The following is a 124,536-nucleotide window of genomic DNA, read 5'->3' on the forward strand; positions in this document are numbered from 1 at the left end:
CTTCCAGACCCTGTCTTGCCATGACTGTATAGTTTACATGCAAGTTGTCTGTATAGTTCATCTTCCTCCAAAGCATCTGGTATTTATCATCAGAAACAGATTGGTGAGAGAGTCTGGAGAAGCTCTTCCTATATTGTGGGTTTTAAGCATTCCTCTACAAGTCTGTTTCTTTAAAAGTTAAAAGTGCAGCTGAGCATGATAGGAATTAGGGGGTGGGTCACTCATACTTGGGGCTCTCCCAGTGTGGCATAAATGAATCAGGGCCAGAGAGGTGAAGGTAGAGGGAAGTAAAGCTTAGAGATAAAAGGACTTTGAAAACCACCCAGGTCAGTTTCCTGACTTTCTCCCCATGGTAGGTCACTTTCACAAGGAACCCTAGCTGCAATAACTGAGCTGGAACTGAAAATGTCATTTAGGGTTACCTTAAATGTTTTTTTTTTTTTTTTCCCCAAGAGGAGAAAATAGAAAAAATTTAGATTATCCATTTTAGAATGATGACCTCAACGTGTGAACGACACTGTTCATACTGTAAGTGGGATCAACACTGCACTCGACTGGCCTGGGGAAGCCAGGACTCTGTGCCTCCCAGTGACCCAGCGTCTCTTGGCCTTCCTTCCTGAGACACAGTTCCGAGGTCTTGCCAGACCCATCCTGCAAGCTGGGCCTTCGAGGACATCGAGTTAGACCCCTCTTGCTTCTCAGCTGCTAGAGTCTTCCCTTCTCTGTGGTTTGTGGATTTGATTTAGAAATTCAGAAAAAACCTGAAGATGGACAAATAGACTAAAGATGAAGGAAGCGTTTACCCCCACTGGGGCAAAGTGGCAACTTTTAGCATTCTGCAACTGTGGTAAATGAAAAAAATAAAAACCAATTTTAAATATTAAAATAATGAGAGCTCAGAAATGACGATAATTAAACCAAGATCATGTGGAACAGTTGCATTCAAAATATACGTATGGTTTTTAAATTTTTATTGGAGTATAGTTGCTTTCAGTATTTTTCTACTTTACAATAGTTTCTACTGTACAGCAAAGTGTATCAGCTATACATATACGTATGTCCCCTTTCTTGGATTTTCTTCCCGTTTAGGTCAGAAACTGAGTAGAGGGCTCCCTGTGCCACACAGTAGGTTCTCACTCAGTTCGGTTCAGTTCATTCGCTGTCGTGTCTGACTCTTTGCGACCCCATGAATCACAGCACACCAGGCCTCCCTGTCCATCACCAACTCCCGGAGTTCACTCAAACTCATGTCCACAGAGTCGGTGATGCCATCCAGCCATCTCATTCTCTGTCGTCCCCTTCTCCTCCTGCCCCCAATCCTTCCCAGCATCAGTGAGTCCACTCGTCACATGAGGTGGCCAAAGTATTGGAGTTTCAGCTTTAGCATCAGTCCTCCCAATGAACACCCAAGATTGATCTCCTTTAGAATGGACTGGTTGGATCTCCTTGCAGTCCAAGGGACTCTCAAGAGTCTTCTCCAGCACCACAGTTCAAAAGCATCAATTCTTCAGCGATCAGCTTTCTTCACAGTCCAACTCTCACATCCATACATGACCACGGGAAAAACCATAGCCTTGACTAGATGGACCTTTGTTGGCAAAGTAATGTCTCTGCTTTTTAATATGCTATCAAGGTTGGTCATAACTTTCCTTCCAAGGAGTAAGCGTCTTTTAATTTCCTGGCTGCAATCAGCATCCTTTACCTGTTTTACACATTCAGTATATTTTGGAGCAGGATAGTTTTTGCTTGTTCTTTTTCTTAGCTCCTTTTGGGAATATTTTAGTGCTTCAGTGCTACTACACAGAAAACACTGTAAATGTCTTCATTTTTACTGTAACATTTCTCTAGCTCTTCCCATATTGGCAAAAGGTAATAGATTATGGATTTTTTAAAGTTTCAGTTCAGTTCAGTTCAGTCGCTCAGTCGTATTCGACTCTCCGCTACCCCATGAATCACAGCACACCAGGCCTCCCTGTCCATCACCAACTCCCGGAGTACACTCAAACTCATGTCCACAGAGTCGGTGATGCCATCCAGCCATCTCATTCTCCATCGTCCCCTTCTCCTCCCGCCCCCAACCTTTCCCAGTATCAGAGTCTTTTCCAGTGAGTCAACTCGTTGCATGAGGTGGCCAAAGTATTGCAGTTTCAGCTTTAGCATAGCAGCTTGTAATTCCATGTGTAATATAAAGAAGTATAGTTAAAAGTTAATTTAATTAGTAAATTTGCAATTATCTGATTTTTAAATTATTATTAAATAACTATTTTTAACATTTCATTTAGTAGATGTGACAGTTATGTGATAAAATTAGGTGATTTCTCATATATTTTCCTATGCCTAAGTCACAAAGCATCTTAAGCATTGTAAAGAGAGAGCCTGGTGTAAAGGGGTGAGCACTAGAAGAGACGCCCAGAGAAGCCAGTGGCAGAATCTCACCCAGAACACAGGCCTTCCAACCCCAGGCCTGGGCTCAGACACATATATATTTTTATGAAAGAAAGACCTTAATGTTTCAGTTCTTATAGTCACTTTTCTTCTGGGTGATGTGGCACGTGTGTTGGATTTTGTCTGAGATTATCAATATTAATTATTCATATTCTTCTCAAATTGTAATCACTTAGTTTTATTTTGAGTGTGAAGAACGTAATAGATGGTCTGGCAGGAAAAGAAAGTGAAAGACCCTGATTTGTATATTTGGGGAAATATCTTAGAAGAGACTGAGCCCAGATCCAGAATCAATGTGGACCATTCCTAGCAAAGCATAAGAACATTAGAAAGTTTATTATCACATCACAGCAATTTAACAAAAATCAGGTTGACACAATTTTCAGAAAAGAAACTAAAGATTCTCTCAAGCTGCTTTCATCGTAATGTACTTTTTTTGGAAAGATAATTAATTTATGTACCACATTAACATAAAGACAGTTTTTAAAATCAGCGAGCATCTTTTAACTAAAATCAGTGGTTTAAAATATAAAAATGAATCTACCAGTGAAAAGTAAGGCAAATACCTCTATCTAAGGTAAGGTTGCCAGATAAAATACAAGATGCCCAGTTAAACTCAAATTTCACAGGAATAATGGATAATTTTTTTTCATATAAATAAAAACTTCAAATTTAACTCAGCTTCCTGTGTTTTTTAGAATTTCTATTTATTTATTTAGGGCTGTGATAGGTCTTCATTGCCGCTTGGACTTTCTCTAGCTGCAGAGAGCAGGGGCCACTCCCTACTTGCGGTGCACGGGCTTCTCACTGCAGTGCAGTGGCTTCTCTTGTTGCAGAGTGTGGGCTTAGTAGTTGTTGCCCATGGGCTTAGTTGCTCTGTAGCATATGGAATCGTCCCAGACCAGAGATGGAACCCTTGTCCCTTGTATTGGCAGGTGGATTCCTAACTACTGGACCACCTGGGAAGTCCCCAGCTTCCTGTATTTTTATTTGCTAAATCCAGTAACTATAATCTAAGGGGCAAGTTTTGTTTCCAAATACTGCTCCCAAATAAAATCCAAAGTATATGATATCCAGTTACTTTGGAGATAAATACAATCTCAAATCTTATTTAGGTAGGATTTCTCAACCCAGCCCTACTGACATATTGAGCTGGATAATTCTTTGTCTTGGGGGCTGTCCTGGGCATTGCAGGACGTTTAGTGGCACTCCTGGCCTCTGTTCACTAGATTCAAGTTGCATCCCCCAGCTGTGACAACCAGTGTTCCAATACATTGCCATATGTCTGCCAGGGAGTGGGGTAAGGGGACAAAATTGTCCCTGGTTCAGGACCACTGTTCTGAGAAAAGAAGTTTATTTATAAGTAAATGTACCTTGGGAGAAAACTAGTCTGTCCTGGTCTTGAAGAAAGAAGAGGAAAGCCATATTTTATGTGGTTTTCATTTTAAAGCATCTTGGGAGAGATACCAGTGGAAGACTGATGAGAGGTGGTTGAGGAGTTGAGCAGGTAGAATAGACGTGGGATTGTTTTACAACCTGGGGCTTTGTTAGAGATGCTTCTGTGTCCTCTTTGAGAGAAAAAGACAGGAGAAAGTACTTGAAAGAAGACTCAGGTTCCCAACATAGTCTTCATCCAGGTTCTGAAAGAACAGTTAGTACAGTCCTCTGATTTCTGGAAAAGAAGTGTTTTATTTGGATAGCAATAACTGAAATTCCAACCCAGACCACCTAGCTGAATAATCCTGTCTCTGTGTCCAAAAACAACAAATTGCCAAGAGATGTGCTGCGAACCAGATTGGGGAAGCTGTTTACTATTTGATTTTCACAAAACAATTCAACAGGGAATTTTGCTACAATGTTGTTGCTTCTGTTTCCCCCAAGGAAACATATGAATTTAGTTTGCTGTCTAAACCAAGAAAGTAGTGTGATTACACATATTACAGAGAAGTTTTTAAAGACTTGACCTTTCAAGTCTTTGTGGCTCCAATTTACTGTTTTTCAGTTATATAGAGCCACTAATCATTCCTTCCTGCAAGGAATTTTCAGCGTAATCCTATTTTCCACTCAAGTTCTGCAGGATTGCCAGATTGGAGGGAAAATAAAATAAAATCTACTTCCAGTAAAGAGAGACTCAAAAGAACAGTGATTCAAACAAAATGCCAAAGAGAATACATTAACTTCTTATTCTGCCTTTATTAATTTGAAATCTACAAATTTGTATTTTGTAACGATAATGCAAAAATTTTTCTAATTATTGACTCATTTTAACTCAATTTAGGCAAATAGTCCTGTTAATGTTACTATTTTTAAAACATATGTCAAGGCAATTCTACTCTAAGAGTTAAGCAACTCAGTTCCAGAGTTTTTTCTTAGACAAACAATATACACAATGCCTAAGGATGCAGCAAAAGCCATTGCCCCTAAGATAAATTCCTGAATTCTTACTGTGGTCTACAAGGTCTTAAATTATCTGACTAAAGTTGATCACACTTTCTTCAGGTATAGATTAAACTGCTCTAACACAGAGATCCAGCAATGTGTGTGTGTGTTAGTCACTCAGTCATGTCCGACTCTTTGTGACCCAATGGACTGGACTATAGCCTGCCAGGCTCCTTTGCCCAAGGAATTTTCCAGGCAAAAATACTGGAATGGGTAGTCATTTCCTTCATCAGGCGATCTTCCTGAGCCAGAGATTGAACCCAGGTCTCCTGCATTGCAGGCAGATTCTTTACCATCTGAGCCACCAAGGAAGCCCAGAGACCCAACAATCAGTTCAGTTCAGTTCAGTTCTGTCGCTCAGTCGTGTCCGACTCTTTGCGACCCCATGAATCACAGCATGCCAGGCCTCCCTGTCCATCACCAACTCCCGGAATTCACTCAAACTCATGTCCATAGAGTCGGCGATGCCATCCAGCCATCTCATTCTCTGTTGTCCCCGTCTCCTCCCACCCCCAATCCCTCCTAGCATCAGACTCTTTTCCAGTGAGTCAACTCGTCACATGAGGTGGCCAAAGGATTGGAGTTTCAGCTTTAGCATCAGTCCTTCCACTGAACACCCAGGATTGATCTCCTTTAGAATGGACTGGTTGGATCTCCTTGCAGTCCAAGGGACTCTCAAGAGTCTTCTCCAGCACCACAGTTCAAAAGCATCAATTCTTCGGCGATCAGCTTTCTTCACAGTCCAACTCTCACATCCATACATGACCACGGGAAAAACCATAGCCTTGACTAGATGGACCTTTGTTGGCAAAGTAATGTCTCTGCTTTTTAATATACTATCTAGGTTGGTCATAACTTTCCTTCCAAGGAGTAAGCGTCTTTTAATTTCCTGGCTGCAATCAGCATCTGCAGTGATTTTGGAGCCCCCAAAAATAAAGTCTGACACTGCTTCCACTGTTTCCCCATCTATTTCCCATGAAGTGATGGGACCAGATGCCATGATCTTCGTTTTCTGAATGTTGAGCTTCAAGCCAAACTTTTCACTCTCCTCTTTCACTTTCATCGAGAGGCCTTTGAGTTCCCCTTCACTTTCTGCCATAAGGGTGGTGTCATCTGCATATCTGAGATATAAACCATTCAATATTACAGTAATCCAAGTCTATGCCCCAACCAGTAATGCTGTAGAAGCCCAAGTTGAATGGTTCTATGAAGACCTGCAAGACCTTTTAGAACTAATACCCCCCCAAAAAAAGACCCAACAATAGAATGACTCAAATAAGACCAAAAATGATTATTCTCTCACATAACAAACTAGAAGGATGCAGAAGGCCAGTGGTCCAGCATCTGTGTGGAGCTTGCCCATGACATCGTCCAGCGGCCCATGTACTATCTTGTTGCTCCGCCACCCTATAAGGCATTTTCCTCATTCATGTGGTCAAAGCTCACTCATCACCACCCTCTCTGTGTTCCCACCTACAGAAAAGTAGGCAGAGATAATAACTTTCTTTTAAAGAGGGTGGGTTTCCTAGGAAATCTGAGATGGGGATTAGGGCAAAGGAGTTTCCTGTTAGGGAGTTCTCTTAACATTAACCTCTGTGCGGGGAAAGAAAAAAGCAGAATTGTGCAGAGAGAGAAGGTAGACTTCAGGACAATCACAACCAGTTAGTTGCTTGACTTCAACTAACCTGATAGTTAACTGTGAAGCAGAGATGGTCCTTCAGAGTTGGGATGGAGAGTTATGCCTTTATGGGGCTTCCCTGGTGGCTCAGATGGTAAAGAATCTGAAGAATCTGCCTGCAATGTGGGAGACCCTTGTTCGATCCCTGGGTCTGGAAGATATACTGGTGAAGGAAATGGCAATCCACTCCAGCATTCTTGCTTGGACAATTTCATGGACAGAGGAGCCTGGCAGACTACACACCATGGGATCACCTTTATATCCCTTGACCAGTTATTGATGTGAGTTGCTCCATCAATAGGAAGAGGGCATGACCCTGGATGAGATGGCTCTTTTCAGTGGAGGTAATTCTCAAAGAGGGATGTCAGCCAACAAACTCCAATGGCAGATGGCAGCATAGCCAGCATCCATGACAGAATGTGACCCAGAAGTTGTACAAAACCCTTCTACTTGCATCACTTTATCTAGAACGTCTAGAATGACCACCCCAGCTGCAAAAGAAGCTGAGAGATGCAGTCTTTAGCTGAGTCTTATGCTTGACTAAATCTTATACTTGGACTAAAAGGAAGACGTGGAGAATGGACATTGGGGAAACATTACAGGAGGGAAGAGGAATCATTGCCTGAGTTTGTTCAGCTTGTTGACTCTTACAGATCAAAAATGATTACTACCCACAAAGCACAGAGGCAGAAAGAGAGGTAAAAGAGGGACAAGAACAGCTGAGAAGTGAGCATAGCCAGTGATGATGGGACTCAGCAGATGCGACAGTGGGTTCCAGCAGACAGGACTGTGGTCCCAGCTGATGTGACAGTAGTATCTTGTGGACATGAATACAGTTCCCGAGAGATGTAACAGTGATGTCCAGCAGATATGACAGTGGCCCCCAGCAGAGGTGAAAGTAACTCCAGAGGCAGAATGTGTGCTCTGTGGATGCAGCACAGCCCTTGGAAGTGGCAGCAGTCTTAGGCTGATTGAGATCAAGAGGCTGCTGAAGCCCTAGGGTATGATGTCAAAGGTTGGGGGAAGAGAGGAAGAAAATGACTGATACCATGGAGTAGTTGCTCGTATTTATTTGTGAGCGTGTGTGGGTTTATAGCCCAATGTACAGAAATTTGGGGTGTGGGGGAAGTAGACAAGAGACTCTAAGTTGAGCCAGACTGAAGCAGGGAGCTATGGAATACACCTCTGTTGCCTGGCATCCCCATAAGGGTCGAATGGAGGGCCTCATTTAAAGCACTGTATTCTGATGAGATGTGGAGAGCCTTGCGCCAGGAGCCTGGAGCACTGGCTGCTCCTTCTAGTCTGCTGCTGACTCTCTCTGCAGAGATAAGTGAGTCTGCCTGAACCCCAGCCTATCCGCATACAGAAAGGAGAGAAGAGGCTTGTACTTGATAACAGAGGCCCTTCCTGTGATAGTGTTATGTCTCTACCACGAACAGATAAAGCCAAGTTCTCCAGAACACTCCATCCTGATGGAAATGCGTAACACCCAAGAACTTGGAAATGTTACCGTTCCTGTAAGTAATCTTATAATGGAAAACTTACATCCTTTAAAATAATCAGCATTCAGTACTCAACCTTAGAACATTATCCAAACTTAGATGAGAAAAGTTGAAGCAAGGAAAAAGGTGTTACCCTATCAAACTTTTTTTAGCATTAAAACAAGGACTAAATTAGGGGATGGGGAAAGTTTTCATTTCTTTAGTACTTAGTACTAAGTTGGTGGCAGCAAAAACTAAGTAGGAGTTGACGATCTCAGAAATGGACTTCTCCTAGGTGACCCAGGTATCAGGTGCATCTTTTTGGGGCTTGCGTGAACTGGTCATGGGTGAGAGACATTCTGTAAAGGTCTTTGGGGAGATAGGAGGTTACATTCTAAAGGGCTGATGCCCACTCCGCCTTGGGTGGGTAGGTGTGAGCTATACTGGAAGAGGTGAAACCATGTTTCAAAGCTCACCCCTAACCCTTCTGGAACATCCCCTCTTCTGAGAAGGAACCTCTAGTGATCATGTGTACATGCTGGGGAAAAGATGGTTGAGTGCTAGTGTTCATGGAAAAGGTCCCTGGTGACGCCAGGTGTCAGAGGGAAGACTAGCTTCCAACGGGCATGTTCCTTTCCATGGTGAAAGCACCCAAGATCCAGGCTGGGGATTCTGTCCTAAGAGACAGAGAAGTGCTCCTCTTGTCAGTGTGGGAGGGAGGCTGGAGGATAATAAGCAGACTGCCCTTGTTTTCATTAAAAGGCAAGGTGTCTTTTATGAGACATTGACATTGGCCTCAGCCTGGCAGGCACATTCTAAGACAAACTGCAAAGAAGCCAATTTAACAGAAATTTGCTTGGCAAGCAATAAGGGTGAGGTTTAATGGGGTCAGCCTATAATTACCTGATGCATCCATTTCCACCATGTGGCCTGCCTGCCACTTGGACCAGAGGGGTTGTGTCTGGGGCCAGGACAACTCACGTGTCCACCGCCAGCTTTTGCTTCACTGACTCTTCCAGTACAACCCACTTCCAAACTTCAATGTCTGACCAGTTCCCTTCCTGACTGTCCCAGTCTTTCTTTAAATGTGTTAACATTTTTCATCAGGAAGGTTAGTCAAGTCTCAGTACTCTCCAGGCTGGGGCTGCACACTGGGCTTACCCATTATGTGTGCTCAGCTGGCAAAAGGCTATTTCTTTTCATAGCCTAATCCCCAGGGTCACCCCATTGTTGGCCTCCTGCCATATAACACCCACACCGTAGTCTTAAAATGTCATTTTGTTTTATTTCATTTCATTTTTATTTTCTGTGTTCTTTTGAATGTCTCCACGGATTTTTTTTTGAGTGGGACTGCTCTGAGAAAGAAGGTTATTTTTAGCATAAAGTGAATCAAGTGAGATGAACTCTTATAACAAATTCAACAGCCATAATCAGCTTCATTATATCAAAGGAGGGCAGCTTCTTCCTCCATTATGATGTCTTCTTTAGAGACAAAAAGGGTGTTCATAAACGATGAAACAGATATATGTGTATTTTCATATTTAAAATACTACCAGCTCTAAAAGTTTCTCAGTACTAGGTTCTCTTTTCTTTTTCTCATAATAGATTTTGCTTGTATTGTTAGTGGTTTGCACCACTAGCAGCTATTAAAACCTCAAGCATAGACAAACTGCTTGGAATTCCAACATTGGATGAATTGATTCAGACAAAGCTAGACCAATTCATGCCACTTTTCTGTGCTGCCACTAACGAAGAAGACTAAAGAGCAGTTAAAACATTCAATTCAGTTCAGTTCAGCTGCTCAGTCGTGTCCAACTCTTTGCGACCCCGTGAATCACAGAAACACCCAAGTGAACTTTCTGGTCAACCCAGTGGTTACCCTTTCCAGATTTCAATTTTTCATTTGTTCCAATCATTTTATTTTTACTTATTGACTCATTCAATTATATATTTATTTATCCCTACCTGATTTGTCCAGAGAATTTAAGACAAGAACACAAGATGAAAACCAGAATCAGAAAAAAACAAAAATAAATGTTAGGTAATCAAAATCGGAAGGAAGAGTTAAAGCATCTATAGGACGGTGCTGGTGGTTCAGTCGCTAAGTCATTGTGTGACTCTTTGCGACCTCGTGGATTGTAGCCTGCAGGCTCCTCTGTCCATGGGATTTCCCAGGCAAGAATACTAGAGTGGATTACCATTTCCTTCTTCAGGGGATCTTCCTGACCCGGGAACTGAATCCATGTCTCCTGCTTAGCAGGTGGATTCTTTACCCCTGAGCCACCAGGAAAGCCCCACATATGCATATACACACATGTATATGTGTAGGTATAGGTATTAGTGTAAGTATAGAGAAATTAGTGACTCTGGAACTGTTCATTGTACTTTTCCCTTGACTTCTCTGTAGGTTTTAAAACATTAATTTTTAAAAATTGCATGGGAAAAAAGCAAAAGCAAACTAAAAAAAACACATGCAGGATAGCTGTGAGTACAAATTCTCAGGGGAGAAATGGTAGAGAAATAAAAAGCAATTCTCTCCCATTTTCTTTTTTACTGTAGTGGACTTGGGCTGCTCTGGACAAGCCACGCTATAAGGATGTCATGCTTCTCTCAACACAAGGCTCCATTTAAGAACAGGGCAAACCTTTCCCCTAGATAGCTGAGTAGGTTAGCATCAACTTCCTCAGTTAGATGAACACCAGCCTCAACTGAATGGAGTATTTATTAAAGAAAAATAAAGACATAAAGGAAAAGTAAACAAACATCTACTCAACAATGAGCAAATCTCAGAATCATAACATTCCACAATGTCCCACAGTCCCTGATTAAGACAGAAAAATAATTCCCCAGTGTCAATTACAAGTGTTGATGGACGATATTTTTATCCAGGGCTTTCCTTAGACTTTACAGCCCCCCAAACCCTCTGATTTTCTGATTTCTATGTTGGCCAACATATCTAGCTGTACCTGCACACACACAGAGTTACCCAGGAGAAAAACAGAAGTTAGATTACAGTGTTTCATATATAAAACAGCACAGCCTCTCCCCTTGATTTTGATTTCAGTTTTTGCCCAAGGTAAGAAAGGCAGCAAAAGCATTACTTCTACTTGAAGTCAGAATAATTATAATAAAATTTCCTGTAAGTCCTGCTGTCCTTCCCTTCTTTTTACAAGAGGATTGTGTACTGTCTCTAAGAGAATCTGCTTCACTTGTTTAAAGATTGTCAAGGCAACCTGCTGCTTTCCCATTTCCTCCCATTTAGGCTCTTGTTAATAATAGATTAACAAACTCAATTCAAAATGGAAATACCTGAACCTCATCCCCCGCAAAAATGAAAGTAATAATGAAACAACTTTGTGCCAGGCACTAGGTTACATGTGTTTATTTATTCTCTCACCTAAAAGTGCTGTTGGCATCTACGCTCATGGTACCACGGGTGCCATTAACACCTGCGTCTTACGAATGACACTTCCGTCTAAGGAACAGAGCCATTAGATGCCTTCCTGAGGGCATGTAGTATGGAGTCAGGATCAAAGCCAATATGGCCACGGAGCCTGGTACATTCCCAACCAGGACACTACTCCCTGCTAATTTTCATCAGCCCTTCTCAGAAATGTTTCAAATTCACACATCCTGGGAGGCAGCTTCAGATCCCTGAAGTCAGAGCCTCAACCTCGGAATAAACCACCACTGCTTTTTTTAAAGTCACAACATGCTGGACACCTGCCTGGAGCTGGTTCTCATACAACTCACATAGTAGATGCCATACCCACTTCCCAGCAAGAAAACAGAGACACTACCCTCACTCACAGCAAAAGCTTAAGGAACTTCCCCAAGGCCACACCTAGGAAGTGATGAGCGGGGTTTCAAACTTAGGCATGGCTCCACATGCCACCGTTCCAGATCAGACATGGCTATCCTTCACAGCCAGTACGGTCTTATGAAACAGTAGAGAAAGAAAAAGCAAATACTGGGAAACTGAGGTTTGGATTTTACATAGTGTATTAGAAGGAAATAAATTAACAAGAAGAAATTCACTAGCCTATCCAGGAAGCAAGGGTTTCTGCACAGATTCTCTGAGGAAGTGTGGCAGAGCAGAAGGGCGCTGGGCCCAAGTCATAGACCTGAGTTTGAGTCCCAGTCCCGTCATTCCCTTGGGTAGCTTGTTCAACCTCCCTGACCTTAGGTCTAGTCTATATAGTGGGAATTATAACCATCTTATCTATTTCGCTTCAGTATCGTGAAGATTCAAAGTCGCTCAGTCGCGTCTGACTCTTTGCAGCCCCACAGACTGTAACCTGCAAGGCTTCTCTTTCCATAGGATTTCCCAGGCAAGAATACTGGAGTGGGTGGCCATTCCCTTCTCTAAGGAAACTTCCCATCCTAGGGATCAAACCTGGGTCTCCTGTCTTGAAGGCAGATTCTTTCCCGCCTGAGACACCAGTTGTGAAGATTAAATGAGATCAAATATAAGACAGAGCTCTGTATCCAAATGAGATCAAATTGATACTGTTATTATTATGTGGATTAGTAAGACTCTTCCACAGAAAAGAGAAAAAGATGGTGTGTGTGTACTTATTCATAGTATAGGAATATATATGCATGCATGAATATGCATATAAGTACGTATGTACAAGTAAGTTGTGTTGTACAAATGAAGATGAAAAAATTAGTCGTAATGTCACAGAAAAAACCCTGTTCGAGTGTGCTGGGGAGAGCCTGCAGGTCTTGATTTTAGTTGCATATGCTGTGCTGTGCTCAGTCGCTCAGTCGTGTCTGACTCTTTGCGACCCCATATACTGTAGCCTGCCAGGCTCCTCTGTCCATGGGATTTTCCAGGCAAGAATACTGGACTGGGTTGCCATTTCCTCCTTCAGGGGAGCTTCCCCACCCAGGAATTGAACCTGTGTCTCCTACATTGGCAGGCATATTCTTTGCCACTGAGCCACCAGGGAAGCCCCTATCAAATCTGCAGATGGTGTTGAAAGATCGCTGTTGTGACCAAGATAAGAGGGACAGTAGTCCTCAGAGGACTAACACCAAGGTCCTTGCTCCCATAGGTGACTGCAGGGAGCTGCAGTGTGACAGCGAGTCCCACCCAGAGGGCACTGGAAGAGGAGCTCTTACATTCTCAGGAGAGAGACAGTGTGTGTGCTGTGGGGGCGGGGGGTGTATGGGTGTGTATAATAAGAAAAATGAAGATATCACGTGGAGCATGAGACTCTTTGGCAGGTCCTTTAAAAGGAACCAGTACTCAACACCTCTGTGCACAGCGAGCTTGTTCCTGAGAGACCCCAGGCTGCCCACTCACCCTTCCGGCCCCCTTCACTCTCTTTCTTCCCCCAAGTCCTCCGCTACTTTTGTTCACTTCTGGTTTTTCTGCTGAAGCTTGTCTTTTATTGGATTTATCATGTCTACTTTCCTTCCCCACTGGTCGGTTTTTAAACACAGCAGCCAAAATCATCAACATCAGTAGCAATTACATCCATACTCAAGATTACTTTTGTGGAGGGACTTGCCAGAATCCCAGAAAGCAATCTCTTTCTGAGGATTATGCAAATCAGAATCTCATTTTTAACTGACATGTGTGATGAAATACATACTATCTACCAATGAAATTTAATGCTCAAGTGGCATAATAAAATGTGTTTGCAGTGCAGACTTCCCTGGATCCATAAAAGGAAGCAAATTTTCATTAGATTTTTAAGTCAGTGACCAAATCCCTTAGAAAATGTCAAAACTCCCCTTAGCTTGTCAGCCCTACAGAAACAGGTGGTAAGTCAGATTTGACCTGTGGGTTACAGTTTGCCAATCCCTGGTCTAGAACTTTTCATGTATTGAGTATACCTCACACTAAACCCACTGAGACTGAAGTCCTTTGTCTCGTTTTGCCCATCCTCTTTTCCCTAAGCTCATTATTTTCCCCACCCCCTCCCTCCTATTCTGATTTACCAGTTTATCATTTCTCTTCTAGCTTCACCAATGTGAACTATGACCCTCAAAAGAGAATAAGGATCATTTGCCACTTGTAGGTGTACCCAGCCTTGCAGGGGGCACTGATAGAGGGACATACAGAGCCTGTGGTGACCATGTTGGCCGGATCAGTAACCCGCCACCCCTGCCTTTTCCTTCCTGGTCAAGCCCATGCCCACAGTGAGGCTGAAAATACCAGTTGTCCCTTTCCTATCCTTCCTGGCAGACAAGACACAGGTATGCCTGTGGCCCACTCCTGAACAATAAGACTTGAGGAGAAAGAGGTCTGTGTGGGTGCTTTGGGGAAGGGCTTTCCTCACTGGATACAGCAAGGGTGGAGATTGAGAGAGATATAAGAACAGAAGCCTCACTCTCCCCTTGCTTCCTGCTTTTGTATGATGCCACATAAAGACATGACATTTGGAGCTGCAGTAACCAGGAGGGAAGTCCAAGAGCTGATGCAGAGGCATAACAGTGTTAATTCACGGAACCACCCCTGCAGTGCCCCAGCTCTGGACTTCATGGTATAGGTTATGAAGCCCTGTGTTAACATAGACAGTCTTCATTCTTGTGAAGCTTCTGTTGTGACACAGAAAGTGAAAAACTCTTATAAGAAAACAGGAAATGCCAGATTTAATAGACTACCACATGATACTAGTTACACTCTTAATACCTCCTGATTAAGAAAAACCACATATCAATAAGCCCCTCCCTGGCAGCTCTGTCCCATCTACGTCAAAACATGTTCCTATTTCTCCTAATAATCCCTGCTCTATCTCCACCTTCTGTGTCACAGCCAGGCTTCTTGGAAGTTATCTTCCTTTTATCGTTACCCTTATTCTCCTCTTCCTATTCAGTCACCCTCACTCCTCAAGTGGCAGAACACTGTTTTTCTTTCACCCACACTATTCCATCAAATGCTTTCAACAAGAGTTGTCAATGACTTCCATGTTGATAAGCCCAAGCACAGTTTTCAATTCTTATCTTGCTTGACTTCTCCAAGGTATTTATACTATTCACCATGCCTCCCTGACACCACGTTTCCCCAACTTCCTTCTGCATCTTCCTGTCTTTTTCACCGCCTTCTCGTTCTCTACTGGTTCTGAATTAATGTTCCTCAGTGTTCTTTCCTCATCTTACACAAGGTTCTTAGGTAATCTCATCTATACCTACAGCTTTAATTGCTGCCTAAAAATTGATGCGCATACCTGTCAGCCTTTCCCCTAAGTTACAGACCGATGAAACATGGATACTGAATGTCTTAAAGGTGCCTTAACCTCAACATAACCAGGCCAAACCATCATCTACTCCTTCTGCCTCAGTGAATGGCACTACAGTCTGCCAAGCGGCCCAGATCAGAGCCTCAGACATCGTTCTGACATCTCTGTCCATGGTCTTGCATATAACATGCCTCCCCCCTGCTTGCAATATTCTTGCCTTATTTTGTGACACGGGAATCCCTCTTCATCCTTCAAAATCCTTCAATGAAAAGTCAGCCCCTCTAGGAAATCTTTTCTAGTTCTAACTGTAAGTTGCTTTCTGCTCAGCATTTCCTTATTTCTTAGGTTACATGTCTGTTATAGCCTTCATTATATTATTTATATCATCTGTATATCTGGGCAGACTATGAGTTGGAGAACAAAAACTGTATTTCATTTATATTTGTATGGCCATTGTCTAACACAGTGGTGGGCACATTCAAGAAGACTATCAAGAAATAGTCGTTGAGTGAAATAATAAATATGTATAATTATTTCTTGGGTAACTATATTAATGAGAAAAAACTAAGATTTCATGATTGATAGGCAAATATTCTAACTCAACGCTTGTCAGTGATTGGATAGCAACACCCACATAATTTTAGAATTTAGAGTTGGAAAAAATATCTATGTATATATATGGTCCAGCTCCTTTATGAACCTGTTAGGGTGCATTTGTAACTAGCAGTGCCAGTCTTCCTGTTGACAGTTTATCACTAAAATCCTTCAGGTGTTAGTTCCTTTAGAAAGGTAAAACACGCCCCCAGGAATTCAAGTAATACTATTCACTTGCTTACAAACGTTTTTGCCCACGTTGATGAATTTCAGCCCAAATCAAATCCTCCCTAATTCCAAACACATTCAAATGGACAGAATTCTAACATATTTTGCAAGGTTGCTTTTTGTCCTATTGTTTCATCTCATTTCGTGTCTTATTTTCTTAGCAAATACATTTAGACTTCCGGCACTAAGTTGAGACTTCCCTGGCACAATAATCCTTTTTATCGCTAGATTTGGCAGGAACCACCATTTTGATGGATTAATGTATTACTTAATGAAGCAGAGCAGTTACTTTAACAAATGCTAATTGTCAAAACTCTGGACTTCAAGTTGGGTAAACATAGTTATTAGTGATAAATGTCCTCAGAGTTGCATTTCTGGCTATTTTTCTAATGAAAATTTCCACAGTATTTAGTACAGGATATTAAAGAAGCTTAATGATAATTTTAATAGTCTACTTAGACCTTTATAGAGATTGAAAATAAAGTGTTTCCTTGCTTCACTAATCTTCAGACCCTAATTGCTAAAACAACATATCTTTTTTGAGTTCTACAAAGTTTTTTACTTCAAATTGTACATCAATCAAAAGCCTCCTGCTTCATTTACTGGGCCCTTACTTATGTTAACTAGTTTCTGCTGCTGCTGCTGCTGCTAAGTCGCTTCACCCCATAGACGGCAGCCCACCAGGCTCCGCCATCCCTGGGATTCTCCAAGCAAGAACACTGGACTGGGTTGCCATTTCCTTCTACTAACTAGTTTCTAGAGAAGCTGTTTCCCTGTTACTTAATCAAGAACCTTCCTTTGTTATTAATATTAAACTAAACATGAGCCCAAAGTCTACATTTTCCAGAACTGCAGCATAAATGTCATCACAGGTTAGAGTAGAAACCATACTCCCTTCAGACCATCTTTCTTTTTAAGATTTATTTATTTATTGTTGGCCGTGCTGGGTCTTCGTTGCTGTGCGCAGGCTTCTCATTGTGGTGGCTTCTCTTGTGGATCATGGGCTCTAGAGCACTGGCTAATTAGTTGTGGCACAAGGGCTTAGTTGCTGTGCAACATGTTGAATCTTCCTGGACCAGGAATTGAACTTCTATCCTCTGCATCAGCAGGCAGATTCTTAACTACTGGACCACCACTGAAGACCCTCAAACCATCTTTAAAGGTTAACAATTATCTTCCATTTCTATTCCCTTCAAGAATTCAAGTGGAAAACTTGACATTATTAGTCATAACTTTATTCAAATATCAATGAACAAATATGTTATAAAGCTTCCATTTAGCTGTGTCAAATAACAATGCGTAATATGAGTAACTTCTCCCCCTTCTGAAGAACAGGAGCAGAAGCAAGACGGGTTTCCCCATGCCCAACTGAAAGAGGCTTTGAAAAGGTTTATGACTCGTGCAGGGATGCTTTCTGGGGAGAGCAGGGTGGCCCCCCAAGCTGTCTGTGGATGGCTTGTGAGAGCAGGGAAAGGAGACTGGTTCTGGGGTTGCATTATGGTTAAAGGGTGGGCCGGGAAAGGGTTCCCATGCATGCTCGAGGGCTTGGAAAGCACCCAAGGAAGGAGCACCCAGGCTTTCTCATCAACTTGCTCAGAGATGGAACCAAGAGGAAGGGGAGCGCTGAAGTTTGAAATCTGTCAGCAAACATCAAAAATGGAGCAATAGCTCTATGTTACTAGACTCATAATGTGTCATAGAGTTATGTCTAACTCTATGATACAATAGTTAGAAATGGAAGGAAGCCTAGTATATCAGTTGCTACAGTGAGATTGTAATGTTATAATAATGTTACATAATAACCCCCACATTTTATTAGCTCTTCTGTTTGAAATCCTAAAAGATGAGGCTGTTAAAGTGCTGCACTTGTTATATCAGCAAATTTGGAAAACTCAGGAGTGGCCACAGGACTAGAAAATGTCAGTTTTTATTCTAATTCCAAAGAAGGGCAATGCCAAAGAATGTTCAAACTACTGTACAATTGCACTCATTTCACATGCTAGCAAGGTTATACTCAAAATCCTTCAGACTAGGCTTCAGCAGTATGTGAACTGAGCACTTCCAGATGTACAAGCTAGGTTTAGAAAAGGCAGAGGAACCAGTGATCAAATTGCCAACATTTGTTGGGTCATAAAGAAAGCAAGAAAATTCCAGAAAAACATTACTTCTGATTCATTGACTATTCTAAAGCCTTGACTGTGTGGATCACAGAAAACTGTGGAAAATTCTGAAAGAGATTAGAATATCAGAACCTCTTACCTGTCTCATGAGAAACCTGTATGCAGGTCAAGAAGCAACAGTTATAACTGGACATGGAACAACAGACTGGTTCAAAACTGGGAAAGGAGTAAGACAAAGCTGTAAATTGTCACTCTGTTTATTTTACATATAAGTAGAGTACATCATGTGAAATGCCAGGCTGGATGAATCACAAGCTGGAATCAAGATTGCCCGGAGAAATATGAACAACCTCAGATATGCAGATGACACCACTCTAATGACAGAAAGTGAAGAGTAACTAAAGAGCCTCTTGATGAAAGTGAAAGAGGAGAGTGAAAAAGTTGGCTTAAAACTCAACATTCAAAAAAGTAAGATCATGGCATCCTGTCCCATCACTTAATGGCAAATAGGAGGGGGAAAAATAAAAACTGTGACAGATTTTATTTTCTTGGGCTCTAAAATCATTGCAGACGATGACTGCGGTCATGATATTAAAAGATGCTTGCTCCTTGGAAGGAAAGCTATGACACACCTAGATGGCATATTAAGAAGCAGAGACAACACTCGGCCAAACAAAGGTCTCTATAGTCAAAGCTATGGTTTTTCCAGTAGTCATGTATGGATGTGAGAGTTGGACTATAAAGAAAACTGAGCACTGAAGAATTGATGCTTTTGAACTGTGGTATTGGAGAAGACTCTTGAGAGTCCCTTGGACAGCAAGGAGATCAAACCAGTCAGTCCTACTATAAATATTCATTAGAAGGACTAATGCTGAAGCTCCAATACTTTGGCCACCTGATTTGAAGAGCTAACTCATTGTAAAAGATCCTAATTCTGGGAAAGATTGAAGGCAAAAGGAGAAGGGGGCGATAGAGGATGAGTTGGTTGGATAGCATTACCAACTCAATGAACATGAGTTTGAGCAAACTCCGGGACATACTGAAGGACAGGGAAGCCTAGCAACAGTCTAAGGGGTTGCAGAGAGTCGGACACAACTTAGCAACAACAAAATTTTAATGGCATGCCAAGAAAAAAAGTTGTTGTTCTCATGGCTGGAATCAACAAGACAGCTCTGCTGATCTTGCCAGAATGTACTCATCTGGGTTAGTCAGCTGTAAGTGGATCTCAGCTGGCTTTGCCTACGATGACTTGTAACTCAGCTCTGCTCCATGTCTCAACCTCCAACAAGCTAGTGCAGCCACACTATCAAGGCAAAGGCAGAAGTAGAATAGCAAGCCAGTCCAGTTACAAGTATGTTTTAAACTTGTGTTTGTAGTTTTGTTACATTTATATTGACCAAAAAAGCTACATGTCTAAGCCAAGAGCTACAGCAGGAAAACAAAAGCTGTATGGAGAAAAAGAGTGAAGCACTGGGGCCATTTTTGCAATCTACAATACAAATAGATTACGAACATATCATAACCTCTTACCCTACTTTACAGTACTAAGAGAAAGTCAGTTCAACGAGCTACTCACTATCAAGTGCCAAAACTGTCCTTGAAATTGGGACTATAAAAAATAAATGATATAATACTAAAGAGTTTACAGTTTGTTACTTGGAGAAAATTAAATAAATTAGCACATTATTAAGATAAATTAAAAGTCAGTGTGGTAAGTATAACAACAGATAGTTTAATGAAGTGGCACAGAAAAGATACCGATTAACTCTTTTGCCTCCTTTACCATATATTTCACAGCCAATTTAATAGATTTTTACGGAAATTAAATTTCCTCCTGATTCTGACGACATGAAGAAAGAGCTGACTGTGATTCCCCAAAGAATAGCCTCATAAAATTGCAGTATCTTTAAAAACAAAACTAAATTGTAAGTTCTATCAGGCTAGCAGAAAGTCATCTGATTCTTTTGTTGCTCAATTACACTTAGTAATCATCCAGTTTCAACCAAAATTTATTGTGTGCCTACCTGTGCAAGCTATTTCTTCTGGGAATCTGCTGGGATGTGGAGAGGCCTGGGAAAGAGGACTAAACAAAGATGATTTAAAAATATGGTATCTGCCTTCAAATAACTTCCAGCTTAGTCCGACTTACTCTGAAGTCCATTGTATAAAACATATACAAGCAAAGCTGTTGGGCTTAAAGTAAAAGTTGGGAGTCTGGAGCCCCCTCTATCCCAGGCCACTGCTGAGGACACTGTATGGAGACTAGAAGACTGCATGCGTGCTCAGTCGTGTCTGATTCTTTGTGACCCCATGGACTGGAGCCCACCAGGCTCCTCTGTCCATGAGATTTCCCAGGCAAGAATACTGGAGTGGGTTGCCATTTCCCTCTGCAGGGGATCTTCCTGACCCAGGGATCGAACTTGCAGGTGGATTCTTCGGCACTAGGGCCACCGGGGAAGCCCAGGTCCAATCCATCTCACTTTGTCTCTTCAGCGCTCTCTCACATGTAGACATACAGTGTCCCACTCCATACAGAAACTTCAGTGTAACATGGCATTAAATGAAGCCCGAACATGGTAGACCTTGAATGTATATAAAAGAAAGGAACTCTGAATAGAGTTCACAAATTTCCAGGTCAGTAGCTGTAAATGGAATCATAACTAGGGTTATTCTAGCACGGTTTGGGAATAAGATGATGAGTTAATCTTCCAGCTTGTGGCAGTTTGTGGCTTATTCTTAAACTTTGAAGTGGAATTCTTTGAGACTTAAAGAAAGGGATATAAATACATTGCTGGATTTTCTCCATTAATCAAGATTGTTTATGAGGAAAAAGTTTACCATTGTTCTGAAATATTTTTTCCTCTAGTTAATCCACATTATTTTTAGGGGGCTTTGCCTAGAAGGAAGACTAATTCTTTATGTTCCTTTCTTTTAGGTCCTACTCCCATAGCTTTAAACTGTCACTTGGAATCTTTTGGGAAGGTGAAACAGAAGTGGGCAGACAAATGTTTGGAAAATAAAACCTCCATAAAACTCTACCATCCTATAAATGGTTCTGTCTGGATGGATTCCTTGAGATGTGTTTTATTTCCATTAAAAACTCAAAAACTCTGAAACATTCACTGTTCACATCCCAAAGCCTGGTGGGGAAAATATTCATCATCTGAAGTATTCAAGACAAGCTTGAAGAAATAAAAGAAACGAATTGTTCGCCGGACCACCTTGGGAGGAGAAGTTCCCGCAGAGCCCAAGACGGTGTTAAAAGCGTGTCCAAACAACGCTGCGTTCAGAAAAGAAGAGGTGGGCGTCGGACGGTGCCCAGAGCTAGCGGGTCGGTGTCATTTTCCGCTTCCATTGCCCCTCTCTGTCCTGCGCGTCCTCACTGTCTTAGCAGCCCGTCCGCGCTCTTGGCTCTGCTCACTTCCCCGTCCGTCCGGGTCTGCGACCACTCCCACCTCCCCAGAACCGAGTCGGGCGGAGGGGCCCCTTCGCGTCCCCCGTCCCCAGGCCTTTCTCTCCGCCGCCCCGGCCACCCCCGCACTTCCCGCCCAAAGGGGCTCCTGGCCAAGGGGGCCGCCCCGGCCTCGGCCCTTCCCCGCCCCGGCCCGCCGGCTCATAAAGCGCCGAGCCCTGCCGCCGGCGCAGCCAGCTCCGCGGCGCCGGGACGCGAGCGCCGCCCCCGACGGCTGCCCGGACGCCGCCGCGCTCGCCTCACCTGCGCAGCCCGCGGGAAGCCCGACCCCGGGCCGCGCGCCGCCCGCACCCCAGGCGGGGCCCGCCGCTGCCGAGACTGCCGCGCGCCCGCGGGGAGCGCGGAGAGCCAACATGTGGGCCCCGCGCGGAGCCACCTTGCTCCTGCTGCACCTGGCCCTGCAGACCTGGCTGGGGGCCGGCGCCCAGGCCACCCCGCAGGGTAAGTGGGTGCGAGCCGGGCTCCGGGCCGCCGAGCCCGCCGTCCCGCAGCTCCGCTTGGGCGAACGGAGGGACCAGCCCCGCGCGCTGCTCCGCCCTTGGCTCCCGGGTCCCTCTGGGCACCTCTCTGTGCCTCTGGGGCCCGAGGCAAAGCATACTGTGCTTGGAAGCGGTCATTAGGGATTAGAATTTTCGGAGATTCGATTAACCGGCGGTGAGATCATTTCCCTATACAATAGTTTGGGGGGATGTAAAATTTATTTTCAATCTAGGCAAAGAGGTGGGGTTCACTTCCAAGTCTGTAGCGCGGCCCTAGACCTCGAACACGTCCCGTCTGGAGTACGGTGAAATCTGGATTCTGTGCCCTGCGGCTCTGTGGTCTGCCCTGCCCCCAGCGATGACGTCCTAAATCCTTCGATGTTAGCCTAGTCTGAGGCCACATACCCGAGAAAGGTGCAGTATTACTCTCTTGCCCTGCCGCTCGCCTTTTTCTGCTCCAGCTCTGCTGGGGCTTTGGGAGTTGGCTTGATCTCTTGATCCTGGAGGTAAATTGAACAGGAAGGCTAAGAAATGGGTCTTTCTCTACAGAGGTTAAAAATTCGATAAATAATTTGAAAAGCACTTGGATAATCAATCTTCAAACCCCTTTGTGAAAAGAACCGTTGTGCAGAAAGCACTTAAGCTTAAACAGAATTTTGGGAAGACCGAAAGGAAGAAGTTATTTAACCAAGAAAAGATCTTAGGGCTGTAATTGGCTAGCCAGTGATCGCCTTCATCTGTTTGAAATTGATGCCTGGGGTTAATTTCTTTCGGGCTAAGGAAATAAAACTTGTAGTAAAAATTGCTATTTCTAGGAAGCCAGAATCAAGATTGCTTATCCTGGTCCCTTCCCCTCCCACTACAGTAATTACCCGTTTAAACTTTGCATTTCACCCAGCAACTCATTCTGATTCCAGGCCAGGCTACCAGAATTGTATTGTCAGGGGGTACTGAACTGCTTTTAGTTTGAGTTGAAATGTTTAAAACGCTGCAGTTTATTCATTGCAACCTTGCTTCTGGGAAGGTAAGAAAGGAAACTTTAAAAAAAATTAATGTATAATTGGCATATAATGTTATATTAGTTTCAAGTGTACAACATAATGATTTGATAATTGTATACATTGCAAAACGTTCACCACAAGTCTAGTTAATATCTGTCGCCACACATGGCTGCAATTTTTTTTCTCGTGATGAGGACTTTAAGATCTACTCTCTCAGCAACTCTCAAATATGCAATCCAGTACTATTAACTGTAGTCACCAGGCTGTACGTTACATCCCCATGGCTTATTTTATAACTAGAAGTTTGTACCGTTTGGCCTTCTTCATCTATTTCACCCCCACAATCACAACTCCCACTTCTGGCAACCATTAGTTTGTTCTCTGTATTCTATGAGATTCTTCTTGTTTGTTTTTCAGATTTCACATATGAGATCATATGTAATTTGTTTTTCCCATTACACTTAGAATAATGCCCATGAAGTCCATCCATGTTGTTATAAATGGCAAGATTTCATTCCTTTTTTATGATTGGATAGTATTCTGTCGTATATGTGTGTCTACACACATATATATGTCATTTTCTTTATCCATTCATCCATTGATAGACACTGGTTGTTTTCATATCTTGGTTTTTATAAATAGTGCTGTGATGAATAACTCCGTGTATCTTTTAGAGTTAATGGTTTCATTTTCTTTGGATAAATACTCAGGGGTGAAATTGATGGATCATATGGTAGCTCTATTTTTAGTTTTTTGAGAACCCTTCATACTGTTTTCCATAGTGACTGCACCAACTTGCATTCCCACCAGTGATGTACAAGGGTTCCCTTTTCCCCACATTCTCACCAGTACTTGCTGTTTCTTGTCTTTTTAATAGTAGCCATTCTAACAGGTGTAAGGTAACATGTCACTGTGGTTTTGATTTGCATTTCTCTGGTTACTAGTGATGTTGGGCAGAGAAGGCAATGGCAAGCCACTCCAGTACTCTTGCTTAGAAAATCCCATGGATGGAGGAGCCTGGTAGGCTGCAGTCCGTGGGGTCGCTAAGGGTCGGACACGACTGAGCGACTTCACTTTCACTTTTCACTTTCACACATTGGAGAAGGAAATGGCAACCCACTCCAGTGTTCTTGCCTGGAGAATCCCAGGGACGGGGGAGCCTGGTGGGCTTCCGTCTATGGTGTCACACAGAGTCGGACACGACTGAAGTGACTTAGCAGCAGCAGCAGTGATGTTGGGCATCTGTTCACATATACACTGGCTGGCTGTCTTCTTTGGGGAAAAGTTTATTTGGATTTTCTGCCCAATTTTAAACATGTTTGGTTGTAGTTCTTTGTTGCTTTGCTTGTCTTTTCTGTTGAGTTGTATGAATTCATTATATGTTTTGGATATTAACCCCTTACAGCAGAGATGTGATGTGCAGATATTTTCTCCCACTCCATAGGCTGCCTTTTCATTTCACTGGTTTCCTTTGCTGTGTAGAAGCCTTTTAGTTTGATGTAGTCTCCCTTGTTTACTTTTCTTTGTTGACTTTGCTTTTGGTGTCAGAAGGAAGCTTTTTAACACAGTTCAAAAACTTTCTTATTGCAGACATTATTTAACAGGTTTGAATTCATGGGTCTAATATTTTGTGTTACTCGAATTCTTGACATTTAAACATGCAACTTCATGGTATGCAGGTATGGATTTTGCTTCTCCTGAGACAGAGCTGCCTGTTTTGTGGAGACTTGAAATCAGGCTATACCTACATTATCTGGTTAATTTAATTGCTGTAGATGATCTGATTAAGTCAAGTTTCTGATAGATGCCTTTATTGAATTGATTAGTCTTACAATTATCAGCTCAGCTGAAAAGTTTGCTCGTCTCCTTTTTCCTCTGAGCTGCCTTGCTATTCTTATTAGTAAGTATTTGATTTTCATGACACGGTGGTTGGGTTCATTTTCAGCAGTAATTTCACCTGTAACACTAGAAGATTGTGCTTAGATCTTGGCACTATTACTGAAGTGTAATAACATTAATAGAAACTTGTAGTGTCTCATTTCCTTTTCAGAATGCTCTCCAAACTCATTACTAACTAATCCCAACTCTGCCTCTTGAGAGAGAAGCCAGTGGATTAGAAGAACCATACAGACTAAAATGTGATTAATATAGTTTGAGGTGAATTATGAAGTAATCATGGTCAAAGCAAGAATCAGGAATACCAAGAGTTTAGTTCTGCATGCAGTTCCCATCCTTGAAACACACATCTCTTTCCTGAAGATGTCTTGTCCTAAAGGGAACTTTTAAATATGTTGTCTTATTTCCCTTCTCTTTCACTGGTGAAAATATAAAGTTTCCAGTTCTCTGTAAATTTAAAAATTCTCCATGCCCTCTTGAAGTACACTGGGCAGCAATCCTCACATTTGGGAAATGTGGGACACAAGAAAGAACATAATAGATAATCTTCTTTCCAACACTGCTAGTGTTAATTTCATTATTGTGAAAGATTATCAGTATACATGAAAGAAACAATACAGATCCAATCCAAAGACATATCATCTACAGTAGACATTCCTAAGTAACTAGGCTTTTACCTACTTCTTTTATAACTATTATTTTTTCTTACAAAAGCAATACATCTTCATTGTAAAAAAAAAACAATAGAAAATTGGATAAACAAAAGAAAAGGAAGTTAAACATGTAAATATAATCATACAACCCAGAGATAGGTACTGTTCATGTTAGCATTTCGTCATGTTGCTTTTCAGTTCTTTTTGTAGTTCAGTTCGGTTTTGTCGCTTAGTTGTGTCCAAATCTTTGTGACCCCATGGACTGCAGCACGCCAGTCTTCCCTGTCCCATCACCAAATCCCAGAGTTTACTCAAACTCATGTGCATTGATTCTGTGATGCTATTCAACCATCTCATCTTCTGTCATCCCCTTCTACTTCTGCCTTCAATCTTTCTCAGCATCAGAGTCCTTTCAAATGAGTCAGTTCTTTCCATCAGATGGCCAAAGTATTGGAGTTCCAGCTTCAACCTAAGTTCTTCCGGTGAATATTCAGGACTGATTTCCTTTAGGATGGACTGGTTTGATCTCCTTGCTGTCCAAGGAACTCTCAAGAGTCTTCTCCAACACCACAGTTCAAAAGCATCAATTCTTCAGTGCTCAGCTTTCTTTAGAGTCCAACTCTCACATCTATACATGACTACTGGAAAACCATAGCTTTGACTAGATAGACCTTTGTTGGCAAAGTAATGTCTCTGCTTTTTAATATGCTGTCTAGGTTGGTCATAACTTTCCTTCCAAGGAGTAAGTGGCATTTAATTTCATGGCTGCAGTTACCATCCGCAGTGATTTTGGAGCCCCAAAAAATAAAGTCTGACACTGTTTTCACTGTTTCCCCATCTATTTCCCATGAAGTGATGGGATCAGATGCCATGATCTTAGTTTTCTGAATGTTGAGCTTTAAGCCAGCCTCTTCACTCTCCTCTTTCACTTTCATCAAGAGGCTTTTTAGTTCTTTGCTTTCTGGCATAAGGATGGTGTCATCTGCATATCTGAGGTTATTGATATTTCTCCCAGAAAATCTTGATTCCAGCTTGTGCTTCATCCAGTCCAGCATTTCTCATGATGTACTCTGCATAGAAGTTAAATAAGTAGGGTGACAATATACAGCCTTGATGTACTCCTTTTGCAATTTAGAACCAGTCTGTTGTTCCATGTCCAGTTCTAACTGTTGCTTCCTGACCTACATACAGATTTCTCAAGAGGCAGGTAAGGTTGTCTGGTATTCCCGTCTCTTGAAGAATTTTCCACAGTTTGTTGTGGAGGCTTTGGCACAGACAATAAAGCAGAAGTAGATGTTATTCTGAAATTCTCTTGCTTTTCTGATGATCCAGCAGATGTTGGTAATTTGATATCTGGTTCCTCTGCCTTTTCTAAATCCAGCTTGAACATCTGAAAGGTACTGCTGAAGCCTGGCTTGGAGAATTTTGAGCATTACTTTGCTAGCGTTGAGATGAGTACAATTGTGCAGTAGTTTGAGCATTCTTTGGCATTCCCTTTCTTTGGGATTGGAATGAAAACTGACCTTTTCCAGTCCTGTGGCCACTGCTGAGTTTTCCAAATTTGCTGACATATTGAGTGCAGCACTTTCACAGCATCATCTTTCAGGATTTGAAATAGCTCAACTGGAATTCCATCACCTCCTCTAGCTTTGTTTGTAGTGATGCTTCCTAAGGCCCACTTGACTTCACATTCCAGGATGTCTGGCTCTAGGTGAATGATCACACCATCATGATTATCTGGCTCATGAAGATCTTTTTTGAACAGTTCTTCTGTGTATTCTTGCCACCTCTTCTTAATACCTTCTGCTTCTGTTAGGTTCATAACGTTTCTGTCCTTTATCGAGCCCATCTTTGCATGAAATATTCCCTTGATATCTCTAATTTTCTTGAAGAAATCTCTCGTTTTTCCCATTCTGTTGTTTTCCTCTATTTATTTGTATTGATCTCCGAGGAAAGCTTTCTTATCTCTCCTTTCTATTCTTTGGAACTCTGCATTCAGGTGGATATATCTTTCCTTTTCTCCTTTGTCTTTCACTTCTCTTCTTTTCACAGCTATTTGTAAGGCCTCCTCAGACAACCATTTTGCCTTTTTGCACTTCTTTTTCTTGGGGACGGTCTTGATCCCTGCCTCCTGTACAATGTCACAAACCTCCATCCATATTTCTTCAGGCACTCTATGTCTATCAGATCTAATCCCATGAATCTACTTCTCACTTCCACTGTATAATTGTAAGGTATTTGATTTAGGTCTTACCTGAATGATCTAGTGGTTTTTCCTGCTTTCTTCAATTTAAGTCTGAATTTAGCAGTAAGGAGTTCATAATCTGAGCCCCAGTCAGCTCCTGTTCTTGTTTTTGCTGACGGTATACAGCTTCTCCGTCTTTGGCTGCAAAGAATATAATCAATCTGATTTCAGTGTTGACCATCTGGTGATGTCCATGTGTAGAGTCTTCTCTTGTGTTGTTGGAGAAGGGTGTTTGGTATGACCAGTGTGTTCTCTTGGCAAAACTCTATTGGCCTTTGCCCTGCTTCATTCTGTACTCCAAAGCCAAATTTGCCCGTTGCTCCAGGTATTTCTTGACTTACTACTTTTGCATTCCAGTCCCCTGTAATGAAAAGGATTTCTTTTTTGGGTGTTAATTCTAGAAGGTCTTGTAGGTCTTCATAGAACCGTTCAACTTCAGCTTCTTCAGCATTACTGGTCGGGGCATAGGCTTGGATTACCGTGATGATCTTTCTCCCCTTAATATATCATGAGCATCTTTCCCTATGTAAGTATTCAGCTGCGTTAATAGATAGTATTTCTCTTTTTGGGTAGACCAAAATTTCCTGGGTAGCTCAGGTAGTAAAGAATCCACCTGCAATGCAGGAGATCCTGGTTCGATTCCCAGGCTGGGAAGATCCCCTGGAAAAAGGATAGACTACCCACTCCAGTATTCTTTGGCTTCCCTGGTGGCTAAGACAGTAAAGAATCTGCATGCAATGTGGGAGACCTGGGTTCTCTCCCTGGGTTGGGAAGATCCCCTGAAGGAGACCATGGCAACCCACTCCAGTATTTTAGCCTGGAGAAACGTCATGGACAGAGGAGCCTGTCTGGCTACAGTCCATGGGGTCACAGAGAGTTGGATGAGACTAAGCACAGCATTAAACATACTTAGCTGGGGCTCTAGCATAAGACACTTGATTGTTTCCAGTGTTTTGAAATTGTAAATAATTTATTGAACATTTGCAGTGCCACAGGATGGCTTGGGATGGCTGAACCCCTATAAGGTCTGTCAAACCCTACTATCTCTGGTAAAGAGAGGTGAAATGCTATGCCAGCAAAGATCCAGGTTTCCCACCTCTTCCAACTGGATTTTCACGTAACTTCTTCTTATGTAGAAGCTTTAGAATTAAAACTGGTGGTGAATCTCCTTGTACCTAAATACATTACTGTGTTATCCATTATTTTCTTAAGATAAATTCCTTTAGTAAAATCACTAAATCAAAGAGCATGTGTGTCTTAGGGTCTTTGATACTGTTTTCTAAACTGGCTTCAAAGTGTTTATTCTAGTGTAAACCTTTACCCACCGGTATATGAGTACCCAGTTCCCCGAATTCTCACCAACAGTTAGGTATTGTTGTATTTATTGTTTTTTTCAATTTGATGAGGGAAATAATACCTTATTGTGTTTTTTTAATGTTTATTTAAGAGTCGGACACGACTGAGCGACTTCACTTTCACTTTTCACTTTCATGCATTGGAGAAAGAAATGGCAACCCACTCCAGTGTTCTTGCCTGGAGAATCCCAGGTACGGGGGAGCCTGGTAGGCTGCCGTCTATGGGGTCGCACAGAATCGGACATGACTGAAGCGACTTAGCAGCAGCAGCAGCAGTGTTGGGTCTTCATTGCTTGCAAGGGCTTTCTCTAGTTGCAGTGAGCAGGGGCTCCCCTTCCTTGCCCTGTGCCGGCTTCTCATTGTGGTGGCTTCTCTTTTGAGGAGCACAAGCTCTTGGCACACAGGCCCAGTAGTTGTGGTGTGTGGGCTTGTTAGTTGTGCCTTGCGAGCTCAGTCATTGTGGCGCATTAGTTGCCCTGCAGCATGTGGGATCTTCTCAGAGCAGGGATCGAACCAGTGTCCCCTGCATTGGCAGGTATATTCTTAACTGGACCACCAGGGAAGCCCTACCTTGATGTTTAAGTTAGCAATTCCTTCATCATTAGTTAAGCGTGTGAACACATTATTTATGTACTTATTTGCCCTTGTAATACTTTTTCTGTAAATTGTTTTTTCATGTTATGTGCCCATTTTTTTTTTCTGTTATTATGCTTATTTCATTGATTTGTAAGAACTCTTTATAAATTACGGATGCTATGAACATCTTTAGTAACCAGATTATTATATCCAGAAAACAGCTCTGGAGCCTGAAGTTCTTGCAGGCTGTGGAAATGTTCAAACAATTTTGCATAAACCAAAAGAAACACGAGGTAACAGTCTAGTGAGAGTTACCCAAATTTGGCCTTTGCCTTTGAAATTAACTGGACACACTTTTTTATAGCTTTCATAAATTTTAAAAGTGCAGCTAGCTTGTATCAAAAGCAACTTGTACAATATAAAGTTAGATTCTAGATTTTGTAGACCAACTCTATCAGGTTATACAGTCAAGAAATAGAAAGCACGTTGTACTGTCTCTGTTTCGTTTCCACATTGTCAGAGTCACAGTTTCTTCGCAGAAAAATATTGAAGTGTAGATGCACAAAGGCACACTTAGGTCCCACAAAGGTAGCAAATTGTTTTGTTGACACTGTGTCTCCCACCACATCCATGCTTTCTATGGCATTCCCCGTGTCATTTATTACTGACCAGGAATAGACAGTTGGATTTGATCCAGGAGGCACATGAGGGATCCCAAGGCAGAAATTCACTACTAGGGGACATAAGAAAAACAATGACTTGGATGCTCTTACCTATATGCATGCGCGCTTGCTAAGGTTGCTTCAGTCATGTCCAATTCTCTGCGACCCATGGACTATAGCCTGCCAGCCTCCTCAGTCTGTGGGATTCTCCAGGCAAGAATACTGGAGTGGGTTGTCATGCCCTCCTCCAGAGGATCTTTCCGATCCAAGGATCAAACCTGCATGGTTTCTTATGTCTCCTACATTGGCAGGTGGGTTCTTTACCACTAGCCCCACCTGGGAAGCCCATGTTCTTTCCCGATCCCCCACATGCTAAACATTTAGTGCTTTTCCTGGTGGGCATTTTCAGAATCACTTCTTCAGGCAAAATGGGTTTGCCAATTTTGTCTTCTCTTGAGGTCTGTAACTTGGTGATGAATACTGTACTATATTTCTTCTGGTTCAAATATCCAGTCACTGTGGAGTGGTAAGAGAGAATTGGCAAGTTTGACAATGTGGGAAAATGATTATAATATCAGCTTACATCATAGCTTACTGTAAAAACTGTCCCCACTCAAAAAGAAAACAAAAACCACGTTTGTCCATAAGGTAAACCTTTCACTGATTGTCCTTGTCTTCCCGTTCTCCCCAGTCTTTGACCTTCTCCCATCTGCCAGTCAGAGGCTGAACCCCAGCGTTCTGCAGCCAATCCTGACAGACCCCACTCTGAATGAGCTCTACGTGATCTCCACCTTCAAGCTGCAGTCGAAAAGCTCGGCCACCATCTTCGGCCTTTACTCTTCAGCTGACCACAGCAAATATTTTGAATTTACTGTCATGGGACGCTTAAATAAAGGTAAGCAAGTTTGTAGAAATCATTTTCTTAAAAATCCTCTCTGCCTCTTCCAGGATCTGGGTGGGGTGGCGAGGGGGGGGGTCTTCTTTCCTTCAGGTGGTTCCATCCACTGTTCGTTTCAGCTTTCAATACCAAATTCTTCTACTTGTACATATACCTGTATAGGGAGGGTGAGTTGATATTGGGAGAAAGAAGGAAGACTTGCTTGTGGCCAAAATGCACTTTGACATTGCCCCATCCTCATGTATTCTGGATCCGGTTCCTGAAGGGACAGGACCCAGCGCAATTTAAGCCACTGTGTTAGTTCGATCTGCTGTAACACATATCATAAACTCTGTAAAGTCTGTGGCTTAAGCAATAGACTTTACTTTCCCACAGTACCGGAGACTGGTAAGTCCAAGGTCAAGCTGCCAGCAGATTGGTGCCTGGTGAGAGCCTGTGTGCTGACTTGTAAGTGGGCACCTTCTCACTTGTCTTCACATGGCCTTTCCTCGGTGTGTACTGGTGGGGAGAGAAAAAGAGAAAACTCTGTCTTCCTTTTCTTATAAGGACACGGATGCCATCAGGAGGGCCCTACCCTCATGAGCTCATCTAAACCGAATTACCACCCAGAGGCCCACTTCCTATACCATCACTCTGAGGACCGGGGCTCCAACATGTGACTTTGAGGGGAACGTAAGCACTCAGCCTGCAGTAGCCACTCACCCCATTCTTTGTGCTCCCGCAGAGGCATGTGGCAGACTTAACTCCTAGCTCTGCAAGCAGCGCCCAGACTTGATGGGGACAATGTATCTCACAGGTGGAACTAAATGAACAGCTCTCTTTTCCACCTGTTTTGTGCCAGTTTACACAGATCTGTCACTTGGTTGTTCCCCCTGCTGTCAAATGTTTCACTGTCACAGTGAGTTACTACGGTATACTAAGAAATGACTCCCAAAGAAAAAGGTCACTGTTTTTTCATCTCCTCCTCTTCCACCCGTGCCCTGGGGACAGCACCTGTTCCTGCTTATTGAGGAATGTGACAGATATGTGTCTGTGGTGCCTGATGTTTTTAATAAAAAGGATTGGTCTTTTCTGCAGACATTTTTTATTTATTTCAATTTGCTTTACAAAGGAGATCCTTCGAGCACTTCAGGCTCTCTCAAACTCTAATTGTGATTGAACACTTAAAGCTGCAGGTGTTAGGAACTGAAAGAAACCCCTAATTCTTAGCTTTCATAGGACAATAGAGTTAAAAGCAAAAAGGAATGGGCTTTTAGTGCCTGCTTTTATGTCAGTTTCCAATATCCTCCTTCCCTCCTCCCACCCCCACCCCACTCTCAAGTCTGCTTTCTCTGTTCCTCATGGCCTCTCAGGGGTGGAGGTGCGGTTTCAGATCATGGAAGGAGTTGGGGACCTGGTTCATGATTTAGCCGATGGTTCAACCATTCCTGCTCCCTTTGCCCCACCTGAAGCCATGGTGGGAGGTCATTTTCCTCATCTCTCTACCATGGTTCTAATAACCCCATTCTGCCTCAGATCTACTAAAGGAACAGCTCCATCTTCTGAGAACCCAAGCTACTCAGTTTATGATATATAAAAACCACCTTGCTCTTTAGAGGAGGAGCTTCTCTTTTAAGAAGCTATCTAAACTATTTTAAATGCTCTGCAAGGTTTTTCTTTTAGCTCACTCAGCTTAGCAGCTAAAAGGCCCTCGGTCGAGTGAAAAACTGTGCCTCTAGGTTTTCACTCTCGCTGAATCTCAGTCTACTTCTAAATCTGCCATAGTGGAAAAACAGGAAGAAACTCCCCCCTCCGCCTGAACTGATTTATTTCTATTTGCTCTGTAGAGGCTGGGGGAATGTTAGATGCTTGGGCAGGTAGATGTTTTTCCTTTTAAGAGTCATCAGTGAGTCAACCAGAGGAATCTGGTGGGCTGCAGTCCATGGGGTCGCTAAGAGTCGGACATGACTGAGCGACTTCCCTTTCACGTTTCACTTTCATGCATCAGAGAAGGAAATGGCAACCCACTCCAGTGTTCTTGCCTGGAGAATCCCAGGGACGGCGGAGCCTGGTGGGCTGCCGTTCTATGGGGTCGCACAGAGTCGGACACAACTGAAGCGACTTAGCAGCAGCAGCAGCAGTGAGTCAGCTGTTAATACCAGCTGATTTCCATGTTAAAGGAGAAAAAAAAGGAAATGATTGTGAATACCTCTCTACCTGCCAGCCTACTGCTGCTGCTGCTGCTAAGTCACTTCAGTCGTGTCCGACTCTGTGTGACCCCATAGACGGAAGCCCACCAGGCTCCCCCATCCCCGGGATTCTCCAGGCAAGAACACTGGAGTGGGTTGCCATTTCCTTCTCCGCCAGCCTACTAGAAAAGATAAATAGCTCTTAGAAAAAAATATTTTTTTTAAAGGAGTCCTATGACAATTCCCAGAAAACGAAGAGGAATTTATACCAGAATTAGAGTTGGGAGAGTTGAAGAATTTGACATACAAGTTTCCCTGGAGCAGTAGGAAAAAATGCAGAGATTTGCCATCACTGAAAGGTCTCGGAAGGATCAACAGCACATTCTGACTGGAACAAGAAAGAGAAGTCAGTGGGTCCATCAGGTCCAAGAAAAAGATGTAGTGTGTGGCTGTAACTCCCTATGGAGGTGTTCAGAGATGGTGTTGGATTGCATCCTGGACACCTATACGTCTTGTTGCCCAACCTCAAGACTAAACAAAGAGCCCAGAAACAGCAACAGACATCGTTGGTTTACTGGAAAGGGGCTCTTACAAGTCTGCAGCAAAAGGTCCTGGAGAGACATCCCACTGTATCTGGCAGACAGCAGGCAGGACATGGCAGCGATCTTCGCCGTTCAGGGGGATACGGAGGCTACCATTTGTGGAGGAACTGACATCAGGTTGACTGTCAGTTACCATGGAAACCAGCAGCTGGGACACATCTCTCACAGCCCCCTCAGATTAATGACCTCATTAAAGGCAGATGTATGTTACTGAGTCCAAGTTCACTCTGCTCGCCACATGACAGATCCGTGAACAGTGAGACAGGTGTTGAGGCAAGGAATATGACTGTAAGGTCGAAACGGCCCAATGCTGTTTAATAAAGGAACCCCCGACGCCAGATAGATAATGTAGCAGGCTTTAATGGCAGGCACCCCCAGGCGGAACCCCAAGACCTAACAGAGCGAGGTCGAGAAATCCGCGCCTGAACAAAGGCAGAGAGCGACTTATATAGCCTCTTAGTAAGAAGCAGCGTAATTCTTCCCAAAAAAGGCGAGGTCTGGAGTGGGGTCTCTAATAGGTCAGCTAGTCGAGGTGGTGAGACCGGGTTGGTCGCTCTGGAGGTTAGGAGGGAGGGTTGATTTCCCTCGAGAGCTGCTGAGTCAGAGACTCTTCAGTGGTTTGGCGGGACTTTTTCCCGCCGGCGGGAAATGAAGAGGAGAAGAAGAAGCCAAGATGGCCGCCGGGGAGGAGAGGCCAAGATGGCCACCGGGGTCCGGCCTTACAATGACTTTATTCAGAAAGCTGGCAGACCGAGAGGATGGCAGAGTAGTATCTCCAAAAATTCATCTTTTCAGGGTCTGGATGCCAGTTTGATTTATGGAACAGAGTGGGAGAGGAGGTGAGGAGGTAAAGTAAAAAGGCCACTTACTTTGAAGAACAGGAGAGGATGTGTTAACTTCTTTTCTGCAGCCTTGCACAGATGGGCAGAGTCAGATTGTCTCCCTGTGAGCTGAACACAGCCACTTTAACATTCAGGCAGAGGGACAGTGTCCCCTGAGACAGGCCGTTATCTGTGATTATAATAACAAAAGCAACGAAAGCAAAGCTTAAAGTCAAAGAAACAGATCCGGAATTGACTCTTCCCTGTTCCAGTGATAGATTTAGTAAACCAATTGGTGGAGTTGAACAGCCACTGGCTGGGCCAAGGGGTGAGCACAGTCGTGTTAGTAGGGAGGGGGTGGAGTAGGGACTAGGCGAGCAAGGGATCACAAAGAGCAGGAGGGCATCTTCGGGGGCCTGACCCTTCGGGTGGCCATGCACCCCTGCTGTGATTTGCGGAGGGTGGGGAAGAATCACCTTCCTGGAAGGTGAACCCCAGTCATCATTCGGCTGGCTCAGCTCAGCTGATCTTCATGAAGAATAGTGAAACAGAAGTCAAGATATATCTTTTTGTGACTAGACACACTGGAGTAGGAAATAGGATACAGCTTTCCCCCTATTAAAGTTATGGTTTGGGAAAGGGCGACTGCACAGATGGTATCAAAGAGCAGGGTTTGGTCATCTGGGCCCTAGATGAGCTCCTATGAGAAACTCAAGCGTTTCTCATGAGAGCTGTAAAGAAGGCAGTTTACCACTGGGCTCTCTGTTTCTTAGGCTCCAAAATCACTGCAGATGGTGACTGCAGCCATGAAATTAAAAGATGCTTGCTGCTTGGAAGAAAAACTATGACAAACCTAGAAAGCATATTAAGAAGCAGAGACATCACATTGCTGACAAAGGTCCATCTAGTCAAAGCTATGGTTTTTTTCAGTAGTCACGTATGGATGTGAGAGTTGGACCATAAAGAAAGCTGAGCACTGATGCTTTTGAACTGTGGCATTGGAGAAGCCTCTTGAGAGTCCCTTGGACTGCACGGAGATCAAACCAGTCTGATTTCTAAAGGAAATGTCATTGGAAGGACTGATGCTGAAGCTGAAATGCCAATACTTTGGTCACCTGATGCAAAAAACTGACTCATGGGAAAAGACCCATGCTGGGAAAGATTGAGGGCAGGAGGAGAAGGGGATGACAGAGGATGAGATGGTTGGATGGCATCACCGATTCAATGGACGTGAGTTTGAGCAAGCTTTGGGAATTGGTGATGGACACGGAAGCCTGGCGTGCTGCAGTCCAAGGGGTCACAAAGAGTCGGACCCAACTAAGCAACTGAACTGAACTCTCTGTTTCTCATTCTCCAAGTCATCTTATCATAGCTGCCTCATTGCTGTTCCCAAGGCATAACCTGGATCTAGTTGTATCTGACCCCGGAGACCTAGAGCGACTTCCCATCCCAAACTGAGTAAGATATACACATCCCTGCTGGGCATTCAGGGCTTTCCGCTGCCTGACTCCCAACCAGCCTTTCCAGTTTATCCATCCCTCCAGCCATCCATGCAGCCCATGTTTCCATGGGATGGATTTAACTATGGTTCCCTGGACCCACCTGCACTGTCTCTCCTTTTCTGTCCTTTTGCTCTTGCCCTCTGCTGCCCCCCATTGCCTGCCCTGCACCATCTCTAGATACTGAAATTTTCCACATGCAAGGCACATCTCAGATTCTTCCTGACACCTTTCCTTATAACTTTGCACCCCGCTACTCTTAATTTGCCTTGGATTTGAATGACTTATATGCCTTTTATCCAGTTGGTTATAAGCCCCCGTAAGGCAGGGACTGAACATCCCTTAACTCCCCTTTGTGTCTGCTGAAGCACATAGCACAGCTCCCTGTACATGGAAGTGTCTCATGAAGAGACTGAGTAGAATAAATGGAGGCTGAGAAGAGTAGCTTTGTGAAGAAAAACATTCACTGTTGTGGAAATTCTAGATGTATACAATGTCTGTCACTTAGTAGGTCTGGCTCAGAATCACTTTTGAGTGAATGAGTGTTGAAGACCATTTGGATGAAGATTTAAAAGAAATGCAGATAGTGTTTCTGATAGAAATGACCTATCAGATCATTAGTAACACAGGTGATATAATCTTGATAGAAATGAGCATTCTGTAGAAAGCACCGGGGCTGGGTAGAAGATTATGATTGATTTTCTTGAATCTGGCATAGAGACAACTTTGCAGGTAGTATCCTGAGTTTGAGTCACAGTTAAAAGTCTTAACAACTGTGTCACCATGAAAGCATCTCTGAATCGCTCTTAACCTCAATTTACTATCTCTAAAGCGAGGGTGATAATAGCTACCTTTCAGGGTGATTGCAGAAACTGACTTATATAAAGTATAATAACTTTTTTAGGCTGTGAAGCTCAATAAATATTTCAGATTCCTATATTAGATAGATAGACAGACAGAGACATCTCTCTACTATTTAAGAAACTGTCTTCCAAAACTGATGAGTTGGTGAACTCTTGGCTTGCCTTAGTGAAAGCCTCACCTGTCAGAAAAAGCATGAACACTGCTTCTTTAGCCTAAGTTTGACAGCCACAGAAAAACAACTTGGTGCTGTGGAAATGAAGGGAACTCCAAGAACTAGTGATAATGACTGGACAGAGTCAGCCAAGAGTGGTTGTTCTGAAGCCTGCAGGCTAATGAGAGGTACAATTTGAAAGAGATGAAAGAGTTTAAAAGTTAGAATTCTGGAATTCCTTATCAGTCCAGTGGTTAGGAGTCTGAGCATTCACTACCAAAGGCCCAGGTTTAGTCTCTGGCCAGGGAACTAAGATCTTGCAAACCATGTTGTACAGCCAAAAAAAATAGTTAGAATTCTGAACCAAATGCAGAAGGGGAAAAATGAGACACTTATAATAATATTTATTTATGAAGCCGTTACAGTGAAGCAAGGCTGTTACTGAAGGCTCAGTGCTCATTTTCCCTTTTAACTTTCACTACATTCTTACTAGGTACCATTGAATGAGCTTAGTTTTCAAGTGGTCATATGCAGAAAGAGCAAAGAATTTTCATGAACTTTCAGACAAACTCCCAGAGGGTTGTATTATTACTCATACCTTTGGGGCTTTCCTGGAAAAGAAAGCTAGGGTTATTTGAAGGCAGATAGATTTACTAAAAATAAGTCCTAAACTTTTTAATCAATTTTATGAAGTCACTTACTATACCTTTCTGAATAATGTAAAAAAGGAATGAACTAGATAAATAGTACTACTGGGGGTTGGTAAGTTGCCTTGTAGTAAAGTATTAGTGTTTTCTGGTGAGGCTTTGTCTTCGGCATTGAACTTTTCAATGAATCGGTGACTTGGGTGAAAACATAGACAATATTTTATCATGTTTGCAATTGGTGCAAAACTGGAAAAGACAGTTGAACATACAGGATGCCATCATCAAGATTCCCAAGGTCTTACCAAGCTGACACAACAAGCCACAATCAGATGAAATTTAACAGTAATAAACGTAAATCCTTTCTCTAGTAGTGAAAAGTAAATTGCAGATACACAGGTTGTGGGAGACCCAAAAACTAAGATCATGGTATCTAGTCCCATACTTCATGGCAAATAGATGGGGAAACCATGGAAACAGTGAGAGACTTTTATTTTCTTGGGCTCCAAAATAACTGCAGATGGTGACTGCAGCCATGAAATTAAACAGTGCTTGCTCCTTGGAAGAAAAACTATGACAAACCTAGACAGCGTATTAAGAAGCAGAGACATCACATTGCTGACAAAGGTCCATCTAGTCAAAGCTATTATTTCTCCAGTAGTCACGTATGGATGTGAGAGTTGGACAGGAAATCCGTCCTGAATAGTCATTGGAAGGACTGGTGCTGAAGCTGAAACCACAGAACTTTGGCCACCTGGTGCGAAGAGCCAACTCATTGGAAAAAACCCTGGTGCTCGGAAAGATTGAAGGCAGGAGGAAAAGACAGAGACAGAGGATGAGATGGTTGGATGGCATCACCAAAGGCACATGAGTTTGAACAAACTCTGGGAGATAGTGAAGGACACAGAAGCCTGGCATGCTGCAGTCCATGGGGGTCACATGAGTCGGACATGACTGAGAGACCCAACAGCAACAACAACAACACCCTAAGCATTCTAATCAACAGTGTTAAGAACCACCCAGTGTTGAACTCAGTGCCTGGAACTTACTAGTTGCTCAAAAATGTTTGCTGAATGAATGAACAGATAGGGTGATGCAACTTTTTAAAAAGTTTCTTAAATTTCAGTTCAATCAGTCAGTTCAGTCGCTCAGTCGTGTCCAACTCTTTGCAACCCCATGGACTACACATACCAGGCTTCCCTGTCCGTCACCAACTCCCGGAGCTTGCTCAAACTCATGTCCATCACGTCGGTGATGCCATTAAACCATCTCATCCTCTGGTGTCCCCTTCTCCTCCTGTCTTCAATCTTTCCCAGCATCAGCATCTTTTCCAATGAGTCAGTTCTTTGCATCAGGTGGCCAAAGTATTGGAGTTTCAGCTTCAGCATCAGTCCTTCCAATGAATATTCAGGACTGATTTCCTTTAGGATGGGCTGGTTTGATCTCCTTGCCGTCCAAGGGACTCTCAAGAATCTTCCTCAACACCACAGTTCAAAAGTATCAATTTTTCGGCAGTCAGCTTTCCTTATACTCCAACTATCACATCCATCCATGACTACTGGAAAAACCATAGCTTTAACTAGACAGACCTTTGTTGGCAAAGTAATGTCTCTCCTTTTTAATATGCTATTTGGGTTTGTTGTAGCTTTTCTTCCGAGGAACAGGCGTCTTTTAATTTCATGGCTACAGTCACCATCTGCAGTGATTTTGGAGCCTAAGAAAACAAAGTCTCTCACTGTTTCCATTGTTTCCCCATCCATTTGCCATGAAGTGATAGGACCAGATGACATGATCTTAGTTTTCTGAATGTTGAGTTTTAAGCCAACTTTTTCACTCTCCTCTTTCACTTTCATCAAGAGGCCCTTTGGTTCTTCTTCACTTTCTGCCATAAGGGTGGTGTCTTCTGCATATCTGAGGTTATTGATATTTCTCCCGGCAGTCTTGATTCTAGCTTGTGCTTCATCTAGCCTTGCATTTCACATGATATACTCTGAATATAAGTTAAATAAGCAGGGTGACAGTATACAACTTTGATGTACTCCTTTCCCAATTTGGAATAAGTCTGTTGTTCCATGTACAGTTCTAACTGTTGCTTCTTGACCTGCATAGAGATTTCTCAGGAGGCAGGTCAGGTGGTCTGCTATTCCCATCTCTTGAAGAATTTTCCACAGTTTGTTGTGATCCACACAGTCAAAGGCTTTGGCATAGTCAACAAAGCAGAAGTTGATGTTTTTCTGGAACTCTCTTGCTTTTTTGATGATCCAACAGATGTTGGCAATTTGATCTCTGGTTCCTCTGCCTTTTCTAAATCCAGCTTGAATATCTGGAAGGTCATGGTTCACACACTGTTGAAGCCTGACTTGGAGAATTTTGAGCATTAATTTGCTAGCATGTGAGAAGAGTGAAATTGTGTAGTAGTTTGAACTTTCTTTGGCATTGCCTTTCTTTGGGATTGGAATGAAAACTGACCTTTTCCAGTCCTGTGGCCACTGCTGAGTTTTCCAAATTTGCTGACATATTGAGTGTAGCACTTTCACAGCATCATCTTTTAGGATTTGAAATAGCTCAACTGGAATTCCATCTCCTCCACTAGCTTTGTTGGTAGTGATGCTTCCTATGGCCCACTTGACTTCGCATTACAGGATGTCTGGCTCTAGGTGAGTTATCACACCATTGTGGTTATCTGGGTCATGAAGATTTTTTTTTTAATAGTTCTTCTGTGTATTCTTGTCACCTCTTCTTAATACCTTCTGCTTCTGTTTGGTCCATACAATTTCTGTCCTTTATTGTGCCCATCTTTGCATGAAATGTTCCCTTGGTAAAACTAATTTTCTTGAAGAGATCTCTGGTCTTCCCCATTCTATTGTTTTCTGCTATTCAGTTCAGTTCAGTTCAGTCGCTCAGTCATGTCCATCTCTTTGCGACCCCATGAATCACAGCATGCCAGGCCTCCCTGTCCATCACCAACTCCCAGAGTTCACTCAAACTCACGTCCATCGAGTTGGTAATGCCATCCAGCCATCTCATTCTCTGTCGTCCCCTTCTCCTCCTGCCCCCAATCCCTCCCAGCATCAGAGTCTTTTCCAGTGAGTCAACTCTTCGCATGAGGTGGCCAGAGTTTTGGAGTTTCAGCTTTAGCATCAGTCCTTCCAATGAACACCCAGGACTGATCTCCTTTAGAATGGACTTGTTGGCTCTCCTTGCAGTCCAAGGGACTCTCAAGAGTCTTCTCCAACACCACAGTTCAAAAGCATCAATTCTTCGGCGATCAGCTTTCTTCACAGTCCAACTCCCACATCCATACATGACCACTGGAAAAACCATAGCCTTGACTAGATGGACCTTTGTTGGCAAAGTAATGTCTCTGCTTTTTAATATGCTATCTAGGTTGGTCACGACTTTCCTTCAAGCGTCTTTTAATTTCATGGCTGCAGTCAGCATCCGCAGTGATTTTGGAGCCAAAAAAAAAATAAAGTCTGACACTGTTTCCCCATCTATTTGTCATGAAGTGATGGGACCAGATGCCATGATCTTAGTTTTCTGAATGTTGAGCTTTAAGCCAACTTTTTCATTCTCCTCTTTCACTTTCATCAAGAGGCTTTTGAGTTCCTCTTCACTTTCTGCCATAAGGGTGGTGTCATCTGCATATCTGAGGTTATTGATATTTCTCCCAGCAATCTTGATTCCAGCTTGTGCTTCTTCCAGCCCAGCGTTCCTCATGATGTACTCTGCATAGAAGTTAAATAAGCAGGGTGACAATATACAGCCTTGACGTACTCCTTTTCCTATTTGGAACCAGTCTGTTGTTCCATGTACAGTTCTAACTGTTGCTTCCTGACCTGCATATAGTTGACTCATGGGAGGGATGAGTCAACTGATGCTCCTCCTCCTGATGCTGGGAGGGATTAGGGGCAGGAGGAGAAGGGGACGACAGAGAATGAGATGGCTGGATGGCATCACCGACTCAATGGACATGAGTTTGGGTAAACTCTGGGAGTTGGTGATGGACAGGTGGCCTGGTGTGTTGCAATTCATGGGGTCACAAAGAGTCGGACATGACTGGACGACTGAACTGAACTGCAAGTACATGTGACCAGATTTGTGGAAGCTAGTAGTCCCGCTGGATTCTTAATTATCCAGCCACATCTAGCATACTGTGTCTGGTTGTGAGAACATTTCATAGGGACATTATCAAGTCAGAGATTACTTTGAAAAGAGTCGCTAAACTTGTACCTTTCTGAGTGCTGTTTTTTTTTTTTTTTAAATACCACATTACAAGTCAAAAAGTTAAAGGAACTGGAGAAATCAAGGAGCCAAACAGAAGACATGAGAGAGATGAAAGTTGCATTAAAAATATTTGAAGAATATCACTTCGATTGAGGATAAGATTAAATCTGTCTATAGTCCTGAAGAGTAAAATTAGGACACACTGGTGGAAGGCAGAGGAAACAGATATTGGCTCTGAATTAGGAAAATCTTGGGGAGCAATCCAAAAGTGAAATGGGTTTTTCTGCAAAGTAATGAGTTCTTTGTTACTGGAAATGTGCTGGTAGAGGCTACATTTTTATTGAAGAGATTTGTGGAGTGAGATATTAAGCTGGATGACTTATAATGCTAATATTCTGTGGCTCTGCTAAGGCTAGAGAGAGTTCCATGGGCATCAAAGTTGCTTTGTAATTTTCTCCTCTAAGGTGACCTTGGAATTCTGTGCACACTTACAACTTTCTCCCCTACCAGGTAGTTGTGTAGTGATGCCTCATAACTTATAGAGTTATAACTCTATAACTTATAGAGTTATAGAGCCCTCTGCAGAGGTTCATTATACTTGCTCTGCTTCCTTTCACTGGATGATTTCTTTGATCCGTGTGTATTCTGTAAACTTTACATTGGTTGAAACTGCTGTGAAAAAAATTTCCAAACACACATACTGCATTTATCACACCTGGGAGTCACCCACAGTACTTTCAGGAAAAGCAATTTGATGGTTTTCCTTTTATATGTATTTCCAAAGCACTAACGTTACAAAGGGGAAAAGGCAATGGCAACCCACTCCAATACTCTTGCCTGGAAAATCCCATGGACGGAGGAGCCTTGTAAGTTGCAGTCCATGGGGTCGCTAGGAGTTGGACACGACTGAGTGACTTCACTTTCACTTTTCACTTTCATGCACTGGAAAAGGAAATGGCAACCCATTCCAGTGTTCTTACCTTGAGAATCCCAGGGACGGGGGAGCCTGGTGGTCTGCCGTCTATGGGGTCGCACAGAGTCAGACACGACTGAAGTGACTTAGCGGCAGCAGCAACATTACAAAGATCCAGTGTATAGGGCATAAAGACAGATGAGTCAAGGCAAGCAAGACCATCCATCACAAGAGACATTAATGGCAAGAAGGCTCTTTTAATATACAATTATTTAAGAAGAAGAGGAAAGGTTGACAGCAGCGGCTTTCATGATATCTTTAAAAGTGCCAAAGAGCAAAGCCATTTGCCAAGCAAAGCAGAAGGCCCTGGACTACCTTGCCGAGTTTGCTGCCTGGGCAGGCCACGTCACTCTGAACTCCTTAGCCCAAGCAGACAAAATATTATCATTTCCAGTTCTTTAAAGCTGGCATCCTGCTTCATAACTTTGACATTCAACACATCATAATATTTTTGACTACCATGGCCATCCAGTTTTCAAAAAGCACCTTTTGAAAATTCTTTCTCAGATTGATAGCAATATTTCAATTCTTCATTGCTTGGGTTTGCTGCTTCATCTCCTACCAGTCACTGCAATGGCATTTAATCAGGCTAGGTTACGTGGTTCCTCTGTCAGGTTAGTACCTGGACATGGAGATGTAGCCATAAAATCAGGCTCCAGATTCTCAAGTACACAAAGATGCTAAGTTTAGAAGGGAAGGATTTCTATAAATAAACCAATAGAAACTGCTCTTTTTTTTTTTTTAAAGACTGTGGGTTTTAAAAAGTCAGAGTAAACACAAGAATACTCTATTTTGTCTATTTTTCATTCAACAAACAGTTGTATTTTGTGTTCTCAGATGCTGTGGTGTATGGGGAAATTAGTAAGAAATAGACTCCTTGTCCCAAGAGTTTATGCTCTGGTAGAGAAGATAAGAAATAAACAAATATACTAGTACCTACATGTGTACAGCAGCTTATAATTTTGCATTTTCTTATTTGACCACCACTGAACAGGAAATGAAATAAGAAGGACAGCTTTTATTAACTCCTTTTAATAGTTTAGAAACTGGACTCCTCAGGCCCAGGGTCACACAGGGATTAAAGTATCTGAGTTTTGGCTGGAAAAGTACACCTAGCAAAGCACTGAGAAAGTGCTGAAGGAATCTGCTGCTGCTGTTGCTAAGTCGCTTCAGTCGTGTCCGACTCTGTGTGACCCCATAGACGGCAGCCCACCAGGCTCCCCCGTCCCTGGGATTCTCCAGGCAAGAACACTGGAGTGGGTTGCCATTTGCTTCTCCAGTGCATGAAAGGGAAAAGTGAAAGAGAAGTTGCTCAGTCATGTACGACTCTTTGCAACCCCATGACTGCAGACTACCAGGCTCCCCTGTCCCTGGGATTCTCCAGGCAAGATCACTGGAGTGGGTTGCCATTTCCTTCTCCAAAGGGAATATGAATGAGGCAGATAATTTCCAGTCATGAGGAAGATGGAAGACTGGAGGGAGTCAGGTGCCTTTGAGCTGGATCTTGGTTTTCGATTTGTAGCAGTGGTGGAGCAGAAAGGAGAGGGATGGAGAGGAAAACATTCTGCACAGAAAGAGAAGGATGAGAGAGGCTGGAGAAAGCTAGAGAGGTGTGAAAACGGGTTGTTAAAACAGTTTGTCCAGCTTGGCAGTGATCAGCAGAATGGAAGGTGGCTAGAAGGTTAGGCCAGTCCTGGGAGAAGCTACACATTAATTGGGAACCACCTCTGTCTAGTCAAGGCTATGGTTTTTCCAGTGGTCACATATGGATGTGAGAGTTGGACTGTGAAGAAAGCTGATCGCTGAAGAATTGATGCTTTTGAACTGTGGTGCTGGAGAAGACTCTTGAGAGTCCCTTGGACTGCAAGGAGGTCCAACCAGTCCATTCTAAAGGAGATCAATCCTGGGTGTTCATTGGAAGGACTGATGCTAAAGCTGAAACTCCAATACTTTGGCCACCTCACGCGACGAGTTGACTCACTGGAAAAGACTCTGATGCTGGGAGGGATTGGGGGCGGGAGGAGAAGGGGACGACAGAGAATGAGATGGCTGGATGGTATCACCGACTCGATGGACATGAGTTTGAGTGAACTCCGGGAGTTGGTGATGGACAGGGAGGCCTGGCGTACTGCGATTCATGGGGTCGCAAAGAGTCGGAAACGACTGAGCAACTGACCTGACCTGACCTGAGGGAGCTAGTGAAGGATTCCATTGTCTCGCTTGTGTGTTGCACTGAGAGGCATCGTTTGATCAGAACTGTCCTGTAGGCATCTCAAGCTGTCCGTCCAGAAAACCTGCACAGGAGAAGACCCTGAGCAGGAAGATGAGTCAGGAATCTGGCAGAGGAACCCAGAGATGGAACAGCATAGAGACAGAAGCGTGTTTGAAGGCCTGCAGCCTCTGGTTCTAATCAGAAGGGTTCTTGGTGCTCATCCTGAGAGAGAAGCAGGTTGAAATCACCAGGCTAACTTGTTTCCATGAGAAACAAGCAGAACGGAATGTGCCCCAGCTGAAGCAGAGCTGTCCCCAGTGACGGCTGCTTTCCTGAGCGCAGTGCTCCCTGGGGTGCTGAGGGGCAGGGGTGGGATGGAGCCGGAAGAAGACTGCTCCTTCCAGCTCCCGGGCCTGACTTTTCATTCCTCTGGAGGCGAAGTGATGTCCTGCTGGCTGACTAGTGTTCTCCCCTCTGTTCTGCTCCCCTGTGTATGTATGTGTGGTGGGGAGGGGGCTGAGATTGGGTGAGGTGAGCTCTGGTGAGGGGGACAGAGAGAGAAGATGGGGACTGGGTCTGTTCTCTCCCTTTGGACGGTGCTGCTTCTGAAGAAGCTCAGGGAGTGTCCCAGGCTGCGGGCTCCTGGCTTGTTGAGTCTGTCTCTAGGCTCAGTATGACTGGTGGGGAAATGTGTTTTCTGAGCAGGTGCCTGTCAACCCTCTGGGTAATGTTACTGCTCTGAAGCTAAAATAAGTATAGAAGCACTGAAGTAAGGAACTTGCAATAAAAAAGAAAAATGAAAGCCATAAGCAAAATGAGAATTATTGGATCAAGTGTGAAGAATAGCAAATGTCGAAGCCCTTGATAATTTTTCTGCTAACAGACATTGTGAAGATGGAAGCTTCCGTAATTCTTTTCCTTTTTTTTCTCCCCTCTTGCTCTTGTTGCAAGATCTGGGAGTGGGAGAAACCTATTTCAGTGTTACGGTGCAATGCAAAGTAAGGTAGAAGTGTGGAATGCCCTTAAATGACAGCGTGAACGCAATAGCAGGTTTGGCTGTCTACAGTAGATGTTAAATTGCCACTTGCTAAACTTTTCAATTTATATGTGAAAAGCTTTCAATGCATCTAATTATTCATTGAAATTTCATATTCACAACATTTAATGAGCACCTGTTAGGTGGAAATTACTCCACTAGGTGGTATTTATAAAATTAAACTTAGCGATTCAGTTATGAAAATAAATCATGACCCACATGGCCTGGAAGGCCTGCTAAAAGCAGGCAAGAGGTCCACTAAAATATGTCTCCTTTGAATTCCACCAGAAATCTCAGTTGGGGGAGAAAAACCACGAGTATTTGTTTTAAGCTACTCTACGTATCCTCTTAAACTGTTAATATGAGGAACAGAGGTTGTGGCTGAAAGGAAAATAAGGCGATCCTGAGTGTATGTATGTGTCTGTGACCAGGCTGCGGTCTGGTGGTCTGAGTGGTGTTTTCATTGGCCTGTAAAAATGCTGGGGATTTACAAAACTATTTCAAAAGTAAAGGAATGGAGGGTTTAAAACATTGAATTAGTGCATATGTTTGGGCTCGATTGCCCCCCTCTTTTGTGTACTTTATGCCTCAAATTTCAAGCCGTGCTGTTACTATTATAAATTCTCAACAATATTAAAAAAGGGGTAAAAATACTGTTGTATCCCATATTTAAAATACCTCAAGAACGTCTGCCCACATCTATTTTCTTTCTCCTCATTCCACATTTAAGTCTTTCCAGTACTTTGCTTCAGGAAGCGTAGTGTTGTCCTAGAGTCATAGTAGGGCCTTCTAGACAGTCTGTCCTGCCAGGTCTCACCAGTTCTCTCTCAGTAAGCAAGTGGTGGTGGTCCCATGGCACGAGGGAAGATCTCCTGACTCCTGGTTTCTCTCTATACCGCGGACCAGATGCCAACTGCCCCCCCTCCAGCCATGGTCAAATGGAAAAGCAGATCTAGTCAGATTCTAGAAGGGTGGGGAAATCAACCTAGAAAGTCGAGTGTCTTTGGAGGAAGTCTTCAAAAGCACCCTTAAATTTCATAGTGGTGATTATTTTCTCTGGCAGTACCTCAGCATAAACAGGTATTCCTGTCTGGGCAGCACCAAGTTGGCATTTACGCTTCACAGAAGAGGCACTCGAAGAGAGATGGTCCCAGTTGCTTGCTGTGAATCATACACATTGATTGTAGCACACTCTGGGTTTACATGTGGAATTCTATTTTTTTTTTACTTTTTTGAATTATATAAGTAATGCATAAGTTTCTTGTATAGAAAAATCAGACAATGAAAAAGAAAAAAGAAACACATATCACCAAGCACCCAGAAATGACCATACAAATATTTTCTTCTAATTTTCTGTATCTGTGTGTATATTATATGTACATACATACATAGTTTTTTTGGAGCAAACCTATACTGACCCGTAACTTTTTTTCACTAAACATAATACTGAGACTATCTTTTTATGTAAGGCAGTGGCTCTCCCATGGAGTCTTTCTTTTGCATCCATGGATACCTTTGGTTTTCTAACTGAGCATTGTTAAAATTTGAAAATGGGTTTTACTGAGGGATAATACAACAGATTACACCTGATTCAACATATGCTTACAAAACCCCATCCAGGCCTAGCATTCTATAGCCATGGAATAAACCACACTCGTCTTTATATTCTAGTCCTGTCACTTACTATCTCCTAGAGCAAGTTACTTCACTTATCTGAGCTTCACTTTCCTCACCTGTAGTCAATTCCAGTTTCATAGGGTTGCAATGAATAGAATACAAGTGTTTAAAACAACGAACGGCAACACCCAGCCCCATGGTAGTGCTCAGGAAATGTTGGTGAATCAATGAATTCATGCCCTCAGGAGCTTACTTGGCTGTGAGTTGACTTTCAGTGTGTTCTGCTTGTTTAGTGCACTCATCATTATCTGAAGTTATATTGTTTTCACATTTACTACTTATCATCTCTTTTCATGAGCACAAAACATCCCCAGCAACAGTGGGTGGCCAGTGCACACAAAACGTTGAACATTTATGGCTCTGACTTGCTTGCATCTTTCCGATGACCTGGCCTTGTCATTGTCACCTGGAGGCTGTTCAGCACCGAGTCAGCCCCTCTTCGCTTCCCTTATCATTCACTGGTCCGTGCTTGGTTCCAGCCGTCCTCCGTTACCTGAAGAATGACGGGAGGATTCACCTGGTGGTTTTCAACAACCTGCAGCTGGCTGACGGCAGGAGGCACAGGCTGCTGCTGAGACTGACCAACCTCCACCGGGGGGCTGGCTCTGTGGAGTTGTTCCTGGACTGCACCCGAGTGGACTCCATCCACAACCTCCCCAGAGCCTTTTCCGGCCTCGCCCAGAGTCCCGAGGCTGTGGAACTGAGGACTTTCCAGAGGAAGGCACATGTAAGAACCCACAGATCATTCTCCAAAGTGGAAAGATGGTTTCTGAGAATGCAGGCGAGTGGGCTGAGGTCAAGAAGGGGTCTAATTCTGACTGCATATTAGAATCACTTACTGCACTTAATAACCAACTGCTAAATGGCGCACACTCCAGACAGATCAGAGTCTATGGAGGTGGTGCCTCAGCATCAGTCCTTTTAAAAATACTGATTCTAATGTGAAGTCAAAACTGAGAGCTACTCCTTTAGATAAGTGCAGACTTTGGGCATATAAAGTACAAAAGGAATAGCAAAAACTTTTAAACTATCTTAGGGCAGTAAGATGATCTATTTTTAATCTTTCATAAAATTATAATTTTTTAATAGAAGTGAAAAAGAATGATTGGAACTTGCCAAGCACCAGGAACAACAGTTTTCATAGGTCTGACTGGAGCATCGCTAACAAAAAGAACCTTATTGCCAACTTACTTCCACGAGACCTTACATATCACATCACTTCTGTCTTCTGTTTTATGCCATGTTGATGGTATTTTTTCCATTATGTCATTGCATCTACTGTAGAAATTGCCACATATATTTCTTCTATAATTTTGTTAAAAAACAAAATATAATTTTGTTATTTATAGGAAATACTCCATTTTCTATAAATAGTATTCTTTGTCTTCCCCAGTTATTACTGTAACTGGTCATCCCTCATCTGATATGGAAGTCAGCACCAACATCAATAATCTTGTTCATCCACTGTGGCCCATATTGCTGTTGTCTTATTTATCACGATCACAGTTTTCCATTTCTGTTTCATTACTTTATTATATGTACTTTAACTAATTTATATATGCTTGTATAGTGTTGGCCAAAAAGTTGATTTGGGTTTTTCTGCATAATGTTATGGGAAAAATCTGAATGAGCTTTTTGGCCAACCCAGTACCAAGGTGTTCTGAGCCCTTTGTTATAAACAGCAATTTTGGTTACAACTAGGAATGCTGAGAAACATTAGATAGTAATATAAGAACTGTGAATCAGATACTAGAATTTGTGCTTAAAATATAGAGAGCATTTTCAAGCAGAAATTTCAAGACTAAAATCTAGGTTTGGAGAGAGAGAGAAAGATTATATATATATATTTAGTGTAGATTTATAGAAAGAAAAAAATTAATGGAGAGATATGAAATTAGATTTAGAAATTAATTTTATTTCTAAATCCCCAGAGTAGCCCAGATAGTCAGAATGACAGTCAGAAATTATGTTTCTATTTCAGAAATTAGCATCCACCACCAAATAAGTCAATTTCTAAAAACCAAGGTCATCAGAAATAGATGGAATTTTTTGGATTTTTTCCCCCAGACTTCTACTTCCTTAGATTGTCAGCAAGGACCACAATGCTCTATCTTCATATTCATCGTCTCACTTAGTCAGTCAGTCAATATGCACATTCTAGGCATTAGGTGTCCCATAGTTGGCAAAATAGTCATGGCCTCCATGGAGCTTATGGTCTGATTCCAGCACAATATCTGTTACATAAAATGTGTTGCATACATCTTAACTAAATTGAAAAGCAGAGTCCCTCTGAAAATCCTCAGCATTCTCATTTCTAAAATAAGGATGAAGACCTTACATCAGCAGTTAACATAAACATTTTCTATCATCTGTGTATAAAATAATGGGTACAGGTAAAAGCTACAAAATTAAGGAGTGAGAAAATTAACTTGATGACTAACAATGAATGATTGTTATCATCCAGTTATGTGAAAATACATGCAAATGTACAAAGATATACATCATAGAATATATTGTGTATTCTTTCTCATAATCCAAGCAAACCAGAGACTTTGCTAAAACCTGGAGCCAAGACATCCTAAAAATAATCGTGTTTAAAATTGGGATCAATGTCTTATTCATTGCAGTCTAAACTCCATAAACAGACAATTCTTAAGAGGCTCCTACCACAAAAGAACTTGTTTACCATGAAGGAAAAGGGCTTTTCTTTTCTCCAAGTCACCTTGATGAACTCTCAGACCACACTGGATGCCAGCACTCTCCTAAGCTGCTGGCAGCTTCCATATTTGCTTCAGTCAGAAGGGCAGGGCTCGCGGGCTTCAGGAAAAAATGCAAACCCACAAAATTATGTAAGATGTCAGAGTCCAAGTATTCAGGCCTACTGTGTTATGAAAATTGTGTGAGTCTGCATGCCCACTGGTTTTTGAATGGCATTAGCAATGTGTGGTATGAATCCAATTTCTTCCAGGACTCTTTGGAAGAGCTGAAGCTGGTGGTAAGAGGCTCACTGATCCAGGTGGCCAGCCTGCAAGACTGCTTCCTGCAGCAGAGTGAGCCACTGGCCACCACAAACACAGGTGTGTGTTCTCAGGCCATTTGCTCACCTCCATCAATAAACCCCCAGGCCCGTGATGTGCTGGGTCCTATCCCCGAAGGGTGGGCTGTCAGCAGGGCAGTCCTATAGGATGTGTCTACAGAAATCAGGCTTTTGTGCCAAAGTCCAGGGCAAGAGGTATCTTCATTGCACTTGTGTTTGTATAACTCATAGGAATTTGGACTAACTAGAGCAGCGGCATCATTATTTTTTAGGCGAATTAGATGAATGTTACCCCATGTTAAATTCTCATACTCCGAGTTTTTCATCATGATAATTCTCTGGGAAATCATTTGATTTGAGTCCCTATAGAAAAAGGTGTCACTTTCTGATGCTCCTCTCCTTCCGCTGTTCCTACAGGAGACTTTAATCGGCAGTTCTTGGGGCAGATGTCACAACTAAACCAGCTACTGGGAGAGGTGAAGGATCTTCTGAGACAGCAGGTAACAAGCTGGATGGTACCATCAGAAAAGCCCTGTAACAGAGACGCTGTCTGTTGGAGCTGATGGAGCTGCAGGCCTGCAGAGGCAGGGAAGGACCTGGAACCAGACCTCAGGTGGCCCCGCGCAGCCTGTCGCCCTGGGCCTCTGCTGGAAGGGCTCTGAAAATGGGGGGCCGTCGGGTGATAAACACACCAGGGCTCCAGGCAGAATGGGAGCCACCCAGGGCAACATTCCTGTAGGTTCTGTTTAACAGTTTGCCACTCATGGATTCTTTCATTCCTGGATTATACATCAGGTATTCCTTTTCCATCTTTTTTTTTTTTTCCCTTCCCATTTCTAAAGGTCAAGGAAACATCATTTTTGCGAAACACCATAGCGGAATGCCAGGCTTGCGGTAAGTGCTTTTCTAGTAACTGGCACGCTTCTGAGTTGGACAAGCAAATGCAGACTGCTGAAGGGCCTGGGTGGGTGAGGCTCCGCCAGCTGCGGTCTGTGGAGGTTTGGCACCGAGGTGGAGGGAAGGGAAAAGAAACTCACCGGGAAGCTGAACCACATCCTGTATCAGCTCTGTTTTCCTGGTGGTTTAGAAACCTGTGGATGATGGTTTTTGTCTAGGTCCTCTCAGCTTCCAGTCGCCAACCCCCAACACCCTGGTGCCCGTGGCACCCGCGGCGTCCCCGACACCCCCCGTGCGCCGCTGTGATTCCAACCCGTGTTTCCGCGGCGTGCGCTGCACCGACACCAGAGACGGCTTTCAGTGCGGACCCTGCCCCGAGGGCTACACGGGAAACGGGATCGCCTGCTCCGATGTCGACGAGGTAAGAGGTGAACACTCAGCTAGACGGAGGGGCTACCTCGGCGTCGCACGCAGCCTGCGGCTTATGGGAAGAGAAGCCAGGTTGATGACTGAGGGCTGACTTGGGTTGAGCTCCAGGTCACATAAAAACGACTCCCTCAGGAATCTTCAAGACCCGTGGGTGGTGGGAAGGCGGAGGCGCGACCTACGGTTGTGGCCGCCAGCATGGCACCTCCTGTCTGGGCTTCCCACCGCGGTGGTTCGTGTTGCTGCAGTGCTGAGATTTCAGCCTTCGACTCTACCGCTGATTCTCATAAGCAGTCTCTGGGACTACGATGACTTTTTTGTACACTTGTGAATGTGGAAAGGGAATGATCTGGGTAAGGGTATATACTTTAGGGGTTGCAACTGATTTCTTCAGACTTCCTCAATGGAGGAGTGAGAGGAATCTCAAACCAACCAGACCTTTTGAGAAGGCCCCATAATCTGTGAGTAACCAAAAGTGCCTAGAGACGGAGCCAGACAGACATGTACGGCAAATACAGGCTGTTTAGCCGGCTAGCAAAGCCTCTGACAGAGATTGTTTCAAGACCATAGTTATCCAATCACTGTTCGAGTCTCAAGGAAGGCAGTGTTCATAGCGGGTGGCAACGCTGCCCCCAGCATGTGCCTTTGTCCTTCCATCAGGGCAGAAGAGGGCTTCCCTGGTGGCTCAGATGGTAAAGAATCTACCGCCAATGCAGGAGATTCAATGCACAGGATTCAACCCCTGGGTCAGGAAGATCCCCTGGGCAAGGGAATGGCCACCCACTCCAGTATTCTTTCCTGGAGAATCCCATGGACAGAGGAGCCTGGCAGATTATAGTCTATGGGGGCGCACGGAGTAGGTCACAACTGAGCAACTAAAACTTTTACACTTTCAGGCCAGAGGAAGGCTAGAAGGAGCTTAGCTTATGTACATGCATCCTACAGACTCGTGGTAGCCAATTACCTCCCCAGGTAGTAAGCAATTAAGATGATCTCTAGTCATCCCTTCTTTGGAAGAGCATCTGCACATGTTTCACAGAACTGCATGTGGTTCTTATCTGTGAACTGGAATTTTCCTTCTTTTGAAAGGGCAGGAAGTGGTCATGTTTTTTACATTAGTTGAAGAGGTTTAAAAAAAAAAGAATGAATCTCCTAGACTGTGAGAGCCTTGCAACAGCCATGGGCTTGATAGGATCCAAAATCAGGAACAGCCCCTGATGAATGACATCTTACTGAAGAAATGACAACTGCCCTGGCTTGATCTTCTCAAGGTCTTTTTCTTTGAGTAGTTGCTTTAATAATGCCTTTGGACTCAATGGCCAGCTGACAAGTGGTCCAGGAGCACTGTTCTCTCCCATACATTTTTATTCCAAGTTAGAATGTCAGGGAGTTTGCCCTGGGAGGTAGACTGGTTAACATTAGGACCCTTTCCACTTGGCTGTGCTTCATTCTATACTATAGTGAAGCTCACAACAAGGCAACCTCTAGGCCGTGTGGGTCAGGGATTCTGTGAGTCACTATGAAATTGGAGGCCTTTTATTGCCTTTGATCATTGCAGCCACCAAAAAATGGATAGTTAAGTGATTCCACAAGTTTGTGCAAAGAGATGAACAGACATTTGAGTGTGTGTTCTCCCTGTGGCTACAGACTGAATTTTTGTTTCTCTCTAGTGCAAATACCACCCCTGCTACCCTGGCGTGCGCTGTGTAAACCTGGCTCCTGGCTTCAGATGTGATTCCTGCCCGGTGGGCTTCGCGGGGCCCATGATGCAGGGCGTTGGGATCAATTTTGCCAAGACAAACAAGCAGGTGGGCTGAAGTGGTGGTCTTTTGATCTTTAATTGTCAACAGGAAACCTTTGGTTGGTTCCCGTCTTTTTCCATTCCACAAGGGTGTGTGGAATGTCCTCAGGCACTATGGGCATGTTAGCAGGTTTTTCCAACTCATTTCTGAATGTACGTGTCCATCAAGGCTGGTGAGGAGCAAGCTAGTCAACTGGGATCATCGAGTATCTTTAGAAAAGCAGTGAAGGAGGTAAGACTGGATATGTGGCTGGATCCAGGCTTTTTTTGTTGGTAGCCATTTGAACGATTAGTGACACGATAGATTAAGAACTGGGGAAACAGTTTGGAAAGCTTTGGAAAATTAGGTCACTTCTGTATTGTTGCTGATCAGAAGCTGGTTTAGAGATGAGAGGATTTCAAGAGTAGAAGTGATCCCCTGGGGAAACCCCCCCTTTCTGCTTATGTCAGCTATAAATTGCCATAAAGCTCTTGAGCAGTTTGTGACAGTCTCCATTTATTTCCCGATGTTCTACTATATCCTGGTCATTATTTAACTGACTGACTGTGAAATTCTTTCTGATGTATTCAGCCCTTAAAAATGGTTGGTCTATAAATATATTTTACTACCTTAGGGAAATTATTAGCTTTGAAGAGGACAGAGGTTCATTATTTCCTAGCTGCCTATCAAAGAATTCTAGAGGGCATCATTTTTTAGGCTGGAAAAAGGAACCAAGCTAGACACACAGGGATGGCAAGAAATCATTAGAGTAATGACCTAAAGCTTTACTTCCTCTTCTGTAAAGACAGAGTCATCAAGACTAAGCCAAGGGAAACAGACAAAAAGAAATAGAAGGTGCCTTATGTCAGCGAGGAAGGAGCCCTTCCAGTGGATTTCTAGTATGGTAGAAGGAACTCCAGTCGAAGGGAGCCAACTTGCTAATATTTAACAACAAATTTTAATGCATGATCAATATCAAAAGAAATACAAGGAAATGTGCAGGTTCTAGAAACAAAGTAGGAACTCAGAATCAAAGCTGTTGATGGAAGCTGATGCCACAGCAGCTCGTGGGAGATGGAAGATGGGTATAGGCCCTCCAAGTAGGAAACTGGGGTTCATGTACTATGTGGGTATAGTAGATACTCCTGGAAAGACCTCATACCCCTGAAGAAAGCCAGAAGCCTCAGAGAGCTACCCTCCTCATTGCAAGGAGATGAAAAAACTTCCCCAGCCATCCCCCTGCAAATCAACAGGAAGCTTGATGTCAGTTTTGGGACATGGTTGCCTGCAAATCATGGTTCCCCACAGCAAATCAAAGCTCCAGGCTTGTACGACATAAAGTCGTTGTTACACATAGAATCTGTGTTACACATAGAATGCAGAAACAAGCCCCAAAATTGACATTAAAAACTAGCCTTAGAGCAGTAAAATCCCCAGGGCCCTGGCTGAGATCACTCTGTGAAGAGACTCCAAGACTCAGGGCCTGTGGGACGCCCTCAAGCAAAAGCAAGGCCACTAAGGATATACTTATAAACAAAAATGTAATTTATATAAAGAAGCTACCCTGAGGAGATATGACAAATATAAAATGAGTTCAGAAAGACAAAAGGAAAAAATAGATGCCATAGTTAAGGGATAGGGCAATGTGGAAAAAAAATATACCATCAGGTTTGAAAAAATAACCAAGTAAAATTTATTCAGTGAAAAATATAACTGACGTCAAAAGTAAAATAGATGAGCAAAACAGCTAGCAGGGGATTTATTGTCTAGAAGGTATAACTAAGGAAATCATCTGGAATATAGCACAGAGAAAGAAAAATATGGAAAACAGGGATGAGAGGTTAAGAGTCAAAAGAGATTAAGAAAGTCTAATATTTGTTTAAGTGTAGTTACAAAAAAGGAATAAAAGGAACAGGAGCAGAGGGGAACTAAGGATTTTTCAGAACTGAGTAAAGGTAGGAATCCTTGGGTAGAAGAAGTGCATGAGTCCCAGGCAGGTTAAAGCAAAGCCTTCCTGAGGTTGTGGAGCAGATTAATCGTGTTAAGTTTCTGAACAACTTTAAATACCAAGGAGTCAACTATCACTTGGAATTAGGTTGAGCCCAGACCAATGCAGACACAGGGAGATGGCTAAAACAGTGCTCTGATGACCAGCCACTCTGAAAGTCCACGTTGTCGCCTCAACCAAAGATGTCAGAACAAAGTGAAATGTATTTGCCTGTCTGCTTAAACAGTGTGCCTCTTTCAACTCTTCCGCACTAGGTCTGCGCTGATATTGATGAGTGTCGAGACGGAGCATGTGTTCCCAATTCTATCTGTGTTAACACTTTGGTAAGTATGTTCCATGGCTCTTGTTATCGATGATCAGTTATTAAAACAAGTGTGTATCTATAAATCATAACCCCAAGGCAGTAGAGAACATATGGGCATAAGATATTTGATTTGCAAATGAGGATAAAAGTTTGTGCTGAGGGGCTTCCCTGGTGGTCCGGTGGTTAAGGTTTGACACTTTCAATGCAGGGGGTGCGGGTTCAATCCATGGTTGAGGAACTAAGATCCCACATGCTGTGCAGCATGGCCAAAAAATAAAAAGTTTTGTGCTGAAAAAGTTTTTTACTATAAGAGTAATTGGTAAGTAATTTTTTATATAAGAATAACTCTATAATGGAATTCCCTGACAGTCCAGTGGTTAGGACTCTGTGCTTTCAATGTTGAAGACACAGGTTCGGTCCCTGGTCTGAGAACTAAGATCTCACAAACAAGAGTCACATGTCCAAAATAGTCATTTTCAAAATGCCAAACTTGTTCTTTATCGTCTCTCAAAGTTGCAGTGTTGGGCTTTCGGATGAATGTTTATTTAATAACATATTATCATTCTTATATTTTTTAAATAGGAAGAGCTTCTTAGTTTGTATTAATAGTTTAGTATTCCAGAATAGGCATTTTACTGGTGACAATTCCCAAAAGGTGTTCATTGTCTTTACAGAACTTCTCAAAAGTCATTTGTATTAAACTGCTTACCACTTAGGGGTCTAAATTTTAACTCTTTGGAAAAGGGTTTTATTTCTGAAAGTTCCTGTGGACACTTTCCAAGATGTTAGATGTAGCAGAGTAGACTGTCAGGAAAGAACTAGTGGCTCCAGCTACCGCGGCTTCTCGCTTCCCTGGTGGTTCAGTGGTAAAAAAAAAAAAAAAATCCACCTGCCAATGAGGGAGATGTGGGTTCAGTCCCTGGGTCAGAAGATCCCCTGGAGAAGGAAATAGCAGCCCATTCCACATACTCTTGCCTCAGAAACCCCATGGACTGAGGAGCCTGGTGGGCTACCATCCGTGGGGTCTCAAAGAGTTGGACATGACTGAGCAACTAACAACATCACTGCTTCTCACTGACTGTGTGTTCCTGGGAAAGATTTTTAATCTCTAGGTTCCTAGTCTCCTTATGTGTCAGAGCATTTCATAAATATTTTCATTTATTTTAATCCTTACAACAGTCTGTCAATAGGCACTATCATTATTCCCATTTTACAGCTGAAGGAGCTGAGGCCCAATAAAGTTAAATAATTAGGCAAAGACCACACATCTTGTAAGATGTCCAGTTTGCCTGCAGAACCTTTTTTATTCATGATACTGCCTGCTAATATACTGGGACTTACTGCTTCTTAGCTTTTTACCAGGAGAAAGCTAGTCTGCAGAAATAGATCTGGGAGACACTGACATGAAGGTAATAACTAAAGCCACCCTAGGAGAAGAAAAGTAGGCAGTGGAATTGTCTAGAAAGAAGAACTCTAGAGAATCTCAAAAATGAATAAATAGACGAAGAAAGACGAGCAGAGGAGCAAAGAAAAGGAGAGAACTGACCAATGGCTATGGTCCAGTGAGGCTAACAGACCAAGAACTATCACTGGAGGGAATTTCCTGGCAGTCCAATGGTTAGGTCTCTTCCAGGGCCCGGGTTCAATTCCTGGTTAAGGAACTAAGATCCCACAAGCCCTGCGATGTAGCAAAACAAAAAAAAAAGGAACTTCCCTGGTGGTCCAGTGGCTAAGACTCCATGTTCCCAATGCAAGGGGCCTGGGTTCTATATCTGGTCAGAGGACTAGTTCCCACATGCCACAACTGAAGATTATGTATGCCACAGCTAAGTCCCCACACAGCCAAATAAATATTTTTTAAAAATCACTGGAGAGCATCTTTTGCACTTAGTGATTAAGAGGTTGTGAGTGACTAAAATCACTGAATTGTATACTTTACATGGGTATCTTTGATGGTATGTAAATTCTATCTCAGTAAAGCTGTCTTTAAAAATAAGTCGGGCTTGCCTTGGAAGTGCTGTCCCAATGGACCTGACAGCTCATCTGCCAGGTTTCTCCCACACCAGCCCACCTCATCAAAATTCCTCAGTGCTAGGCCACCGACATTTCTCTCTTCATCACTTGATTTAAAAAAAAACAAAAACGTTTTTTCTAACTTGCCTTTTAACCAAACCATATCTTTTGTCCCCAGAGTAAATTCTCTCTCTCTCTCTCCTCCCAGGACTGCATTCAGGTTTTCACCCCTTTCCTCCTTGCCCTCCACGGTGAAGCTGGCAAGACCAGGCAACTCCCTGGCCAGCCTTCTTCTGCCTTTGGTTCTATTCTCTCATGTCTCTGTGGCCGGCTGTGGCTTCCAGTCTGCTAGTGTATTCCTCAATATTCTCACGATATTATAAGACACACACATAACAGAGGCAGGCATGGGGCTCACTTTGTCCTGGCATCATCAAGTCCATGTACAAATAGACACCATCATAGGCCCTTTGCTCCTGGGTCTGAGCCCTCAGCTCATCGTCTCTCTCTGCTCCTTGCAGGGATCTTATCGCTGTGGGCCTTGCAAACCAGGGTACATCGGTGATCAGATGAGGGGATGCAAAATGGAAAGAAACTGCAGAGATCCAGAACTGAACCCTTGCAGTGTGAACGCCCAATGCATTGAAGAGAGGCAGGGGGATGTGACGTGCGTGGTAAGTCATCTGCTACTTGCTTTGTCGTCTTCCCCCTTCCCATTGAACCACCACCCCTCTCTGGTTTCTGCTTGCTTCAGAGTAAAAGTACTCAAAAACGAAAGCAATTCCATCCAAATAAATGAAGGATGTGGCCATAACAGGGGCAGCTGAAGTTTATGGGGAGTAGTCTGAAGTCACCTAACCGTCAGCCACCTTTGCTCTGTCTTGACCATGGGTCAGCACCATCTTCTTGGGCATGTTGGTGGTGGAGCCCCAGCTCCCATACACCCTCTGTGGGAGGCCCAGGAGGTGAGCCCCAGGACCAGGGGCAGACGCCTTCCCTTGACTAGTCCCTCGATAAGCTGCTGGTTTACAGGAACACACTGTCCTTCCTCATTGTCCTTGCCCTGAGGACGTCCAGTTTCCAAGTCTGGCCTAACACTCTGGGAGATGAACTACCCTGGAGGGGTGGCAGGCTGCCGTCAGTAACCCTGGGAGTAAACCCTCCACCTTCCATAGCGCCTGCTGTCCTCTGTGCCTGCCTCCGCCAGGCTCAGGAGGAGCTCGGTGGGTGCTCACTCTCCTTCCTGTGCAGCTCCCGGCCCAGGAACCACCTGGGGAGGGGAGGCCGGGGAAGAGGGCAGGGCAGTACAGCCTCGCGAGGGTCTCCCACCACTCAGGTGTGGAGTGGGCCCTTGCTGAGGAATGGAGCTTGTTACTGCCCTCCGTCCCCAAACTGCCAGCCCCGGAGTCCTGGGGAGTGGCGGGCTTCTAGGTATGGCTAAATAATCCGTCTTCAGCTATTCACTTCCTCCTTCCTCCCCGGGGATCAGGCCTCTTAGAGTCTGGTGGAACAGTCAGCCTGAGCAGCAGGATGGACTCTGGGAGACTTCTCCCTTCTTCATACCTCGGGCTTCTTTACCTTTTTGTTCTCAAATTTTTCTACTATGAGCACATTGCTTTCAAATAGGAAGAATGAGGAGAATCAAAACCAAGTTAAAGAAATAACTAATACCATCCCCTCTCCAGTGGGACAAGTAACTTGTACAAGGTACTGACAAGGGAATGAGCTGGGTTGAAGGGGGAGAAAAAACAACAACAATTTCTTTAATTCCTATCAATGGGGCATGTTTATTCCCATTGAGAGGCGAGCATATATCTATGTTTAAATCCTCATCTTTTGTGAACAAATTAACGACTCCCCTGGGACGGTGGGTGATGGGGCTTTTAATGTGTTTTTGAATTTGTAAGAAGGCACAGCGACAGATGGTGAAGGATTAATACACTTGGAATGACTACTAAAATAATTTAATCTGTCAGAAAATGGCTCATTAAAAACGTATTTGTTCCTGGAGGAAATTTTTTCCTCATTAAAATGAGTCAAGGACGATACCCCCATGGCTGTGCTTTCCAGGCCTTCTAAAGGCCGTACTGAAACAACTGAACGGAAATAGGGGTAGTTATGAGAGGGGTGTCTTTGGAACTCTGCCTTTTATGTCTCTGGTTGCAGAAGAGGGGTGCACGTGATTGAGAACAGACAGGCTGCAGCCTAGGAAGTCACTGGTCTTAAATCACCTTATTTTGATTAACGAGGGCAGGAAATATAACATTAACGCGTGTCAGGTTTCTTTTCCCTTGGCCCTGACTCTGTTCCCCAGACTCTTGCCCCACCTCCCTCCCCCCACCTCACTGGTTCCTTGTCACTTTCCAGGCCCCCTTGTCCCTTGATCCTTCTTCTGTTCTGCCTGTCCCTTCAGGTACCTATCCTGCTCCTGGGCTGAGCTCCCAGGTACCATCTCATACCCCGGACACCTTTATGGAAGGATTGCCTTTCTCTTAGGTTTGTCATTCATCTTTTAACCAGGCCCACTAGGATATGGATATGAGGGGGAGAACTCATGTTAACCAAATACATGTGACAGAAGACATTGAACTGGGACAGTCTTGAGTTCAAGTCCCAGCCCTGAGACCCTGGGCAAGGGACACACTGCTCTAGGTTGACTCTTTTGTAAAATTGGGTAATGATGACCTTGCACCATCACTGTAAGGACTGGAGAAAATGCCTATAGAGTCTGGTCTGGAATAACTGTTACTTTAATGCCTATTCTACTAGCAGTGAAGGCTTGCCCTCAGCAGCTGGTGGTGGCAGGGAACTTGGATAGACTTTTTCAGAAGAATAGAGGATGCACAGACCCAGCAATGCACCTGTTGGAAACTTCTCCTGTTAGAGAATATGAATAGAAGTTATTAAGCACCTTGGAAGGTTCCCCGCATGGTGGAAATTGATCTAGAAGACCATTAGATACAGATATATGGCGCCAGGATGATAAGCAAAGTGCCTCAACAGCCTCTCTCCCCATGTGTGCGTTTATTTCCACTGGAAAATGTTTTGACAATAATCCCAAATTACAAATATTAATATAAATAAATACCCTTTGAACCAGGAATTTCACACTAAGAAACCAGAAGGTCAAATGTACTAGAGTTTGTCAAATGTGCAGAAGGACAAATGTACTAGAATTCTTTATGGCAGCATTGTTTGCAGTAGAGAAAGGTTTTAACAACTTGACACCCACCAGTAGGGGACTGGTTGAATTAATTAAGGCACATGTATTCCAATTTATGTATAATACATCTGTTCCCATCAAAAAGAATGACAGAAAACTACATCCAGTGATATGGAAAGAGTCCCAAGATGTAATGTTAATTTTTAAAACTCAAGGTGCAGAGTAGTATACATGTGTGCTACCAGTTGTGAAAGGACCAAAAAAAGGAAAAGAATATGTGCTTGCTGGTCTTTGCCCAGCATGTCTCTGAAAGTATTCAAAAGAGTGGATTGCCTGGATTCCTGAGCCCAGGAGCAGGAAGGAGCTTTCACTCTGCCTTTGTATCTTTTGAATTGTGAACCATTAGACTACAATATTCAAAACACAGCTTAATAGTTTTAAAATCCTACCAACAAAGCCTCCTGGCTCTGGGCCTGTGCACAGGAGCAGAGGCCCTTGTAAGCCCCAGCCTCCCACCAGGCTCAGCGCCTGGGCTTCTGACAGGCTTTCTCTTCACAGTGTGGGGTCGGCTGGGCTGGTGACGGCTACATCTGTGGAAAGGATGTGGACATTGACAGTTACCCTGATGAGGAGCTGCCATGCTCGGCCAGAAACTGCAAAAAGGTGAGGGGGACGAGCAGGAGAAAACACGTGCGCACACACACGCAAGCACATATGCACGCTCCCTCTGTGGCTTTCCAGAACCACCTCTTATACGGGGAGAGGTTCTGTGGGTTTCATTCAGAACTCTATTTTTAAAGTAGCTGCATCTCAAATGTAGTCAAACAGCCATTGACAATAAAATCAGATAGGTACAGAGTGTGTTGAGGTCAGAAATAGTTTTTGACTTAGATGGAGATGGGGTGGGGAAATGGGGAGAAGTTGGTAAAAGGGTACAAACTGTCCATTATGAGGCGAATAAGATCTGTGGCTCTAATGTAGTTAACACTGTATTGTATGCTTGGAATTTGCTAAGGGTAGAACTTCCATGTTCTCAGCAAAATAAAGATGGGGATAAATATGTGAGGTGACAGATAGGTTAATGAACTCAGTGGAGGCATCACTTCACAATATATACACGTATCACATCATCACATGATACATTTTAAATGTCTTGTGATTTTGTCAGTTAAAATACCTCAGTAAAGCTGAAAAAAAGACATATGTAGATGTCCCTGTGAGCTGTATTTCTCCAACTTAGGACAACTGCAAGTATGTGCCCAACTCTGGCCAAGAAGATGCAGACAGGGACGGCATTGGAGACGCCTGTGACGAGGATGCTGATGGAGACGGTATCCTGAATGAGCAGGTGGGCACCTGCTTTGCTGGGAGGGCCTGGGAGTGGCCACGTGCCAGAGACGGTGGAGGAAAGTCCACGAAGTTTGCTGTTTATGTGACTCATCCCAAATGTCCGTTTCCACGCCTGTGTTTCCACAGCACTGTAACTTTTTATTCTAAAATTCCAAAATGTTTAAAATACAAAACTGAGGAGCTTTGACCTCCTGAGGTCTGACATCTCATGCCAGTGCAGGGGGCTGGGGTGGGACGAGGTTGACTGGCATCTACCACAGGACCAGGCACACAGCGGGTCTCAGTAAATGTCGGCCTTGGGATCCTTTAGGATAACTGTGTCCTGACCCCCAACGTGGACCAGAGGAACAGTGACAAAGACATCTTTGGGGATGCCTGTGATAACTGCCGGAACGTGCTGAATAATGACCAGAAAGACACTGACGGCGATGGGAAAGGAGATGCCTGTGATGACGACATGGATGGGGACGGTGGGTTTGCCTCGCGTTGTCTTCTCCTTGGGACCTATCTGTGCTTTTCTCCTGTTCTCTCTTAGGAGCAGGAATAGAATTGCTGATTCTGAAGGCCTTCCTGCTCTGTGGGGTTCAACATGGCCTGAGCCTGGGGGACCCTGGGTCCACTTATTTCTGTCTACTTATTTCTCCCGTGTTTAATAACCTTCATCCTCCAGGAACTCGACATCATTGCCAGAAGCTGTAGGAATCCCTTCAATCAGTGTCTTGTCAAGGCTGTGTCTTTGGAGGACATCTGTCTTCTCAGACTACAGCTTCCTCCCTCCCACTGTTCTTCTCAAGCGTAAGAGCCCTGGAAGTGGAAGACTGAGGGAGAGGGGCAGAGCAGGGTCAAGCGGTGCAGCCCCAGGTCAGGCTCCTCATGCAGAGAATCAGGTCTTTTCCCAGAGAGTGGAAAGGGCTATCAGGCAGGTGGCTGCATCAGCCAGCTCCAGGGTCCACTGAAGGGCCTCATACTTTGGTCTGTGTGACTAGCACCCCTGGAGAACAATTCTAGAGCTCTGCAGGCCATGAGGAAGGACATTTGTTTCTGTATAGCTCCCATAAAACATAGATGATTGTCATCAAAGTATAGGCTGGATCTAATCATTTCTGAAAAACATATTGCATTACAGGACCTTGAAGGAATATCCTTTCAGAAATACACTATACCCACAAAAAACACCCTACTCCAGAAAACCCATACCTCTCTAAAATGCAGCCTTACCTTCTATAATCCAGACAGCTGGTAAACCAGCTCAGCAAAATGAACAGAAAAGGCCCGGAGTTGTAGCATTTGCATTTCCACGATGTAAATACCACTGCCACCATCCATGGTTCCAAGGTACCAAGAAGAGATGACACAATTGAACAGGAAGCTGGGGAGAAATGGTGTGAGGGGCCTGGCTCCAGCCCACCACTGCCCAAGCCCTGGGGCCCTGGTAGTAACAGACCCACGAGCTCCTCCCTCCCCAGGGTTGGCCCTCTTGATGCCTCGTCTGGTCACAGAGATAGCCCTCAACACCTTGGACAGATTCTAACTCACTGGATAAATGCCTCAAGTCACTGTCTGTTTTTGAGCCTCCCAGAATTCAGTTACCTCAAGATAACTGCACCCCTGGAGAAGGGAATGGCTACTCACTCCAGTGTTCTTGCCTGGAAAATACCGTGGACAGAAGAGCCTGGGGGGGCTACAGTCCAGGGGTCACAGAGAGTTGGACATGACTGAGCACGCACACACAGCAGATACCTGCTGAAAGGGTGCTCCCTGAGGATGCCCTGGGCGGATGCCGCTCCCCGCGTGCTGGCCCGATCGCTTCAGCTCCTGAAACTGTGCTCCAGACCTTTCTGTGACGTTCGCCTGACTCAGGGAGACATTCCTCTCTTGCAGGAATAAAAAACATCCTGGACAACTGCCAGAAAGTTCCCAATCGTGACCAAGAAGACACAGACGGTGACGGTGTGGGGGACGCCTGTGATAGCTGTCCTGAGGTCAGCAACCCGAACCAGGTTAGTAGGACCCAGGGGAAGCCGAACTCCAGGCTGAGCGCCCCATGCAAAGATGCACATTAAGACCAGCATCTGGAAGAACCCAGCAGAGCCCGCCAGCCCCATTTGCTGCTGCCGCCTTCCTAACAGCAGAGGTGATAATGTTGTATACGTAGGCCTGGAGGTGATGGGAAGGACACTGCAGGACATCTAGGGCCCTCTGACTCATCTCACAGGCTGTAGAGTCCCTCTGAGGTCAGTCGTAGGAATCTAAGGATGCCCAGAACAAGTTTTTTTTTTTTTCTGCTGAAAGGAAAATGTAACGGAAATTAACCATGGGGAGCCTCATGTCCCTTTCATCCCCAAACCCCTGTGTATGGACATTTCAGATTAGGTTCGATCAGCGATGTGCAGTTTCTCTTCTCTCTCCTCCTTCCTGTCTGGATCCTTGGGTGTGATGTGTCATGTATTTTGAAAGCCCTGGGAAGGGGTTATTATTGTTGCCCTCTGACTCACTCCCATTCTGGCTCCACTCCAAAATGCAGAAGCAAAGCAAAACCTGCTTGCCTCATCCTCGTGTCTGTGGTTGGCCCCCTTCCGACCCATGCCAGAGGGCCGCGTCTGCACCTGCCCCCACACTGCCCCGGCGCCCTTCTCCAGTCAGCTCATCTGGTGTGTAGGCAGCCCGTCCTTGAAGCTTGATATTTTGGAAGACTTTTTTGAAAATTCAGCATTGTGCCTACACCAATATGGTGTTGTCCTTTTGCAGTTTGCACCACCCCAATTTCAAAGAAATAATTCCCGAGATCCAGTGATGATGGGCCAGGTCTGCCTTCTCCAGAACGTTCTGTGCAGGTCTAGGGATAAATAACACATTCTGTTCCCTTTGCAGTCTGACGTGGATAACGATCTGGTTGGGGACTCCTGTGACACCAATCAGGACAGGTATGGCACATCTCCCAAGTGCATAGGACCAGATGAAAAACCCAGAGAGTTTTCTCTCTCAGAGCTTTCTGCTGCTACCATGCTTTGGGGGCTCTCCGGGTAGATTGAGTTGCTAGAGGAGCAATAGCTCTCTGTCTTTGTCAGGGTCGCTGCACCTCTGTGGATGGGGGAGTTGACTGTATTAGGAGGGGCCACGAGGCACTCAAGCAACTGAGACTCCATCCCAGGAGAGGCCGTGTGGCATCCCTTGTTAGAGATGGGCTCTGGAGCGACACACCTGGATGTAAATCCCAGTTCTCTTACACATCCGCTAACCTGACACATCAGCTGCCCATCTCTCTGTGCCTCCATTTCCTCATCTGTAAAATGGGGCTAAAAATGGAATGTAGCTCTTAGGACTGTTGTGAAGGTTGAGTTAATTTTATGGAAAGTACATCTCACAGTTTCTGTTACATGGATATTAGCGCTTTTGCTATTATATATTCTTTCAGCTCAGGGAAGCTTCACCATCAGCCCCAAATAGAGAGCTGCCAGTTTGCTGAGAGATCCTTGTGATTTCATTGTCTCTAGAATTTTTTCATTCAGTTTTCTTTTCTTGGGTGGAATTGTTATATGCAAATGAATGCTGTCAGCCCTTCTAGTCCCACATGGATGGAGGCCTATGTTAGGACAAAGAGCTGGATCAGATGCTATAAGAACATCAAAAACGTAGACATGGGCAGCTCTGCTAGAGGCACCGTAGGGAATCAAAGGGGCAGCAGGACAGGGATGAGGGAGGGAAAGGGGTCTGAAAGGCAAAAGGAACAAGGTGGCTTCCCTCCTCAGCCTCTCCTTAGAGCTGCCCTGCAGCCAGCAGCTCTGCAGCCCAGCCTTGCTCAAGGATAGATCCTGTCAAGCCCCATCCCCATCCACATGCTCCGTGTCCTTGCCGCAGAGTACCTGCTGGCTAAGTGAACCTCAACGTACTTCTCAGTCTGAGTCTCGATTTCTTCATCTGCAAAGTAGAGATGATTGCATGTATCCTAAAAGTGATGGTGCAAATGAAAGATACTGTGGGTAGAGCTCCCGGCACAGTACTAGCCCCTGGGTGACCTGAAGAAAATGGTAAGTGAGGTATTATTGTTCCCACAGCATGAGGAGAGGTGAGTCCGTGACAGGCTGACACAGGATATCTCCGTTGTTGAGTGGAAGGTGGGACTGGTACCCTGACAACTTCCCTCAGTGATGAGCATCACGAATGTTCCCTGTTGCAGGTCATCCTGCACTCTGACTGCCATCTGAGTGCTTTCTAAAATATCCTGTCACACCAGCCTCTAGAGGATGCCTGAAAAGAATGACTCATTTGCTACATTTTAATTCCCACAGACTTGAGGACAGAAACTGCTTGGTTTTGCATAAAAATGTTTGGGGCTATATGGCATGGCTGCTGACGGCAATAACTCAGGCTTATGTTTTGGAAAACAGCCCTGCCACAGGCCCAGGAATCCCACTGTTGGAGCCGACCTCACTTTCTGTGGGTCCCATCTGGGAAACATGGCCTGAAGGGCATGCATTTGTCCCTGGCCTCCTTTTCCCATCCCATCATGGGGGTAATTGCTGACCCAGGATGGGCCATGGGTAGAACTGGTGAAAGGAATATCTGCTCTAATCCTGAGTAGCCATAGGAGGCCACTGTCCACTCAGGGAAGCCTGGGGAAGGGCACACTCTTCCCTTGGTGGCCATCAGGCCTAGCAAGAAATTGAGACTCAGAGACTGAGAAGAATGTTGAAGTCCACTTCTCCCTGTGTATTCACAGCTGATGCCTCTGGGGTCTACTGGCCAGGCATGGTAAAGAGTATTAGAAAAGGAAACACCATAGGGACTCCCAACGGCCAGGCCCCTGGAAGTGGTTTTTCATGTATAAAAATGTAATATGCACTATTCTAATCAGCCTTCAGTCTTCAAGCCTGCAAGGTAGGCTGTTACTGTCCGCATGATACAGAGGGGGATGCCGAGCCACGGAGCGCCAAGTGTCGTGTCGGGGCCACGTGTGCATGCTCAGCTGAGCCAGGGCTCTCAGCCAGCACTTTGGCGCCCCTGCCCCTGCCTCTGTTCCCCTCCCAGAGTCTCTGTGGGGATCATAGTTGTGTCAGGGACTGAAAGGAGTGTCTGGTCACAGAATCACAGAAATTGCCCCTTATTTTGAATAGAAAAGATCTACTTGTTTCAACAGGTTGGCGAAGTAGGAAATGGTCTCTGAGGCCCATAAGGCAGCCTTATCTAAGGACCTGTGAAAGTCGCTCAGTCTTGTCCGACTCTGCAACCCCAAGGACTGCAGCCTGCCAGGCTCCTCTGTCCATGAAATTCTCCAGGCAAGAATACTGGAGAGGGTTGCCATTCCCTCCAGGGGATCTTCCCGACCCAGGGATCGAACCTGGGTTTCTTGCATCACAGGCAGATTCTTTACCATCTGAGCCACCAGGGAAGCTTGATAAAAAACCAAGCCTGGTTAGGACCCCAAACCCAAACTCCCCCTCTTAAGAACTGGCCTCCTCGTATCCCCTGCTGAGCTGTGATACAGACCCTCCCTCACTTCTCCCACAGCGACGGAGACGGGCACCAGGACAGCGCAGACAACTGTCCCACCGTCATCAACAGTGCCCAGCTGGACACTGACAAGGATGGGATTGGGGACGAGTGTGACGATGATGACGACAATGACGGCATCCCAGACTTGGTACCCCCTGGACCAGACAACTGCCGGCTGGTCCCCAACCCCGCCCAGGAGGACAGCAACAGTAAGTGGGCTCGGCCCCGGGCTCCCTTCAGCCAGGCTCCCAGCGGCCCACCTCTGTCGGGGCTCAGCTTCTCCGAGCAGCCACAGCTTGTGTGGACAGGAGGGCCCTGGGAGCCATGTGTCTCCAGCTGTCAGAGGAGGGCACAGCCCTGGGCTGAGACCACACGGGGCAGGGAAGCAACCAGGCGCTCCCCCTTGGGGCTTGCCCACACCTTTCACCAGAGTCCCGGAGGGAGAGGAGGCCAGAGCAGCACAGGTGGGGGTAGGGTTCACAGGCTCTGATGCCTGCAAGGGAGAGGCGTGCACAGGGCCAGAAATGCAATGGCAGAGTTGTGAGCTCGGTGGTAAGCATGGTGGTGAGCTGCAAGGGCGTGCCCATGCCGCGTACGCAAATTCAAGGTTTAGTACTGATACCGTTCTGTTAGCTGGACAAAAGACACTTTGGGCTCGATTCAGCCTAAGGGCACTGTAAATTATTCTGAGAGAGTGTCTGGTGGCCATAACTCCCCTGCTTTTTATGTGTCATAGTCCAGAAAGTACCGCAGACATTTGCTTACATAAGGTCAGACTTAAGATCCACCTGTCGGTGAGATGCTGCTCCTAGAGGACACCCAGGGTTTCTTGTCAGGTCAACTTTGAACAGTTGCCCTCACGCTGCTGCTGGTCCTTCTGACCACCTGCAGTGGGGTTCACCCACCCACCATGAGGACCCCAGGGCCGGCTCAGCCACAGCTGACTCCAGGACTTCTCTCTCCGCACAGGCTGAAGACCTAGCCCTGGCGCTGGGCTCTCTTTGGCTCCTGTCACAGAGGGGGTGGCGTGGGGGTGGTGGGCCGTACCCAGCTCCCCTCCTCCATTCCCTCAGGCGACGGAGTGGGAGACATCTGTGAGACAGACTTTGACCAGGACCAGGTCATTGATCGGATAGACGTGTGCCCAGAGAACGCAGAGGTCACCCTGACCGACTTCAGGGCCTATCAGACCGTGGTGCTGGACCCTGAAGGGGATGCCCAGATCGACCCCAACTGGGTGGTCCTGAACCAGGTGAGTGCCATGGGGCTGGCGATGGCTCAGCTTTGCCTCTCAACACAGGCTTTTTTAAAAAACTGATTTTTATTGGAGTATAGTTGCTTAATAATATTGTGTTAGTTTCTGCTGTACAGCAAAGTGGAGCGGGCATACATACACATATCCCCTCCCTTTTGGCCCTCCTTCCCATTCAGGTCTGAGAAGAGTTCCCTGAGGAGGTTCTTACTAGTTATCCGTTTCATACACCGTATCACTAGTGTGTAGGTGTCAATCCCAGCCTCCCAATTCCTCCCCCCAACACAGGCCCTTCTGAGAGCAGTGGGTTATTTAGCGGTTGCCGACCGTGAGCCAGGCGCTCTCCCATGTCACATTTATTCCCCACAACAGCCCTGTTGGCGGAGCACTTTAATTAGCCTCGTTTTACAGATGTTGAGCTCGAGTCCTACAAAGCTTGAATGATTCCTCATGGCAGGTAAGCAGCTGAGACTGCTGGATTTGGGGCCTAGGCAGCTCCCTAGACCCATGCTCCCAGTCTCTGCAGCAGGTGCCCCTGTGCGTTCGCCTCCTTGTGGAACTAAAGGAGGCAGGCACAGAGAGGCTTAGTAGATTTTCCAGCGTCACCCAGCAGGTCACATTCACTAAAAGCATATGTATGTGTTAATATATGACATTCGTTTTTCTCTTTCTGACTTACTTCACTCTGAGTAACAGGCTCTAGGTTCATCCGCCTCAGTTCAACTGACTCAGATTTGTTCCTTTTTGTGGCTAGAAAAATGAACCTATTTGCAGGGCAGGAGTAGACACACGGATGTAGAGAGTAGACTTGTAGCCACAGCAAGGGAAGGAGGCGGGACAGACTGAGAGGAGCACCGAAACACGTCCATCACCGTGCGTGAAACAGCTCGCTAGGGGGACGTCACTGAGCAACACAGCTCCCCGTGTTCTGGCAGCCTGGAGGGTGGGGGGGAAGGCTCCGGAGGGAGGGGACATATGTATACTTACAGCTGATTCATGTTGCTGTGTGGCAGAAGCCTGGAGAAGGCAATGGCAGCCCACTCCAGCACTCTCGCCTGGAAGGTCTCAGGGACAGAGGAGGGTGGTGGGCTGCGGTCCATGGGGTTGCAAAGAGTCAGACACGACTTAGCGACTGCACAACAACATGGCGGAAACCAGCACAGGATCACAAAGCAATTATTCTCCAATTAAAAATTTTTTTAAAAATGTAAAGCGTTCTCTAATTAAGAGTCTATTGAATCAACTCAAGTGACAGTTTTAGCAAAACTGTTTCTACTCAGCACTGAGGTTTGGTTTTGTTGAAAAGTGTGTGCTTGCTTTGAGCACGTAGCAAGGTAGGGCAGTTCTTCAGATAATGAAATCTTTACATGGAGCTCAGACATCACTGACTCCTCACCGGTGATGCCCGAGAATCTGAGCTTCCTGGAGCTTATTCCATCCCCTCTGAGGTTAATCTTAACTCCTGCATTTCTCTCTGCAGGGCATGGAGATTGTGCAGACCATGAACAGCGATCCTGGCCTGGCAGTGGGTATGTCCAGGGCCTCAGTCACCGCTTGTGTGGAATTCACTCTTTCCAGCTACCCGCGTGGCTTGTCTGTTTTTCTCATCTGCTTTGATCTTTTCAGGGTACACGGCTTTTAATGGAGTTGACTTCGAAGGGACCTTCCACGTCAACACCCAGACGGACGATGACTACGCCGGCTTCATCTTTGGTTACCAGGACAGCTCCAGCTTCTATGTGGTCATGTGGAAGCAGACAGAGCAGACATACTGGCAGGCCACCCCGTTCCGAGCTGTCGCGGAACCTGGCATTCAGCTCAAGGTACTCGTCTCGCTTTCTTCTGAGCCCTTCACCCTCCTTTTAGATCCTGCGTTCTCCCATATGGCACTTACTCATTAAGAAATCGATGCATTTGTGCTCAAATCTGGGAACTCTGGAGCCCATCCAGCAGGCCATGCCTTTGCTTCTCTGTACGAGCTGCATGCTCCCCTCTGGGTGAGAACATCTGACCCCAGAGGTGGGGAAGATTTATGGGTACATCTTCAGGCACACTCCCCTTGGAAACTGACTAATGTTTTTCCTCGGGGTGGCCAACTTCGTACAGGAGGGCTAGGAAGCTACGTCCATCACTCCTGCTGGGAGGAAAGGCAGAGCTCAGAGCCCTCCTTGATTAAATGTGGGGAGTAAGGGGGCTTACGGCAGGGAAAGCACGGACCAAGTTAGTGGAATGCCGGCCAGTGCTGATCACTGAAGTTTGGGGATGACCACAGCAGAAATGGCATTGAAGTGTTTACGCCTTGTGTCCAGATTCAAGGCCGCCAGGTTGCACCCATGAATCCTGACCCCATCACCACCCCACGGATACGGGATGCAGGAAGTGTGGTCTATGCATCTAAGACCTTGCTTGTATCATTGTCCAGGCCGTGAAGTCCAAGACGGGTCCAGGGGAGCATCTCCGCAACTCGCTGTGGCACACGGGGGACACCAGTGACCAGGTCAGGCTGCTGTGGAAGGACTCCAGGAACGTGGGCTGGAAGGACAAGGTGTCCTACCGCTGGTTCCTGCAGCACCGGCCCCAGGTGGGCTACATCAGGTAGGCGCTGCGCCCCCTCCTCCCGCGTCTCAGAGCCTTCGCTTCCCTGAGCAGACAGCTCCCGAGGGCGAGCTAGGACCTCAGGCTCCCAGAAAAGCGGCAGGAGGAGGACACCCTGCTCAGACTGACCACCTGGACGGTAGGGCCACACTGGGGGGTAGAAGGACCTTCTGTGGGGGAGTCCTGGGCACCAGAACAGTCTGCCCCTCCGACCCGTGTGAGGCGAGACTGACTGTCTCATCCGCCCCCCAATGTGGTCCCTCTGGGCCCTGTATCATCACTTACCTCAATATTTCATGCTGCAGCGAGTCCCTCATGGCCTGATAAACTCCACGAGGGCAGCACCCATGGCTCATTTTACCTTGGTCTCCCCTGCACCTGACATAGCAATGACACATTCTACCCTCGGCATGAACTGACCCTCTTGTGAGCCCTGTTCTGCCTTATTTCCCTGTGAAAGTGTTAGTTGCCCAGTCAAGTCCGACTCTGCGACCCCATAGACTGTAGCCCACTGGACTCCTCTGTTCATGGGATTCTCCAGGCAAGAATATTGGAGTGGGTTGCCATGCCCTCCCCCAGTGAATCTTCCCCACCCAGGGATCGAACGTGGGTCTCCCACATTGCAGGCGAATTCTTTACCGTCTGAGTCACAAGGGAAGCCCTTGGAACTTCCCTGTAGGACTGTTTAAAAAAACAAACACCTATTCTCAGAAGCTAGGATGTCTTAGAACCACATCTTTGACATGTAGTCAATGTACTTTGGAGAAGGAAATGGCAACCCACTCCGGTATTCTTGCCTGGAGAATCCCAGGGACAGAGGAGCCTAGTGGGCTGCCGTCTATGGGGTAGCACAGAGTCGGACACAACTGAAGTAGCAGCAGCAGCAGCAGCAATGTACTTACTGTCTCATTCCTCAGACTTACAGATCCACACCAGCTTATGTAGCACTTCTTTAGGAAGGGGTGCTGATTGCATTTTCCTGACCGGGGCAGGAAAGCTGCCGAGTGAAAAAAAGGAAATCATGAAAGCTAATTCATACTTTGTCTTTCTCTTTACACCAAATGTGATGTCTGTCTAGAGGGAAGTTGTCATATTCTCAGCCCTATTAAGCTGCATGCCCCTTTTTTTACAAAAAATATTTTGAAATGCCGCCTCTTCCATCCCAAATGAAGTCATAGAAAATATTACCTACCTACATGATGTTAAGGATCAATCTGATCCCTAATGGAGAAATAAGATTTATAACAAAATCGTGTAAGTGCTTGGACACAACCATAGCAGAACACTCAGTGAGGTTGCTGCTGGCCCGTGTGCCTAGAATCACTGCAGAGGTGATGTCCTGCTACAGATCGCATGTCATGGCCACAACGTGGTATTGCCAGCACTGTTGTGAATTTCTAAATTAATGGACAGCTACAGAGAAGGACAAACATCGTATGATACTGCTTATGTATGGAATCTAATAAAAGGGTACAAGTGAACCTTTTTGCAAAACAGAAGCAGTAGACGTAGAAGACAACCTTATGGTTACCAGGGGGGACAGGACAGATTGGGAGGTCAGAACTGCCACATGCACACTACTATTTATAAAACAGATAATAAGGACCTACTGTATAGCACAGGGAACTCTACTCAGTACCCTGTAATGTCCTTTATGGGAAAAGAATCTAAAAAGAGGGGATATATGTACAACTGGTCTACTTTGCTGTGCAGCAGAAAGTAAGACAACATTGTAAATCGACCAGACTCCAGTAAGATAGTGAACAGCTTAATTTTTAAACAAGACAGTGAAGTACAGTTGACTTGAACAATTCAGGGGCTGGTTCCCAGACCTGCAATGAACAAAAATCCACAGCTGCTCAAGTCCCATGGTCGGCCTTCTGTATCTGTGGTTCATATCTGCAGATTCAACTACCTGCAGATCATGTAGTGAAATAGTATTTATGGGGGAAAAAAAGTCCACACATTAGTGGGCCCATGCAAACCCACGTTGTTTAAGACTCAAGTGTACTCAACAGTTTATCAGTTTACCCTGGAAAAAATCAGTTGATATTAGTGCAAAAATACTTGATATTCACAACTGAGTTGGGTTTTAAGCCCAGATAACTAGAAACAGGCCAAGGGTCTGTTCCCACCCAAGGGTCTGGAGGAGCACCCCCAAAGGTGTCTGGATGCAGAACAGGTTTTCATTGTTCTCTCCAGAGCCTTGTAAGCCACCCAACATCCCTGCCTTCTGCCACTAAATGCCATGGTGACAGCCCAAATGCCGCCCCCCCCACATTTCTAAAATCCTGCTTAGGGAATGCTGTTCCTCCTGAGGAAAATCATTGCTCCTGGATCCCACCAATTAAATGATATGAGTCAGACCTAGGGAAGAGCAGTGGTTTTTAAACGTGATGTCTGGACTTCACTGCACAGTGAAGTCACAAAGCCTCTTGGTCCTGGGTCGTATTGTGCTTTCTGATTCGTCAGCAAGGACCCATTGAGTTGCACTCGGTGCCCAACCTCATGTAGGCCTTTCGAGAGACAGAAGAAGGGCAGATAGGGACAGGTGGTCCCTGACCTCCTGGATCTCCCAGTCTATCAGGGAAAGGGGAAAAGAGCAGTCGGAAGCACAGTCCAGGTCTGGGAAAAGTGGAAGATGAACCAGAGCAAAGACGTAGGTGGCCGAGAAGTGGGACCCCCTGTCTTCTGATGGGTGGTTCCCCCTGACCTTGGTTTGAAACCCACTCCGGCTGCGTTGTCCACAGGGTGCGATTTTATGAAGGCTCTGAGTTGGTGGCTGACTCTGGGGTCACCATAGACACCACCATGCGTGGAGGCCGGCTCGGAGTGTTCTGCTTCTCCCAGGAAAACATCATTTGGTCCAACCTCAAATATCGCTGCAATGGTAATGTACATTCTTGTTACTGAATAGTATTACTACTAAAAAAAATCAAACAATGCCACCTTATTGTAGAGAACACATCTCTCCCAGAAGCTGAAAGTCATGCCACGTATTCCTGAAATCTGAGGGTCCCTCTGTGATCCAAGCAAAAGGCAGATCTCACGTTTCCTATTTGATAGATGAGGAGATGGAACCCTAGCTAATTAAACTATTAAACTGCTTGGCTTGAAACATAGGGTTCTGTGAGAGATGGAGGCAGATTTAATTGAGAGGAAGCCTTCATTTTCATATAGCTCAAACATAATCATAAACTCAAAACCCATTCTGCCTGCTCATTTTCTTTTGGCCTGTGAATGACGCTCCTGGGCTTTAAGCCAACAGTTCACAAAGCAGCCTGAGGTAGAAAATGGCTGCGGGGTTTGGGGTGGGGGGGTGGTTCTTTGGGGGCTTGTTGGGCGGGCTGACAGCGACCCCTACAGGATGCCTCCCAGCTCGAGATGCACTAGGGCTGGAGGGAGCCTTCCTAATGCCCCTGTACCTGTCCTCCTTTGCAGACACCATCCCAGAGGACTTCCAAGAATTTCAGACCCAGAATTTTGATCGCCTGGATAAATAAACAGAGGACACAATCCGTAATTGCTTTTCCAAACACTGAAGTCATGTTTTTTAACTTCCTACAACTTTCTTTGTATACAATGTGGCTTTCTTTTTGCCCACCCAGATATACCAAACTTCTTATATGAATGTGGCAATAAAGAAGAGATAATTTCTAAAAACCATGTTACCCAGACATCACTTCCATGTGGCTCAGGCTTTGACGGGGACTCTGCTGTTCTCTGTGGAATCCACAGGAATTGCCAGGGGACCTTTCTTCCTTAGTCGTGAGATTGACCATGTACATCAGTCAGAAGGCTCAGGCCAGAGGTCTCACCTTCTGTTTCTTTCACAGAGAAGCCTGACGGTTCCATGCTCACCTCAGCAGCCTCCTTATCTGGGGTAAGGAACCTCATAAACACTGCTCAGGGACGCTTTTCCTGTGAAGACTTTTCCTGACCAATCCTGGGTCAAGTTTGTCCAATTCTTTCTGATACCCTCTCCCCTCCACAGGCCTTCCACCCAGACCTCTACCAGCACGTTCAACAATTGTGCTTTTTTATATATTTGGCTCCCCCTAGTGGAATGTCAGCTAATTGAGAATTAAAGAACCACATCTTCAGTTCAGTTCGATGGAAAAACAGTGGAACCACATCTTACTACAGTCTATATACTCTAAATACCTGGTATGGAGATTTCCAGTCCATTTTTTGCTAGATGGCTGACTCTTAAGTAATAAGGACAATAATGTATATGGATATGAGCCCTCCTACAACTCAGAAAGCTGCTCACAACATACACTATCTATTATCAGCAGCCTCACTGTATGTTCAGGACAGAAACTTGCCTGACTTTTGCATTAGGTCTTCTCCCATTGCATTTGTGAGGCAAATGAGCCAGGCAAATTTTTTTAATAAATTCCCTTAGATTTCTGTGTCAAGGAATATTGCTGGGCAGCAATATATTTCTCCTATTCCAGAATTCCTGGAATACTGTAAATCATAAATAAAGGATAAACACTGTCACCATCATTGTATTATGGTTTCGGTAGAAACTACAGTCACGTATGCATGAGCAATACAAGGCGTGGAGGGCTTCGGGCCACCTCACGTTGTAAAGCCTACAGGCATAGGTTGCTTCAAAAGCCAGGACTAGGGTCTTCGATCAGGGTCTTCAGTGACGGGACACAGCTTAGGCCTGTGCACCAACCCCCTGCTTGCCGACACTGTCTAATCGCGCAGGCAGACCCTGCTACAGGAGCCGCCTCCCAGGGTCTCGGGGCTGCACTGCTATTGTGACACATCTACAGATCTGTCCCAATTCAAAAGAGCCCGGGAAGGAAAAGTAAATTTGTATGGCTGGAGAGCGTCATCTCTCAGTCCTCCCGCCTTTGCCTTGCTTGTTCTATCTCACTGAGAGGTTACTTCCTGAGCCCTTACGGCCTTCAGGAGCCCTCTGGCCCTCCACCCGCTGTATGGCATAGAGTACACCTTTACAGGCATAAAAGCTATTTTATACTGTAACATTTTAGTGCCCTTTCTCTGGAGGCCATGGCACTTTACCAGCCGATACGTGATGAAGGCCACAGACTCTCGGGGGATTTCATGCTAATCACTGAATTGCATGCCAAACCCGCTACCTTGAAATATTAATACACTCATTTGTAAGAGGAAAATGTGTCAGTTGATCAGACATGGATGTTAATTTGAGCTGAAGTCTTATGGTATCTTGATCTGACTCTCAGTGACACTGGTGTACTTACCAGATCTGTCCTGTGCTCCTGTGTTTCCCCTGCACTTCCTCCCTGAGGCTGACAGGAAGAGGAGGCAGCCTCCCTGCTGTTAGCTGGGCTGCTACTGCTAAGTCACTTCAGTCGTGTCCAACTCTGTGTGACCCCATAGACGGCAGCCCACCAGGCACCCCCGTCCCTGGGATTCTCCAGGCAAGAACACGAGTGGGTTGCCATTTCCTTCTCCAATGTGTGAAAGTGAAGTCGCTCAATCGTGTCTGACCCTTAGCGACTCCATGGACTGCAGCCTACCAGGCCCCTCCGTCCATGGGATTTTTCTAGGCAAGAGTACTGGAGTGGCTTGCCATTCCTCCCTAAAAGCAGTAGTCCACAGGAAGATCTCCAGATAATCAGCACTTTTGGGTCTATGAACATGACAGTACTGTGGACTCACGGGGCATTTAGAACGTAATTCCATACCTCAGAAGCCTATTACATTGTATATGTAACTTTCATCTTTCCACCAATTAGAGGGCAAAATAGAACAGGGAGCCCCAGTGGTGTGCTTAAACCAGAGCATGCCATTTCTTGAGAGCTAGTCTTGGGAATTTTGTGAGCCAGCTGTTAAATCTGTTGAAAATTTGAAATTAGCCATCATGGTATTCACACCACAGAAACTGGCAAACACTACAAATTAGATCTCCAGACTGCTGACTGCCAAGCATTTATCAACACACGACCGGGTTCTCGTACCTTATACATTCTTCATCATTGGAGGCTGGTGTAGAAAGCTTGCAGTGTTCAGAAAACTTCTTGTTTAAGAAGTAGAGAAGTACTCCTAACAGAAAACTTAGGGAAGAAGCTCCTTGACTGATCTTGGCAATGACTTTTTTTGGGATATGATACCAAAAGCACAAACAACAAAAGCAAAAATCAACACATGGGACTATATCAAATTCAAAAGTTCTGCACCAGAAAAGAAACAATTAACAAAATGAAAAAGACAACCTTTGGGAGAATGGGAGAAAAATTCTGTAAACTGTATATTGGGTAAGGGATTAATACCCAAAAGTACATATATTGAAAAACCATACAACTCAATGAAAACAGTCCAGTTTTAAAATGAGCAGAGAACTAAATAGACAGTTTTCCAAAAAGACATCAAAATGGCTAACAGACACATGAAAAGATGTTCAATATCAGCAAGCATGAGAGAGATGCAAATCAAAACCACAGTGAGAGTCATCCCATCTATTAGAATGGCTAGCATCAGAAAGACAAGAGATGCTGGCGAGGATGTGGTGAACAGAGAACCCTTATACACTGTTTGAATGTAAATTGGTCCAGCCACTGTGGAAAACAGTATGGAGTTTCCTCAAAAAATTAAAAATAGATCTACCATGAGATTCACCAATTCCAGTTCTCAGTATATATCGAGAGGAATGAAAATAGTATGTCAAAGCAATATATGCACTCCCATGTTTATTGCCGCATTATTCACAATAGCCAAGATATGGAAAGAACTTAAATGTCCAGTGGATGAATGGATAAAAAAAGATGTGGTATATAGACAATGGAATATTATTCAGACAAAAGAAAGGATCTCCTGCCATTTGTAACAACGTGCATGGACTTTGAGCATTATGCAAAGTCAGACACAGAAAGACAAATACTGTGATATCACTTATGAAAGGTGAAAGTTAAGTTGCTTAGTCTGTCTGACTCTTTGTGACCCTGTGGACTGTAGCCCACCAGTCTCCCCTGTCCATGGGATTTTCCAGGCAAGAATACTGGAGTGGGTTGCCATTTCCTTCTCAAGGGGATCTTCCCGACCCAGGGATCGAACCCAGGTCTCCCGCATTGCAGGCAGACTCATTAACCTCTGAGCCACCACTTATAAGTCAATCTAATAAAGTTAAAATTTTTATAAACAAAGTAAAATGGTAGTTACTAGTGGATGGGGAGTGAAGGGATAAGACTGCTGTTGTTTAAGGATACAAATTTGCAGTGAGAAGTAAATAAGTCTTAGAGATCCAATGCACGGTACAGTAAATATACACAAAAATATTGTACTCCAGTCATCAAACCAACTGAGACTAAAACTTAATTATCCCAACTGCTAAAAAGAAATGATAATTACATAATATGATAGAGGTGCCAAATACCACTGTAACAGCAATTACAACATACAAATGTATCAAATTAACACATTGTACACCTTAAATTCACACGTTATGTGTCAAATAGATTCAATTTAAAACACCAAAGAAGTGCAAAAGTTGTGAAAATCAGGAAGCACTTGAGAGAGGCTAGTCAAATGCCAGATACAAACCATAGGGACAGACTAGCAGGTGCCTCTTCCCCAAGTCGCAACCCGGGACTTGTGAATGCTTATCTCAACCTTAGGCTTCCCTGATAGTTCAGTTGGTAGTACAGTGCCTCAAATTCCGATTAGAGTCCCATTTAGTAAGGTCCTCCTCTGAGTTTCATTAACAACCCTAGGAGTCTGAGCAACTATCACTCACTCACTCATGAGGATAAGTTCATTCCACTGCTTGTCCACCCCCTGACTTCTGCCTGAGATCAAAGGTCCTGCGACATGGGAGGTATGCCTGGGAGGGAGAAGAGGTAAGTCACTGTGGGAAAAAGACTGTGCCTAGTAGACTCCCACCGGAGCGGGGAGACTTCCTGGGGCAGAGCAAGGGCACGAAGAGCATCGGGAGACAGCCCCAGGGGGGCAGGGGCAGAGAGGGAGGGGAGCACATTCGATCTCCACCCAAGAGAGAATGGAAGCGCCTCCCTCTTCCCCCCACGTTACTATTCCTGTATCTTAGAATTAAAGATGCAAGTAGCAAAAATCTTAAACTTCTAAGTTCAACTTAAAAATCTTACTACTCGGGGAAAGAGAGAGGAGAGATGGATTAGGAGATCGAATTAACATACACTACTATGTATAAAATAGATGACCAACAAGGACCTACTGTATAGCACAGTAGGTCCTGTTCTGTAATAACCTACAAGAGAAAAGAATCTGAAAAAGAATACATGTGTAACTGAGTCCCTGCGCTATACACCTGAAACTAACACCACATTGTAAGTCAGCTATACTTCAGTTTTAAAAAAAATTTACTACTCTTCTATACTCTATAAATATGCAAATCTACTTAGTCCTCTATAGGAAAATTTATAACCACCTTTAAGCTTGATTGTTTAGTCCCATTTGCAAATGTAATTAAATTTCCTAAAGCATTTAAAATTGCATTTATAAATTTTATACATTAATCTATAATACTACATTTTTAATATACTATAAATCTATGATGTTTAAAATTTCAATTATAAATTTTTCTGTCATTTGTCTGACAAAACCTACCTAATTAACTCATATTACATGAATGCTGTATACCATAAGTTATCTTAACACCTGACTATTATTTATATAATCAACCAAATTCTTCTATACTTTTTGGCTTAAAATTACAAGGCTAAAATCAAATACTCAATTATACATTCTTCATTGGAATCACAAGTTCAATTTATTAGATTTTCTACCATACCAAATTATCCTAAATATTTCAAGTACTTTAAATACCACATCAGTTCAGTTCAGTCGCTCAGTCATATCCGACTCTTTGCAACCCCATGAACTGCAGCACGCCAGGCCTCCCTGTCCATCACCCAAACTCATGTCCATTGAGTTGGTGATGCCATCCAACCATGTCATCCTCTGTCGTCCCCTTCTCCTCCTGCCCTCAATTTTCCCCAGCATCAGGGTCTTTTCAAATGAGTCAGCCCTTCGCATCAGGTGACCAAAGTACTGGAGTTTCAGCTTCAACATCAGTCCTTCCAATGAACACCCTGATATCCCTTAGGACTGATCGGATCTTCTTGCAGTCCAAGGGACTCTCAAGAGTCTTCTCCAACACCACAGTTCAAAACCATCAATTCTTCTGCGCTCAGCTTTCTTTATAGTCCAACTCTCACATCCATACATGACCACTGGAAAAACCATAGCCTTGACTAGATGGACCTTTGTTGGCAAAGTAATGTCTCTCCTTTTTAATATGCTGTCTAGGTTGGTTATAACTTTCCTTCCAAGGAGTAAGCGTCTTTTAATTTCATGGCTGCAATCACCATCTACAGTGATTTTAGAGCCCCCCAAAATAAAGTCAGCCACTGTTTCCCCATCTATTTGCCATGAAGTGATGGGACCAGATGCCATGATCTTAGTATTCTGAATGTTGAGCTTTAAGAGAGCCTTTTCACTCTCCTCTTTCACTTTCATAAAGAGACTCTTTAGTTCTTCTTCACTTTCTGCCATAAGGGTGGTGTCAACTGCATATCTGAGGTTATTGATATTTCTCCCAGCAATCTTGATTGTACATAGTCAAAGATAATTCCCAAACACCACACAAAAATATTAAGACAATGGTTTCAGCAATTCTGTATTTAATTGTAAGATTTCTCAGGAATAAAAGACCCTTACACACTAATGAAACTATACTGTTTCGAGAAATTTGGGGTGAACTCAGTGGACTGAGGTTGTTTATTAGCTGAAGATTTGGAGCTCTGGACACTGAAATGGATTTTTCTTTTTCATTTTTTGGGGGGTGGGGGTTGTCTGCCTGGTTTTGGGAGGGAGGGCTATGTGGGTTTTGGGGGGTGTGTGGCCACACCACAAGGCTTGCAGGATCTTAGTCCCTGACCAGGGATTGAACCCAGGCCCTCAGCAGTGAAAGCCAGGTAGTTCCATGAAGGGGATGTTTTTCATGACCCTGCGGGGGAAATTGAGCCCTCCTATAGTCCCAGTGTTATTAGGGACCCCAAGTGTATGCTGCTCAGACAGGGGTGTCTTTATATCCCACTCCCCTAGATTCATGTATAAATGACCTAGTTCTTAAGTCTCCTCACCTCTAGACCAGATTCTTTTTTGTTGTTGCAAGAACCTAAAGAAGCCATAAATTGTGTTTTCTGTGTACAAAGGCTTCCCTTATAAGGAAAAAACAAGACCAACAAAAACAGCCCAATGACAACACTTAGATTTTTCTTTAATTTTGGAGGAGTCTGGGAAATGCATCCTCAATGCCAGTAAGTCACTGACAAGTGTTCTAGAGCACAGCCCATTTCTACAGAGGGGACTGTCACTGCCTTGGTGCAGCTTGCCCTGGCTCCGGGGACATCACCTCACAGAAGGGGCATCACCAGGCCATCCTCCACAGCCCCTCTGAGATAATAAGCTTAGGGTCCACCCTCTTCCTGAACAGAAGAACTGAGGGAAAGAGAAATAAGAGCAGGAGGTAGGTCAAATGCTACCCCCACCACATTCTGAGTGACCTCAAACACTGGCGGTCTAAAGGGTACGATTACCTTTGGACATCTGGGGCACACCTGAAAAAACAGAATAGCCTCCAGTGATACTGTTTGGAAAAGTCTGACTTAAGGAATGAGACAAATTGCTCTAGGGACAGAGCAGGGTGGCTAGGAAAAGAAAAAGGGATTCCCCAAGGTTGGCCAAGCAGAGGCATAGTGGGGAATGGGTTGGTAGTCTCTGGGGGTGGTGGGGTCTGCCCACACCCATGAGGAGGTGGAGGAGCCTCTGATGGGGCACTTGTTGTGACCGAGGACTGGACACTTAGCCCACACCTTGAGATCAGAGGTGAGGCCTCCGGGTAGCCAAGCCAGGGGCAATGAAAGTATGTAAAAGTGTTAGTCTCTCAGTTGTATCCAACTCCTTGCGACCCCATGGACGGTAGCCCACCAGATTCCTCTGTCCATGGAATTCTCCAGGCAAGAATACTGGAGTGGGTAGCCACAAATTTTAAGTGTCAAACAAACCAATGAGCAGTTTAAATGGGTTCAGCAGAATATTGTCTAAGAGAAGTATAGATGATTAAAGGATATAAATGAGAGCAATTAAAATAGAAACAAAACAATCAGCCTTGATTTTAACTCCTAATTCACACCACCAAGGCTGGACCCCTACTTAGTTTCTTAAGCCACTACAAATCAGTCTTGAATTATTCAGCTCCTACTAATTAAATTTTTTTCTTAAAGTTATAAGATACCTAGGTTTAGATCAGGCCACGTCCTTCACCTTAGAAATTTCATAAAAGAGCTCCTGAGCTGAGTGCTGCAGGTGGGTGGTTGGCTGTGACAGAAGTCACAGCTTCACCTCAAGATACCCTGAAAAAAGGATTCATTTCAGTGCTTGATCCAAGCCGTGAACTAGCACACAAGTTTTTCCCCATGAAGTTTAACTTGTTAAGTACTATCAAATTGATAAACAAGAAAATACAACAGGAATCCCTGCTGGGAGCATGTGTCTACAAAAAAAAGACTTGTCCAACTAAGTGTGAACCACTGTTGCCACGTTTCAGGTTTTTATCTAAATATTTGTTCATTAATGCTTATTTTTTTAAATTTTATTTTATTTTTGGCCTCATCTCATGGCATGTGGGATCTTAGTTCCCCAACCAGGGATGGAACCTGCAACCCCTGTACTGGAAGCAGTGTGTCTTAACCGCTGGACCAGAGGGAAGTCTCCTTTAATGCTTATTTTACAGCATTGACTAAACAGTAGCAGATACCTAAGATCTAAGAAAAATTTATAGAACAAAAATTCTCATTGAAAATTTCCCCATTAATGTATGGTGGCACTAGTGGTAAAGAACCCGTGTGTCAATGCAGGAGACGTAAGAGATGGGGGTTCGATTCCTGGGTCAGGAAGATCCTCTGGAGGGAGGGCATGGGAACCCACTCCAGTATTCTTGCCTGGAGGAGCCCATGCACAGAGGAGCTTGGCGGGCTTCAGTCCATAAGGCCGCAAAGAGTCAGACACAACTGAGCGACTTAGCACAGCATGAGTTATCATCACAGGCCATACATTCCCACCCCTCTCCCACCACAATTCTGAGGATCGGGGTTTGAGAGCATTTTGAAATTCCCTTCAAACCCCGTGGCTACTGAGAGCTCCTGGGAGAATGAGGACAGTGTGATATTCCTCTCCATACTCTCCCCACCACCTCCTAAAGTGTTTGCTGAATTGGAAAAGCCTATGACATCAAATCCAAAAGCTATCTGCTTCAAATTCTTGTCTTTCTCCAAAGAACCCACGAGGTGGCAGAAATCCTCTAAAAATTCGGGGGAAAAAACTGCTCTTTTTGCTTAACCTATTAGTAAGAGACATCTCCTAAAGTTCATTAAAAGTAAAATAACAACAGCAACAACAAAAAAAGCAAAATAACAACCACTGCAATTTACTAAAAACTTATAAACAGTGCTCCACCCATAGCGCTATGTTAACTGAGAATAGTTGAGTGCCTAAGAACTCTCATTTACCAAAACATGCAACTCAACAAAAAACAAGCACCAGATGTAAAACAACCTAAATTTGAATCTTTGCAATTAGGCTCTGAATGAACACCGAAGCCCCATTATCGTTGGTCTCTTCCAGGAATTGCCTGAAGAAGCCTTTTTCAATGTCCCTCAACCTGAGTTCACAGGATGGCTTTCTGTGTCGAGCAAAGAGCTATTCTCCATCTGTTCATTATACGTTCATTCACTTACTCATGCACTCACCAAACACCCAGTGAGCAATCACCACGTGCCAGGCACTACGAGGGCTACAAAAAAGTGCACAAACCCAGTTGGCTTCAGTCCAGGCCTCTGTATGAGTGAAAGTCATTTTCATTCTAGTACTGATCATGATTGCAAAAACCATTTCTTTTAGGATTAGATAAACTTTAAAGCCAGTCTCTAGATTCCCTTGCTCTTAGACAATCTATAACATATTTGGCTATTGGAAGAACCCGTATTTACTCAATTCTGAGAGTTCTTCAGTTGAGTTCAGTTCAGTCGCTCAGTCGTGTCCGACTCTCTGAGACCCCATGAATCACAGCACGCCAGGCCTCCCTGTCCATCACCAACTCCTGGAGTTCACTCAAACTCATGTCCATCGAGTCGGTGATGCCATCCAGCCATCTCATTCTCTGTTGTCCCCTTCTCCTCCTGCCCCCAATCCCTCCCAGCATCAGTCTTTTCCAGTGAGTCAACTCTTCGCATGAGGTGGCCAAAGTATTGGAGTTTCAGCTTTAGCATCAGTCCTTCCAATGAACACCCAGGATTGATCTCCTTTAGAATGGACTGGTTGGATCTCCTTGCAGTCCGAGGGATTCTCAAGAGTCTTCTCCAGCACCACAGTTCAAAAGCATCAATTCTTCGGCGATCAGCTTTCTTCAAAGTCCAACTCTCACATCCATACATGACCACTGGAAAAACCATAGCCTTGACTAGACGGACCTTGGTTGGCAAAGTAATGTCTCTGCTTTTTAATATACTATCTAGGTTGGTCATAGCTTTCCTTCCAAGGAGTAAGCGTCTTTTAATTTCATGGCTGCAATCAGCATCCGCAGTGATTTTGGAGCCCCCAAAAATAAAGTCTGACACTGTTTCCCCATCTATTAGCTGGGTCAAAAGAGCCTTGTCCTAATATCCTAAGTTCTCCCAGGAAGAATTTTCCAGGGAGCAGAAGGCAGTGTCCCAAGCCAGGACAGGTGGCTTAACAGAAATGGAATAAATAACTATTCAGCCTGCAGTGTTTACACTGTTGTTTGGCTGTTTGTTGGTTTTGTTAACCTGAGCAAACATTTAAAACATGGAAGAGTTCACAGAAAAATTCATATTTCCAGCTTCCCTCAAAAAATTCAAAATATCTGGCCACACCATCTACATCCCTGCCCAGGAACCTCAGCGAGGGCCATGTCCTCCAGGCACCCCTGGACCCCGTTCAGCCCTCTTCATTCATTAGGCTCCTGTCTGGCCCCTATAGGTGACCCAGTCTGAGACCCTCGACTTGCAATGTCCAAGGCAGTCTGTGAGGCTGGCTGGGATTACAGAGGAGGGTTTAGACTCCAGCCCTCTGACTGATTCATACCAAGTCCAATAGCTCCTGAATGGCTCAGCCTGGACTCTAATCCAGGGGTCCTCACTCCTTGTCCCAGCACTGCTCCACAAGACACAGAAGGTGCTCAAATTCACAATTGAGAAGAAATTAATAAAAGAGCTATTTCAAAGAAGATAGTGGCCAGGAAACTGAAAGAGAGTATCCCATTCCTTTCTCTGCTCCCTGTCCCCCTCCACCCACCAAGCAAGAGATGGGTGCTGTTCCCACGACCCTTGACAGAGCAAATGGGAAGAGTGGTCACCACTTCCGGAGAGGGTGGGGCACAGTGCATGCCAGCCAACAGGACCTTGGGTAGAAGGGCACGGCCATGCTGCAAAACCCCACACGGGAGCCAAGGAAATAAGCAGCCCACCCTCCATCTCCTCTCCCGCCCCAACTACTCTGACTTGGCCAGAGCCGATGTGCCAGGGGGTCCACTGAGGCAGAGTGCTCATGCCAGCCGCTCCAGACAGAAAGCAGAGAAAGGGCAGGTGGGGAGTGGGCCCCACTTTGCCCCAGGACAAAGAAAAGGCCCCCACTCACTCCTCACCTTCATTCAGCTCCACCACACTGCTGTCCACCCCAGGCATCAGACCAAAATATCACACCCCAACAAAGACAGGGAGGAAAAAGACTAAGGATAACAGTAGTAGCTCAACTTAGCGAGCATTCCAGACACCTTGCACACATGCCCTCTAATCCTGACAACAACCTGCAAGGGAGGAGGACGGGGAGGGAAAGTTTGGGGCAGGGAAAGGATGCCTCTTGTAACTGAAGAAACTGAGGCATGGAAGGGTCAAGGGCCTGGGTAAATGGCACCTACTTTATAAATGGCAGACGGAAGATTCAAACCTGGTGTCAGTGGCTCCATAACCTGAAATTATCATATAGTTATGGAAAATATTCATCAACTATGCAGAAAAGAGTTAACAGAGCAGAACTGGGACAGCTATCCTAAGAGCCTGCTTGCAATTTTGATCATGAATCGATGTGAATGATAAAATTGTGTTTTCTATATCTAGTACAAGAACTATTTGGTTATTCTGCATTACTCTGTTTATATAGTGAATTATATTTATAGGTGTCAGTTCAGTTCAGTTGCTCAGTCATGTCCAACTCTTTGTGACCCCATGAACCGCAGCACACCAGGCCTCCCTGTCCATCACCAACTCCCGGAGTCCACCCAAACTCCTGTCCATTGAATCGGTGATGCCATCCAACCATCTCATCCTCTGTTGTCCCCTCCTCCTCCTGCCCTCAATCTTTCCCAGCATCAGGGTCTTTTCAAATAAGTCAGCCCTTCGCAGCAAGTGGCCAAAGTATAGGAGTTTCAGCTTCAACATCAGTCCTTCCAACAAACACCCAGGACTGATCTCCTTTAGAATGGACTGGTTGGATCTCCTTGCAGTCCAAGGGACTCTCAAGAGTCTTCTCCAACACCACAGTTCAAAAGCATTGCTTCTTCGGTGCTCAGTTTTCTTTATAGTCCAACTCTCACATAATATTAAACCATTCCTTTAAAAAAAAAGCTCACTGGGACTTCCCGGGTGGTCCAGTGGTTAAGACTCTGCTCTCAATGCAGGGGACCCAGGTTCAATCCCTAATCAGGGAACTAGATCCCACATGCCACAACAAAGAGTTTGCATGCCGCAAGTAAGACCCAGGGCAGCAAAATAAATAAATAAATATTAAAAAAACAAAAGCTTGCTGGCCAAGTTAGCCACTGGCTGGCACCCGCAAGCTTGGGTTTGGGGAGAGCTACCCCACTTCCCTGGTGGCTCAGAGGTTAATGCGTCTGCCTCCAATGCGGGAGACCCGGGTTCGATCCCTGGGTCGGGAAGATCCCCTGGAGAAGGAAACGGTAACCCACTCCAGTATTCTTGCCTGGAGAATCCCATGGATGGAGAAGCCTGGTTAGGCTACAGTCCACGGGGTCGCAAAGAGTCGGACACGACTGAGCGACGGAACGGAACGGAACCCCATTTCAGAACTGATAAGTGTACCCATAAGTCAATGTGACTTATGCTGAACACCTGCTTTCCTCTGGCCATCTGGAACTTTGGTACAAGTTAGGCAGGGTGTGCTTACATGCCCAGCCCTGAGTAAAAATCTGGGTACAGAATCTCTAATGAGTTTCCCTGGTGGACATTACACATGTGGTGTGGCAACTACTTGCTGGAAGGAATTAAATACATCTCCTGTGACCCCGCTGGGAGAGGAATCTTGGAAGCTCGCACCTGGTTTCCTCAAGATGTTGGCCCATGTACCTTTTTCCTTTGCTGATCCTGCTTTGTATCCTTTGCTGGGATTAATTATCACTATAAGTCAACTACATGTTGAGTCCTGTGAGTCCCCTAGCAAGTCACCGAATGAGGGGTGCTCTTGAGCACCCTGGAACATCAGTCCCCCCTCACCAGCAGCTGAGCGGGGCCGTGCGGCTTTGCAAAGTGCATAGATTTAAGGACGTGCTAGATCTGCCTCATTTGTGAGGAAATAACAAGAGAGACCCAAATGTAAAAGCTGGGGACTTCCCAGATGGTTAAGATTCCATGCTCCCAATGCAGGTGTCCAAGCTCGAACCCTGATCAGGGAACTAGATCCCACATGCCACAACTAAAGATCCTGCATGCTGCAGCTAAGACTGGGCACAAACAACTAAATAAATGTTAAAATAATAATAATAATAACCACAAATTGCCTGTAGACCTGGAACAGACTCAAATGGAGACCACTAAGATTAAACACACATGGCAAGGGGCAGAGACTAAATGGTGTGGCTTATTTGACTAGTTCTGCATCCAGAGAAATTTAAGGTTTTAGGCTACAACTCCCAATATCTGCCTGTATCTTTCTTTCCTAGGCACAGAGTCCACGATTTTATCCCAAACATCGATGCCCAGAATAAGACTACTTCTCCCAGATTTCCTTATACTTGGGTGTGGTCATGTGACTAAGTTCTGGCTAATGGCATGTAGGCAAAGAATTATGAGAATCTTCTTTTAAAGACAGCTGATGTTCCCTCTTTATCCTTTTCTCCCTCCTGCTCTGGAATGTGGATGTAACAGACAAAGCTCCAGAAGCCATCTTCAACTGAGGAGAAAACTTTGGGAATGGAAGTGTCATAGCAGAGAACAAGATAGAATTGACAGCTCTTTTCCGCCCGCTCCCCCCTCCCCAGGAGCGCTGCTCCAGCCGCACTGCGCTCGCTCTGAGCTCCGGGCTCCTGCTAAGCCAGCGCCGCTGTCACCTCCCTCCAGTCGCCATCATGATCATCTACCGGACCTCATTAGCCATGACGAGATGTTCTCCGACATCTACAAGATCCGGGAGGTCGCGGACGGGCTGTGTCCGCAGGTGGAGGGGAAGATGGTCAGTAGGACAGAGGGCAACATCGATGACTCGCTCATTGGTGGGAATGCCTCCGCTGAAGGCCCCGAGGGCGAAGGGACCCAAAGCACACTAATCACTGGTGTCGATCTTGTCATGAACCATCACTTGCAGGAAACCAGCTTCACGAAAGAAGCCTACAAGAAGTACATCAAAGATTACATGAAGTCAATCAAAGGGAAACTTGAAGAACAGAGACCAGAAAGAGTAAAACCTTTTATGACAGGGGCTGCAGAACAAATCAAGCACATCCTTGCTAATTTCAAAAACTATCAGTTCTTTATTGGTGAAAACATGAATCCAGATGGCATGGTTGCTCTGCTGGACTACCGTGAGGATGGTGTGACCCCGTATATGATTTTCTTTAAGGATGGTTTAGAGATGGAAAAATGTTAACAAAGTTGGCAATTACTTTGGATCAATCACCTGTCGTCATAACTGGCTGGCCACAGCTTTTCATCCACACAACATCAGGACTTAGACAGATGGGACTGATGTCATCTCGAGCTCTTCATTTGTTTTGAATGTTGATTTATTTGGAGCGGAGGCATTGTTTTTGAGAAAACTTGTCATGTAGGTTGTCTAAAAATAAAACGCATTTAAACTCATTGGAAAAAAAAAAAAAGAATTGACACTGTGAAGTCAAACCCTGGCCCTAAAATTTCTACATCTGGGCTTCTTGAAAATGAGAATTTTTTCATCTGTTTGAGGCTTTTCTATTACTCCCATTGAATTTAATTCTCCTCAATTCAGAAGATATTCAGGATGGGGAAGTGTTTATAAAGCTAGATATCCCAAACTATAAAATCACCAGATTTTATATCTGAATGGTCATTGGGGACCATCTTTTTCAACCTCCTCATTTTACACTAGGAGAAACTGAGGCCCAGTCACCACTGATTTGGCTAATTAGAACCAGAGCTGGAACTAGTTCCTAGGTGTGAATACCTGCAGGCTCAGACTTCTCCTCCTGCTGTGAGAACCACCTCAGCTACACCAGATCTCAAGTCTGAACAGTTGCTCTCTTCTAGAGCACTCCAACAGAAAGTGTGAATAGAATTTATGAGACAAAATTTCAGGGATCTCCTGGGAGGCCTCCCATCTCCTGTTTTGATGGCAAAGACCCAGCAGTGGAAGATAGGCATGTCCTGGGACTTTGAAGGCTCCAGCTTTTCTTCTCCACCCTCAGCATACTCCATGCCTTCATCTAGCCTTGGAGTTTGAACCTGAGGCACCGGGAGGGCCTCTGACCCATGTGGTGCATGCTGAGCAGGACCCAGACTGGACTGGAGCTCCGCCTGTGCCACCTTAGCCCGCTGCCTTTATGAAGCACACAAAACCAGCACTTCTATACAGCTGAACCTTGAAAAACATGTTTAAACTGTGCACATCCACTTACACATGCATTATTTTTTTTATAAACATGTACTACAGTACTACAGAATCTGTGGTTGGTTGGATCCACAGATAAGAACCACACAACACATAAGGTCGACTGTAAAGTAATACTGGATTTCCCACCGTGCAAGAGGGTCCGCATTCCTAACTCCCATGTTGTTCCAAGTCAACTGTACAGAGGTCCTAGTCAACCTCAGGCTTCAGAAGGAGCTCCCTGGGATCCATCTTGCTTCCCAGAACACTCTTGGCCTTGCTGACATCAGGGGAACTTTATTCTTACTGAAACACACTGAGGCCGGTGTGTTTAGCGTCCACTTCTCTTAAGGTCCCTCACTCAACCCATGCCACACTGCCAGCACATGCAGCTTGCTGTTCAGAGCGCTCTCTGCTTTTCCTACCCATGTGGCAGCCTGGGAGTGCAGGGGAATGAAGAGCCCAGGAACAAGCTCCAACCAGTCCCTTACCTTGGGGGGATGCCCCTGAGGTGTGGATTCTCTGCCCCCCAACGTGGTGAAGCCCCAGCTGCCTCAACAGTAGTCACCTTCCCGCCTCTGACTCACTCTCCATTCTCCTACCTGGGGCTCCTTCACCTCCAAATAAAGAACGATACTCAAATCCTTAACTCAGCATCTGCTTCTGGATAAACCAACCAGAAGTAAAAGTAAACCTCCTTCCACACTAGCCCATTCAGATTTTATTTGATCCAGAGTTAGCAAATCTGAGGCTTGAATGGATCCCCAGTGCTCTTGAGCATGCACACACATTCATATGTAGAAATGCCCAACTTCCCCCTGGATCAGAGCTCCCAAAGACATCCATGCACCTCAGCCACTTAGCTGGGCTCTACTGTCCTCCACGAATAGCCCAGAGATCAGTAAATAAAAGGAAACTAGAACAATGGGAGCATGGTGGTGCTGGATCTCATTCATCTGTTTAACCAAACCTTTCAGCCATCATCATATCTAGCGCACAGACCTTGGAGAATGCTCATTAAATATCTGGTAGTCAGAGAAGCAACTGAAAGTGGGCAGCCTCTGCTACACAACACCGCACCCCCAAACCCCACACTGTATCATCTCTCTGGGCACCAAGGATGCTTCCCCCACCCCTACTGTCTCCACACATGATGGTACAGAAACTGCACTTGGTTTTTCCAAACTATTCTTCTGCATCTTCAAAAGCGTGCACCAGGGACATGCTCTTGAAACAGCCGGTGTGTTCATAAGGACATTTCCATTTTAGCAAGCACAGCTGTCGCTCCTGCTGGGGGCCTGCTGGTCTCGCCCTGCCACCTGCCCAGAAGGGAATTTTAATTCCCAGAAACTTAGAGTGTCTCTCAATTGAGGGGTCCTCCCAAGAGCCTCCCTGACCATTGTCTTCTAGCTATTTCATGAGTACCTCAAGAGACAGGGAACTCACTACCTACAAGCTTCTGACCTATAGGGCTACATGAAGTAGACTATCCTTTTGCTGGAAGAGTCTAATGGTTTTGAATAATAGACACTTATTATATATTTACTATATACCAGGCACTACTAAAAGTGCTTTACTGGGACTTCCCTGGTGGTCTAGTGTTAAGAATCCAGCTGCCAATGCAGGCAATACAGATTTGATCCCTGCTCCAGGAAGATCCCATGTGCCACAAGGCAACCTAAGCCCATGCACCCTAGGACCTGTGCTCCCTAACAAGAGAAGCCATCCCAATAAGAGAAGCCACCGCAATGAAGAGTAGCCCCCATTCAGTGCAACTAGAGAAAGTCCATGCCCAGCAACAAAGACCCAGCATAGCCATAATGAATCTTTATATATATGTAAAAGTGCTTTACCTGTGTGAACGCATTTAATCACCACAGCAACCCGATGAAATAGCTGCTATTGTTATCTTTCCCACTTACCAGCACAGAGAAGTTAATAGCTTGCCCACAGTCACAGAGCTAGCAGTTGGCAGAACAAGATTTCAGACCAAGGAAGTCTCACCACAGAGTCTTCCTGTACTGCCTTTTGTTCATTTGAAAGTGAACAAAATCTCCCACCATACAACTAAGCCTTTTTAGGGCCTTGTGATGAAAGCGAAGGACCCTCTCCACTCCCTTTGCTAAAGTGGATATGGATACAACACTTTACATATAATGTCAGGGAGTCAACCCACCCCAGCCTGTGGCACTTGGGTTAAGAACCACTGCCAACATACCAACACTGAATATTTTGCATTTGCATCTATCTGAAAGTCATCTGAGAAGCTTTTCTATATCCAATGGGCCTCCTCATGTTTCTCCAGGCTAAAGTTGCCCAGTTCCATATGAAAGAATCTTTAACCCCCACCCCTCGCCTCCCGGTAACCAAAGAAAGACTAATTTAAACAATAATGAGTGCTAGTATGTACTTTGAAAACAAGGTACAATAAAGAAAGACTTGAAAATCATGTGCTTGAGGGTTGTACTTATTTGTTGCTGCTGACGTTAGACCTGTGTTCACTACCTCTAGAAAGAAATTTGGCAACACACAGAAAGGAGTGATGAAAGTGCCCACAAACTTATGACCTGACAATTCAACTCCCAGAACCTATTTCTAGACAATGCCTCATGTGGAAATAAAAGCCGTATGTAGTCAGTTCAGTCGCTCAGTCATGTCTGACTCTTTGCGACCCCATGGACTGCAGCACACCAGTCTTCCCTGTCCATCACCGACTCCCAGAGACTACTCAAACTTATGTCCATTGAGTCAGTGATGCCATCCAACCATCTCATCCTTTGTTGTCCCCTTCTCCTCCTGCCTTCAATCTTTCCCAGCATCAGGGTCTTTTCAAATGAGTCAGTACTTCGTAACAGTTGGCTCAAGTATTGGAGTTTCAGCTTCAGCATCAGTACTTCCAATGAATATTCAGGACTGATCTCCTTTAGGATGGACTGTTTCTATGTCCTTGCAGTCCAAGGGACTCTCAAGAGTCTTCTCCAACACCACAGTTCAAAAGCATCAATTCTTTGGCACTCAGCTTTCTTTAGAGTCCAACTCTCACATCTATCCATGACCACTGGAAAAACCATAGCCTTGACTAGACGGACCTTTGTTGGCAAAGTAATGTCTCTGCTTTTCAATATGCTGTCCAGGCTGGTCATAACTTTCCTTCCAAGGAGCAAGCGTCTTTTAATTTCATGACTGTAGTCACCATCTGCCGTGATTTTGGGGCCCAAAAAAAATATATAGCAAACTTCTCTCTAAATAAAAGAGAAAAAAGGAAAAACTTAATGCCCACTAAAACAATGGGATAATTATAAGTATAGTCATTACATAATGGAACATATCACACAACGGAAAGTATTATAATAAAATGCAGAGAAAAAACATGCAACAGAGAAAGAATATTAGGATTATTGTTAATTATGGAGTGATAGGGCTGGAATGCCCAGGGAGATTTTAATCAGCTTTATAGAGTCACACTCTAAAAGGTGAGAGACCAAACAATGAGAATAAAATCAGCTCAGCAGGGTGAGAAAGAGGCCATAAAGCGATCAGAGGAACACTTTGGAGAAAAAAAAAACTATAAATAATACTGTCCTTGAAATATGAGAAGATACGTACTATGGTCCAAATATTTGTATTTATGTCCTCTCTAAATTCGTATGCTGAAATCTTAACCTCCAAAGATGATAGTATTGGGGACTGGGCCTTTGGAAGATGTTTATGAGAGTGGAGGCTTCGTCAACAAGATCAGTGCCTCTTCTCCCGTGTGAGGAGACAGCGGAAAGGTGCTGGTATGAACCAGGAAGAGGGCCGTCACCAGAAGGCAACCAGGCTGGTCTTGGGCTTGCCAGGCTTCGGATGTGTGAGCAGCAAATTTCTGTGGGCTATGAGCCATCCAGTCATTGGTTTTTTGTTCGAGCTGCCTGAACAGACTAAGACAATATACACCCATGAAACAAGGACAGAATGCTATCTTTAGGGAGGGAAAGGGGTAATCAGAAAACAGAAAAGAACTCTTGGGAGTTAGAATTATAATAGCTAAAGCAATAATTCAGCAGAAACTGGGAGATAAAATAGAAGAACTAGCCACTAAAGGGAATAGGATACAAAATGGGAGAGAAAAGCTGATTAATCTGGAAGGCTCTGTATCTACTTAATATGAGTCCATAAAAAGAGACAGAGACAGTTTCCAGAACAGGGGGTTTAACTGGCCAAATCAAAGGCAAGGACCCTACCCATAGCTGGGCAGGGAGGGGAAGATCTGGCCCCTTTGAGTTCTTTAACAAAAGCACACTGCCTCCACCACCACCATATCCAGGAGTATGGTCTCCAAGAGAGAAAGTAATAGGTGCTATTAGGAAGTGAGGTTTAGATAATGGACAGCCAAAAATTACAAACGTCACCACACTGGAACACACACTGACTCCTAGTAAACAAACATTCTTCCCTAACTCCTGATAGAACACTTCAGAGTCCTAGCAGATGTAAGATCTCCCAGTCTAGACCTTTCATGTATCACCATAGGAAGATTACTTGTGTGTGTCTTACTAAACAGTTGTTTTATATAGGTTATCTCATTAGAGACTAACAACAAAGCAAAAAAAAGAAAAAAATAATCTTAATATCCCTATTTTAGAAATGAGTAAAGAACTGCCCAGAGAGGTTAAGAAGCAAGTTTACCCATTTAATAAGAAGGAAAGTCAGGATTTGGACCGAATTTACCTGATTGTGGAGTTTATCCCCTTACCCATTTACCACAGTACTTGATAAGCATCTTCTGAAAGCCTTCCCAGGGCTCCCAGAGAAGCAGATACCCTGCCTTACTCAGGACTCCAAAAAGAATGTAAGGTGGCTCATTAAATAGCCCAGAGCCTCAGCAGAGACATGTACCAGGAGCATATAATCTCAGCATGCCCTTAGCATTCCTGGTCACCCAAAGGAGTGCCATGAGTTTTTCCAGACACTTTTTTTTCTAACTGATATAAAGATTATGTCAGTTTCAGTTGTACAGCATAATGCTTCAATTGATATTGGTACACACTGAAAAATGATCACCATGCAAAGTCTAGTTACTTCCATCACCACACACAAACATTTTCTTCTTGTGATGAGAAATTTTAAGATTTACTCTCTAAGCAACTTTCAATATGCAATACACTATTATTAACTATAGTCAGGAAACACTTTCCCGGATATTTCACATATTAGGCTACAAAACAAGTCTCAGTAAATTTAAGAAAATAGAAATCATATCAAGCATCTTTTACAAGCACAATGCTTTGAGACTGCTGCTGCTGCTGCTTCTAAGTCACTTCAGTCGTGTCTGACTCTGTGCGACCCCATAGACGGCAGCCCACCAGGCTCCCCCGTCCCTGGGATTCTCCAGGCAAGAACACTGGAGTGGGCTGCCATTGCCTTCTGCTATGAGACTAGAAATCAGCTATAAGAAAAAACAGCACAAAGCAAAGCATAAACACATAAAAGCTAACCAATATACTGCTAAACATTTAACAGGTTACTGAAGAAATCAAAAAAGAAATTAATAAATATCTGGGGACAAATGGAAATACAGCAATCCAAAACCTATGGAATATAGCAAGACAGTTCTAAGAAGAAAGCTTATAGCAAAACAAGCTTATTCTCACAAAGCAAGAAAAATCTCAAATGAACAATCTAACCTTACATCTAAAGGAACTAGAAAAAGAAGAACAAAGCCCAAAGTTAGTAAAAGAAAATAAATCATAAAGATCAGAGCAGAAACAGATAAAACACATGAAACTAAGAGCTATCTTTAAAAGATTTAAAAAAAAAAGATAATTTAGCTAGTCTCATCAGGAAAAAAGAGAGCTCAAATCAATCAGTTCAGTTCAGTTCAGTCGCTCAGTCGTCCGACTCTTTGCGGCCCCATGAATCACATCATGCCAGGCCTCCCTGTCCATCACCAAATCCCGGAGTTCACTCAAACTCGTGTCCATTGAGTCAGTGATGCCATCCAGCCATCTCATTCTCTGTCATCCCCTTCTCCTCCTGTCCCCAATCCCTCCCAGCATCAGAGTCTTTTCCAATGAGTCAATTCTTCGCATGAGGTGGCCAAAGTATTGGAGTTTCAGCTTCAACATCAGTCCTTCCAATGAACACCTAGGACTGATCTCCTTTAGAATGGACTGGTTGGATCTCCTTGCAGCCCAAGGGACTCGGCAAGAGTCCTCTCCAACACCACAGTTCCAAAGCATCAATTCTTCGGCAATCAGTTTTCTTCACAGTCCAACTCTCACATCCATACATGACCACTGGAAAAACCATAGCCTTAAAAAAAGAAGTTACAACAAATACCATAGACATACAGAGGACCATAAGAGATAACCATGAACAATTAATTACACACCAATAAAATGGACAACTTAGAAGAAATTAATAAATGCCTAGAAATGTATAATGTTCTAAGACTGAACCAGGAAGAAATAGACAACACGAATGAATTATCAGTTATGAAACTGAATCTGTAAAAGAAAAAAAATTCCCAGCAAGCAAAAGTCCAGGATCAGATGACTTCATAGGTGAATTCTACCAAACATTTAGAAAAGAGTCAACACCTATATTTCTCAAACTATTCCAAAATATTACAGAGGAAGGAATGCTCCCCAATTCATTCTACAAGGCCAGCATCACCCTGATACCAAAACCAAACAAATAATTCACAAATAAAGAAAATTAAAGGACAACATCACTGAAAAACATAGATGCAAAAATCCTCAACAAAATCCAACCATACATTAAAAGGATCAAACACCATGATCAAGTGAGATTTATCCCAGGGATACAAGAATGGTTCAAAATCTACAAATCAGTCAATACCACATTAAGAAACTGAAGAAAAAAAAAATCACGTAATCATATAACAGATGCAAAAAAAGATTTTGACAAGATTCAACATCCATTTATGATTAAAACTTTCAATGAAGTAGGTACAAAAGGAACACATCTCAACATAACAAAGGCAAATATGATAAGTCCACAGCTAATGTCATACTCAACAGTGAAAATTTGAAAATATTTCTTGTGAGATCAGGAACAAGACAAGAATGCCTAATCTCACCACTTTTATTCAACATTCCAATACCATTCCTAGCATTCAAAGTCCAGCCACGGCAATCAGATAAGAATTAAAGGCATCCAAATTGGAAAGGAAGAAGTAAAACCATCGCTGTTTACAGGTGACATGATACTACACATAGAAAATGCTGAAAATATCAGCAAGAAACTACTAGAACTGATCAATGAAGTCAGTAAGCTCACATGATACGAAACTAATGTACAGAAATCTGTTTCATTTCTATACACTAGGACCCACCAGAAGCAGAAGATATTAAGAAGAGGTGGCAAGAATACACAGAAGAACTATACAAAAAAGATCTTCACGACCCAGATATTCACGATAGTGTGATCACTCACCTAGAGCCAGACATCTTGGAATGTGAAGTCAAGTGGGCCTTAGAAAGCATCACTATGAACAAAGCTTCTGTGGAGGTGATGGAATTCCAGTTGAGCTATTTCAAATCCTGAAAGATGATGCTGTGAAAGTGCTGCACTCAATATGCCAGCAAAATTGGAAAAAATCAGCAGTGGACACAGGACTGGAAAAGGTCAGTCTTCATTCCAATCCCAAAGAAAGGCAATGCCAAAGAATGCTCAAACTACCTCACAATTGCACTCATCTCACACGCTAGTAAAGTCATGCTCAAAATTCTCCAAGCCAGGCTTCAGCAATATGTGAACCGTGAAATTCCAGATGTTCAAGTTGGTTTTAGAAAAGGCAGAGGAACCAGAGATCAAATTGCCAACATCTGTTGGATCATGGTAAAAGCAAGAGAGTTCCAGAAAAACATCAATTTCTGCTTTATAGACTATGCCAAAGCATTTAACTGTGTGGATCACAATAAACTGTGGAAAATTCTGAAAGAGATGGGGATACCAGACCACCTGACCTGCCTCTTGAGAAACCTATATGCAGGTCAGGAAGGAACAGTTAGAACCGGACATGGAACAACAGACTGGTTCCAAATAGGAAAAGGAGTACGTCAAGGCTGTATATTGTCACCCTGCTTATTAACTTACATGCAGAGTACATCATGAGGAACGCTGGGCTGGAAGAAGCACAAGCTGGAATCAAGATTGCTGGGAGAAATATCAATAACCTCAGATATGCAGATGACACCACCCTTATGGCAGAAAGTGAAGAGGAACTAAAAAGCCTCTTGATGACAGTGAAGAGGAGAGTGGAAAAAGTTGGCTTGAAGCTCAACATTCAGAAAACTAAGATCATGGCGTCTGGTCCCATCACTTCATGGGAAATAGATGGAAAAACAGTGGAAACAGTGCCAGATTTTATTTTTGGGGGCTCCAAAGTCACTGTGGATGCTGATTGCAGCCATGAAATTAAAAGTCACTTACTCGACCAACCTAGACAGCATATTAAAAAGTAGAGACATTACTTTGCCAACAAAGGTCCGTCTAGTCAAGGCTATGGTTTCTCCAGTGGTCACATATGGATGTGAGAGTTGGACTGTGAAGAAAGCTGATCGCCGAAGAATTGATGCTTTTGAACTGTGGTGTTGGAGAAGACTCTTGAGAGTCCCTTGGACTGCAAGGAGATCCAATCAGTCCATTCTAAAGGAGATCGATCCTGGGTGTTCATTGGAAGGACTGATGCTAAAGCTGAAACTCCAATACTTTGGCTACCCCATGCGAAGAATTGACTCATTGGAAAAGACTCTGATGCTGGGAGGGATTGGGGGCAGGAGTAGAAGGGGACGACAGAGAATGAGATGGCTGGATGGCATCACCGACTCGATGGACACGAGTTTGAGTGAACTCTGGGAGTTGGTGATGGACAGGGAGGCCTGGCGTGCTGTGATTCATGGGGTCGCAAAGAGTCGGACACAACTGAGCAGCTGAACTGAACTGAACATATAACTATCAGAAAGAAGAACTGAGAAAACAATCCCATTTACAATTACATCAAAAAGAACGGGGACTTCCCTGGTGGTCCAGTAGTTAAGAATCCACTTTGCAATGCAAGGGACTTGGATTCGAGCCCTGCTTGGGGAACTAAGATCCCACATGCCTTGGAGCAACTAAGTCTGTGCACCACAAGTACTGAGCCCTTGCACCACAACTAGAGAGTCTGTGCGCTGTAACAAAGGATTCCACGTGATGCAACAAAGATCCCCCATGCCCCAGCTAAGACTTGAGGCAGTCAAGTAAACAGATGGATTCCACGTGATGCAACAAAGATCCCTCATGCCACAGCTAAGACTTGAGGCAGTCTTGGATTCCACGTGATGCAACAAAGATCCCTCATGCCCCAGCTAAGACTTGAGGCAGTCAAGTAAACAGATGGATTCCACGTGATGCAACAAAGATCCCTCATGCCCCAGCTAAGACTTGAGGCAGTCAAGTAAACAGATGGATTCCACGTGATGCAACAAAGATCCCTCATGCCACAGCTAAGACTTGAGGCAGTCAAGTAAACAGATGTTAAAACGTAAATAATTCCAACTGCTGCTGCTGCCAAGTCACTTCAGTCGTGTCCGACTCTGTGCAACCCCATAGACGGCAGCCCACCAGGCTCCGCCGTCCCTGGGATTCTCCAGGCAAGAACACTGGAGTGGGCTAAGGAGGAGGAAATGGCAACCCACTCCAGTGTTCTTGCCTGGAGAATCCCAGGGACAGAGGAGCCTGGTGGGCTGTTGTCTATGGGGTCGCACAGAGTCAGACACGACTGAAGTGACTTAGAAGCAGCAGCAGCACGGAGGTAAAGACCTATACTCAGAAAGCTCTAAGATACTGACAGAAGAAACCGAAGGCTGTACAAACCGATGGAAAGATACACCGTGCTCATGGTTTGCAACAACTAATATTGTTAAAATGAGGATACTACTCAAGGCAATCTACAGATTCAGTACAATCCCTATCAAAGTATCAATGGCATTTTTCATGAAACGAGAGCAAATAATTCTAAAATTTTAGAACAGCCACATGAAAAGATGCTCATCATCACTAATCATCAAGGAAATGCAAATCAAAACCACAATGTGATATCATCTCACTTTTGTCAAAATGGCTATTATTAAAAAAAGACAACAAATAACAAGTGTTGGCAAAAAAAAAAGTGGAGAAAAAGGAACCTCATACACTGTTGGTGAAAATGTAAATTGGGGCAGCCACTATGTAAAACAGTATGGAGATTGCTCAAAAAGTTACAAATAGGACTACCACAAGATCCAGCAATTCCACCTCTGCTGGAAAACAAAAACACTAACTAGAAAAAAATATATGTACCTGTATGTTCAATGCAGCTTTATTTATAATAACCAAGTGTGGGAGCAACCGAAATGCCTACTGATAAGTGAATGAATAAAGATGTGTGTGTGTATATATATACATATATATATATATATATGAATATTACTCAGCCATTAAAAATTAAATCTTGCCATTTCTGACAACATGGCTGAACCTGGAAGATATTATGCTAAGTGAAATAAGTCAAACAGAGCAAGACAAATATTGTATGATTTCACTTATATATGGAATATATATACTAAAAACAAATGTAACAAAACAGAAACAGAGTCAAAGATACGGAGGCCACACAGGTGGCTGCTGGGGTGGAGGAGAGGGGGAGAGAAGAAATAGGTAAAGAAATGAACAGGAATGAAGTTCCGGTTTCAGAGTGGATGAGACACAGGAATGAAACGTATAGTGTGGGTAATACAGTCAATAATTATGTAATATCTTTGCATGATAACAGAGTACTTAAAGTGATCAGTTTGAAACAGAGAAATATCAAATCACTATGTTGTGTAACAGGAACTAACAGAGTATTGTAGGTCCATTTTACTTCAGACACACACACACAAATGAACTCATAGGAAAAAGAGATCAGATTTGTGGTTAGAGGCGGGGTTGGGGAGGTGGAGAACGGAGGGGAGAATTGGATGAAGGTGGTCAAAAGGTACAAACTTCCAGTTATAAAGTAAGTAAGTACTAGGGATAAAATGTACCACATGATAAAATATGATTGACACTGCTGTGTGTCATCGGAGAAGGCAATGGCAAGCCACTCCAGTACTATTGCCTAGAAAATCCCATGGATGGAGGAGCCTGGTGGGCTGCAGTCCGTGGGGTCGCTCAGGGTTGGACACGACTGAGCAACTTCACTTTCACTTTTCACTTTCCACTTTCCCACATTGGAGAAGGAAATGGCAACCCACTCCAGTGTTCTTGCCTGGAGAATCCCAGGGACGGGGGAGCCTGGTGGGCTTCCGTCTATGGGGTCACACAGAGTCGGACACGACTGAAGTGACTTAGCAGCAGCAGCAGCAGCTGTGTGTTATATAGGAGGGCTTCCAGGTGGCTCCCTGGTAGCCAGTGCAGGAGGTGCAGGTTCAGTCCCTGGGTCAGGAAGATCCCCTGGAGAAGGAAATGGCAACCCACTCCAGTATTCTTACCTGAGAAATCCTATGGACAGAGGAGCCTGGCGGGCTATAATCCATGGGGTCACAAAACAGATGCATCTTGGCAACTGAACAGCAACATGTTACATATAAAGGTTGTTAAGAGAGTAAATCTTCAGTTGTCAATCGCAAGAAAAAAAATTTTTCTAGGTCTTTAATTCTGCATCTATATAAGATGATGGATGTTTCACACTAAACTTACCGTGGGAATCATTTCCTGATGTATGCAGGCCCAATCATGCTGTACACCTTAAATTTATATAGTGTGTGTGTTTGCCAAGTCGCTTCAGTCTGTCTGACTCTTTGTGACCCTATGGATTGTAGCCCATCATGCTCTTCTGTCCATGGACTTCTCCAGGCAAGAATACTGGAATGGGTTGCCATGCCCTCCTCCAGGGGATCTTCCTGACCCAGGGATTGACCCCACATCTCTTAAGTCTCCTGCATTGGCAGGCAGGTTCTTTACCATTAGGACCTGGGAAGCCCAAACTTATATAGTGCTGTATGTCAATTATATCTCAATTAAACTAGAGGAAAAAAATAAAACACTATAGTTACTGTGCTGTACTTACACCCCTGTGACTTGTTTTTTAACTGGAAGTTGGCTCAGTGGTAGAGAATCCATCTGCCAAAGCAGGAGACGCAGGTTTAATCTCCGGGTTGGGAAGATGCATTGGAAAAGGAAATGGCAACCCATTGCAGTATTCTTGCTTGCAGAGCTGCCTGCCAGGTGTGCTCAGACAAGGGACTAGGAACACTTGCTGTTTCCCAGCTGAGAAGCCAGGTAAGGCAGAAACTTGGGCAGTTTTGAGAACCCCCAGACAGCTGGCACTTCCTCCCAAGCAGCGACAAGGCCCCAGCGCTTCACCACCATGAGCCCAGCCATTCAAAGAGAACACTGACGTTCTTGTCTGGGCCCCTGGAAGGTTCTGTGGGCACAGGCTGTGGGTGGGTGGCAGGCCTGCCTCGGAGCACCCGCCTCTTTCTGCCTCTCTCTTCCTGGCTCCTTTCCTTGACAATGCTGACCTGGACAAAGCAGCTCTCCCACTAAGGAAACATGTATTCTAACTCCATCAAATTCTTCAGGCCACAGGTATGCAGAACACACACATTTTTCCTATCACTGAATTTAATTTGTTTTCACCCCCATCCCACCGATGTGGCAGAAATGTAATCTCCACTTAGGATTTACCCACCTCTTGAACCTGGGATTTCGTCAAATTTCCCCTAGGCTTTGGGGGATGGGGTCCTCAGCGAGTCTGGTTGCCTGTGTGTGTGGACGTGGTCACGTGTTGTCACTTACTCTGTGCCCTGCTCAACGGCAGGCTCACCATCCAAACGTTTCCTATTGCTGTTAGAACAAATTGCCGCTAACTTTGTGACTTAAAACAACGCAAATATATTAACTCACGGTTTGGGTGGGTCAGAAGTCCAACATGGGTTTCCTGGGGCTAAAATCAAGAGTCGGCCAAGTGACACTATTATTGGAAATCTTAGGGAAGAATTGTCTTCCAAACATATCAGGTTTTTGGCCCAACTCTGAGTTCCCCACTGCCTTGCTGGCTGTCCACCAGGGTCACCTCTAGCTCTGAAAGGTCTCTCTCTAAGCCTTGCACCCGGGCTCTTTTGCACCAGCAAAGAGACAGCAAATCCTCCATCTCTGACTTGGTGTCCGCTGCTTCTCTTTCATGGACTCTACCTTCCATTTCTGCTTGACTCCATTGGGCCCACCTGGGTAATCCAGGCTGATGTCTTTATGTCAGCTGGTTGGTTACCTTAATTCCACTGGCCAAGTGGCCTTCCAGCTGTATTAGGTTGGTGCTCGAATGACTAACCAGGGAACGGGAGAATGGCTCAAGAAGGGGAAGGGAGCTCTGCAATTCTACCAACCACACAGACCCTGTGAAGGTACCCAGTGAGGGAGGCAGTGCAGCCGCCCACTCCCTCACTGAGACATCACTTGCCCCCTCAGCCCACAGTCTCTGGAACACGAGCCCTCCTTTCAAGGTCGTGTTCCTCCTGAGGCTGAAGCTCCACTGCCACCGTCACGGCCGTCTCAGGAAGGAACGTGCTCCTCTCTGAACCACGCGGCGACGGGACACTCTGAGGGCCAAGGCGTCCCTTGTGCCTGAGCCACACCACACAACTCACTTCCTCTGTGGGCCCCCCAGGCTGCTTTCTAGTTCACAGGACGTTCCCTCCTCACCATCGGAACCCCCATGTCTGTACTGTCACTGCTTTCCTTCTTCCTCCCTTCCCCCACCCCAGAGATATCTTTTCTCACACCCAGGTGAAATCCTCTCACCAAACCCACCGGGTCCCAAATGCTTTGGCTGCATCCAGAGTCCTGTCCACCTAGGAGCAGCCTTAGGCTTTTAGAAACTGAGAACCAGTCCTGCTTTCCTCTCTGTTACATCCCTCACCTGGGGCCAAGGGGATGGAGGATGGCTGCTTAAAGTTCAAATATGGGGGTGGGGGCGCTGGCATGCAGGGAAGGAAGGAGAGAACAGTAGGGGGAAGACTTGAGTTAATATTTCAAATGTGTTTTCCTGCCACTCTCCTGACCTGGCCTATTCTTTAAAATGTCCTCAGCCCGTGGCGCCTCCCTGGAGCCCTTCCTTGGTGACTAAGCCCAGCCAACCTCTCCCAAGCCTGAGGCTGTGCCTTCACAAGTGGGGCCAGGAGGGGCTGTGAGCGGCTTTGAGGCCTACACCTCCTTGTGGCCAAAGGACTGGAGTTTCAGCTTCAGCATTAGTCCTTCCAATGAATATTCAGGACTGATTTCCTTTAGGATGGACTGGTTGGATCTCCTTGCAGTCCAAGGGACTCTCAAGAGTCTTCTCCAACACCACAGTTCAAAAGCATTAATTCTTTGGCGCTCAGCTTTCTTTCCAGTCCAACTCTCACATCCATACATGACTACTGGAAAATCCATAGCCTTGACTAGACTCTTCAGAGCCTATTAATAATTCAGTGGTCACTTTTCTATACTGCCTCTCCTTCCCTTCAGGTCAGTGTAATCAATTCCCACCCTGGATCCCCAGAACACTTTGACTGGTCACCAGCCAGGGGGCTGGGCCTAGGTTAAGTCAAATCCAACCAGGATCCTCAGAGCAGACTCCACTGGGATCACAACTCTTAGCCCTTCCCTGCCTCCGAAACAGCCACTCCTACCTGCATCCTTGCTCCTCTTGCTCTCTCGGGCCCCTGAGTGTCTTCCTCCCAGGCTCCGGGCTCCTCAGCTCCCTCCAGTGCAACGCACAGCTGCGAGGACTGCCACTCAGGACAGAGCAGAAGCTGGTACTCCAGACTTTGAGGATGTCATTGTCAAAGTTCAAACCATATACACTCTGAGAAGGGCCTGCAGGGAGATGGAGGGTGGTGTGGACGCTGGAGGAAAGCTGGGTTTCTGTGACAGCTTACGCTCCGGGACCTAGATGCGGCTTCCAGGAGTGGGCAGCAAAGGCTCAGGAAGCCAACCAGGCCTCTGCTTTCCCCCACCCCACTTCACACCCACAGAGGTCTCCTCCAGAGCCCAGGGCTTCCTGGATATCCTTTCAAGCTAACAGGGACGCACTCCACTCCCAAGAGGGCTTGTTCTCAGAATCAGACTGGAAGGTCTGAGAGACCAAGTCACAAGAACCCTAAGCCTGAACAGATGCAGTGCTGTGCCCAGACCCACTCAGAAGGACCACACTTGTTCAGTCACTCAGTCGTGTCTCTTTGAGACCCCATGGACTGCAGCATGCCAGTCTTCCCTGTCCATCACCAACTCCCGGAGCTTGCTCAAACTCATGTCCATTGAGTTGATGATGCCATCCAGCCATCTCATCCTCTGTCATCACCTTCTTCTCTTGCCTTCAATCTTTCCCAGCATCAGGGTCTTTTCCAATCAGTCAGTTCTTTGTAGCAGGTGGCCAAAGTATTAGAGTTTCAGCTTCAGCATTAGTCCTTCCAATGAATATTCAGGACTGATTTCCTTTAGGATGGACTGGTTGGATCTCCTTGCAGTCCAAGGGACTCCTAAGAGTCTTCTCCAACACCACAGTTCAAAAGCATCAATTCTTCAGTGCTCGGCTTTCTTTATAGTTCAACTCTCACATCCATACATGACTACTGGAAAAACAATAGCTTTGACTAGATGCACCTTTGTTGGCAAAGTAATGTCTCTGCTTTTCAATATGCTGTCTAGGTTGGTCATAGCTTTTCTTCCAAGGAGCAAGCATCTTTTAATTTCATAGCTGCAGTCACCATCTGCAGTGATTTTGGAGCCCAAAAAAATAAAGTCTGACACTGTTTCCATTGCTTCCCCATCTGTTTGCCATGAAGTGATGGGACTGGATGCCATAATCTTAGTTTTTTGAATGTTGAGTTTTAAGGCAGTATTTTCACTCTCCTCTTTCACTTTCATCGAGAGGTTCTTTAGTTCTTCTTCACTTTCTGCCATAAGGGTGGTGTCATCTGCATATCTGAGATAATTGATATTTCTCCCAGTAGTCTTGATTTCAGCTTGTGCTTCATCCAGCCCAGCATTTCATGTGATGTATTCTGCATACAAGTTAAATAAGCAGGGTGACAGTATACAGCCTTGACATATTCCTTTCTCAGTTTGGAACCAGTCTGTTGTTCCATGTCCGGTTCTAACTGTTGCTTCTTGACCTGCATATAGATTTCTCAGGAGGCAGGTACTGGTATTGTTGTATGTGGTTTGGTATTCCCTTCTCTTGAAGAATTTTCCAGTTTGTTGTGATCCACATAGTCAAAGACTTTAGTGTAGTCAATAAAGCAGAAGTAGATGTTTTTCTGGAACTCTCTTGATTTTTCAGTGATCCAAAGGATGTTGGCAATTTGATCTCTGGTTCCTCTGCCTTTTCTAAATCCAATGTGAATATATGTAAGTTCTCAGTTCCTGTACTATTGAAGCCTTGCTTGGAGATTTTTGAGCATTACTTTGCTAGTGTGTAAGATGAGTGCAACTGTGCAGTAGTTTGAACATTCTTTGCTATTGCCTTTCTTTGGGATTGAAATGAAAACTGACCTTTTCCAGTCCTGTGGCCACTGCTGAGTTTTCCAAATTTGCTGGTATATTGAGTGCAGCACTTTTACAGCATCATCTGTTAGGATTTGAAATAGCTCAGTTGGAATTCCATCACTCACCAACATTAGGCTCAGCCTCTCAATGTAACCATGCCAGAAAGTCTACGGCAGTAGTAAACAGGGAGGAAGGTGCTTCAGATCAACATGGCTTTATTAGTGTTCTGGCCAGCACTGGGCAAGGGTCAGTGGAATTTTTTAAAAGAACATAATTTTGGTCTTTGCCCTCAGGAAGCTCAGGGACATTGAAGAGATCCAAGACTGTCACGTAAGTCAGCAGGGCACCACTGGCAGGCAGGGAACAAGGCCTAGCACAAGTCAAGTCTGTAAGGGAAAGAGCGCTGAGCAAATAAGGAGAGAAGAGGTGGCGGGAAGGAGTTATGACAGGCAGTAAATCAGTTTGCTAGGGCCCCTGTAACAAAGAACTGTCAACTGGCTGCTTACACAGCAGACAGTCAATGTCTCCCAGTTCTGGGGAATCCATCTTGGAAGTCAAGAATCCTTCTGAGTGCCAAGAGGGAAGGATCTGACCCAGGCCTCTCTCCTCAGCCTGTTGATGGCCAGCTTCCCTCTCTGCATACCTGTATCCAAATTTCCCCTTTTTATAAGGACACCAGTTATATTGGATTAGGGCCCACCCTTATAACTTCATTTTAACTTGATTACCTTTGTAAAGACACTTATCTCTGGTAGGGTCACATTGTGATGTACTTGAGGTTAGGACTCCAATATGTCTTTAGGGAACACAGTTTAACCTATAATAGGTGGCTTCAGAGAGGACTTAAAAGACTTGGAACATGTGCCTGTCTGAAGATCAGGTCTCCCGGCACAGATGGGCATTTTGTGATTACTCAATAATTCCCCAGGAAACCTCTTTCAGTATGTGGAACATCTTCAGGACCAGAAGATAGTGTGTTGGGTGGGCTCTCATTATGCATGTCCTAAGCATGGGAGCAACAGAATCCTGGCCACAGTCATGGGCACTGGCTGAAGCCAAGCCCTCAGATTTTCCCACCAAAAGCGGAAAACTTCTGGGATCCACATGAGGACGATAGTCAAGACTGGTTTAGAGGGCAGAAAGCAGCCAGAGTAGGCTACGGGTGGGGGGTTGGGGGGGTCGCAGAGCTGGGGAGAGAACTTTCCTCCCTGTGTCCACCCCCACATACAACAAACAGGAAATATCAGATGCCTTAGGCTGCCTGCTTGGCTGGCTTATGGGCAGAATACAAGACAGGGCGGGGAAGGAGGGCCGTGGGGCCTGGGCCTTACATTCATGAAAGGGCTTTATCTTAGCCTTTTGATGTTATTTGTTGTTACAAGCTGACTTGTATTCTCCAAAAATTCCAAACCCCCAGGGTTTCAGGATATAATGTATTTTGAAATAGGGTTTTTAAAGAAGTAAAGTTAAAAGGAGGCCACTAGGGTGGGCCCTAATCCAATATGGCAGGTGTCCTTGGGAAGAACAGCTGGGGACTTCCCTGGTGGTCCAGTGGCTGAGACTACGCATTCTCAAGGCAGGGGGCCTGCACTCAAACCCCGGCCAGGGAACTAGATCCCACATGCTGTAACTCAGGGTTCACATGCTGAACTAAAGATCCTGCACACCACAACCAACATCAAAAATCCCTGTGCCGCAGCTAAGACCTGGTGCATGCAAGTAAATAAATATTTTAAGAAGAAAAGAACAAATGGACACAAACACAGAGGACCATGTAACAGTAACACGGGGAGCAGATGGCCAGCTGGGAACCCAACAGAGGCCTCAAAGAAGACAGCCCTGTAGACACCTCGATCCTAAACTTCCAGCCTCCAAACTGTGAGACAGTTTCTGCTGTTTAAGCCATCAACTTTGTAGTACTTTGCTATGGCGGCCCTTGCAAACTAATACAGTGTTAAATCCATATTCACATTGTCTGTGTTTTTAAATATTAAGTTTTAAAATGTAAATACTTCTTAAAATACTACAGCATTTAAGCTTTTTTCCCCAGTACTTTTAATGTACTGGAAACTACCACCACCACCCCTCAAAAAAATGAAAATGGCCCAGGAGTCTGTAACTCTCAGCAGCCCCTGAGAGATTCTAGCAGTCCAACGGCAAGTGTCTGGAGATCTGGAAGGATGGTGTGTCTGGACACAGCCTTGCTATCTAGCCCAAGAGCCAGCTGGAACTATTACACCAAGAGCTCTAGCTTTCTCAGTAGCTGGCAGCATCCCAGCTTGCCTCCTCCCCATCCCCCCAAAACCATATGGAAAATGAAAATAATGCCTCTGCTTCCTACCAGGCTCCAGAGACCCCGCAAGAGACAGGGAGAGATTATCCACTAAGCCCCCCACATTCCTAGAGAAGGTTGCCCTGGAACGGGCTCTTGCTCAGCCTCCTTTGCCCTAAATCACAGAAGCAGATGCTTATCAGGGATCTCGCCAGCAGTCCGGGCCTGGCCTCCAAAGCTGCTTCTGCTTTCAGCCCACTTGATGGAAGGCGAGGCTTCCCCTGGGCTCCTCAGGACCCTCAGGACATCCTCTTCCTGCTCCGATCCCCTCCCCTTGCAGACCAGCTGAGGTTTACCCACCTGAGAGGTAACTGTGGCAGAGCTATGCAAAGGCAGGTGTGCTCTGCAGTCACCTGGGGATTTCTTAGAACGTGGAGTCTGATTCAGCAAATCCGCCCAAGACCCCAAGCTCCTGCTTTTCCCCTTGGTCTTGCAAATGTCACTGGTCAGAGTGGAACAGCACTAGACTACACAGCAGGAGGGAATCCTAGTCTCCAATACATTCTGTCAGAAGCCTGAACTTCCAATCAGGCAGCTTGATCCTTGTTAGGAGGCAAGCGTGATGCTCTCTGGCAGCCCTGAGGCAGGTGCAGACCCATCTGAGCTTCTGCCCAGTCATGTTTCCTTGCACTTCAAGATGGGCACACAGCGCCCAAGTCAGGACAGCGTTTAACTGGCTGGCAGTCCAGCATCAGCAATTCACCTTTAAGTTAGAATGCTGCCTAGGAATCTATAGGTGGGCACAGCTCAGTTTTGGGGTGTCCCTGAGATACAATGCAGCCCCTCTCCAGATGGGCTTCTCTGCATCATCCCTCCTTCCAACAGGGGCTGGCCAGGCCCCAGGGTGGCTTCATTCTGGGTAATTGCACTTTTCCTGGCAGGGCTTGTAGGCTCGTGAAATTCATCTCTTGCCAAAGGCAGAGGATCAGCTGGCAACAGAGAGCATGGATTGCATGCAGCTAATCAGATGCAATCATTTTTTTAATGACATCTTTCTCTCTCTAATTATCAAAATCATGCAACTTGCTTTAGAAAATCTAGAAAACGTTGAAAAGCAGGAGGAATAATCCTGCAATTCCATAATTCAAAAACAACATTTTTGAAAATGTTGTTTAACATTTTGAAAAATGTCCTTCCAATTTTTTATGTGCTTAAGTGTCATCAGTATAGAGTTACACATTAGGCTTCCCAAATTCTTTGAAAGTATGATTCTTTTTTCAAAAGAGAATGTTTTATTACAGAAAAAGTATCCCAAATATCAGATTTCATAATACTGATAGGTGAACAAGTGCAACTTTAAAAGTAAATACAAAGTAAAGAGGTAAAACCTAAAAACATTTTGCCTTTAAGAAAAAAATGTAAAAAAAAAATGTAAAAAAAAAAAAAGAAAAAAATGTAACATTCTCCCACAGAGGTGATCCTACCCAGAGCACGAAAGTGGCTCCATCTCCCATAACGGCATCAGGTTTACTTTCTGAACTAAGATCATGGCATCTGGTCCCATCACTTCATGGCAAATAGATGGGGAAACAATGGAAACAGTGACAGAGTTTATTTTCTTGGGCTCCAAAATCACTGCAGATGGTGACTGCAGCCATGAAATTAAAAGATGCTTGCTCCTTGGAAGAAAAGCTATGACCAACCTAGACAGCATATTAAAAAGCAGAGACATTACTTTGCCAACCAAGGTCCGTCTAGTCAAAGCTGTGGTTTTTCCAGTAGTCATGTATGGATGTGAGAGTTGGACTATAAAGAAAGCTGAGCACCGAAGAATTGATGCTTTTGAACTGTGGTGTTGGAGAAGACTCTTGAGAGTCCCTTGGTCTGCAAGGAGATCCAACCAGTCCATCCTAAAGGAAATCAGTCCTGAATATTCATTGGAAGGACTGATGCTGAAGCTGAAACTCCAGTACTTTGGCCACCTGATGTGAAGAACTGACTGATTGGAAAATACCCTGATGTTGGGAAAGATTGAAGGTGGAAGGAGAAGGGGACAACAGAGGATGAGATGGTTGGAGGCATCAACTTGATGGACATGAGTTTGAGCAAGCTCTGGGAGTTGGTGTTGGACAGGGAAGCCTGGCGTGCTACAGTCCATTAGGTTGCAAAGAGTTGGACATGACTGAGTAACTGAACTGATGCCCAATTTATCAGTTTCAAAATGATGGCAACCCCCGAGCATCTGGTTTGTGGGGCAGCGCCTGCTTTCTCCTACCCAGATGGGCTCTGTGGCTTACTCCCTGTCTCCCCTACCCGCACCCATCCCCGCTGCCATCCATGATCACACCTCAAGGCCAGCGAAGTGTTGTGGCCAAGGTTTCCACCAACCCGCAAGCAAGAGCATGCCAACCACCCCTCCAGCAGCTTGCTTGTGGCCACTCATGACTCCTAGCAGCACTTCCTGGGCTCCACTTCCCTAACAGCTCCTGCACAAGTACGGAGTACCCTGGGGAAGCCACCTCCCATGACCCAGGTCTCCCCACAGCAGACCCGGAACATAGATGGGCTAGCTTCTTTTCCTAAAAGTCCACTGTTCTATTCATGACCACAGTGTTAGAGTCCCCTGAGAAACTTCGAAGGCCCCAACCGGTATGACCACCTGTGACCTGGCTCAGGAAGTTGTGGGAAAGCAGCAGCCTGGTGGCCAGCCTGGCAAAACCAATTGTAGGCCCCCATCCTGAGTGACTACCACCAATGGCTAGGATTCCTTCCAAGGTGCTAGGCTCATCGGAGCCCCCCTCCCCACCACAAGACTAAGCAGGCTGCTGCCAACAGAAGCAGTTTGGTTTTTAATATCAAAACAACTTCCCAGGTGACTCTAGTGGTGAAGAACCCGCTTGCTATTGCAGGAGACTTAAGAGACTCAGGTTCAATTCCTGGGTTGGGAAGATTCCCTGGAGAAGGGTGTGGCAACCCACTCCAGTATCCTTGCCTGGAGAATCCCCATAGACAGAGGAGTTTGGCATGCTACAGGCCATGGGATCACAAAGAGTTGAACACAACTGAGTTGACTAACACATCAAAACAGCAAAACACCAATAAGGAAGTTGAGAGAATTCCACTCTTTACTATCCAAGCCATATTGAAAGCCTTCTTCACACCCCATAACCCTGTGCTTGTACCAAGTGGACAATAAACTCCAAGCAGCAGCAAAAAAAAAAAAAAAAAAAAAGATGGCAAGAGGTGGCACTGAATAAATCACTAAGATTGATTTTTAACTTTCTATTGACTCTCACTTGATAAAGGTTTCTCATCCCACTTTGACAATTTAATGTCTGTTTTGTTTTTGCTTAGAGAAGGACCTGCTGGAACACTGTCCATCCTTCCTGGGCTTATTCCACAGTGTTTTCATAGACATTTCATATCACTTTTCTTATTGCACTGTTCTCTTGGAATTTAGTTCAAAATAATATTGGCTATAGCATATCATGTAGTAAATCCAGCTACTTTCTAGCTTCCCTACTTTTATTACTGTCATTCTTTTATTAACTTTTCTCCACTTTGGAGAAACCATTAAGTAATCTCACCAGAAAGTATGATTTTCAACAGCTGCACAATGGTTTCCCCAAACAGATGGAGCAAGTTGAAGGCAAACTCATTCTTTTCCATATTCCTAGAATTTGATAAACAGTAGTGGAAAATCCCACGGATGGAGGAGCCTGGTGGGCTGCAGTCCATGGGGTCGCTAGGGGTCGGACACAACTGAGCGACTTCACTTTCACTTTTCACTTTCACACATTGGAGAGGGAAATGGCAACCCACTCCAGTGTTCTTGCCTGGAGAATCCCAGGGACGGGGGAGCCTGGTGGGCTTCCGTCTATGGGGTCACACAGAGTCGGACATGACTGAAGTGACTTAGCAGCAGCAGCAGCAGCAGGGGTGCAACAAAATTTTGTTGAATAAATGGAACTTCCCTGAGTTTATGTTTACTGCATGAAAGTCTATGTATTTTTGTTGTCTTACATTTACTTCTTTCAAGGTATCAGTATGCTTAAACTTGGTAAATATAATTTCAATCCCACTTGAATCTCTGAAGACTAGGAAAGAGTATTACAAAAAAAAAAAAAAATAGAAGTCAAGTGCACTTACCCTGTGCGAGTAGGGCCATCTAGAACTCGTCTATGGCTCTTTAACAAACCTTCAGTGGGGTTCCTACCTCTGCTGACAAATAGAGAAAATCCTATAAATGAAGGAAATCTTTTTGATTGGGCTGCTTCACAGATTATTCACAAAGTTAATTCCACACTGGAAGGGATAGAAGATGTCAATTCCATACACATGTAAAAGAAATCAACAGGCTGGCCTCATGGAACCCCATGCTGTGGAAGGAGGGGAGTAGTGGGGGCAGAGTGAAAACCACACCTCTTGGCTGCAACAAAATGCAAAACCAGATGGCTTACCTTTAGCCCCTCAGCTTGGCACTCTGTCTTGTCTCTCCCCTACTTGGAGAAAAGCAAACTAGATCCAATCACCTTCTCAAATTCTAAAACCAGGCTTTCTGTCAGAATCAGGGCCAAGAATTTTCCATTCTCTCTTGCACCTCGGATAGTTTACCTGGGTCTTAATCCATAACATTGACAGCTTCTAAAAAAGAAAAAGAAATGAAAATCTAGCCTCGTGTCCTCTTCCTCTACCTGAACAGAGAGTGGGACGCGGTCAGTCAGTCCAGATCACCGCCAACCCAGATTTCCCATTCCCTTCACGGGGATCTACACGCCATACCTCCATGCCCTGTGGGTGAGGCAGGGGCTAGAGGCAATGCTCACCTGCTTTCTCTTACACCCTGTGTAGCAGCCCAATAACACAATGCAGAAACCGGTGACTTACCTCCAAAAGGATGTCATATGCTTCTCCAACGGCTGTGACACAGCCTGAGCTCAGCTGTCATCTGTCCCATCATTAATGAACATCTGCGGAGTCACGCCTGCCGTGGCCTGGAGAGGCACGCCATACCCTAGAGGACTCTTCTCGCAGAGACCACGCTCAGTCCACCCTTATGGCCCTGGCCTCCCAAAATGATGGAGCCCTTAATCATAATGACTAAGCATGTGTAAGGGAAGGCGGTGTAGGAAACTGCTTAAGCCGAGATTCAGAAGCAAGGCAGACCTGAGTTCCTGCCTCCCACTGGCACTTATTCACTGTACAACCGCAGGTGGGAAATTACTTTTCTGAGCCTCAGGCTTCTCACCTGAAAAATAGGCTAATACTAGTACTTACCTCATAGAACTGACAGGAGTCTTAACAGAGGTGATGCAGGAAAAGCACTTAGTCTGGTGCCCAGCACATATTAAGCAGTCAACAGTAACAGAAATGATGAAGGTGATGATGATGGAAGCTTGATACAGGGAGAGGTATTAACAGATAATTACATAGGGCCAACTGAGTTTGGGTGAACTCCGGGAGTTGGTGATGGACAGGGAGGCCTGGCGTGCTGTAGTTCATGGGGTCGCAAAGAGTCGGACACAACTGAGCCACTGAACTGAACTGATCCCCAATTTCAGTGATCTCTTGCTCTGATTTTCAAACATCTTTTAATCTCTCAGCACACAACATAATTTATCCTTGAATTATACATTCCCTGGGGATTTTGATGAAATTAAATAGAGTGTATTCGTTTCCTGTGACTGCTGTTAAAAACAAAAGCCAGCCACAAACCAGTGGCTTAAATCACAGAAATTTGTTTTCTTGCAGTTTTGGAGTACAGAAATCTGAACTCAAGGTGTTGTCGGGCCCTCCACACACTAGGGGACAAAACATTCCTTCCATCTTCCAGCTTCTGGAGACAATTAGCATTCCTTGCTTATAGCTGCATCACCTCTCTGATCTCTGCCTAGTTGTCACGTCTCTTCTTTATCTGTTTCTCCTCCGTGTGTCCCTTCTAAGGACACTTGTCACCCACCTGGATAGTCCAGGATGACCTCTTCATCTCAAGATCTGTACCTTCGTTACTTCAGAGGTCACATTCACAGGTTCTGGGGGATTAGGGTATGGACATATTCCTTCAATCTACTGCTCAAAGTAAAATAGTAACTAAAGAATCAAACTGACCTGGATTCAAATACCAGCTTCACCACCACTAGTTAGTTGAGTCACCTTAACTAATTTACTTAACATCTTTGAGCCTCGGTTTTTGCCAGTTCCTCAGGGTTGTTTGTGAGAAGTAAATAAGCTAACATGTAAACTCCTTCTGTAAATAGTACTCCTCTCATTAATGGCAGGTGTGCCCTACCATTACTAGGCTGCAAGCTCCCAACAGCAGGCAGCATCTTGCTTTTCTTCCTTCTCAGGTCCTTCTAACACAAGCCTGCAAGCATTTCATCCTCAGCAAAGACAGGGTGAGAAATCAGCTTAACAAGCTACGCAGGCAAGGAATACCACCAATGACATGAGATTTCACAGATGATAGGAAGTTGGGTCCAAGTTCTACGCATCTGAAGGAGGCTGTTAGAGGGGTCCAACAGTGACCCCAACCTGAGGATTGCAGGGCTCAGATGGGTGGGCTTTGGGCAGAGAATAGGATAATTAGACAGGCATGCAATTGGCCTCACTCAGCCGTGTTGTTACTATTTAAAAAAAAAATCCCTCCCAGTGACCTCATTCCTTGGAGTGGTGCAGGGAAAGATGCTCTGGAGAAGCCCCAGAATTTCATAAACAGATCAGAACCCAAAATCCTAGTGAGGGGCCCTTTACCAGACCACAGGCAGGAATTCACCTCCTCATGTTCCCTATCCCAGAAGGGCGGGCTGCCCTGGCATATTACAAACATTTAACACATCTGAATAACCCAAGAAGCTCACTTTATGCAGATTTCTGCCTCCCTTCCCACTCCCAGACTGGCTGAATGAAACTTTAGTGGGTGGGATTAGAAACGAATGATTTCAAACAACCCACTTAGGTAACTCTGACTCACTTGGAGAAAACCAGCCATGATAATCAAATTATAATTCAACCAACCCATCCCTAAACAAGAGCTTAATCTCCAAACACTCTATAGAAGAACTAATATGTCAAACTGGAAACAGAGTTTGGGAGTCAAAGAGGATACAGATCCTAACTTAGGTCCTTCACATAACAGCTGTGGGACCGTGGGAAAATTCTATCTCTGGCTGTCAGTTTCCAGTTCTGTTGAGCAGACCAGTATACCTCTCAGGGCTGTGGTGTTAATTAAATGAGAATTATGTAAGGTGCCAGCACACAGTAGGTTGAAGCAGAGACTACTACTATTCACCAATCCATTTCTTCTTCTTCATTAATACTCAGCTAGACTATATTTCCAAGCATCCTGACAGTTTGGCACAGTCATGTGACTAGTTGACACCAAGGGAATAATTGTAAGGAATGTGTGATTCCGCTAGACAAAGGCTTGAAGAGGAGATGCATGTCCTTCCTGTTCTTTCATCTTGCACCAATCGGATGCAGGCGACGGCCGTAGGGAAGTGGGGAGCTATAACACGGATGGAACCTGGGGGTCTCTGAATCACTGGGTGGAGGAAGGCCACCCACCAATCAGAATATCTGCCTTGGATTTTTTTTTTTCAAACGAGAACGAAGTCCCTATACCTTCAGGAATTTTTAATAATGAATGTATAGATGGTGAGAAAAATGTTCATCTTTTTTCTCTGCCTTCACATAATAATTACACATTACCGAGAACTGGTTCAAGAGTCTCTCTCTGCTCAGAATTTCTTTGTGGTATAAAACATGTAGTAAGAAAATCTTAAGATGGCCTCTCTGAGATTCCTGTCCCCTGGTTATTCATTCAATTAAACACTAATCTTCAGATTTCTGTGAAGGGATTCTTCAAATATAACTAAAGCTCCAAGCCAATTGGCCTTAACATAAGGAGATTATCTGGGTGGACCTGATCCAGTCACATGAGTCTTTTAAAGCTCAGAAGGGAAAGTCAGAGAGACTGGAGTGTGAGAAGGCTCCGTTTGCTCTTGCTGCTCTGGAGATAGAGGGCCATTTGAGAAGGAACTGAGGGTGGCCCCTGGCTAGCAGCCAGGAAGGAAACTGGAACCTCAGACCTACAGCCGCAAAGAACTGAATTCTGCCAATAATTTGAAAGACTTGGGAAGCAGATTCTTCCCAGAGGTTGCAGAGACGAGCTCCAGCTAGCCAATGCTTGCTTTCTGGTCCTGTGATACCCTGAGAAAAAACCTCACCAAGCCCACCCAGACTTCTGACCTCCAGAACTGTGAACAAATTCAATTGTGTTGCTTAAACCACTAAGTTTGTGATAATTTGTTACAGCTGCCACAGAAAACCAATACATTTTCTAAATCTGTTTCCTCACCTAGTTTTTGTTTTTTTATTTAAGAATTCTAGGAGGAGGTGGTAGAAAGCAGGGGGCGGGAGAAGAAGGGGACGACAAAGAATGAGATGGCTGGATGGCATCACCGACTCGATGGGCATGAGTTTGAGTGAACTCCGGGAGTTGGTGATGGACAGGGAGGCCTGGCGTGCTGTGATTCATGGGATCGCAAAGAGTCGGACACGACTGAGCAACTGAACTGAACTGAACTGAAGCATTCTTTTAGTGGAGACATCCGTTCTGTGTCGCCACTGTATATTAGGAAGCCCTATGGCACTTGGAATCTGAGGGAAACGTGGAACAGTCTGGGTATTAGTTGCAGCTATATGAGCAGACAATCCATTTCCCATTTCAACAGCCCTCAAAGCCAAGTCTTAGATGTGGCACTGCTGTCAAAGAAAACAAAGTTTGGCAAAGAAATTCCAAAGCCACTGTGCTGACTTTAATCTCCCAGCAGATTTCCAAGCCTGATGAACGTGGAGGATCTGGCTTTTCCCACTGTTCTCCAGTGGCCCTGGGAGTTATGGACAGGGAAGGTGGCTTCTTCTGATCACATCTCCTGGAACCCCCAGCCTGACGCATCTACTTACTTCTGTGTCTCTTATGCTACAACACCTTCCAAGAGCAGAACATGTTTCCGTACACATTATGCCCTTGACCAAGGTGAATTCAAGAAGTTTCTTTTACTATTTTTTTCAAAGTAAAGGAAGTAGATACATATAAGTATCATCATGAGGTATTGAAATAAATGGACAATGGCCGGATTATATATATGAAAATAGAATGCTGGGGAATTTCCTGGCAGTCCAGTTAGGACTTGGCACTCTCACTGTTGGGGTCCTGGGTTCAATCTCTCCCTCCCTGGTCAGGCAACTAAAATCCTACAGGCTGCGCAGTACAGTTTAAAAAAAAACAAAAAAAAACCCGACAACCAAAAACAAACAAAATAAAAGAACTCTGACCCACAACATGAAGCAACCAGCCCAGGGAGCCAAACAACCTTTGTAGTGATTGACTCAAAATGGCCAGAATTTGATTAATAACTGATAGCTTCCCTAATTTTTGCCCCCACTTCCAATTTAAGACTAAGCAGAGAAAGCTAAATCTCCACCTATACCAACCACAAGGGATGTCCCCATCTAGTTAGCCTGTTAGCCTACAAATGGGTTTCTTCACAGCAGCAGCTTCCAATCAGATCACAACCCTCCACTATCGAGCTCTTCTACTCCTTTGCCTGCCTTTGAGTCTGCCAAGCACCTATGACGGTAGCTGACGCCCCTGCAAGATCTGGAGAACTTGGAGAAGGAAATGGCAACCCACTCCAGTGTTCTTGCCTGGAGAATCCTAGGGACAGAGGAGCCTAGTGGGCTGCTGTCTATGGGGTCGCACAGAGTCGGACACGACTGAAGTGACTTAGCTGCAGCAGCAGCAGCTACACTTCTACTCTTGTCTTCTAGTGCGATGATCAGTTTTTCCACAACTTAAAAAGACAGCTTTGTACTTTTGTTGCTGATTTCCATACATGTGAAATTACCCACAGACAAAAACACTCTTGAATCTTCAAATTTATTCTCATGATCTCCAAACTTTTAAAATTAAATGGTAACATTCTCTAATAAATCAAGGCCTACTATATACTTGGGGGTGAAATAATCAGTAATGAGAAGAAAAGTAATTTATATTTCAAGTAGTCATTTTGATAAATGCACCTTTGGGAGCCCTCTTTTTTGTGAAATGGATGGTATGGAGATTACTTTATTGGAGATTTGGTTGGCAGAGGGATTTGGGTAAAAACTAAAGTGAATAAAGACTGCCATTTTCTTGCTGTTCACCTTTGCTAAAAAAAAAAAAAAGATCTGGAGAACTTTTGCTTGCTCTCCTTTAGCTAGTCTTCATTTCTGTACTTATTTTTCAAGCAGATTTGGGGCTCTAAGACATAAAGTGATATCCTGTTTTTAGTAATGTTAAGTTATCCCCACTAATTCCAATAATAAAAGGAAAATTTCTTATTAGGCTCCAGGAGTGTTTCATGGAAACTCAGAGTCAAGACAGCATCTGGGTCACATGAAGTTGCTAAAACCAGAGTCTGGAATAGTTACCAGAGCTCTCTCACAATCTTGCCTCTTATCTCAGAGAGTTTTCTCTATCTTACCTTGTTCCCAACAGAAATCTCTAGTTTTCTGGTTCACAGGGCAGAAAATATGACCATGAACAGGGCCTATGTCAAATGATGCTTGTCTAGACAAGGGGTGGTTATTTTCAGAGATAATTCCCATTTCCCCTTCTTTTTTCTTCTCTTGATCTCTGTCTAGTCTCCAGGGGAAGGGACACAAGGTCTATCTTAGCATAATTCACCAACTATTACAATTCTATATTCTAGGATAAAATAATTCAACCTGGAATAGTCTCCAACCTCGAACCCAGTTGGTGATGGCTGTGGGCAGCCTTGGTTATGACCACAGCAAGCAGGAATCCATCCCTGTAACCCTTTGAGGGGGAGGGAGGGCTGGGACAGTTTGCAAAGTAAATGGGCAGAGGCCGACAACCTGGTAGGAGTTCCCTCCATTCTTGATGGCACAGGGAAATGGTGGCTGTGTGGTGCTAGATTTTGTGCCTCCCAGCATCGCTAACCAACATGGTCTAGTTACCGATTTTCCTTAGGAAGACATCCATCTGTCCATCCATCCATTTAACAAACCACAGTTGCACATCCTAGCGTTATCCTAGGCACCAGGTGTACCGTGGTGAAAAAACCCATCATCTCTGCCCTCATGGAGAAGAGGATGCCACCACGAGACTGGAAAATTACAATACCGTGAAAAGGATTATGCTCATTCTATAACCCAAATCTGATCAGGGGTGGGGCTGAGGGGGGAGCTGTTTCAAGAAGTGTGTCCTTAGAGAACAGGTGTCTGAAAGGAAGCTTGAAATTTAGGGAGGCTGGTGGAAATGAAGGACGGAGGAATGCTCCCGGCAGAATCAAATTCACGATCCAGGAGGGACATTTAGGGATACCAAAGGATCGCAAAGCTGACCCGAGAAGTACCAGGGTGAGGGCACTGGGAGGTAGACTAGACAGGGGGCAGAGGTCCGGTCTCTAGGACTTGACAGCCATAAACACATGATGAAGCCTGGGCTCCTTACACAGCAGTGACCTAGATTACTAGATTTACATTCTTGAAAGGTCACCGATGCTAGTAAAGAATTGGGCATGTCTGAAAATCGAGGGAGCCAGTTGGGCAAGTTCGTTTTACTAATCTTGGGGGTCTAAGGTGAACTAAAAAGGCCTGGAGATAGAGAAGAGCAAACCGATTCGAGAGATGTTATCACATGGATCAAAAAAAGGCCATGCCGTGGATGGAATGGTGGGAGGAAGATATAGAGATATAAAGTTATTACTTGAAATAATGGAAGAAAGACTGAAAGAGATTGATTCTATCACCATTTATTGGCGGAATCATGAGCCTTCTTGCAAGCCTCATCTAATGCTTGCTCAGTTCAGAGATTATATCTGAGTAAGGAGGAGCTTATGAGTCAGTCACCTATCAAGGTGATCTTGTGACCTTTCTTGTCTCCAAGAGACAAAGAAGAGGAGAAGAACATTTTAGGATTATCATTATGAAAATTCATTTAAATATACTGAAAAACCAAAGTGGCGGGGTAGGGGGAGAACTGGAAATCTGATTTTGTCTCAACCACCATGTTGAATTGGGACAGAAACAACCAATTAGGCAGAAATCCAACTTGGATTACAAAAAGCTAGTTCATCAGTAAGACCAGTACCGACTGTAAAATCAGATGCAAAGGACAGCCAGTTAAGCACGAAAGTTTCACTGTGATAACATGCAATGAGATCCAAACTGTACTAAGTATTTAAGTTTCCTGCCAAGGAGAAGTATCATCTTCCCTGGTGGCAAAAGTCAGAATTTCATGACATCAGCCAAATAACCACAAAAGAATGTATCTTGTAATACAAAATGCCTCTAAGTCATCATGAGACTATGCTTTCCCCAGCCAACTAACCAACATTCATCATGTACTGAGGGATTTATTTAACAAACACATTCCATTTCATAACCACACACTGAGCTGACAGGTTGGATAGACAGATACCTAAAACACAAGCTATACAACTTATTTTTTCCTTCTATGTTGTGAGATATTAAAAGTTTTGGACATATCACCCTTCCTGTATTAAAAATAACAGATTAGTTACGTGGAAAACTGCCTTTTCTGTTCAAATAAAATTTATAAATTTCAATCTGGTTATGAAAGAAATTTTTGTCTTAAGTTTTTCTTTTTTGTTTACATTCAAAAGTAATTTTAATAAAAATTTCTAAATTGAAATTTTAATCTCAAAAGAAACATATATTCACTATAGGAATTTTCAAAGGAGAAAATTTAAAATCACCCTAATTCCAATACCCAGGAACGATCACGTCTGTAAGTTAAGACACATTGACCTCATGTATTACAGGGGAAAAAAGTAAATCATAAAAAATTTTAAAAATCTTATTCCCCATTATGGTAGATTGTATTATTGTTCAAAATATCAGCTTCCCCACTCTGGGGGAGGGTACCACTTGCCTGCCTCATTGCACCAGCCTTGACTATGTGACCTGAGACACCTCTCCTTGTGGGAAGATGATATTTCCCCACCCCGTCGACCTCAAGAGTGGCCGTAGGATGTGCTTTGATCAATGCACTGATAACAGATGTGATGTATACCACCTCGAGGGAGAAGCTTTGGGAGTTACTTTGTGATTCTGCCGGTGTTCTTTCTTGAGCCCAATGTATATGAGAAAAAAAAATTCTCCCTCCATTCTTCTAAGCTGAGACCTCTGTAATATAACACATTAACAAAAGAAAAACAGACACATTTATTAACATGCATACCTCACATATCCATGAAAGATACTCAAGGGAAAACTGGCTCCCCAAAGTGGCTTACAATTCACGTACATACCATCTTAATAGGGAAAGGAGAAAGGGGATACAGGCATCTTGCTGCTGCTGCTGCTAAGTCGCTTCAGTCGTGTCCAACTCTGTGCGACCCCATAGACGGCAGCCCACCAGGCTCCCCTGTCCCTGGGATTTTCCAGGCAAGAACACTGGAGTGGATTGCCATTTCCTTCTCCAATAGGCATCTTGCTGCTGCTGCTGCAGCTAAGTCACTTCAGTCGTGTCCGACTCTGTGTGACCCCATAGACAGAAGCCCACTGGGCTCCCCTGTCCCTGGGATTCTCCAGGCAAGAACACTGGAGTGGGTTGCCATTTCCTTCTCCAATGTGTGAAAGTGGAAAGTGAAAAGTGAAAGTGAAGTCGCTCAGTCGTGTCCGACCCTTAGCGACCCCATGGACTGCAGCCTACCAGGCTCCTCCATCCATGGGATTTTCTAGGCAAGAGTACTGGAGTGGCTTGCCATTGCCTTCTCCGAATAGGCATCTTAAGGAAGAGTAAATGATTTTTAAGAAAGATAAATAAATGGACCCTTAGAAGAACAGATGAGGGTTTATGCTGAAATCTGGGTGTGGGGGCAACTTCTAGTCTCCTTTGGTTGATGACATTCCCCAGGGAAGGGATTGTCAACTACAAACGGGCACTTGCCAAGGGCATTTGCTATCTGCCTCTTTGGAGATTGAACCCTGTGCTGCTCCAGCTGCTGACCTTCAACACTCCCCGAGGGAGTTCAGGGTGAAGAGTGAGGCATTTTGTGCTCCAGGAAAACTGGTGGAAGAGGACTTTAGATATTTTCAGGAACTGATTTCAAGATCCCAAACCTCAAATCTAGAAAAGCACTAAGTCCCTTCATAGTGAAATCAGCTCCTTGTGAC

At 44.6% G+C, this 124,536-nt stretch overlaps 2 protein-coding genes, 1 long non-coding RNA gene and 1 pseudogene across 3 annotated transcripts; 3 read left to right on the forward strand and 1 right to left on the reverse strand.

The window, feature by feature from the left end:
- The first annotated feature begins 21,855 nt into the window (after positions 1-21,855).
- On the forward strand, positions 21,856-76,946 carry THBS4 (thrombospondin 4). Its single transcript, XM_088839900.1, has 22 exons — positions 21,856-22,091; positions 31,209-31,412; positions 48,769-49,016; positions 51,258-51,366; positions 51,744-51,826; positions 52,169-52,220; positions 52,442-52,644; positions 54,320-54,457; positions 56,693-56,761; positions 59,277-59,429; positions 62,477-62,581; positions 63,159-63,266; positions 63,579-63,738; positions 65,150-65,268; positions 66,140-66,192; positions 68,777-68,970; positions 69,835-70,013; positions 71,494-71,542; positions 71,640-71,836; positions 72,436-72,608; positions 75,359-75,498; positions 76,050-76,946. Exons 1-22 carry the CDS (start codon positions 22,004-22,006, stop codon positions 76,109-76,111), a joined length of 2,886 nt encoding a protein of 961 aa, XP_088696026.1. The 5' UTR covers positions 21,856-22,003; the 3' UTR covers positions 76,112-76,946.
- A 13,098-nt stretch (positions 76,947-90,044) lies between these two features.
- LOC129562692 (translationally-controlled tumor protein-like) lies at positions 90,045-90,774 on the forward strand. The gene has a single exon (XM_055436080.2). The coding sequence runs from the start codon at positions 90,060-90,062 to the stop codon at positions 90,540-90,542; it is 483 nt and encodes a 160-aa protein (XP_055292055.2). The 5' UTR covers positions 90,045-90,059; the 3' UTR covers positions 90,543-90,774.
- A 3,146-nt stretch (positions 90,775-93,920) lies between these two features.
- LOC129562848 (uncharacterized) lies at positions 93,921-116,946 on the reverse strand. Its single transcript, XR_008687269.2, has 4 exons — positions 115,216-116,946; positions 114,789-114,972; positions 114,478-114,549; positions 93,921-94,759 (listed from the first exon to the last, which is right to left on the reverse strand). It is a non-coding gene; the product is annotated as an uncharacterized LOC129562848 (long non-coding RNA).
- On the forward strand, positions 95,189-113,069 carry LOC148776606 (pancreatic progenitor cell differentiation and proliferation factor pseudogene; annotated as a pseudogene).
- Positions 116,947-124,536: the final 7,590 nt, after the last annotated feature.

The sequence above is a fragment of the Moschus berezovskii genome, chromosome 9, assembly GCF_049115385.1.
Source record: "Moschus berezovskii isolate FMDL1 chromosome 9, NW_MosBer_1.0, whole genome shotgun sequence".
In the NCBI taxonomy this organism is placed as follows: domain Eukaryota; kingdom Metazoa; phylum Chordata; class Mammalia; order Artiodactyla; family Moschidae; genus Moschus; species Moschus berezovskii.

Excerpts from the sequence above, each read along its gene's own strand:
- THBS4 (XM_088839900.1), top strand. The coding sequence starts at position 22,004 with ATGTGGGCCCCGCGCGGAGCCACCTTGCTCCTGCTGCACCTGGCCCTG. Across the intron at positions 51,367-51,743 it reads ACTGGCCACCACAAACACAG|GAGACTTTAATCGGCAGTTC; the intron begins GTGTGTGTTCTC and ends CTGTTCCTACAG. Across the intron at positions 51,827-52,168 it reads AGGATCTTCTGAGACAGCAG|GTCAAGGAAACATCATTTTT; the intron begins GTAACAAGCTGG and ends CCATTTCTAAAG.
- LOC129562692 (XM_055436080.2), top strand. The coding sequence starts at position 90,060 with ATGTTCTCCGACATCTACAAGATCCGGGAGGTCGCGGACGGGCTGTGT.